The sequence below is a fragment of the Drosophila guanche genome, unplaced genomic scaffold (assembly GCF_900245975.1).
Source record: "Drosophila guanche unplaced genomic scaffold, DGUA_6, whole genome shotgun sequence".
NCBI classification, from domain to species: domain Eukaryota; kingdom Metazoa; phylum Arthropoda; class Insecta; order Diptera; family Drosophilidae; genus Drosophila; species Drosophila guanche.
The window spans coordinates 3074140-3216053 of NW_022995744.1; the positions used below are offsets into that span (position 1 = coordinate 3074140).

Sequence of the window (141914 nt, forward strand, 5' to 3'; positions counted from 1 at the left end):
TAGTTTTAAAGCCAGTTTAAATAAATAGTAAGTTTACCAATAATAGATATAATATTATTTTATCTTAAGAAAAAAGAGTATTCAAATTATTTTATTTTATTTTTTTTTTTTGAGGATTTATGTTACCGTTCTACCCTTGGGTAGAGGGGTATTATTTGGCCGCACGCCTTTACAAGGTGGAAATCGCCAAGTCGAAATTATTTTATTTAGTTCAATACTTGTACCATAAATGAATTGCTCTTCCATTGATCTGATCGATTCTCGCCACACTCTGGCCACACTTGAACAATTACAGCCTCATTAATGCTCTTCTCGCTGTGGAGTGGCGAAAAACAAACAGAACAAACAAATAAAAAAGAAAGACGGAGACGGGGCCTCCTCTTGTATGTCCGGCGCTCATTCAATTATGCAATTATTATTTGGCTTTTATTTAATGCAATTAAAAAATTACGAAGAGTGCAGGGCTGGAAAACGCTGCATGTGCTCGATTCCCTTTCAGCATTCCAGAAGTGCGGAACGAGTTGGGATTGGGGGAACAATGCAATCAGTCGGGGGATGCAAACGTTTGAGGTCAATGGAGGAGGAGGAAGAGCTTGGAGCATGGAGGCGCCAAAGTGTTGCCTAACGCAGCAGAAATGCCCAAAAACACACAAAAACACATACGGATGCATTTCCTCTACCATGCCCATTCCCATTCCCACACATGTACGTAATTTAGCTATTAAATCGTATTTTTATTTAGGGGAACGGGAAGAATGGAGAGTGAGTGTAGGGCAGCAGAGAATCCGAGAGATTCGGATAAGGGGTCACCGCAATTGGAAAGCCAGCCCTCGAGCCCTGGAGCCCTGGAGCCCTGGAGCCCTGAAGCACTGGACCTGGACTGGACTGGACTGGTCAGTGGCATGGGCTTTTCACACGTGCCCAGGAAACGAGTTTTCGGGGGAAACATTTCTGCCAACGCAACGGAAACGGAAAATGTTCTATTGGTTAGCCCCAATCCACCCAAACCTCATGCCATTCCATTTAGAGTAGGCAATGCAAATGTCAGACCTATGTATGCCTCCCTAGGATGGCTTTGGGTCCGGCATTTTACCCGGGCAAGCCCCAGCCCCTGTCTCTGCCCCTGTCCATCCGGGTGGGCAGCAACAACAGCTTGACACAGTGGAGCGTAAAATTAATCGTGGCAGGACCACTGCAGGAGGGAGATGGAGGTGCGGGAGCCTTTCCGGCTGCTCGTTTTTTACGATACGGCGAAGCCCATACCCATACCCAGCCTGGCTGGGCTTCGGCTTCTGTCCGGACTTATTGGTTGTGCTGCAATTTTTGCACTTTTATCTGCGGCGTGTGGCGGGGCTGCTCTTCTGCGGATTCGTTTTTTTCGGTGCACGGCACTGGTCCTTGGGGTGGCATCAAAATTTAAATTATTAACTTGGGAGCGCATAAATCTTTCGAAAGGCAAAAACGGAAATGCCTCCTTGGGGGTTGGACACATACAACGTGTTGGCAATTAACGGCTTATTAATGAAGCAGCAAAGGTAATTACGACTGAGTGAAGGCACTTCTTCGGAAATCTCAACATTTCTGATTGTATTTCATTATTTCCATTTATTTAAAGACTCTGTGTACCCTTCTGGGGCTCCTCAAGCTATTCCCAATCTGTGACCCCCAGTCGTGGCTATAATATGTCGGCAGACCGAAAAAACCACAGCAAAATGTGAGATGTTAATTGTCCGACTTGATTCTTGGTTATTCATTCCATCAACTCATTTCCATTCGTATTGGTCCAATCAACATTTCACCTGTGTGCCGCCCAGCAATCCAATTAGTTCACCTGAACATTTTCCAGTCAGTAATTACCAATATGACCAAAATGATGATGGGGCCCCAATAGACTCCCACTGCAGCTGCAGCAGTGGCACATTTTAATCTCTGAAGAAAGTGGGTTGGGAATTCTGGTGGGTAGTAACCACACAGCCTGACAGCAGGAACAGAAGCAGAAGCAGCAGCAGACACTGGACAATTAATATTCAAATTTATTAGCCACCTCTGAACCGAGTGTGTGCATTATCAGCAGGCACTTCACACAGACTGATACGCAGAAGGCAGGAGAAAGCAGTAATGGCAGTGGACCACCGACGACCGGTCTTTTCTCTATTTGGTCAAGTACGCAATCGACCAGATAGTGGGAATAGCAGGACCCGGACCTGGACTCGAGCCCGGACTCGGTCCATGTGCAGGAGCAGTCAAATCGCTGAAAGTATAGGCGAAAATTGCACGATGGGGACCTTTGGGAGATATTTCAACGGCTGAACCGTCCTATGGACGTGGTGTCTCGTGGTGTGGGCTGCTCTCGTGTCACACTGCGCTTAATTATTTGCATATGATTAGACTTAATGGTCGAGTAGACTCGTACCTCCTTCTACACCACCCTAATCACACGAGTCAGCTAGGTTGTGTAATTGTTAATGATGATTAGATTCAATTTGGGGCATCATTAGTTAGCTGACGAGGCGGCCACAGTGGCTGCCGTCAGTCAGCAGCTGCCCTTTGCCCCCTAAGTACTTCCCCTCTCATTGTCTGGTGCTCTTTAAATTTATGCCAACGCCGCAACTGATGAGCTAGAGGAGGAGGAGCTGGCTGGCGCAGGGAGCACGGAACATGCAGGCAGGGGAAGGTCCGAGATCCAAGTGACTTACGTGGACGATGCAACGTGACCTGAGGCCGTTGTCGAGTTTGAGGTTAATTTTGCAAAATTGTCGAGTCAACGGGTTAAAACCTCCATTCACCACCCGTTTCGCTCCTGTCATGAGTTCTCTCCGTGTTCCAGCTCCCACTCCTGATTCCCCGGTTGAATAGTTCAAAGTGGTATGCAAATGTGAGGCATTGTGCGGTTTTACTTTTGCCGGAAGGCGTCCCCAGTTCTCAGTCCACTGGTGTCCGCAGTGCCCAGCCCCTCGCTGGTCATCTTGTGGACTGGACTGACCATTGTGCCATTTTAATCACTCTGAAAGCATCGACTCAAAAGTCAACTAATCGCCGTTAGTGCCCTTCCACCATACTAATTGATGTGAGACGTAATTGGACTCGATTCCCAGGTTCTTGAAACCCATATGCTGGCTCGATCTACTGACAAGAGCAATCAAGTGGAACACAAAATGATTGATTGATTGATTAGCATAATCGTAAATTACTATAGTCTAAAATCTGTTGTGGCATGGATTTTTTCCTTTTGCCTTAAGAAAATAATGGACAAAATGTTACTTTCACATTTAGATTCCCTTTCAATAAAAAACAGAACAAATGACTATCTCATAAGCTCTTGTAAAGAAAATAAAAAAAAACCATCAATCTGTACCTAGATGTGTGTGTTTGTTATTTAATTCATTACTCTTTGTTAATTGATCTAAATCTGTTGGGGAAATATGTATATTGTGTGTGAATATCTCTGATAACTTTTTGTATTGCTCACTATCTTGAGCCTCGGGAAAATTACAAAGAATTCTGTAATATATTTTTAATTATGGTGAAAACTTTGGAGGGCCAGCCCCAGGCCGGGTATACTGTGAGCTCCATTTGAAAATCTGCAGTGCCCACTGCCGTTGGCAATTTGCCACAATTTTGGTTTCAGTTTCAGTTTATTAACGCAAATTTATTGCAATTAGTGGTGGAGAAATAACAAAAAAGAAAAAATAAATCGCCTGGCGAGGGCGCAAAAGTTTTTAATTTAGAGCGAGGCTTATTAAGTATCCTTGCATCCCTCCTCAACGACCGCCGAATAGGTGAGGAAATGATTAAAAAAGTTGCCAAGGAATTAAAGATTAGTAATGCAAAATTATGCGCAATTTTCATTTCATTTTACGTACTTCCCCCCAGGAGCCCCCAGTGAAGAGCAAACTTTGGCTTACACATGGCCGGAAAGGAATCCACCCAAAGCCTTGCTATGCTCCGCCCTGCTCTGCATCATCATCTTCAGGAGAGAAGCAGAAGCTAGCGAACACACGGATCATTCGGGCATGAAATTAACAACGCTCTCGAAAATATTGCTTAATGCAAAAATATTGCTAGCCGGCGAAGACGCTTTCAGATGCAGTTGCCAGATACTTGCAGGCAGGGCGCACGGCAGGACACAGAGGCAGACGACAGGGTCTTTGGGTATTTAAATAAACTCATCCTAAGCGATTTATGGTTATTGTGTGTCGAAAGTAAATCTGCCATCGATGGATGGCTTTTCGTTAAAGGGTTAAAGTTGAGTCTGAAAACTCCACCAGAGACTAAAGAGATTCGTAGAGCCATTTGGATACCAATTAAAATTTGAGTTAGCTCTCTCACAGCACTGGCCAAAGATACAATCATTTTCGTGTAACTGTAAAATCAAATCATATTCCCTGTACCATAGAAAGTATTTATGCCCCACTCCTACTGCTACGAACTCCCCCCCTACCTCTTGAGGCAATTGTGTGGCTGACTGGCAGAAAAATGAACTGCTTGTTAGGAAGCAGCCATCCAAGTCCAAGCCCTGCCTTAGGGAGCAGTTTGGATGATTTTATTTTTATTTTCGCCGAGTTTTATTCTCCAAGTGCCTCCCCCCGAGCGCCCTTTCATGGAAAAGGGAAAATTGTTGTATTTTGTATTGTTATTATTCTTGTTGTTGTTGTGCGGAGCTCAAGTTGCTGCTCTTGAGGGTTCACTTCATGGCAACATATGCGAAAAAATTGACCACCGAGCTGGACTGCCGCTTACATGAAGGTGTACGTAGCGCAGAGGCTGCCGAGAGGTGGTGCAAGCAAGTCTATAAGTAATAATCTGAGTGATTGCATTGAGATACATACATACGTACATATAGAATGTAATTGTTGTGAGGAAGTAACTTTTTCTTATGTGAAATTAAATGAGTTGCAATTCGCAGTATTTTTAAATGCATTGGAAACAACAAATCGCACAGCATTTCGAGCTGTCAGAAACCCATTTAATTTTACTCTTGCTCTTGAAACGAGTTTTACCTTGCAATAGACGTACATTTAAAGTCTTTGGTATGGCTTTAAAGGACACACAGAGCCGAGATGCTTTGCCATTGCCCATGGGAGCTTTGAGAACTTGAGCAGCTGTCAAAAAACTTGTCTCGCTCCAAATCGAATTAAGTTCAATTACATTTCTGTGGATTGCAGGCGGCACGGCATAGCGCAGCAAGCCGGGAAAGAGTGCAGGCTGAAAGGGCTAACCCATCCATCCAGTGATGAACTGTCACACAGTTTTTTGGTGCTTCCTTTGGCTCCTGCTGGAAATGGAAATCGACAACAGAAACATGTTGCAGACAGGCAGCCAGCACACATGCATTGGCTTAGGTGGTGAGGTGCGAAGCGGTGCGGCAAGCAGTAAGAGTGTGCGGAAAAGTGTGAAAACATTTTTGATTCATTAAAAATTTAAAAAGTTCAAAGTGTTTTGGCAGACGCGCACCCCATCTCTGTCTCACTGTCTTTCTGTCTGATTGTTGGTGTGTCTATGGAAATGGAGCTGCCAACTGGTTTTGTTTTCGAGCGCTGGTGCTGGCGCTGTGTGGCAGCTGTCGATGCACGCTCTTGGCCGCACTCTAGAGCATGTATTTAAGGCTTTATTGAATCCTTGGAGCCATTCGGCTCAGCTCACTCTAATACTTGCAAATCACCAACGAGCAAGAACTCAAGGCTCAAAGGAGGAATACTTGTGGCCCAACTGTGACCGGAGCGGACCGGAAATTGTTCTGCGACCATGAAATGTGCTCGGAAAGGATTTTCGAGTGCCCCGAAAATATTAAAACGTTGCCTTTTCATTCTGTTTCGGCTTTCGGAGAGGGCTCTCTTCACAAGTTCCATCTATGCAAAGGACGATGGCGAAGACAGCTTGCCACTAAGTTGGGTGTGAGGGCGTTTGGCGTGGGGCTGCAGGGGAGGAATGACAACGACAAGGAGATTGTCCTCTCGCTTTGATCTGGCTGCCTCAGATTTTCGGCTTGTCCTCAAACGAAATGCAGTCGAGCGTCAATAAGCGCACCTGCGTACATCAAGACGAATCCAGGGGGCTCACTGTGGTAAGGTGCTCCAGGAGACGATGACAGGGCATTCGATGGCATGGGACGCTGCTCTTTTGCGGTTGCTGCCCCACTGTGCCTCTTCCTTGTGCTCGATGGGCGTGTAAGCAACGAGTAAGCGAATGAATGAATGACTGACTCAATGAATGGATGGTGGGTAGGGCGTTGTCACACTCACAGTTCGAAGCGTTCTAGAGCTGTCCTTTTTTTTCGCCCTGCCACTTTTCTGGGAGAGGGGGGAACGTCGCACAAGGGGCAGTGAAGCATGTTGCAAAACGATAAACACATTGCGAGCCCTGCATTGTAATCACTTTGACATTTATGCATATCAGGCAAAAAAAGAAACCACCAAAAGAGACTCTGTCATCCTCTCAACGTCTTCGTCATCATTCTGGTTCGGGTGCGGGTGCTGGTTCTCGTCCTGTCCCATCCCTCTCTACTCATCTCCATTCAAATGTGGCATTTTTAATGATGTCCAAATAAATATATTGGATAGGATCCGATCAGCCTGTGCATATTTTTATGCTGGTTTGATTTTCATTTCATTTTAAATGCAAATGAAATAAATACGAATCCACAAGTATCCATTCATCCGTCTATCCATTCCTTCTGGTAGAGGCATTACCTTGTATCTAATTATCTCTCTGTTTGTTGAATTTAGTTTTCTGATACCCACTAATCGGTAGGATAGGGCGATATTGGTCCTACTTGTCAAAGGGAGATGAGAGTCATGAAACATCTGTTAATGAAAAACATCTACAGTGTTTTGCGTTGAAAGAGTAAGAGCCATTTTTTAAGAAAGTTTTACTCCTTTGTGGTTTTCGTTTACAACCAAAACGTTTAGTTTAGTAATTGATGTGATTTCTTAGCTTGTGTGATGTTAAGAGCACATTTTAGTGCTGTTAGGCGCCCTCATTTTTCCCCGCCTCCATTATGTTTAACAGAGAATTTATTACAATATATCGATAATAATGACAGCCGATTGCACGAAAACGGGTTAAGGTTGGGTTAAGGTTCCCGGGACTGAAAGGTATTTTATAAACGTGTTAAGATCGAATATATTCGTAAATATCTCCATTCATTTTTCCAGAAAAGTTTGCAAAACGCCAACTTCAAAGCGTGTTCACAAGGACTTATTAAATTTGAAGAAAGAAGCGAAACGAACCACACCGATTTCGTTCTTGCATCTTGCTCAATCAGTGAAACTTTTTAATAGGCGTCAAATGAAACAGAATGGATAGTCTACGGTAGCGGTCGCAAGGAGGAGGAAGAGAGGGAGCATTAGCAGAACGCGAAGAGCACTCCACTCCTGCAAAACTATCTGCTATTAGCGATCCCAGCAGCACCTCCTGGCTGAGTGGGAAACGTCTAATATAATAAAGCGGCGCGGAACACAATGTAATGAAATAATTTCAATTGTTAAAATGATAACAATATATCAGGCAGACACTGCCATCCAACTCCAACTCGCACGACAAGAATAGCAATGCCGTTAACGATGCTCCCCGTGGCAGAAGCAATTGGAGGAGGACGGGGAGCAACGTTTGCCGCGGTTGGCTTGACAGTTTCCAAAACAGAACCAAATTCTGCGGCCTTCATTGGGGATAGGATGGTGGGAGCAAGGGCGCTGGTTGAGTAGAAAGGCTTGTCTGTGAGTGTCTGGGCCACATGTTGCCGGCGAAAAAACCAATTTGTTATGCGCTATAGTGCAATTTAACGGCCCTTTGATTCCCCAAATTGCGTGGATGCATTTGAAATGTTGAAACACAATGAAGACTCAGCCCGGGAATCCCAAACCCCAATCCTTATCCTGGGACTAATTGCCAGCGAAATTTCCATGCTGAACACGTGGAGCTTCTTTTGGGGGGTTTAATTGCAAAACTTTGACCAAAACAGAACTTTGCTCATAAAGAATTAGGGTCAGCCAGTCGCGAGCTGTACCATTTGTATTGCTGTCCAAACCTTTTTGGCCATGTTAATTCATTAATACGCGCCGTACAGCCTTGACCCAAGCGGGCCGTTGTCTTAGGCCCACACCCTACAGCGGTAATTGCCATTTTATTACTGCTTTACAGTGCACAAAAGTAGCGAAATAAAAGTTAAACTCCTGGCATTACGTACAGAAACCTAATACCCTGGCGCTGAATGGCTCCAGCCGTGCCTCGATTTCCTTTTCATTCCCTTTGTTGGGCACTCTTGCTCCGAGTTTATGCCACTATTGACAGTCCTGTCTGGAGCAGCGGCACAGTGTGCCGATAATCTTTTAAAAACATACACGGCACTTGATCTTCAGACAGAAATTTATACAACCAGAGATTTTTAAGCCGTTTTCATTTTTATTTTGAATTATTTTATCAGCCATCTGCCGAGCGCCGTCTGATGGTCCACCGCGGTCATGTAAGGCGGTCTTACTCCATTTCGTTCCATTCGTTCTCCTTGTGCATCGCCTCCTCGGCCGGAGTGAAGTCATTCGTGATGTTGAAAGTCTGACGCATCTCCTCTGGTGTCTTGCCCTTGATCATGTTGGCCACGGTCTTGCAGCACAGCGTGAGCAAACCCTTGACATCCAGATAGTTGGCGGCCAGTATTAGCTCAAAGAGTGTGCCATGGTCTACCTTAAGTAAATCAGCGTCCCATGGGCTGAGATCATGTTCAGTAAGCTCGGGATCGTCCTTATGGTATTCGGCCCAGGTCAGAACCATCCGCAAAACGAAGGAATTCACATTCGTCAGGGGCACAATGGTCTCATCATTCTCCAACTTGCAATCCACGAGCATAAACTTGATTGTTCCCAAGCACTTTGCGATCTCCATGTCGACATCGAAGATTTCACCCTCCAAGGACTGCAGTTTAATCTTTGGCATTTTCGCAATTGGTTTTTTCTGTAAATTATCGAAATGGAAATATACATACTTACATACATATGTGTGTAGCAAAAGTTCTACAAAAATGTGTTTTTACGTATGCATGTGTGTGTATATATGTACATAAACACATACGCGAATACCCTTTTTACTGATCTTTACTTGTTTTTTAATTTGAATGCGCTTAAGTAGTTTTCCAGGCAACAATATTGTTCTCTGGGCAGCAGTGAAAAACAACGAAATTAAAAAAAAAGTTCTAGAAAAATCCAGCATTTTATGAAAGATAGCAAACGTCATGTTTATGAATGCAAGCACATGCATGCCCACTTGACAATGAGTCTGTGTGCGAGTTTCTGTTTCTCCATAAAGCGCGTGGAAGTGCCTGTTTCGGGTTGTCTTCCCTTTTTACTGATCTTTACGTGTTGTTTAATTTGAATGCGCTACAGTAGTTTTCCAGGCAACAATATTGTTATCTGAAAAGCGTTGAAGAACACACAAGAACAAACATATACATTCAATGAATGCGCTTGTGTGCGTTACTTTTTCTCACAAACGAAGAGCGTGGAAGTGCAGATGTCGGGTCCTCTTTCCGTTTTGTGTATTGATAAAACGAAACACTCACCGATATTTGTTGTATAATTGTAATGCTTAAAACGAATGCTTTGAGTAAGTTTTCCAGGCACAAACTTCAGGTTGACAAATTTTACAAATCGTATCCGTCGTGGTTCGTTCTGATTAAGAGAAGAGCTTGTAACTGTATCGTGTATCGATTGTTCTTTCGATATATAAAAAAAAAACATTGTCTCATCTCTTATGTTGGCACTGGTAAGGGCACCTCTTTAATTGAATTTAAAGAATTTCACTCGAAATTTTGCGATCAAATAAAATATGACTTTATAAACAATAGTAGACTCATGAATTTAATTTTTTTCCTAGTTTTATAAGGAACAATTTTGTAAAAAAGCTTCACAAAAATCAACATTTTTGGTTTCAAAGCTTAATACTTTTCAAATGGTCAGCTAAAACCACAAAGTGTTTGGGTATACATTATAGATGCGTACATCAGATTTATAGAATAGCTAAGTTCATTACAACCAGATGTAAGATACTTAAGCACTACCTCTCAAAAAAGCGTTAAAAAATACCAGATTTTAAAAAACATGTTTGTAAAAAAGTTCTGCCCTACGAAAAAAAAATATTATTATCAATTTATTATAATCATATCTTTCAGAAAATGTTGGTCTGGATCGAAACGGCAAAATCGTGTCGAGCAGTCTTATATGGTACAGCAGGATCTCGCAAATTAGAATTGTCAAGAAATTAGAACCGATCATTTTATTTCATTGCCAACACTGAAATTACAACTGGTGGCTCTAAGATCTGGAAGATTTTTCTTAATTCCTTCACAGCTTTGCCATTTTGATGTAAATAAAACTAAACCCGTGAGTTCCCGAGTTATTCGTAGCGAATTGATTTGCTAAGCTTGTTTCAATTTCTGTCAGTTGATGGCTGAAGGCCAAATTTCAGATATAAAAATAAAGACTTTTTATACATTTATATGACCAATTAATTAAGTAATTATAAATAAAAATGAGTTTCGTTAAAATAACACACTCGCTACTATGTTTAAAAAGAGTAGCATTTTAATTTTTTTTAAATCAAGAAGTTATAACTTTTCAGAAATTAGAATAACTCCATTTAAGAAGTGGTTATAAATTGTGAGATTCTGCGGTAACTATATATTCGGTGTTCATTTTATAAATTTATAAGGAGATACGATCCATTGAACTCGTGCCGTATTCATTGCATTTGGTTTCTATCCATGGTGTATATATCGATAAGAGCACTCAGAAGAATAATAATGTAAAGCCCAGTACCGCTAACCATAGAACGCGCCCATGGTCAGTGTAAATAAAACTAAAATCGTAAGTTCCCGAGTTAATCGTGGCGAATTGATTTGACAAGATTGATATGCTTGTTTCAATGTTTCACCATGTAATCCGATGCATGAATTATACCATCAAAAACACTAATCGTATACGTTCACCAGAACTATCGGAAGATGTAATGTTTTATCGATGATTTGATCTGTTTATTTTTTCTTGGGAAAACGTTTTTTTTTTTACATTTATTCGACTTTTCCTTAATCTGGCAGCGATCAAATACACAACACAAAAAAGGAATGTAATTCTCATAAATGAGAAGCTTCTAGTGGAGACAGGGTGTTATTCCCCAAATGTTTTCACATTTTTTGCCACTTTTGTCCCACAGTTGGATGGCCTTTGATTTTCTGCTGATTTTAGCGCTTTTGTAATTGGAAAATCGCTTCGTATATAGAATGAAATCAATCAAGTGTGGCAGGGTGCACACTATCCTCCCTTGCCAACTCCCACCTTTTTGTCTAGCTGGTGAAAAAAGGAAACTTTACTTTTTTCCATTTCACTTCTTTATCTCTGGCCCCCAGTTGATTTCTTTCGATGAGCAGAGCCTTTCGATTTGGCCCTGCTGCTCTTCTGCTTTTTTTGTTGGCTGGTTGGTTTTGGCCTCGTTGGCGTTAAATTAATTTGGTTGCTTTGTTCTTCATTCCGACCAATTCTCCCACACACACACACACACACATGCACACACACTGGAGAGACCTTTGTATGGATCCGAATGTGCTGTGTTATAAATATTAATGAACCCAGCCTCTTTTTGAGGCATCTTTGTAATTTATTTTACATTGTTTTCGAACTGTTTACAGGGAGAGGCAGACCGAGAGAGAGAGTCATTGGCAGCGTTTTCTGTTGCTGCGTTAATTGCCAGAAAAGGTTGTAATTACCATTGAAAAGTAGTCGGTGCCAAATGTAGTTTCCTGATTTGGGACAATGACTTGGGCAGAGACCAAGACTTTGGCATTTTTAATGATTGCGCGGCCAACAAAACATTTCTCGAAGAACCCATAAAACTCTCTGCCGAAGTAAAACCACTGAGGCAAATGGCATGAAGCATGTTTTATGTCAGTGAGTTTCCCTCAAAATGTATGCAAACGAGTCGAAAAATGTCTGCAAATTGAAAGCGAAATGTGAGCGCATTTTAATAAAACATATGCGGCACACACTCACACGGCTCCTTCAAAGGCCACTCGTACTCCTTATTGCTTGCCAATAACTCTTGCACTATCTTGAACGGACAGACAGACAGGCAGAAGGACAGAACAAACCCAAGGACCAACCTCATCGCTTGCTTGGTGGAGAAGAAGTGCAGACAAAGCCGCAGTCACAGTTCGCTATTGCGGCTGAGTTATGGGCGGGGCGGGTTAGAGGGCGCTGCAGGGCCACGCCCACCCAAAAATGTTTGGAAAATGTGCAAGCGACACAAAACATTTCGGAATATGTAGCATGCTTTTAGGCGGACAGGCCTGGACCTGCATGAGGGCCCGGGCCCCGAGCAAAGAAAAACAACACTTTGCGGCCAACATTAAGCTCAACCAAAGGAGGGGAAGGAGATTGAAGATGGGGCAACAATGAACCGAAATGAAATGAACTAAAATAAAATGGCATGGCATAGGAATAACTTGCTAAAATGCGACAAGAAAATTGTATTACAACAATGGAAAGCGATTGTGGTGAAAAGTACAATAAAATGTCGCTAAATTAGACATGAAGACAACCGCAGCCCAAAGGGCGGTTGGGATGTGGCTCTGGGTGTGGGTGTGACTGTGTGGAGAACCTCAGGGAGAGCTACATCCTCCTGCATTTGTAGGGTGAGTGGCATATGGCTGTGGCGTGATAAGTGGAGTGCAGGCCAACTAATTGCGCTGCATGGCAGAGTGGCTTTGGATGGGATTTTAGAAAGATTTGAGTGGAAAACACTCAGCTGAGGTTAATTATCTTCAGTATACCCATGGATAACAGATTCGACGTACATTTAATATAGGAATTATTATTTAACATTTCCCATCGACGAGCAACAGATTTACTCAAGGGAATACTCTAGCTTTTATCAAAGAAAATTAAAGAAAAAGTCACGTGTGCGCTTATAAAAAATTTAATGAGACAATTTCAACTGAAATAATATGCCATAAGGCGGAAGGATAGAAGGGGGGGAATGGGGACATAATAGGCTGCCGGAAGGAAACCTTCGTTCGCTCGACAGCAGAAACAACCCTCTCCTGCTCTCACACGGCAGTGTCCAGGGGGATTGAAAATTATGCGATTATCGTGACATTAAGGCGAGAGAATGAAACCCACACAAGCCGCTTAAAATACTATCAAAGCTATATTGGTCGAGAGCTTCCGTCTGGGTCGTCTCTATGCTCACCCCCCACAAAGCACTGACAGCACAATGAAGGAGCCAGGCATGAGAGCTAGTCTAACAGCCAGACGATGAGACGACAGGACACGCTACAAGCAACGACTCTGACTCCATCTACGACCTCTCACTTCTTCCACTTTGTGTGAAATAATTGCTAGGAATTTTCACGCGTATTTCCGCCTTTGCCTTCCGCTGTAGTCGTTCTGGGAGTGACTTCTTCGCTCCCCGACCAGGCCAGAACAGCAGGAAGCAGAATGGAGGAAAACGGAACCCTGCCTGGGCACTAAAAATTTCACAGCAATTTTCAGCTCACCTGCGCGCAAAGCATTTCCACAACTCGTTTTGTTCGTCGTTGCGATTTTAACAATTTTATTAAATTGAATTTATATCATTTACACGCTTGTCGACTTCAAGTCTGCTGCCGGGGACAAGAGGGAGATATACATTTACCTCCGCCCTCCCACGAAGTAATACCATTTAATTTCGCGCTTTCGTTTTATGTGGCATTTCTGCAGGATATAATAGTAGGAACGCTCGTGTATATCCACAGGAAAAGAGAGACATTTTTTCCTAGGCTTTCGCCAATTCTTGCTTTCATGATTATTGATGCGGGTGAAATTTAATTGGTGGTCCTTTCCTGTCTGTCTGTCTGTCTTTCTGCGTGGAGGATGTCCCTGCTTCGTTCATCCTCGTTGAGACGTTTGTGGCCTGCCGTTTTTCCGTTCCGTTTCGCCGTCTGCCTGCTTATTAGATAATATTTTTCGAGACTAACGAGTTGGGGCCGACGCTGCTCTCAGGCCTATTAGACCACTTGAGGGGGTGTTGGGGGATGCTTCCGGTTGATGCTTGAATTTTGGCAATTGGTTGTCCATGTTCCATCTGGGGAAACCGTATCTTTTGACCACTTTTTGGTCGCTTTCAAATCGAAATTGCAACATTTGAAGTATTTCCAACTGGCAGGGAAAACTTGAAAAGAATTGCCACGCATGTCTGCGCCAGAAATTTGTTTAAATAAAGGCCAAAACTTTTCTTATTTCGCGTAAAGCTCTCTCACGAGCAAAAAAAGCGAACCGGGAAGAACAACAAACAAATAAGCGGCAAAGAAAACTTCGACGCCGATACAATTTCGCAAAATGTCGAAAACTGTGATTGCGTTGAAGCCTGAACTCCTTCCTTCCAGTCTCCACTCTTGGTGGAAGCTACCAACTTTTGAGTCAAATGTAAATACTTTTCCTGGCAAATATTATCACAATTCCACGCGGATGCTGCTGCCAGAGATACTAAATAAACTGTTGGCTTGGGTCGTGGCAAGAGCGAGGGCACAAAGAGCCGGAAATATCCTGCAATTGCAGTCAGTGTGGTGTGGAAACAAGTGCGGATCAGGTAGGTGGGGGATCTGATGGAAGTCGACACGATGTCCCATAATCCGGGACTGAAGAACTAATTTTCAATGTAAAACAGAAATAAATAAATAAATAGAAAGTCGGTAGCGAAGAGTATTTATAGAGCCCATCAATGGAATGCTAATCTCTTCCCTAATCTGTCCCCCTTCGCATATTTCTATGCCCAATTAGGCAGGGCATTGCGTTGGACAAATTAGCCGAAAACCTTGATACCCCCTCCCCCTTTACCTAACCAACGGACTGGGGGCGCATTAAAATTCATTGCTTCGAATATAGCGCATACGCCGGGTCGTGTGGCCTGGTGTGGCGTGGTGCTCGGCAAACTGCAAAGCGATAAACTTCAAGTGCCCCTGCAATGGAGAACCACATGGCCATCTCGTTTCGCTGGGCAATGACTAGAACATGGCATGGCATGACCCTCCACATCCACATCCGCATCGATTACCATTACCGGAAAGGGGTGTTCGGGTTTCGAGTTACAGGCGAGCCCTGTCAGGGCCCTGGCCATGCCATATTAATCTGGTTAATGATGAAACTGAATCAGCGTTTTTAACGAGCCACTGCACAATGAAGTGCTTGGTCCTGCTCCTGCTGCTGCTGCGTCTCCAGACCCGTGTCCTGCCGATGCTTGTTTGCTGGTTGCTGCTGTGTCGCATAAATGGCCCGGCCGGCAAATAAATTAGCTGCGGCTTTCTCTCAACTCTCGACCATTGGCCATAAAGTTGGTCATACTCATAGCGCTTTTTTCTGGCCCGCTGTCGCATCCTCGACTTGGATGTTGACTCGGCTTTAAGGAAATTTTATCTTGCTGGGTGGTTCTGGTTTTGGTCTGCACATTTTATGGCTGCAAACTTACAGATCGCCTTATGAAGTCATTCCTTAATGGTGGGAACTTGTAACCCTTTCAAATATAAAAGCATATGTATGTATATGGCTTGAATTTCCTCTACCCTCTCGTGATTTTCTCCCCCATTTCCACGCAGTAACCGAAAAATTGGTCAATTATTCAAACGAATTTCACGCATTTAATTGTGTAAATTTAGCCAGGCATAACAGACATCAACACACGCACACACACCTCCCACACCATGATGAAGTTCGCCCCTTCCGAGATTCCGATTCAGACTCTGATGTGCCTCGCCTAACGTAACGTAACGTCATAATCACCCCGAAGCGCACGTAATTGGCCAATCAATTGTGTCATTGTTCGCATTTATAACGCGGTCGGCCTCTCGGACTCCACTGTCTGGACGTGGGCTCCGTCCGCTGTGATTTATATGATAGGCAAGCGGGGCAGGGCTCTACAGATGGACATTCTGCCAAGTGTTAGGCCTAACCGAAACAGAAATAGTTATAGTGAAAAAACAGTTGAAATGCCCCCAGTTGAAGTAGACAAGAAAAAGTGCAACAAATGAGATTCTGCAACTGAAGTTTTCATGCTGTTTTTGTTTCGAGTTGTTTTTGGTTTTCGTTTTGCCTCTTACTCTTCTCCCCCCTCACCATCTTGTTCTTCTTCTGTTTTTAGCTGTAACTTTTTAACAAATGCACAAAACGAATGACAACTTCCGTTTCCGTTGGGAGGAGTGTCCGGATGGGTGCTGAGGGAAGAGGGAGAGAGGATACTAGGGCCGGCTGTCACAGCGAAAAATTACATGCCTTGCGCAAAAGTTTTGCCTCTTCATTATTCTAACATCAAGTCGACACGAGTTGCGGTTTTTGCAATTTTTCTTCAAGTTCCCACAACGTTGCCGCATTCTTCTGCTTCTCCGGAATTTCTGCACCGTCAGACAAAGTGTGAAACGAGGCACAAAACTTCTTGGGACTCCCACCCATACCCGGGCCCCGACCAGGACCCACGCGCGTCACGGCGCACATGCTACCAGCGACTCAGACACTCCTTGGAACAGGGTGCAGAAATTATACGCTGCATTTTAATCACAATTCAAATGAACAGAGGAATCATCGTCATTATTCCGAACAGCAGTAGCTTCTTGAAGAGTGTCGCGCGTCTCTTCGGCAATCCATTGAAAGAATGTTGGACGAACTTTTCGGAGTCCTCCACGTGGCTGCTGCTGGTTCCTCATTAACTCTGTTGGCGTCGCCTAGAGTTGCCTAGAGAGCAGTTAAAGTTGCTCCCATTCCTTGCGAATAAGGCTAATGTACAACATCAAATTAACTCGATATTTAAGTATAAAAGAGCACCATTCAGAGGCAGAGAAATAACCGCGGAGGAGGCCTCTTCCTTCCTCCATTCCCTAACAGAACAATGACACAACAACCCGAGGCCCTCTTCCGATTCATTTACAATTTATTTCCACGTTTATTGCAAGCATTTCGACCGTAAACATTTTCAAATGAAATTGAGCATGCGATTGAGTTGCGTAAATATTTTTAATAGCTATAAAATTGCAGCAGTTAAGGATCGCACTGTTCTGGGAACAGTAGAGAGTTATCAACGATGCAGAAGGAGCCCATCATAGTTCATAGAGAGCACGCGCGCACCTTTGTCTCGATTCTCGGTTGCGGAAAAGTTTTCTGGACATTTTTCATGTGATTTATTAATGTTTAAGCCAATGCAATTTGCCAATCTTCGACAGATTGCGATAAGAGCAGGCACAAAGCAGAAGCGAGAAGAGAATATGCCCCGAAAGAACCTCAAAAGAAAATGGAAACTGTCAAAATGAGGCAAAATCAATGACAGTTGCAATTTGGAAAAGTTTTGCACATCAAACCCCCTCCCGAACCTCAGCCGAACGCTGGAGAAGGCAAGTTCTTGATTTGGTTTCTGGGTTTCCTCGCTTCGATCGTATCGTATGGGGCAATTAGCATTTTGTGGCAATGTTGCAACAATAATTCACGAGCCAGCAGGAGTTCCAGACCAGTCCAGCCCAGACCAGGAAAAAAAATGCAGAGGTCTGTGAGGGAAAAAAATTATTTGATTATCCTGCGGCCATGCGCTGTCACAATTTTGCAGACTGCCCGCCGAGCGTGTCGACCGAGTGTCCGACCGGTAGTCGAGGAGTCGAGGAGAAGTCCTACAGAGAAGTCCTGCTGCAGCAGCAGCACCCTGAAAAGTGCCACATCAGCGAAAGTCTGTTAACTTCCGGTTTATGGTTGCAGCAGCTTATGGAGTCATTTCCGCCAACTCCTCCCCGGAGTCCGAGTCGGAGTCCTCGCCCGTGTCCTCGTCCTCGTCCAGATCCCATTCATTCGGCTCAGCCAGGCAGCCAGGGTGCCATTCAGGCCGCCATGCAGCTGGCGGTGCCCGCAGACCATTCTATTAAATCATCATTTCATTCCTCCCCCGTGTCCTCCTGCTGGTCCTGCTTCTGCACTGCGCTTGCGGTAATTTCTTTCTCATTTTTTGTCTCCTCTTTTTTTGGGTTGCAAGTGCTTCCTTTAGATTTATAATTAAGATTTGGTTAGCAGCAAATAGCGGCTCTTTTTGAATTTATGCTGCCTGCTGCTCTGCTGCCTGCTGCCCATAACCGCGGTAATTTATCATATTTTTAGCGACAGTCTCTTACAAATTATATGGGCTGCAGCCAGCGGCAAGGGTTGGGGGATAAAAACTTCTGAACAGTGCAATTTAATTACGCTGAGAGGCGCTGTGCGAATGGACAGTACCTGGGGTGAAGTGCAGCTGCGGTCCGAAGGAGCTCCAATAAGCCATCGGAATGATGGACGGCAGATCTCTTGCTCTGATAGTTATGCGTGGGACAGATCTTGATGATAATATATTGTAAATTGAGTTTTGACGATGTTATATGCCGGTCAAAACTCAATCCAATTTAATTCAATCGGTGAATGGGAAACGTTGGCTATGGCAGTGATCTTTAAAGCTCTATTTGTCGGGTTGTTACTTGTCAGTGCCTGGGACATGCTAGAGGGACAAAAGGTGAAAATCTCCTTACACCTCTCGCTCTATGTGACTCTGTTTGACTTTATCCTGCAGTCCCTGAATTCCCTGCTCTTTCGGAAGATTATCACCGAATACAACAGCAAATATGTGTCGAATTATGGCATCGGTGAGTGCGGACTATTCGACCGTCAATTTTACCCTAAAGTTTGTGCATGCCATCACGGTGGATGTGTGGCTGAGGGCCACGCTGAAATAACGCGTTCCCAAGAAGAACGAGAAGGTACGTGTGAGACGCTTCTTACGCGTCACAACTTTTATACCCGGCACTCGGTACTACATCTGCACCTTAGCGGTGTTTTGTCAAATTTTACATTTTTTCTTCATCTGTCATCTACATCTACAACACTTCTCACACCAACACGCTCCGTTAGCTCCCCGCCCTTCTCAAGGCCCTCACACTGCAGACTCGCGGCAGAGGCAGAGGCAGCGCCCGCACACAAAAAAAAACAAATATAAGCTGCAGGACGGGGTGGGTTAAAAGTCGGCAGAGGCCGAGGCAGGGCCGAGTGAAGCAGAAGCAGAAGCCGAGTGTGAATCAGAGAATGTGAAAAGAACAATAAAAGCTGCGGGACAGGGTGGGTTTCGCCAGTGAAAATTCATTTCTTCATTGTGGCTATAACAATGATCCAATCGGATCCCAATTTGGTGATCTGATAGATATGGCCATTCCCTATGGAATTTTAGTTTTCTTTTATCTTCAAAATTGTAGATTTGGGAGGTTTTCGCCCTTTTGCGGGGGCGGAAAGGGCGGAAAGGGGCGTGGCTCATTTTTGAAATTCACTTGTAACAGTGTGAGCATACACAAGTCTGGATGCAAAATTTGGTGGCTCTAGCTTTTATAGTCACTGAGAACTAGCCGACAAACAAGACGGACAGACGGACGGACGGACAGACAGACATGGCTCTATCGACTCGGATATTGATGCTGATCAAGAATATATATACTTTATGGGGTCGGAAACGTTTCCTTCTGTGCTTTACATACAACCGTTATTCACACAAATACAATATACCCTGTTTACTTTTCGAGGACCGGGTATAAAAACAGCTACAGGAACGTCTTCACCTACGATGTAAATCTGTGCCACATAATGGGCCAGGGCAAAGGACAGAGCATAATCAATTACTGGCTGAACAACATCATGAGGCATTCCAATATGCCCATGCATTGTCCCTCAAAATAGGTAGGAAAGCAAAACAATAGTTGAACTTTTCAATTTGAGCTTTGCTCTCCAGGGAAACTATACCATGTTGAACATTCAAGTGGATAAGGACACTATTTCCCGATTCATACGTTCGGGTAGCTTCAGCATCGACACCATCGTTTACATTAGGCACTGGCACAACGATAACCTGACAAATACTATTTTTTATGTGGATATCAAAATGAAGTGAAGCCCAGGCTACGGCTCCGGCGAATGGGTAAACCAGCGCCATCGAATTTGTCACATTAAAACGCAATGAATCATTGAAGAGCTCAAATCTCCACTGGCTAACACAATTTCTCACTTCCAATCGAGTAAATCGTTGCACGTGCATTTCGCATAAATAAATTAATGAGCTCTCCAGCAAGGACACGGACATGGACACCGACACGGACACGGACACAGATTCGAGAAGAGTACGCTACATGGGGCTGCATGCTGCGATTTATGCGAGTGCGAGTGCGGGCAAACTAAGCGCAAAATAATTTAAACACTGTCAATAATAGTTTGGGGACAAAGTATTTTTCCATCGACAAGTTGCTCCTTGCCATCGTCATCGTCCTTTCCTCTCGACACGTTCGCACTGGCTTCTTTCCTTTTCCTTTCCTCGGATTTGCCATCAATTGCACTTCCGTTGCAGGAATGACGGGGCAAAGCACAATTCCTTGTATTTTGTCGAAGAAATCGAATGAACCAAAGGAAGAACCAACGCCAGACAGGGCCAATGCAACCAGAGCCGGAGCCGGATCCAGAGTTCAAGACGGAGTAGGAGCATCTTTTGAAACAAATGGAGAAAGGAACCAGAATGGGGAGTGAAAACAGGAGAAGTGGCATCGTGTACTCAAGGAAATTGCCATCATTATACTTGTCGCAGTTGTCGCACTTTGTGTTAAATAACGTTTAATGTTTGTTTGGCGTGAAATTGATTTACAAAGGAACACCGACCGCCGAATTGTTGGCATCGGATCAGCCGAAGGAGACCACTATCACCCGATGCGGCTTATGGGGCTTGGCCCTAACCCAGAATAATATACAATAAATTGAATCAATTTGTAGCCCTTCTGTGGCATCATTTCAAAGGCCTCCAATTAGATGGCTGGCTGGGCATTAGAACTAATTAGGCAAAGCCTCACCTGACTTTCACTCACTCACTCACTGACATACTCTCATTACTCATCAGACATGTCTGCAGGCGTTGTCAGGAGCAGGAACAGGAGGAGGAGTAGTCGTTGGGGTTGGTGTTGCTTGGGGATCATCATACAACCTATAATTATACCAGCGGGAATCGGAACAAATTGGCGTACACAAAGGCTTCGGGCAAATCATGTGGACCGGCCAGAGTGTGGGTGGCAGCGGCAATTAGGAAGCGATAAAGCTAAACGCTTCACACATTTGTATGTACGTCCATCCCCCTCCGCCACATCGGAAGGAGCTGCTGCTGATTGCGAGAACAAGTCAAATGCAGTTAAAGAAAGCGTTAAAAGTTTTAGCCTAATGTGTATTTTTTTCACCATTTAATCGTTTAGAACTAAGGTATATTTGTGCAAATAAATTCTTGGAATGTTGCAGATGAACATAGATAGTTCTATGTATCTAGTTCACAATAAATGTAACCTAGTAGTGGGTATCTTATTGTCTAGTCGTCATGCCAACCATGTACATTTCTTACAATTTTCCTGTCCGATTTCCTCTGCTGTGTCTTTTGCTGCATGCGACAGCTGCGATCCCTGCTCACGACACAAGACACAAGGCAGACGGCGAGGATTCTGCAGCTAAATTGAATGTTTCATTCGGAGCATCTTTCTCCCGTTCTCCGCATCGATAATCAACGCCATGCAGTGCAACATGTTGCACCCTTGTACAGGATATTATTATTTCTCGTCATGAAATAGCTGCCACCAACCCCCCACATTTTCTGCAGACGCAGCCAGGAATCAGAGTGGCAGAGATGGAGAAGGGATGGAGCAGTAAAGATTGCATTCTCGATGGCTGGCTGTCTGGCTGCTTGGCTCCGTGGCTGCAGGAAGTGTCAACATCATTACGATTATTACATCGATTATGTTTGAACTATAGACGAGTTTATTTTTTATTACGTTTCTGGGGGGTGTTTTAATTCGACAGGATCGTATCAATTATCAGGGTGAGGGTTTCCTCGTAGGTCTTGGTCTTGTACTTCCCGTAGAAGAACTCGACTTTGCCGCGGTACTCGCCCGGAATGAGGAACCTGTGGGTCATGGTGCTGCCCATGCGCCAGTTGTGCATATAGTAGTGGCCCACCTGGACGGGGCAGTTGTACATGAAATTACCGTGCTTCGTCATATCCTTGAACCAGGACTTAAACAGACTGTTCTTCACAGTCGAGGTGGCGGCACAGACGTCGTTCACCTGGCTGAAGACCGACTGGAAGTTCTTCGCATTCGCAAGTCGCAACTGTATGTCGAAGTGAACCTTAAAGCCCCTCACAATGGGTCTGCTCAAGTCCATTTCCATGTTCATCATATTCTTCGAAATGGTCAGGGAAAAGTTCCTGAAGTACTTTTCGTTATAGGTACAGTTGCTTGCCAGAAACTCCACACTACGTTCCTGGAAGAGATTTTAAGCTTCAGCGGGACCATGCAATCCAAGTCGGTTCCGAGACATATCTTACCCCATTAACAAGCTCTGAGTTAAAGGAAAGAAAAATAATCACGGAGTAATTCAGCAATTTCCACATTTCAGAACCCACGACAAAACTCAAATGAAAAATGAAAAAAATATCAAAACCAATTATGGACATGGGGGAGCGTTTATTTCCAAGTCATTAGCCAATAGCCAAGTGAGATGCATCGGATATTATATCAGATATGGATGATGGCATCGGCCGTGCAGCTCATTATGAAGACTTCGTCTTTGCCCTTGTACTTTCCGTAGAAGTTGTAGGTCTGCAAGCGGTACGATCCGCTAGTTATGAACGGCGGCACCAGGCCCTCCCCGAACTGCCAGCCCGTCAGATAGTAGTGTCCCGCATTGAGCGGGCACTGGCGCAGAAAGTTGCCGTACTTAAGCAGGTTCGTGTACCACTTTTTGAACAGATTAGTTTTGGCGGCGTTCACAATGTGGCACACGTCCACATTGGTGGAGAAGAGACTCTGGAAGCTCTTCGAGTTTCCCACTCGCAACTGGAAATCCAGATGGGCCCGCCATCCTCTCCGCAGGGGCTGCCGAAGGTTCATATCTAGAAATATCTGATCGTTGCGTATGCTAAAGGAGAAGTTGTCGAAGTATTCGCGGTTGAATCTGCTTTCCCCTGCGATGAATCTGATGCTGCGATCCTGACGACACAGAGCGAAAGATACTAGATGCACATTTCCGTTAAAAATACTCACCGCCTCTACGGAAGCAAGAAACAGAAACTCCATAAGCTGTAATATCCACATCAGCTGACGACTCATCTCTACTAAACCCAGGAGTCAGCTTGTGTTAACTATTCCAATACCAAATATATTAATTAATTCAAGCATTGAGGCCTGACGGCCAGATATAACCGCTTCCTCTGTCTGCGAAAGATACATATATAATTGGCCTGATTAGATTGATTAGATTAGAACTCCAGAATCGGTTTCTCATCGTTCTTCTTGTACCTCCCGTAAAATAACGTTGCAGACATGCGAAAGTCTCCTACGTAGGCGACCAGCTGTGGGTATAGTAGTAGCCTTTCCGATGGGACAGCTCGTGCCAAAGTTGCCCACCTTGAGCATGGACGTGAACCAGCGCCGATATATCGACTTTTGGGCCCCTCTGATCAGAGAACAATAGTTTATGTCGTGCTGGAATAAAATTTTGTAGGACTTGTCCTTGCCAAGGCGGAATTTAAAATCCACATGCGTTTTCAGTCCTTGAGAAAGCGGCGAGACGACGACCAAATCGATCATCCGTTTAGTATTGATAATATGTACAGTGAAATTGGAGAATAAGTATCTGCGGGCTGTATCTGCTGCCGCCCGTCTTGAAGGTAATTTTGTTGGCCAATATTTGTAAACGCTGAAAATGGAGATATTTAATGGGTTGGTGATTTCAGCTGCGTGATTGAGTGAGCATTTTTGAGCGTCGCTTGTCATTCTATTAGCATTGACTACGAGTTCACCAATCCAATTTGATATCTGTTCAGTGATGGCTCGCTGATGGTGGTTCTGGTAAACGCACATTATTAGTGATCATGATGCATAAATTTATCCACCATTTATCCACCATGGAGCTTAAACATATGTATGTACAGATGTTGTACGATACCTTACCTTAAATTTCTTGTGATCGTCTCACTCTCACGACAAATTGGAATAATTCTTCTTGAGACCGGAGTGCTATGTTAATTTAAGTACTATATGAATTTCTTGTCGATATAGTGCGTGCACTTTAAGATAATTAAACTATCGATATAAGAAAAAAGCCATACATTATGTACGAGGTCAGTGGGTCGGAGAAGCATTGATGTTTTTGAGATGCTTTTTTTAATTTGATGCATAAATTTCTGTTTTACTGATCGCTGATCCATGATCCATTTCTTGTGATCGTCCAGGTGAACGCACTTGAACAGAGTTTTTGGTCAAGAATTGGATTGGATTTTGAGAAATGGATCGTAAAAAGTTGTCCTGGTGAATACTCTTGCCTCGTGATTTTGGCAGCCATTAGTGATGGCATACAAATATCGACTTGCTCAAACGGCTCTAGTCTTATAGTCTAATATTTACCTAGAGCGCTATGGGTAAAAAGCCCGTTTTTTGGCATTAATCCAAAAAAAAGCTAGACCTCTACAAATTGGAATGAATGTTAGTTAGACTAAAGTAGCTTTTCGGGAAAAAAATTTAGTCATTTGGACCGCTCCTACCTCCCGCCCCCATACGAACTGGATCCCATTTACGTCGTATTTATTATAAAAAAAGATAAATTATGATAAAACATCCTTTAAAACATTTTATAACTTAAAAAAAATATATTTGATTGACTGATTGTTTGGTTAAAAGTAATTTGATTGGAATCGCTCCAACGTACAATTGCACTTCGCTTAGTACTTGTTTAACTAAGCAATAAATTGGATAATTTTCTTTTGAATTGTAATAGTTTCATATTTAGTTAGTCAGTTTTTGCGGCTGCTTCACGATTGGTGTTGGTCCAGATCTCCAGCAGCGCTGCATGAGTGAACTCATAAGCATCTGCAAAATTTAAAATTTTTCGAAAATGGGCAAAAACGGGCATAAAGCCTTAACACCACGTGATTCTATAATGTATGGTTAATAAAATGTAACTTCAACCTCTGTGCAGTGGTGTGCCGTGCAAAGTAATATTCCACAGAACACACGTGCAATTGGTAGTACAAAGCTAAAAATATACACGAAAAAAACATTGGACATTTAAAAATCTACACAAAACTATCAATAAACATGTATTAGCAAATATTTCTCAATATATCTCGCACTTTTTCACAAGTCAAAGCATCTCAAAATCAGCTGACTTTAAAAGCGCGCAAAAAACATATGGTACTAGGTAAAAATATTCTAAAACCAGATTTGTTCTATCTGAATATTTATGAGTCAAACAACTTAAGTCGCATTCAAATATTTTACCCAAAAAAAAAATTACATAAATGCCAACAATTCGGGCTTCTTACCCATAGTGCAGAGGTGAATACATTTGCAATGCATTCGCCATGTATGCACAACGACACATGGCGCCCACTATGGAGCCAACAGGATACACGAAGAAGACAAAGGAGGAGTTCCGCCCCGCTCTAAGCCGGTCTTGAGTAAAATCGTATTGCAAGTCACAGCAAATTGTTGGCAGCTTTTTAGGTATTTCGGCCGTGATCTTTGTGTGGAAACTTCCATAAATACATAACCACAAACATTCGATACCTCATGATTATGGGTAGAGAGAAGAAGAGATACATCACCAGTGCAATTTTGTACATATGTACATACATATGTATGTATCCACTAAGCCTCGCCAACACTTTACTTTTGCATTAGGAGAAGGGGAGCAACAGCAATGGCAACTTTAAACATAGCGCACTTAAACCACACTCAAATCAAATTGATTGAGAGCTCCCACCCATGATAATTAAACAGTTTCATTTCGAGTGCTAATTTCCAGTGCTATTTTTGTCTCCTTTTGTCTCCAATTTGTTTTAACCCGGTCGGCCCTCAGGGGGGCCACTCATGGGCAAGTGTGGCCCTTCGCGGGCGCGTTAAGGCCGCCTTAAGTTCCTCGAGGATCGACGTGTTCTTGGCAAATTCAAGTAGTTCCCCTGGCGTCCTCTTGGAGGCATCTTCAAGTGATTCCAGCGCAAAAAAACCTAGGGATCTTTTTCTTGCACGTTCGAGGGCCGAACCGATGAAGATGAGATGTTCCATGGATTCCGTGACCACAGGCTCGTCACAGCACCGTTCCTGCAGCTGTCTCGGCTGGTGATGCCTAGTTTGGTTGCATGCGCCGCAACCAGACAGTGCACTGCAGTGGCCTGTGAGGGTTCCCAGCAGTAGTCTACAGTCCTTCCGTGGTAAGTGCTTTAGGTAGTGGCTGAGTTTACCATTGCGGTCTTAGCACATGGTTCATATGGCACATGGTCGAGCCGGAAATAAATAAATATATGGTGATTAAAAAATGTTTAAATTGCTTTAAAGCTGTGATTTAAGTGCATAACAAATACGTGGTCACGATTAAGTGGGAACCCAGCTTTAAAATGGCATAGAAACAACAGCATGCAGGTTAAAAACAAGTATGTATTATGTGATATGCGAGTATTTTCATACATATGTGTGAGACCAGCTGATCTTTTTAAGTATGACCATGTAAGATATATCTAATTTGATTTGACCGGAGCTGGCAGTCTGAAAGTAAAGTTAACACGAAATGAAGCGTGTGCGTGAGAAAATAAAAGTTAAACGAGAAGGGACGTGTGGGCCGCTTCTTACGCGTCACAACTTTTATATCCGGTACTCAGAATTACATCTGTACCTTAGCGGTTCGATCCCTTTTCCTAGAGCCACACACTGCAGAGTCACGGCAACGGCAGAGGAAGAGAAACTGCAGAGGCAGAGGCCGCACAGAGTGTAAATGAGAGAACGTGAAAAAATAAATATAAGCTCCGCCCGCAGCTGGTGGGTTAAGCCACTGAAAATTCTTCATTCGGGGGGGCTCATTTTTTAAATACACTTGTAACAGTGTGAGCATACACTGGATGCAAAATTTGGTGGCTATAGCTCTTATGGTCTCTGAGATCCAGGCCCTCAACAAGACGGACGGACAGACATGGCTCAATCGACTCGGCTATTGATGCTGATCAAGAATATATATACTTTATGGGGTCGGAAACGTTTCCTTCTGTGCTTTACATACAACCGTTATTCACACAAATACAATATACCCTATTTACGAGTACCGGGTATTAAAATCGAATATAAAAAAATAATAAAAATCCAGACAGGCAAGTACCGTTCGTTTTTGATTCCCAGTGCTTACACGAACTGTATATTTTTCCCTCCCATATCAGCGGAATATTTTACAAATATGCATAAATATTTATATGTGTACATACTATGTACTTTAATGCTTAAACTTAACTCAACTTGACGATCTCATAAGCCCATAAGCCATCAAACGACTATTATTCAACTTTAGTTTAGCACGGCTTCCACAGAGCACTCCAGCATGGGATTATCTTCTTTCTTTTTGAAGCGGCCGTAGAAAAATCTGCCGGAGATGCGGTAGTCGCCTAGATAAAAGAAAGAGGGGACGTAGTTGGCGTCCAACGTCCAGCCATGTAGATAGTAATAGCCTTTCCCGATGGGACAGCTCGTGGCAAAGTTGCCCACCTTGAGCATGGACGTGAACCAGCGCCGATATATCGACTCTTGGGCCCCTCTGATCAGGGAACAGTAGTTTATATCGTGCTGGAATATACTCTGGTAGGGCTTGCCCTTGGTTAGGCGGAACTCGAAGCCCAAGTGCGCCTTTATTCCTTGCGAAAGGGTCGAAACAAGCACCATATCCATTAACAGTTTGGTGTTAATTATCTGCATTGTGAAATTAGAAAATATCTGCCGGTTGTATCTGCAGTCTCCCGTCTTGAAGGTCATTTTGCTGGCCTGTAAATTGCATCGATAGATGGCCAGAGCATCCGTAAGATATAAACTGGATGTACTTACCAGACCACTTTCACATAGGGCTTCTAAAGCCATAAAAACCACAAATTGTTGACCAAGTTTCGGGACAAACATTGCTGGATGATGTCAACGGAAGCTTTGTCAATGAGGCAAACATTTGTAACCATCGATACTATGGTCAATTAATGGGGTTGTTATTGAAACAACGGGATTGAGTAATAGATCGGAATACTTTGATACTACTAATTACCATTGCGTGTTACTTTAATAATTAATTTTTTTGCATTGATGCCTCCACAGTGCACTCGATAAGAAATATCCGGCTCTTGGTGCGATACTTTCCGTAGTAGACCAGAGCCCGAAGGCGATAATCACCGTTCAGGAGGTACGAGGGCACCAGACCCATATCCACATGATAGCCCTTGAGATAGTATGGTCCGGGCGGAACCGGACAGTTCTCCATAAAGTTGCTGTTCTTGGCCAAGCTGTTGATCCAGCGACGGAAAAGCGATTCCTTAAGGCTCGAGAGCAGCTCACAGTAGTCCGTGTCGGTCTGGACCAGGCTCTGAAACTTTTTGGCATTCGTCAGCCGTAGCTGGACATCTATGTGGCCCCGGAAGCCTCTTTTCAAGCCCTTCTCCAGATATATATCCGCCGTAATGGTGTTGTTGGAGTAGGTCACGTTCAGGGTTCTGAAATACTGTGAGTTCTTTTCACATTGGAGGCGGCTCAAGCTCACCGAACTGGGCTGGCAATGAAAGAGAGGCTGCTAGATCCTGCTCTCGGGTTTTTTTTTCATTTCTCCTCAAATGCTTACCTGAGCCATTGGCAGGGCTAGGAAGAGAACTAAGATGAATGCGTTCCTTGACATAACTGCTCCCTATTTGAGGTCTCAGTGCAATGGAAAGCGAATTTTATTGTTCGATTTGAAGTTTAGTTGCATGAGCACTAGATTTGCTAATTGGTTTTAAATTACTCTGAAATTGCGCATTGGGAATTGGTTTATTAATAGACTTTATTATTTATACTCGATATATCCAAGAGCCAATTTTAGGTTCCAATCTATGCAGCCTTCATAACCGCATAGATGTCCATGTCGAGGACAAAGTCCTCATGTATGCTTTTGTGCTTCCCGTAGAAAAAGTGGCAGAACACACGATAGTCGCCGACCATTAGGTAGTGCGGGACCAGTTGGGAGTCTAGCTTCCAGTTGTGCAGGAAGTAATGTCCTGGGGGCACTGGGCAGTTAGTCATGAAGTTGCCGCGCTCGAGGATGCTTTGGAACCAGCTCTTGAACATACTAGACTTCACCGACGAGACCACTGCGCAGATGTCCAGGACGTAGGCGAAGAGCCGTTGGTAACTCTTTCTCTTATCCAGGCTGATTTGCACGTCCATGAGGACCTTGAGGCCCCGAGAAATCGTCGTGGGCGTCACCATGTCCAAATACAGGGTATTGTTGACGATTTCCAGGGTGAAGTTGTTGAAGTGTTTCTCATTGAATCTACACTTGCCCGCCTGGAAGAGAAAAGTGGACTGGGGAAAAAAATGTCTGTTATTCCTGCCGACTCTACCAGGAAATACTTACTGCCTGCGTAGTGACCAAATGGTGGAAGGAAAGCAGCGTTATAATTGTGAATAGTTTCAACATTTCAATGCTAATGACGGCTGCAAAATGAGACTTTAAAAATAATTTTCTCTCGGCCACTCATTGAACTGCGTTCCAGACTAAATTGATTATAATTGATGCCACGGATTAAAATTGTAAATTGTGGGTCACACATCGAAACACATTTCCGGCCTCGAGCTGCTGGTGGAATGGAACTTTTTTACAGGAGTACCTTTAACTTTTGAATGATTTCGGACTTCTGACTAGCTTAGTGTCTGCGTTTCAAGCAGAGCCCATTAGAGTATGGTTTCTAGTTGCGCCAGGAATTCCTCCTTTCAAATCTCACTTTCGATCCCTGTGAAATGGCCCACTGGAATAAGTAGGAGTACGTATAGACTTTGAACCTTATACTCGAGTTTTAATTGTTAACCAAATGCAGTGTAAGTCCGCAGAGCTATTCCTAATAAATCTATTACTTCGACACCATCGCGTAGATGTCCATGTCGAGGGCAAACTCCTCATGGTTGGTCTTCTGCTTGCCGTAGAAAAAGTGCACCAATACGCGATAGTCACCGGGCATCAGATAGTTCGGCACCAGTTGTGAATCCAGTTTCCAGTTGCGCAGGAAGTATTGGCCCTCGGGCACTGGGCAGTTGGCCATAAAGTTTCCGTGCTTGCGCATGCTCTCGAACCAGCTCTTGAAGATGCTGGTCTTTACCGAGGAGACAACGTTGCAGGTATCCAGGATGTGGGCGAAGAGCCGCTGGTAGCTCTTCCCCATGTCAAGGCTGATCTGGACATCAATTAGGACCTTTAGGCCCCGTGGAATAGTCCTGGGAGTCACCATGTCCAAGTCCAAGGTGTTGTTGACGATGGTCATAGTGAAGTTATCAAAATACTTCTCATTGAATCTGCACTTGCCCGTCTGGAAGATAAAGCTTGACTGGGACACATATCCCTGTAATCCCTGCACGATAGCGATCTCATCGATCTCCCATGCAATACTCACAGCCTGCGTGGCCACCAAATGGTGAAAAAAAATCAACGAAATAGTTGTGAATATTTTCAACATTTCCCTGCCAGTGAAAATTTCGATGTGACTCGATTTATAATGTGGTGACTGAACTGAAAGAATTCTACTAAATTGATTATAATTGAAGGCCGCAGATAAATTAATGGGAATGGGGGTTGTATGTAACTTGTCGGTTATTTTATTTCCACAAAGAAGGCGCATGCTACAACAAAGTCCTTAGTTTTCCGCTTATCCTGGTACTGTGTCATGTTGAATGTCACCTTATATTGTCCCGCATACAGAAAAGTGGGAATAAAGAGCGTGTTGTAGTTGTAATCCTTCAGATAGTAGTGGCTGGGCTGCACGGGGCAGTATCGCGGAAAGTTACCCGCCTCGAAGAGGGTCGAAAACCATCGCTTGAACATGCTGCTCTTCTTCAGGGCCAGTATGCTGCACATGTCCAGCGAGTACTGGAAGATCCTCTTGTACTCCCTTGACTTCTGGAGGCTTATGAGGAACCCCAAGTCCATCGTGATGCCCGTGTCTAAAGTTCGAAGCAGGAATGTGTCGAAATATACCCTGGAATTCTTAACCACAAGTGACACGTTCGAAAGGTAGCTCCGATTGAAGTCGCTGCATACACTATCTATCATTTTTAATTTACCCATCTGGAAGGTGTTTCGTATAGTGCAAGTCGTCTAGGGCGTAGAAATATTTACCACATCTGACACAATAAAAAATAACCCCACAATGAGCACGAATCGTACGGAATTACGGAATTTCATTGATATTTTCTATATTTTTGTCAAATGCTGACTGAACCCAAAGTCCAAAAAGTTTCAGACTTAAGCGGGTGTTTACGCCAGTTACGTTTAAAATAATTGAGAATGGAGATCCATGCCAAATTGAGGTAAACAATTTGTATATTACGCATTTAAGAGGTGTTTCAAAATTGATTCAAGGTAAAATTCGGACCATGTTTTCCCAACGATTTTAATTTTTTATTTTCATTGTGAAATCAAACAAAACATTTAATGGATCCACCAATTGTGGGAGAAACAATAATTGATGCTAATGACAAATGCTCATTAGGCCATGGCTTCGATAGCCTATCTATCAGTGTTTTCCGAGCCATAATTAGTCTATTTCGGGTTGAACCAAGCAAAATTGAATTAGTTTCTCGCACAATAGTGAACTATGAATATCCGAAAGTATTCCCAGTTAGTAATTATACTATGGGCCTGGACTTTTCAAGGTGTTCGTGTGAGTGTAATAAAGTTTAAATGGTTTAAGTAATTACAAAAAAATGTACCTCTTCCTTCAGAAAAATTCGAATATTCAGAGTCCCAAGTGCGACTACAACGGTAAATATATTGAGAGCTTGAATATATCAGCTATTGAAAACCGAATCTCTTGTGAGTTGCAGACCAAAGTGAGGATACCATCGGGAGTAATTTTTTACATGGGCCTTGAAAGGGGCGTGAGCCCTGTGGGACCCTACAATTAATATTTCCAATACGAAATCGACTATTACAAGACGATCATCACGTAATGTTGGTCGAATGTGTGATTATATCCGAATTGATTTGATCAGAGTGATTTTAAAACTCTAAAAATAAAGAAGAAAGACACAAATAAAGTGGACAAGTACTTAAATTATCTTATCACATTAACAAAAATTCCATTTTCAATCTTGAAGCTCAGGTGCGCTATTCCCTGAGCTTTAAACCGCAACTTCTGGCGGAGAGTCAGACAGTCAGTCATTCGTGTTGGGCTCATCTCATCCGAAATGCAGTCAACGTGTCTATGTTTATACAGCGTGTGGTGCACGAACCACTGCAGAAAACAATTGCACGTAATTCTGCTTACGCTGTAACATTGCAACAATGCACGGATTGGGACGGCACGGAAAAAAGAAAACCTGCCTTACCATTTGACATAGCCCTCTGTTTTTCTGTATTTTTTAACCCAGCTGCAGCCCTCCCTTCCTGTGGTTGCGACAGTCTGATGGCCAGACAGAGTGACAAAGAGGCAAATAGACAGCCAGACGGAGGAGAGAATGACAAACGAATAGTCAGACTGTCTGACAGACAGTTGGGCTGTGAGACGTCGACCTATGCGCTTAATCAGAATCGGGTCCGTCGAAACTAAGTTGCCATTTTCAATTGTCCAACGTTGTCTCGGCCTAAGCCCGAACTCCCGAGTTCCCCGTTTACCAGCAACCAGTTCCTGGTGTTGGCCAAATAAATGTCTTGTCTTCTTTCTCCTTTTGTTTCTCTGTTTGTCCCTCTTTCGGCTTTCACTCCGTAACTGCCGGCCGCCTGACTGCGTGGCCTTCCTTCTGCTGGCAGCCTTAGTGACTGCCTTCCCGTACCCGTGTGCCTGCATATTGCATTTATTTACATAGGCCTGGTCTGACTTTTGATTTTAAGCTCTTTCGCTCTGCTCTGCACTCTCTTCTAACTCAATTCCCTTTTCGAGGCGGCCCTACACGCCTACATCTCTACGCTCCAGAAATGAATGTTTTGTGTGTATGGGTATGTGTGCGTGTGGTTGAATGTGGCTTTATGTATTTGCGGATGCATTTATGTACGTGCTCTGCCCCGTCCTGTGTAGGTCTCCTGAGTAGGGATGCTGTCTTTGGCCCGTGACCATCACCACAGACGTGATGTGTGACTTTTGTTGCTAGAGTTTCCGGATTATGTGGACTGTGCCGACTGAAGTGCAACTTGTACTTTAATGCTTTAGAAAGTACTCTACTCGATGTTTCTTTGCTCTAATGACATGCTGGCGAGAAGACTACTCATTATGTGAGATAAGGAGCGCGGAGAAAGAAATCGGTGTGATAGAAAGAACATTTGTAAACATTCTGGAAACTTTATTTTCAGTCGACAGTTCAGTGGGTGAGAAAAAATAGCATATGGTTTAAACTTTCTATCTTGGGATCCTATAATCGCTGCGACTGTCCTCATATTTCCTTCTATCCACTGATTGCCTTAAGAATGCTACAGACTAGCAAAAAATAAATGGGAAATTGCCTCGTCAACGATTTCGACCGCATTTCTGATTCTGATTTGGCCAGACAATATTGTTTCTCCTCGTTGCGTTCCTCTTCGGTGGCACTCCAATTTGAAACGGCAATCAAAAGTGCAACGGAGGAAGACAATTTTCACACTTGGCATGAAAGAAATATATATTTTGCTTGGCAAATATGCTGACCCCTCAGTGCAAACAAGCAGCAGGCTGGAGAGAGCAGTGCAGTAGCAGCAGCATTGGCAGTGGCAGTGGCACTCGTGCGAGGCGAAAGAAAACGTCATCATAAATGCCCCAAAATGGGACCCAGAAGACAGAAGGCAGCAAAAGGCAGCCGCAACAGTGCCAGAAAGGAGCAGCAATCAGAGGCGCCTGGAAATGTGCAATGCGAAAAATCAACACAGAACAACGACAACGAGGAACGACCCCAATTACCCTCGTTTCGGCTCATGCGAATGGTAAAAGGAGCGAAAAATCCCTGCATATTTACAGGCGTTGGCATGAAAATTTGTCACCTAGCAGAGCAAACACCTCCGAATGCTCTGTGTGTGTGTGCCTCTGTGTGCCTCTGTGTGCCTCTGTGTCTATGTGTGTGGAATGTAATCGAGCCTACATCTGTAGATATGCAACGCCTGTGCGACAAGAAGCCCCCAGTAATCGACACTTGGGCGAGGCAAACTGTTTGCCGAAAGAGCTCTGCCCTCGCCCGCCCGTGCCTCCGTATCGCACTTCGTTGCCGTTCGCTGCGTTTGCGCCTACTGGCATGCAATTGTAGGGGCAAGGATGCACGGCTCACCTGGAAATGTGCAACCCAGGGATTGGTCGCCAACCGGCATGCTCATAAAGTTTTCATGGCTGGACGGGATTGGTCCGGCTTGTGAGTTCAGGGGAGGATCGTAGTGCGCATGAGCGGGGAGAGAGAACGGGGCCAGGATGCGCTCAGCAAATAGTAGGAGCGCCCCACGGTATGCTACAGCATTTGGCTACTTTTTTGACTATTTTCCACAGTTAAGAGGGTTCGTTCGGTTCGTCCTGCGATTAAAGCTTTGCTTTGCGCGTGGTGAAAATCGGGTCGGGGCAGCCACTGCTCTCAAGTGGTGGTGGTTTTTCCACCCATGCACATTTTTATGTGCGAACTAATTGTATTGGAATGTTGATGTCCATCTTCCCGATGTACTGCGATGTCCAGTATTTGCATGCGCTCTTCGAATGTTTGACATTGATTGCATTTTAAATTTGTATCAATGTGGGAGCCATTCGATTCGAGAATTCGATTATTGTTCTCAACATTTTTATGGAATTGTATTCTCAAGGCAAAGAATTATTCTCTAGATTTACCTATGATGTGTATTAAATAAATCTGTGCGTATATACATACATTCTTAGCTATGGCAGGAGATCTCGCATTCTTGAATTACGATCAAGACTTTGCTATTCAGTTGTTTTATTGTCCTAAATGGGCCTTCCATTCAATTACAATTACTTTAGCCTTAATTTTCCATTTGAATGTTGCCACCCGAAGTAATACCCTTGGGGCTCAGCTTTTGTGGAGACTTTCGCATCTGTCTCGCTCTCATTGTTGCTCTCCTTTAAATGATTTCTCTCTCTCTTTCTCTCTCTCTATCTCTCTTTCTAATCCGCTTGCTTTTCTGGCAGCTCCACACAAAAGGGAGTTCAATTCGCCGTGGCAGAAAAAGCTTTTATTCACTGCGAGAAAATGTTTTTTTTGGGGCTATCTTTTCATTGGGAAACATTGCACAGAATTTAAGTAGTAGGCGACAGTTTTTCTTGCAGTGAACTGGCAGAAGCTCTCGGGCATACAAATAAAAATTACTGAGGGGCGAGTGTAGAGTTACGCTTGTACTTGTTGCCATTGTTGTTGTTTGAGGCGAATTCAGCAGAGAGGCATGCAACATGTTCGAGTTTGGCATGGCCGAACAAAAATGCTGTTGCATGCTTTTGGTGCTGAAATAAACAACATTCACACTTAAATCAACTATAATAAATAACGAAATGTAAGAAAAATTCATGTTATTATTAAGCTATTTTGTATTATTAAACAGTTTAGTAGTTTATTTTATTTTGATTCATTGAAGTGCATTAAACATCCACTATTGGCGGAGTCCTATCATCGGTTCCTTGCGAACGCTTCGCATTTGCCGAGACTTGCTTTGCACTTGGCCAAAATACAGACAAGACAAGTTGGCCGTGGCTGCTCTCCTTATTTGCCGGCTAAAATGCTTCGGTTGTTTCCAGCTTTTCGGGTTCCTTCGTCGTCGTCGACAGCTTCGTTCTTGTCGTAGTCGTCGTCGTTTCCGGCGCCTCGTCGGCTGCCGCAAGGACTCGTGCAGTTGGCTAGGTTCGTGCTCGTTGCACAAATCGCCAGAGGATGGCCAAGCATCAGATTTTTTTCGGAATGCGTTAAGGATCAGTTTTGCGCGAATTACGGTTACGAAAGGTTGCTGTCGACAAAGGGCCGGCGTCCAAAACAAACATTTTCACAGTGCCAGTCATTACCATCTCCCAGAGTGCGTTCGCCTCACTGTGTGTCTGTGTACAGTGTGTGTGACTCGGTGTTTGTTTCGCGAAATTTAAACGATTTTATTGGAGATTCGAAAAGAACACTCGCCACACCAGAATATATCTCGGAAACACACACATATCGACATCGGAACTGACCTACGCTACGACAAAGCACTTTAAGGTCCTAACTGACCTAAGTCACAAGAAGAAGAGAGGAGCCTGACAATACTCGTAGTTGAGGAAAGTCAAGAAGCTTTTGCACATTTTTAGCCGTTTACAGTAAACAGTAATAAAATAATAAATATAAAATAGGAATATGAATAGGACCTAATCTAGGAGTAGAGGAGCGCTAGTCTAACACTCTTTGCTTTGAATTATCATATCAGTTGCAATCGCACAGAGAACATCAAGATAATCCCAGGAGGGTTTCGAACTCTTTCGCTAGAAGGAGGCAAAGTAATCCCGAACCAATTCTGAACTTCGCTCGCTTAAACGTTAAATGGTTGTGAACTGTAGTAAGCAAATAGCGAATTAGCTGCGTAGAATCTTCGCATCTTTATCTATCCCATAAAGCATAGTAAGTGTCGTAGATAACTTAGTAAATAGATCGTCCAAGAATTTGTTGGCCTAAGGAGGATTATCGCGAACTGTAGTAATGTAGCTCTCAGTTCTCAGATTATAGTGAAGTGAATAAAATCGGTGCATAATTCCGAGTTACCCATTGAAAATAGTGCTTACAAGAACTGTGAGTAAGAAACGCAAGTTTAAGTGTTTGGAAAATGTGAAAGAAACACGATCGAGCTTCGAAAAACTCAGAGCTCTCTTGAGTTGAACAATTCCATAAATGGTAAGTGAAAGTCAACTCTAAGAAACATGTCAATTACTGTCACTTAAATACATATTATTACATATCACTTAAATATGTACAAAACTTTGGATTGAGGATTCTAGTTTATCTAGCTCTGAATTCCCTTTGATTAAAATACTGAAGAGCCCCCTACCCAATCCTACTATGAAAATAGATTGAAAAAGCGTGGCAACATCCATTGTAATCATTGTCCATCAGTCTTTCGCGATGCGGGGCCCTGAGTTTGCAGTTTGGGGCTCTGGCAATTGATTTTCTTGCCGCCTATTCGACACTTCAGATTCAATTAAAATTCGGCTCTAAAATTGCTTTTTGCCAGTTGTTGGTAAAGTGCAACATCGGCAGATTTCATTGTCAGCGTAGCTACAGTCAGCAGGGATGGAAAAAGGCTTGCGACAGTTGCTATATAAACGCCAATCCAAGCAATTTCAGAGTTGACTGCGTTTCGTCCTCCCTAGCGAATTATTCGATGGGGAGGAGTCCAGTGCAGTAAATTGTAGAAAACTGATTTTTGCATTGATCCGAGCCCAAAATCCGAATCCTGTATGTCCTAAATTTGTGTGAAGTGAATTGCATAAATGTGCAAGCTGTTCAAGTGATTTCAAGTGAAAGGCAAATGCAAAGGCTTCTCCGAACGAGACGACTCGTTTATCTGCCTGCTGTATTATTTTGGTGCATACTTTGCTGCGTCATTAAACCAATTGGCGAGTGCAAAGAGATCGTTGCGGACTGCAGACGTGTTTATTTTGGGGGAAATCAGTTGAATATTCCAAGTAATGCCTTGGAGGTGGCTCTTTGATTAGGCTGCTGAAAATGTAATAAAAAAACCTATCAAAATTTGGCTTAAAGTCTCCTTTAATATGCATTTGTATACTTTTTTGCTGGGGTACAACCCGGCAGAGAGATGTTTCAGAACAGAAACGTTTCATTAAAGGCCGCAACGCAGCCAGTGGAAAAGTACACACAAAAGCAGCCGAAAACAAAACGTTGACAAAAAGCATAAAACACACACAAAATGAAAATGATGCAACATGCAAAGAGCGGGGGAAAAAACGTCGAGAAAAATAGCTACAATGCTTGCAAAAAACCTGCGGACATACTGGACTGACTGACCGACCAGCAGACAGACAGACCATACAAATAAATACGCAGTCAAAGGCAATCAACGTCGGGGCCCCGACAGGTCCCCCGTCCATGTTCCCGACAGTTGCCGATATTTGATTTGAAAACATTCCGGAAAACGCTGCCGGAGTGCTGCACTTTTCCCTGTTATGTATTTTGGAATCCTCGTCAGCGGCACTTGGCTGGAAGGATCGCTGCAAACAAATAAACGGCAGCACACAAATTACGATTCGATGCCGACTTTTTGGCCATTTTGGTTGTGCTTCTGCTTTCCGGTTCTGCTTTCTTGTCCGCCGCTTTGTCACTTGATGTTTTAATTTGAAGGCAGGCAGGCAACATTTAGTATTTTTGAAAGGGGAACCACAGGAAAATCAGAGACACAATTCCGTCCAACTGGAATTTCCTAAGCCAACAAATGTGAAAGCCATCAATAAAACTCACTTGATTATTTGAAAATGAAACCATTTTCGTAGTTGAATTGTCTATGTAAATAGTTTATTCCTGGAGAACTTCTGCCTTATAAGACTTTGTTGCCAGATTGGTAAAAAATATAATGAACTCCTTTCATTCAGAAGAGAGAGAGCAGTTTTGTCTAGTCTTAGATAGTATTCGAAAGGGGATTCCCTCGAGAATTTGTGAAAGAAAATAACCGAATTCCCAACTATATCCTGGACGCATGAAAACCATTTATTTCCTTACCGGGCTTTTATTGCCATAAAGCTCTTCGGACCCGACACATCGCAGACCCAGACACAATTTACGCTGCCCAAATCGAAATAGATGTTTCACCGACTCGCACTCTTTGCACTGTTCTCGTCCGACAATTAACACAGGGGAAACAAAAATACTCCTTTGCTTCTGGTCGGGGCCCTAAACAAGGGTCTGTTTCGTTTGGATGGATGAAATGGCCTTAAATGTGGCAAACGTGGTTGAGGGAAGCTTCTGGCTCGCACTGGGGCTTGGGCTGGGAAAGCGTCTGCTGCCGTATAAAGTTTAATGAGCCGCAATTAATCGTACATGACATCACTATAAAAACGTTTACGAAAAATTATGTTTTTTTTTTGCTAGTCCTCCTTGTGGGATGCCTGTAATTGCTGGTGTCTTTTGTTGAGGATGTGAGCGTCCTTAGGGATTCCTTACCATGAAGAAGGCACTGAATCCTGAATGCTGAATGAAGCGGCAACTTTATGTGTATTTTCTTTACTTTCGCAGAACTCTGGATGAGGCGAGAGAGCAGTTCCGCGTATTAGAGAGCAGCATTCACATTCCCAATACCGAAGGTGCATGCAGAGGCTACGACCGATCAATTTGTCATTGCAATTGCCTTTCCTAATTAACAATTTAAATAAATCGCACGATGTTTCCATCGAACCAAAATGTTGCAAAGTGAATGCAATTTAATTGGAAATTTAATTGCTTTTGTGGTTGGAATGTGACATGAGCGCCCAGCCTTTTTACCTGTGCATGGACCACGCTCACCACCCCCACTCTCCACTTTCCACCAGTATTTTTTTCCCGTTTTTGAGGCTCTTAATTTAGACGTGTCCATTGCTGTCGCTTGGCTTTTGTTGTTTTAATTATTTGCGGTTATATTTATTTAAATATTTACCAATTCAATTAGGGTGACAGTTTTTGTGCCTGCCCCCGCGACTCGTCAAAATGGAGTTTCCTCTGGGATTGAGTTGCTTTGTATTGGGTCCAACAAATAATTTCAATTAATATGATTTCATATCTGACAAATAGTATCTGCAGACATCACTGCCACAGATCTCTGCCCTCCGCACGGGGAAAAACCTTGCAGACAGTTTCAGCTTTTCTCTGTGTTTTTTTTCTATCTTTCTCTTTGGGAGGTAGTTTTTCTTTTGGCTGGCTGCGTGCCAATTATAAAAGTGATTTCGCTGTAAGCTGCAGACACAAGACTGAGTCCAGGATCCAGACTGAGACCCCGACCCCAACCCCGAACCCGAAACCAACGCGGGGCACACATGAAGCTCACTTCCGTCAACGGGAAGTCATAAGACGTATGAACTTGTCGCCATTGCAAGGAGAAAGAAGCCAAACGCAGAGCTAGAGCTAGAGCTGAAGCTGGAGCTACAGTCAAAATGAAGTTGAAGTCTCCTTCGCTCTCTTTCGCTGTCTCTCTGACAGATTCCTCTGTTTGGTTTGTGCCAAAGAAATGCGATAAATTGAATGACTGACGACGCAGTAAATACTTTTCAGACTTGGCCGGGATGGGTAGGAAAGTCACATGGATCAATTTCCACATCCACACACGACACGACAAATTGCGCGTGGTTAGACTTTTCTTTCTCAGCTCTCGTCCTCGTTATCCTTTCTAGTTTGACATGTGTACCCAAAGAAAGGGAGAGGGAAAGGATCTCTGACGAGGTGTGAATGGCTAAGCTGTCAGCTTGGAGGGAGGGAACAGGAAAATCGTGTCTCAATACCAGGAAAGTGCAGCCAACCTATGGGGCTCGGCTCTCAAGTCCCAGAATTTGGCTTCCTCAGAAGAACAACAAAATTACGGCCATCTCTGGGGACCTTCCGATCTGACACACACATGCACCTTTCAATTGCACATTTAAAATCCGCTGCACTCATCCGCTTATGGACGCACCACGTGGGGGGTGGGGGGTCCTTTGTATCCCTCTGCAAGTCCCCTTTGCACAAGGAACACACTAATTTAAATGCATAAAAACTTACTCAAGCGTTGATTGTGTTTGCCCAGAGTCTCGTTTCATAATTTTTGCACAAATTGCGGTTTTGCAGGCTACGAAAAGCGAGCAGCAGCAGCAGCAACCGCCAAATACTTTGGCAACTAATAACAATTAGGAATGATTCAACCCGACTTTAAGATACCCCGCACTAAGATCATAAAGGTTTATTGAATTGATATGTTTTAGATACCAGTAGTTTCAATTTTTGTGGCACCAAAATGAAACTGATTATCCTATTGCTGGCTGTAATAGTTTGTTCGGTTAGCGAAGTATTTTGGTGGATTAAATTTGGAATCCGGCTAAAGGCAACCCTCAAAGGAAATTGCCAAGTAAAAAGATACAAAACCATATTCGGTTTTGAAACATTGTGGAAATAAATAGAATTTACTTTAAACTAAAATCAAATATATTTGATTGTATTTAAATACATGCATGAATACATTTTTAAGTCAAAGTTATTTCCTGTTTATGTTAAGATATTCATTTAAATAAGAAACATATTAATCCATCTAAATATGAAAATATGAAATTAAAATGTAAACTTCATGGAATGAAATAATTAGAATTTACTTTGATATAAAAACGAATGTAAATAAATTAATGAAATAAAATGTAGCTACGTAATGTGCCACCTCATTTCTTTTATGTACATGTACATATTTATATTTAATATTATTGAATTAATATAAATTCATTTCATTTAAAATCAAAGGGAAAAATCATAATCCAAAGTATTAAACACTATTTTTTATTAAAAATATATGATATATTCATAAAATTATGAAAATGTTAAATGAAAAAGTATGATTCCTAGGAAATACGTACATATATCCCTGTGCTTTTCGCTCGGGTACTGGGTATCGAAATGAGCAACTCTATCCCCTAGCTGCCCCTGGCAACTCTCAGCTTCTATACATGTGTAAAAATTTACACCACATATTGGGGCGTGGTGGGGGAGTGTTGTGATGATGCGCGTCATTCGTTAGCCAGGCGAGGAGGCTGCAGTGCGCAGTGAGGAGCAAAAGCAGGAGCAGGAATGGCAGGAGAGGTGAAGAGCGGGTCAGTCATTGGCCATTTTTGTTGCCAACTCGACATATTTCAATCACGTAAATTTATTACGTAAACATTTGCTTTGCTTTTCGCACACAATTACGGAGGGCAGCTACGGATGGGGCGGTACGGGCCGGCCACCGCAGGGGCGCCAGGGGCAGCAACAGTGGCAGTGTAAAGAACACAAATTTCAATTTCAATCTTTTTATGCAGCACACAGTCAGTGCAGAGTCCTCTCCCTAACCCTGATCCTGCCCCTGGATAGGAACAGGCACCCCTGCCACAAGCCCACTGGCTTTTACTCTCCCGTAATATTCATAATGGATTTACCAATATGGTGAGCAATTTTTATTAATGCAACCGACTGAGGCAGGCTGTTCCGAGTGGTCAGTGGTGGTCCCCACCCCTACTTCCATTTACTCGTATAGGTCTCTATCAACACGAACTGTGGCGGCAGCGGCTGTTTGACCATGGCCCGAACACATGTCTGCATGAGAATCTGTGGATGTGTGTGTGGGTTAAATGGGCTTTTGGCTTTTTGATCTTTAAATGTTTGTACAACGCTTTGATGTTCATATGGTGACCTGCAATCTCCTTTCGGCCTTCTCTGCTTTCAGCCATTTACTCTTTTTCTTTTCCTGTTTACAATTTTCTTTGCTTTTTCTGCGGGTTGCCGGTTGCAACATTTGCTGGAATGGCAAAATGGGAGAAACCAGCTTTAAAATAGACACAAACTCCATTGAAAACTTGCAGAGATATTTCCACCATTAAGCTGGAGAATCTTTTCCAACAATATTTACACCTCCATTACACCCAATCAACGGAGACTCCGGGGAAGGAAGCAACAAAGCATTCAGCAAAACTGAATAATGATCAATTGATGGCGTCAAACTTTGCCCACAGCATCCGCACAGAATCCTAACAAAGGAGGCTAAGGAATGGCTTTTGAAATTAAGTGGATTTCTTGGGCCTGTTGACAGCTAGACTTCATAATAATCAATGCGGGGACAGATAAGGCGATAATAAGTTTGCCGTGAAGCTGACGCAGATGGGGGAGGCAAAACACCTGCTCGTCCGTAAGACCTAGCCTTGATGTGGGTTTGGCAGGCGTTGAAAGTTGACGGCAAGCGCTAAGCAGCGGGCGAATTAAAGAGCAAATTGGGTAGTGACTGTCCCGTACCGGCATTTAATAATTGAAATATTTGCATAATTATTATGAGTTCCAGGCGAAATTTCATTAAATTTCGTATTGGATCCACGAAATTCTATAAAAATCAGACAGGCGTATAGTCTGCCTGGAAAGAACGAAAATAAAAAGTTTCTAGCTCTTGAAAGCTTCGGGCATAGGGTGCGCGGGTGCATGGGCATGGGACAGAGAAATAAATAAAACTATAAAAGAAGGAGCCGCCGCCTAAAAGCATGCTACAAAAAGCGGAGTAGAGCTGTCGGATGGGTTCGTGTGGGAGTCGCCACGGACTCCTCGGAGCCAAAGCCAGAGACGGCACTGTTCCCGGAGTCGGGAGTCAAGAGCAACGTCGTCGGCAAGGCATATGAACACACAAAATATTCCCTACAAAGGAGTTGATTACACAAAGGAAAATTACGACGAATCATTTCCGCTGCTTGGCTGCTTACACGCCCAGCGAGTGCACGATGTGGACCCTTTACCCCGATTCCTCGCTTCCCATTTTCATGTCGGGTGGAGTAGGGTCGAGCCATTTGTTAAACGGCTGCAAAAACAAACATGCACAAAAAGCCCGAGAAGAGTAGCCCAACTTCAGCGACCGAGGCTCTAGACATCTTGTAACGATATAACTCTTCCGAAAGATCCTAGGAATGTGATCAAATCCAATTGCAGGAACAGAAACAGGATCTGTGAAAAAGTATATGCACAAATGGGCTGTTTAGGTAGAGAACAGAATACCAATTTAAACACCATCAAAGTGAGTCGCCGGCGACAGTTGGCGGAAGAGGCCGTGTCTCATAAATTACATACTCCGCAAAAAACTCGAGGAAGAACCTTGTAAGTCGCCTTCAGAAGCGACTGTGGCTTAACCTGGTACTCAGGAAGTATATTATTATTATATATGTACATATGTACATACATATATAACTAATGTTTGTATAAGACCCAGCTTATACCACTGGCTTGATTAGTTTTTTTTTTTTAATTCTTCCAGTTCGGCCAAGGATGTCGGATAAGGTAGCGTTTCTCGATCTTTATACCAGAACTACGATATTTACGTTTTTTCTTACTCAACAAAACCTGCAATATGCCGGCCGAAGTCAAATCAAAGTGTGGCCCATGTTGATAGGACTTCTTCCAAACTATTTGTTCACTAAAGAAATATCTATCTTACGCCCAGTAACACTTTGCTTTAACAAGACAAGACCGTTAAACTTGCATTTTACAATTAACCAGCAAACTCATATCTAGCAGGTTGACATAAACGGCATTACCGGCTCACTGCTTCAACCAATCACGTCTAGACATGCCTATAATTATATATTTGGCTACCTTTAGTGCAGTCTTGGGAGTTGGACGACCTAAAAACTTCAGCGAGCATTTGGTTCTCGCACTGAGTGGAAACAGACCGTAGCAGCCAGGCAGGAAGCTGACAGAAATGCATGTTGGACATCAATTCGAAGACGTACTGCTGCCGCTTCTACCATACATGCTCCAGCTCCAGATGAGGCAGGCGAAGAATAATTTCTCCTCGCCATTCACGCAAATCGTTTTCAAGCGCTGACCGTCTAGTAGACGTCCAGCTAGAGAAACTCCCGAGAGGCAACCAGAAGGGAGCTCGGCAGACTCGGCACAGCAACATGATCAATTCCTCGTAGCGGTGGGTGCGGTCCGACAGATAGGTGTGGAGGGCATTCTGTTCCCAGATGCCGACGATAGGGTCTCGATCGAAACCGGCCCAATACTGATCGCCGGATCATCGATTCCAAGGATTCCACTTGGCCTCCAGGTCACCGAACCCTCATCAAGTGGAAAACTTAACCAACTGGCACTGAGCATTTTCCATCTGGATGTTGGCGCAGTAAATATTTTCATAACACCATAGCACCTCATAGTGGTGAATGGTGACTTTATGTTGCTCTTGGGTTTCCGAGTGTTTCTGGTTATTAACTGACACATTTTTCTTGTCATTATTGGCTATACGGGTAGTGGGGAAAGTCCAGTATCTATGAGTCTGATGCAGTCTGTGCTGTCGAGCTGCATTGAAAATGCTATAAAAAAAGCGGTCCATGTACTACAGCGGCCCGTATAAATACGGGCTTAGACTTGATTGGAGCGACAGGCTTCGTTTGCCTGGACCACGAATTTCGGTGTTTCGGTGTTCGGTACTTCCGTTTTCTGCTCCTGCGTGCTTGATTCTTCTTCGTCTGCCTTTTTGTTGGTTGTTGTCAGGCTACCAGAAAATGTAACAGTATTTTTTTGATAGGATTTATATAATGGGTTTAGCTCTGACTGAATTTTTTTTTTATCTCTATAATAACATTCCAAGGACTGGGAACAAAGTTTATCGTGGGAGGCGACTTCAATGCCAAACATCCATGGTGGGGATCCAGATTAACTAACCCGAAGGGATCGGAGTTATACAAATGCATACGAAACAATAACATAACAACTTTGTCAACTGGTGTGCCCACATACTGGCCAACTGATAGTCGAAAATTCACGATTTTATTGATTTCGCAGTATTCTCTAGAATCCCACAACCACACATGCGAGTAATGGAGAGCTTTGACCTTAACTCATTCTTCAATAAGAGCAACTTACAGCACAATAGCCCATATGTTGGAAAAGCCCTATAAAGTATTATAGCCTCTACAGACATTAACGCATTTAAAAACTAATTTAGACTCAGCTATAAGCCTGGACATTTCGTTAAAAACAGGAGAGGAATAGACTATGCTGTGGAGCTTCTCACAAATACAATTCATAATGCGAGCTACAGAAACACGAATCATGATCTAAATCATCAACAACCAAACCAATTGAACCTTTCAACCGATCTTCAACAAAAAATACAAAATAAAAGGAATCTGCGAAAACGCTGGCAAGAAACTTACTACCCTGCTGACAAAAGATTATACAACAAGACTGCATCTGATCTTAGATAACTGCTGTCGAACTTGCGCAATGAATCTCTAGCTGCGCAAGTATCTGAGAAACTGAGACCCTGATTCCAGCAACAATGAATATAACCCATAGGAATAACCCCCTGCTGGAATCAGGGTCTAAGTTTCTCGGAACTTGCTGTGGGTCTAATAATGAACAAGCTGAAGCATTCGCACAACATCTGCACTCTGTGTTTCAGCCAAACGATATAAATAATTATATAACAGAGACAGAAGTAGAAAAAATCCTTGAGTCACCCTGCCAAAAGAGCTTGCCTATTAAAACCATCAAATATGAAGAAGTTGTGACAGAAATCAAATGCTTGAACAATAAAAAAGCACCAGGCGCCCTGATAAAATAGACGGCATCACCCTAAAAAGTTTACCACCGAAATGCATTCGGTTTCTCACTCTTGTATTTAACTCGATTCTCAGACTGGACCACTTTCCAAATCAATGGAAATGTGCAGAGATCATTATGATCCTAAAGCCAAACAAAATATAAACGGAATTGACATCATACCGTCCCATTAGTCTGTTAACATTATTCTCGAAAGTGTTTGAAAAAGTGTTTTGGACGAACTTTCCATCATTCCTGAATACCAATTCGGATTCAGGAGAGGTCACGGGACCCCTGAGCAATGTCACAGGGCTATTAATGATATAGTCTCGGCATTTGAAAACAAAAAATACTGAACTGCTGCAATTTCTTGATGTTCAACAAGCGTTCGATCGAGTCTGGCACAAAGGTTTGTTGTACAAGATAAAGAAATGGTTACCTGGTCCGTACTATTTATTAATCAAATCATATCTGACTAAAAGATGCTTTTACGTGCAGTAGAAAAACGATACACAAGGAAGCGTATTGGGACCAACTCTCCACACCCTATATACGGCCGACATGTCCGTTACAAACAACTGCACTCTTGCAACATATGCTGATGAAACAGCCGTTTTAGCCACAAGCACTTCTATATATGAAGCTTCCGAACTCCTGCAGAGTGAGCTAAGCCTAATTGAAGACTGGTTCTTTCGATGGAAAATTAGAATAAATTTCCCGAAATCCGTCCAAATGTTACACTTAACAGCTCACCAATTCCACAAAGTACCTGTCTGAAGTATCTCGGTTTGCATCTCGACCGCAGATTAACATGGAAAATCCACATTAAAGCAAAATGTCAACAACTTAGACTTAAAACACTAAAAATGTCCTGGTTGATAAGTCGAAAATCAGAAATCGCTTTGGAAAACAAAATTCGCCTCTACAAATACATACTGAAGCCTGTTTGGACCTACGCTATACAGCTCTGGGGGACTGCTAGCAACTCAAATATTGAGATACTTCAGCGCTACCAATCAAAAACTTTGCGACACATTGCCAATGCTCCTTTTTAACACAAAGATCTTAATATTCCAACCATTAAAGAAGAAATAAAGAAAACTAGTAAGAAATACATCGACAGACTCCACAACCACGAAAATAATTTAGCCTTAAGTCTATTAGACAATAGCTTAACAGTAAGAAGACTGAAAAGACACCACATTCTCGATCTCCCCGATAGATAAATCCAAAAAACTGAAAAGATGTTATATGCAATAGCAGGGCTCGTTGGAAAACTGCTATTTCTGTTCATTTAATATTAATTATACAATTTACTTATTGTTTAAACAGACAGATTATAAATAAAAAGAGAGAGAAACAAAAAAAATGTCCGTGTGACAAACATCTTTTTCTGTTTTCTTTGAAACTCTAGCAATTCCTCAATAGCTACTTCTCGAGGTACTTGGCTGCTTTCTTAAATATTTTAGGTCCGTGTTGGACGGACTTAAAGTATGGTTTTTAGTAGTCCAACGAGCAGCATGCCTTGCCAGCATACTCTTTGCCTTCTGTGTGTTGTCACATCAAAGTTGACAACATTTTGGGCCACATAAATTATATTTAATTGAAATTCTTTCGGAAGCAAGCAAGGAAAGTGGGGAAAAATTAGCGGCTGGGAGGCCGAAACAGACAGTGCACAACTTTCTTAAACTCGTAAATTTCTCGGGTGTCAGGGCATTTAAAGGAAGAGGTCGGTCGGCGGGTCAGGCGCCTCTACGTTCGCGGACTTGTAAACGTCAACGATCGTCTAATGTTTCCATGCGTCATAAATTTCATTGAAAAGCGCTTCCGTTGCGCCATTTTCAGACGTTTTCCACCTGTCCTGTCCCGCCCTCTCTGCCCTGCCCTGTTCTGGCTTCGTGACTGCCTTTGGCAGAGTCCCTCTGGTGCGCACACATCCTTGTACTCGTACTATAAAATGCATAAGGGAAATGAATTGCTTTACGAGCAACCGCAGTCCCAAACGACGCTCCGTCGAGGAGGAGCCTCCTCTTCGTCTCCATCTCCGTCTTAGGAATATGCCACTGTAAATCAACACCCAGGGCACACACACAGATACTCGAGCACACAAACACTCGTACATAAATAGTTGCGGGCGTCCGGGTCCGTGCTGCGCACATTCCGTAGGCGTTTATAAGCTGTCGAAAGTAGTTAAGCGTTTTTCATAATTTATTTATGGCCGCCCCCGTGGAAAAGGGAATCGCATTTAAGCATGTTTCATATTAAGTGCGCACAGTTTATGGCTCAGTCGGCCATAAAGAGGGATTAGACTAAAAATGGGTGTAGCATCAGTGGCACACTATGCAAATTGGGGCCGGGACCCATAAAGAGTTGCAGGTTATATCTCTTGTATGGAAAGACACTCAGATGAGACTTCCCTCCTGAGAGCTCGTACACAATTAGAGCACTGCAGCTCCCTCAATGGCAAACAGTTATCCGAAATCCCCAATCCTCCAGCCGCAACTTTTGGCTTCTAACACGATTATAACATTTGCAGCAAGTAAAACTCTAGCAAAAACAAACTTCACCGAAACGGAAAACTTTAGCTGGGAAACTACTTACTGGAGTATTGGGTGGCAGCTTCCACCTAACCGACTGCCAATTGGAGTTGTTAATGAAATAATTTCTTACAAGTTGCCCACGAAAGTGAAAATCAGCGTTTAAGTTGTGCGGCTGCCAGTTTGCCAGGTTGCCGATAATTTGGCATAGATTCGTACTCAAGCTGTACTTGGACTCCATCTAAAGAAAAACTCGAGAGCTTTTGGCCACATTTATTGTGTAAAATATAGCCTAGCCGCTAGTTGCCCGCTTTCAAGCCCTTGGAGTCCTTTGTGCATTTGTGCTTCATTATGCGCAACTCGTTTTTGTTTGACTTGGCCAGAGATGAGGACGGGGGCTGAGGACGATGTTCGGGCCAGAAAGTCTAAACAAATTGTCTTTTCTTGCCCTGCACTTAAACTGCCCTGCCGCTTGTCTGTCTGTCTGTCGGTTCGCACTCATCAGCATGGCAAGGACAGGGACAGGGACAAGCACACGGACAGGGGCTCTCAAGTCTGCCGTTTCGTGCCATTGTGCGCTTTGTTTAATGTTATGTAAACTTTTGCTCTATGGCCGCCACTTCTTCCCTGGTGTTTCAATCTATTCAGCCATTCATTTCTGCTCTGACTGCCCTTTTTTTGGCCGAGCAGAAGCAGGACCCTCGCAACATCACTGCAAAGCCACCTCCACTTAAAGGCTCTTAAAGTTGCCTCATTTGCCTGCACTTGTGGATCCAAAATAAACGATGGAGAGGGAATGGAGAATGTCAGGCTTCAAGCCTCCGCAATTGCTGCCAAACTGACAAATTTTTCAGTCCGCTGATTCTGCCAGACCAAATGATTGATGACTTTTCAATATGGCAACCGCATCAGCCACAAATGTAAATATTTCCCCTTGGGGGACGTCCCCTTATCGTGTTCCGAAGACTGGTCCTGATGGCAGCAACTTGAGCACTCCATCGTGGATTACATGCGTTTTATTTATGATTTTCTTCGCTGGTACTACAGAATGTTTTCCTTTTGGCTTATTTTTATTGTCATTTGTTGTTGATTTTTGGATCAGGGAGCGAGATTTCACTCTCCCCCTCTTTTTGGGGTGGGATTTCGGCTTCGATTTTGTTGCCTTTACTTTTTTCTCCTTCCGCTTGACGTTTTTCGTTCCAACTTTCCGTTGGGACAACTTTTCTATGCGCAACTTTAGCTGTTACTGCTGCTGCTGCCGAGTGGCAACATTTAATTGCTCAGAAAAATATTCTCCGAAAAAAAACGATGGATACGAATTACACAATAAAAATGTTGTCAATTGTTGTATTTTATGATGTTGCTTAAAAGTTCTGGCCAGAGAGCGTCCGGGGTAGTGGGGAGGTTAGAGCTCGGACCCAACACTTGAACAATTTGCTGTATTTTCCATTTTGTTGTCAGCTGAAGTTTAGTTGAAAACTTTTTATACTTTCGAGGGAGGAGGCAGAGAGATCTGTGAAGAAGAGGGAAGCAGAGTGTTCTGATCAGATGAGATTTACTCGTACTACGCATAAACCGCTCAAAATTAAGGCATTCATGCGGAATGCAGGTCACTGATGAAAGCACTGATCCGTGTGTGTGTGTTCTATGCTTTCTATGCATTCTTTTTGTGTACTTTTTTTTCGAAGGCACCATTCCAGGCAGTGTAACACTGGCAAACGGCTCGTTTGGGCAGTCCAAACAAAATGTATACATTTATGCGGAAAACTAAAGCAAAGTATAATCTATTCATAAGAGCCTCGAGAACATGATACCCAGGACATTGCCATACATAATTATTTCTGTTTAGAGAAAATAATGCTATAATTACTGCGGCAACATGTTTTCCACACTCTGCCTGTAGCTCTTGCTGTCTTCGAGACACACAAATACGGCATACCCTCCAGGTACCAAGTATAATGAACATTAAATGAAATGGAATTCTTTGTGTAGCAAACAAAAAAATTACCATTTGACCGAACGCTCCCGCATGTGTGTCAGGAAATTTGCAGAAAAAACATCTTATGGTCGTCCACATAAAAACAGAGAGCCGCTTAAATCGTATTAAAGCTCTCTCCATTTTCCATTCTCCATTTTCTGCCGCCCGCTTGTTTTGATTCTCATTTGTTGTCGTTGTCTGTTTTCGCGGCCGGCGATTGCTTCGCGGATTGCTCCTACACTGATGTTTGTTGTTTGCTCGCTGCACTTAATGTAATTAATTTTAATTAAAATCCAACGGGAGCATGAACAAAAAAATTTGCCACAGTCATGAGCACAAAAGTCTCTCCTCTCTATGGGTGTCTGTCTGTCTGTCGAATGGTGAACTTGCTACTGCCTCTCGCTTTTCCCCTGCATCTTTCTTTGCCTCCTTATCCTTTGGTGGCATATCTTTTCTGGCCTGCAACGGAGTCGCGGGATAAAAATATAATGCTTTTCAGCGTGTGCCTGCCAGTCGGTGGGTTTAAACGCAAATAGAAACAGACACAGCTGGGTGATGCTGTGTGTGTGGGGAGTGTGGTCCTGCATGTGTGAATGTGCTAGTGTGTGAGTGTATTTGGTTAGCTGCTGGCCCGTAAACTCCCGTTACAACTACGATGAAGCGTTTGGCAAACATTTTAAAGTTGCCATTTAAATTATGTAGCACTTCGCTCTCTCGGATGGCTGGATGGCAGCAGGCCAAACAAAAGCAAATGTATGCAAATAGTTGAACAAATATGATTGCGGATTATGAAACACTGAAAATATGAGCAATAATTGTTGAAAATAATATTTCAACAAGAGAAACTGAATTGTTTGAATCGCCACATAAAGCTAAATAAATGAAATATCATTGATTCAAATATAATTAAAAGTAAATCAATACTAGTTTTACACACATATGGACGTACATTCAAGAAATTAAAATTCCAAATTAGTTCTTCAAGAACAGAAACTTGAGCGATATTCCTAGACCTGATTAGCCACTGTGTTAAAAAAATTATCAATTTTGTTTGTGAATACTTTTTTTTAGGCTGTCCCAATTTTGTAATTGCAAATGGCTTCAAAACTAATAATCAAGTGATAATAATAGTAAACTAAATATAAAACAAGAAGGGACGTGTGAGACGCTTCTTACGCGTCACAACTTTAATACTTGGTACTCAGTAGTACCAGTTCTAGTTTCATTTTACATTTTACAGCAGATTTTTGACCTAACTCTTGAAGCAAGGATCTTAAATTATTTGTTCACAAAAATATTGAAACGGATTTTCTACATTAAATGATTTTAATGGTGTAGACTAGCGGGGGTTTACAAAATTATCACTAGATGTCAATACACAAAACCCCTTTAAGGAAAAAAATCAACGGAATGGCAATACTTTTCCATTGCATTATACTCCTCGGGGCAAAAGCGCAACAAATTCTTTTAACTTTTATACAATTTACGGCAAGAAAAACTGATTACAATGACCATAAAGAAACACACATGTGCGACACACAGAAAAAAAGACAAACGCAGCCAGAGACACAATAGACATTCTTTCCATGCCCCATTTTGACAATGAGGCAGGTCCTAAAAATCCAGGCTCTTCTCTCTTCTCTTATTTTAGCCGCCAGCTGTGTTGCACTTTTGCACGCCGCTTTCTGTGCTATAAAAAAATAAAAGGCTGTCTACTGTGCAACCCCAACCTTACCATTTACGTATACATACGTGTATATATACTCTGAATCTTTATTTTGCAGTGTGTTTGCCTAGACATTGCATTTTTACCTCCCATATACCGATTCACGCGCTGTTGCACAGAGCAAAGTCGGCGTTTCCTGCCTCACAAGGAGCAAACCTTTTGTTGGGGCGGGCCTCGATTGCTGTGCTACGTTTCGCTGGCTTCTAGAGTTTTGCACCATTTTGCCATGTGGGTAGAGGCGGCGCGTCAAGTAAATAGAAAAATGTTGCACGTGGCTCGGAAATTTAAATAAATCAGAGCAGGATCGTGTGCAGACAAAGGCGGGGCACGCAGAGCTAGAACCAAGAAAAACTTGAAAGAGATTCAAGCAAACATTTTGGTGCAGTTTTTAAAGCAGCAACAACCAGACGAAGCCACAACAGAGGCGATAGCTAAAGCGACTCCTTAAATCCTGTTAACGAGACAGCAACAGCAGCACAAACACAAATACAGATGTAGACAGACACACACATATAACACATAAACACATACATATGCAGGCGAGAGAAGCAAACGCACATCCCATCACATCCGTCACAGCGCAGACACAAACCCACCGCAGGCGTTAACTAGCGTGGACACAAACACGCAGCAAAGAGCCAGGAACTAGAGCTTCGGTCTTCGAATACCCTGCATATCCCTGCAGATTTTGTGTCTGTCCGGGAATGGCTCTATTCTCTTCAGAGTCATAAATACCCTTCTCTGCTGGGTACAATAACAACGGGAATAGTTTAAGCTGTAGCTGCAGTTGCAGCTGTGGCGAGAGATGATAGGTGGAGGAGGTCTAAAAACTGAAGAGTTTATAAAATTAACATCGTCATGACATTCAAGCAGACGTCGGCACCGGCACCGGCACCGGCACCGGCACCGGCACTGGCACTGGCACTGCACACGGCGACGCTCTCTTCCTCTCCCCGTCTTTTACCAGGAGTCCTGGCAGAATCCTTTGAGCACGTTGTTGCTGTTGTCGCTTTGCATTTGCATGGGAGTTGGTCTGATTTGTGTGTATGTCCCGTGTCGTGTTGGCATTTGTCGTTACAAACTTAATTAATGTTATGCTGAGGAGGGCCAACCTCCACACCCCATTCTGGGTGGGAGCTCTTGACTTTTGCCAAGCCAGGCAAAAATGTGCAGCCATGATGAGGCCACTGCCAACTGCAGCTCTAAGGACACGCTGTCAGTTTCAGCTGACGTTTGGTGTTCAGTTTCCCCCTTGTGAGTGGGTGGGACCGAGTATTATGAGCCAGAGAAGCGATTAATCGGTGGTACAACCACAATTGATGTATCATTTTACATCGTTTTCAATCGTTATTTAGGGATTGCATCCAAAATCCATCGCCAGGCAACGTCGTGGCAGTCCTTTGGAAACCCTCTTTAGCTTATGACAACTTTACTTCCTACGCAAAGTTCACTCTGGAGCCGGAAGGAAGAGCCTCTTTGGGCTGCAATTTCGTTAATGCTCAGGCAGCTTGCCCGATTTTCAGTTTACAGTTTACAGTTTACGGTTATTGTTGACAGGACTCTCAGGGAAGAGCCAGCCTGCCAGCCAAACTGCCTTGATTGTTTACCCGTGCCGGTGCTCGTGCTTCACTCCTATCCACTTGTTTGCTATTTGACTTAATTTAATGAAAATGTTGCAACCTGCAATTTACAAAACTAACGCCAACAAAACTTGAGATTGTTTACCCGGAGAGTCCCTAGTTCTTTGCCTCCAGATGATGCTGATGCTGATGCTGCTTCTGCCACTAGAACGTCTTCGGCTGTTTCTTCGACTGGGCTTTTGGGATGCGGGTTCTCAGTTCTAAGTACACATCCCATCTAGAATGCTGCTGCTTCTTCCATCTTTTGCTGGCTGGATGAAGAGAAGTCAAACAAACGAATGCAAAAGGTTTTTTAACTGCCTCAAGTATTCGTCGAAAAATGTGCTAAAGTGGCAAAAGACCAAGACGAAGGCGGCCCTTAATTATGCTGATTGCATTGCAGGAATATATTTTATACTCTTATGTCATAAACACATAACAAGTCAATCGCCAATCGTAAAAGCTGATCATTCATTCCCTTCCTCTTTCAGGTCTCTCTGCTGGTGGTCGTTGCGCTGCTTTATTGAAGCATCGGGCTCTCATCCCCCTCCCACATATATGCGTCACTAATTTGCAATGATGAGTTATCAGAAGGGTAAGTTACCTGCAAGTTCCTTTGCAGCCTGCCCAGGACACATGCCAAATGGCTGACCATTTGATACGGACCAGTCGTGTAGAAGCTTCTAGTCACCCACAAATCATGGGGAAATGTAAAGCCGTGCGACCTGGCCTTCAGCTCAATCCATTTATATACATGTCGGGCACACTTGGCACTCCATACTCGATATCCGGTAATTCTTTATGGGATTGGCCCCCAAGCCAAATCACTGCCACAATACAATTTACAGTAAATCAAGCAGAAAGCGAATTTACGCGGGTCATTCTCAAACAATTTGCAAGAGCTACCCTACGGACCACGGACTAACGTCAACAAAAGATAAAAGTGCGTTCAAGCATTGAAAAAGAGCCGAAACAGACCGAAATACAGATACAGACAGTCGCCGGGAAAAGTTGCACTAACAAGCTGAGGAAACATTTAGAGGCTTCACGGGTGTGGGTGATAGAATCGAACAAAGGAAAATGCTGCATACTTTTTGGGGGTTGGCCAGTCTGCCGCCTAATGAGCTTCCATGAATCGGCATGAATTGGCGGCACCATAGAGCGAGCCATCACTGCAGTAGGGGCTGGGAGGGTATGCGGGATATGGGACATGAAGCCCTGCCAACTAGTTTCAAAATTAATTGCCACGGGTTTTTGTGTGTTGTGTTGGCCGGGCTAAAAACGCGGATAGTGGCTTAGGCTAGGCGTTGACAACAGCCGCACAATGTTGTTTTGCCGTTGTCCTCATTCGCATCCTCAACGATGCCGTCGATGACAGCGGCTGCTGCTGCTGCGCCGTTCAATTAACTTGTGCGACAATCCAATCAAAAGTGTATTAAAGGCCCGTTAACGGCCATTTGCCCGATCCAGGAAGCAGCCACGAGGCCATTTTCCAGAGTCCGTTGCTGTCGATAACAGCAATTACATAAATGTTTTTGTAGTCTGGCGAAAGGAGGAATGCACCCACAGCCTACAGAGCCCCACAATCGGCTAACCAAATGCGATTTAATGGGCTCCGTCGAAACAGCTGCAGTTCAATGTGGGCGGGAAAGGGGGTGTAGTGATATTTTTCCAATCGAAATATTCGCTGTAAAGGACTTGGCAATTAAGGCATAAATTCACATTATCACGCATACGACATCTCGTACAGAACTCTGTGGAATAGAGAGGGGGATGTGGATGTGGACAAAAAACTGCCAACAGAAATTGTTGGCAGACATTAAATTTCAGGAAGTGTACCAAATATTAATATCTGCTTAAGAATTATATCAGCTTAATGTGGCACACAAAAGGTGTAAAACTGTGACCGATTTATGTGTCTAATAATGTGAAATGCAAAAAATTACAGCCGAAGGTTAATACTGAATGTTTTCTCCCTGCACGTGGGGCCCAATATCCATTTTCAGGCAACATTGCATAGTCCTAGTCTAATTTATTTATCTACTTGTAATATTTAATAAAAATGCTTCAATTGGTCCTGGAGACACAGACACAGACATACACATACTTACGCATGGATGAGCGCAGGTCCTTCGCTTCGATTCGGGCAATCAAAATTGTTATTTACATGATTGTTCGATGTGCCTCCTCCTATGTGGAGCCCGAAGGCCACGCCTCCGTATTTCGGGGGGAACACGTGCTTGGCTGGCAGCCCCTTCACACGAACTACATAAATAAGGAAAGCCCATCCCACATCCCCCCGTCTGAGAGACTGGTAAAACTTTTCCAATTTTCCCCTTTTTATCGTAAATTACGCACAATTCAATATTTGGCCTTTTTACTGGTGGCGGGGCCCCGTTTCTTGTATTTTGTCTCTGCCGCAGTCTGCCTTTTTTCTGCCTGACTGGCTCTACGGAAGAGTAGGATTAGATGGATGGTGGGGGGGTTGGGAAAGACAGTTTCTTTTCTTTGTTTTTGCTATTTTGCTATTTTTTGTGTGTCTCTTTATCGTAAATAAGAAATCTCATACGTGACTAGGCCTCACAACGGAGTTCGCTCTCCTCCTAGACCACACCACTCATTTGCTTTATGAATGGAGTAAAAGTTAGTTTCACTTTTTTTCCCTTCCTAATCGAAATTGGTTTCTTCGGCTCACAAGTGTAATGATTGTTTTTCTATGCGTGTGGTAATTTATTTAGCATTATTTATACTCGCAAGAGATGGGATTAAATGACCAAGGAAAGTTTTCCGCAAAACTATTGTGCTCTGCGAAAGTTGTGCATGAGTCCAGTGAGGTCAAGAGGTAACTGAAAAGTGGAGAATGGAACAAAGGGAATGTAGTCAAAGAAAGGAAATTGATTTGAAAATGGATCTTCAATTGATCTAAGCTGAAGGACTGTGAGATTGTCATGGCTGCTGCATACAAAATCAGTGCATGACAACGACCTCAGCACAAGTTCCTGCGACTGGGGGCCACACAAACAAATGCACAGACAGCCCGAGAGTGAGGTCTGTGCGCCCAACTGTATGCAACGGCCTTTGTGTCAAAATTTTTATGCCGTGCATGGCACGCAAACGTGTGCACAAAAAAAGAAGACGAAATATGAGCAGACGAAGGGAAAGGGAGAGTCTAGAGTAGACCCGAAACAACGCAGCGGGGAGCAGGGGCTGTGGGGGGTAGTAAATTGAAAGACACAGAAAGAGGCCATAGAGAGGCGGCACAGTACTGCTACTCGTACTAGACGGACCAAACTGATTCAATTAAATCAGTCCAATTGAAGCAACTGACGAAATGTGTGGACTGAAACGATGTGCGTGTGTGCATGGAATACTTAAGCTGCAGACAGGTCGCAGTGCCACATTTACTGCAGTCTGTTGTCACCAGTATCCTGTTTAAATTTCAGCTTAAAGTCCCAGACTGCTGTAGGACTCTGGAAGGGTCGAAACTTCATCATTATCAGTGGGGCTGGAGCCTGGCCCAACTCTTTACGGCCAAATGTTGCCCTGCTTGGAAGGGCAAAAAGTTGTCGCAACGAATTTTATTCAAATAAGTGAACATTTTGTTTGTGCCACACTTGCGCGCACACAATTTTTTAATGTCTCGACGGTTTTTGCCACATGTTCGCATCGAATCGGAGTGGAATCAGCGAACCGACCAACAACACCAGCAGCAGCAGTGACGGCAGGAGTAGCAATTGGACCTGCTCCCTGCCCGGATCCTGTGACTTTTGTCGCGTATCGCATTAATTTCTCAATTTATAGCAATTTATAAAAATATGAAAAACGTTCAAGCGGGTGGAAAAATGTGTATGCGATTGTGGGCTGTCCGGAAATACAATTTAAATGTACCTTTTTTGCTTTTTCTGTAGTTGCTAACGAAGCCAATGGTCGATGCGGCTGCTCCCGGGGGAATGCATCGGTTCTCTACCAGTTTAAATGGGGATTCAACTTTAATATAGATTCCCATTCAAATTACCATTCCTTTTCACATTTTTGAAAATTATTCAGCCCTGTGCGGCCCACTGTGCCGCCGCCTGCCACAGGAAGAGGGAAAACTTTTTGGCACCCAAGCATTTTGCTCTGTGTGAAAATCACTCAAAATTGTGTTTAACTAAGCGTAAAAATTATAAGCAAATTAATTTGCACAAATCACAGCAACAACAGGAGCAGGCGGCAACAACAATAGTTGCTTGCCTTGCTGCAGAAAAGTTTTATGAAACAATCAGGCAAAGGCAGTTCTCTCCGACACTCTGGTTAGGTCTGGCCTCGGATCCGGTCCGGCACCATCTCCATATCTCCTGTTCCCCTCCTAGGCTCTTGGCCTGGCCCAAAACAACTGACGCGACAGCAAAGGCAACCAAACGAAACGTTCAGGAGGTTTCAGGGGGAACGGTTCTGGTTCCTGGTTCCTGGCTCTGTGACTGAGTTTGGGTTTGGTTGGTTGTCGGGGGCGAGAATATAACCGACAATTTATCTGCATAAAAGCGCAGTGTGCAACTTTGACGTGGATGTCTGTCCTGATGGGGATTGATGGGTGTGGGCTCGGAAAAACTTTGCTGCCTCTCTCTCACCCTCTTCCTCAATCCCTCTCTCTCTCTCTGTATCTCTCTCTGGGGGGAAATTTAATGCCAGCCGAGATAAAGATTCAAATTAAAGACTCACCGATCAGCAGTGACAGGGTGGCATTTATAGGAAATAAATATTTCAATCAATTTCATTCTACTCAATTATTTTATTAAGCTAATTAAGTCTCCAAGTTGCCAACCACTCCCATATTTCAACCTCTTCCCATTAGACAGGCACAATTAAAACTTAGAAACAACACAAACGAAACAACACCCTCTGTAGTTCACGAAACAAATGCTCAAGCTGAGATGTCGACCGAAAGATACCACTCACTTGGATTTGCTTTACATTTTAGTTTACCAGCATTCTATGCTGTGTCATGCAAAACCATTTGTTAAAATGTAATCTATAAAACATAGGGGCTTTCTCACTGTGTGTTCACATCCCGAAAATAAATTTCCCCGGAACTCGGTATCGTGTCTTAACTTAACGGAACTTAATTTTGTTTGCACATAAGTCATTAAACAAAAACATTTAGGAAGCAAAGAGTGGACGACCATCACTAGTTACTTTATAAATGAATTATGTAATTTCCGAATTTTATAAAATTTATTTCTTTTATATCGGGTTTTCCGCTACACACATTCTCTTTCTCTCTCTCTATCTCTCTCTTGACACCAACACCCTTTTGTCCTTTTGGACAACAGCTTTAACATACACAAGTACAAACCCGTTTTAAAATTCAATATACCTCTCTGTTTGGCGTTTACTGGGTATAATCATTGCCGTCACTAATTTGCATACAACAATAGGCGCTGACTGCGAGAGATGTCGTCTCGAAAAGGGTCTCTCATCTCACCCGGTCAGCCTAAGGGGGTCGTGAAGGGCCAGACTGAGTAGAGGTAGAGAATCTTTTAGCAATTTTTAATTGCCATCCAAAGGGAAGTTTCCAAAGAAAACTTCCAGGATTTTCCAAGTCAATTGTTGGTTTTCCATTTAGAAAAATCAACAATGAGGCGCTGGAGGAAGTCACATGTGGCAGGGATTTCTAACGGATGGACGTACAAACGCCCCGGGCGGAGGCAAAAGTACCCAAAATTTCAGAAATTTCGCAAATTTATGCCTTGACTTGGCAGCAGCTTCATTAAAGGCTGGAAGGGGTGCACTAAGCGGTGTCTGAGGAGAGGCGGAAGCGTTGCCATTTGCATTTTGTAAATTGTTTCCAACACAGGGCTGAAATATTTGACAGGGGAGGCGTGGCCCTGTCCGTGGCCAAATGCCCCCGCACAATGCTGGCTGGCATTGTCTGCGTTTAATTATGGGAACAAATAAATGTCTATCATTTTGGGTTAGCTGGTACAGATGCCTCCTGGCTTGTCTTGAGTTATGCGGAGTGTTTAATGAGCTATGGACATTGTGGGAGGAAGAGGAAAGTTGGGTTATTCTCTGTGGCATCTTTGACAGTTCTGGTACTAATCAAAGCTTGGCTATAAGTTCCAGGACCTGCTTAGGCATCGATTAATCTGGCTTTAACGATAGCTTAACTCGAAATCCCCTGGTCGTACAGCCCTCCCTGAACTTTGGTGCCCTCTTGACTTATGCCATTTCCATCTCCCGAATTAACGCCCCAATAATTAAACTCAATTAACGACCGAATGACCAGTCGGCTGGAGCAGTGGGCACACATCAAAGCCAAGTTCCAAGTAACTGCATCCGCCTCGTCCTTTCTTTGTGGGGACACCACCCGCTAACAACTTCATTTGTCTCCTGTTAAGTCCCCGTCCATGGGCTTAGCAACGCTAAACTCCACTCCTAACAAACTCCTTTTGCTCCCTTTCCCCGCTGAGAAGAACCCTTATCCAAATCGGAGGAGGAGGAGCCACCACACGCTGTGTTGTCCTTATCTTGACAGCAAACATTTACAAAAAGAAAACAGGCAGGGACGGAGACCCAACACCAAACAACACGTCTTTATCGCACCCAAACAACGCATTTTCCAATTTTCCCTTTGGCTTGCTTCTGCTTCTGGAAGAAGTCCTGGCTTTTAAATACTCCGGAGGTAGATTAATCATTCTCTGACTCCATCTTCAACTCCGAAAGATCGAAGGAAGGACTTCTTGTGGTGCTACCTGCCCGCAACTTGCGATGGCAACTTCCTCCAAATCCAATTATAACTGCGCTTATCAAAAATAAGTTTTCGATACTTGCCGAGGAGAGTGAGAGAGTCAAGTCGAAATGTAGTATAGGGGAGTCGAATGAAGTGACGCCGTGTCTCTGGCAATTTCGCCAATATGGCAATTTAATCCAGACAATCAGTTTAAGGCATCGCCATTTATCTCTTCAGAGACTAGGCAGGGGATTGGGATTTCGATGGTTGGTTAGTTCCTTTTAATTTTCCTCACTTTCCCATTCACCTTGTGGTTACCCGAATGGGGATTTCTTTCCTTGTCAATTACCTCAAGTTTAATTGAAGGTGAAATTGTGTCAGAGCAGAGAAGTTGATGTGGTCAACGGTGCACCGTTTTGTGTGGCTGAAGTTATCCCAATGAAAGATGATATTTGACAGAAATTAGAGGGTGGATTAGTGTAGATACTAAATAGTTTGGAAGTCACGGCAAATATCTCCTCCGACGTACTGTGAATGCTAAGTAAAAATACGACAGGCCGTACTCAGAAAAAGTCTGGAAAGTCTGGACAAATAAAGACACAAACTCGTACATATAAATTTGTAATTAATTATAATATTGAATTATTTTATTGACTGTTTTTAATTTTTAATATGGAAATATATTCATCTACATAAATATACAACACTTAAAAAAAAAAAAAATAGCGCATATTAAATTCGAAAATGTTACTTGAAAAATAGACTGCTTTGAATAATTTTAATTTCCTTTGAATTTTAAATATTCAATTAAATTACGTAAATGCCTATTATACTAACTAAATTTTGATATTTCCACTCTCGTGCTCGAATAACCGTTTAAGTCTAAGTTGAAGTTTAAAACTTTCAGTTTACTTTTACATTGGGTGTGCGAAGGTTAAAACCCATTCTTCCAGTTTCCCATTTGTTAAGGCTCCATTTAGATAGATAGATCATCAGAACTCGTCCTCGTGCCGACAATATTCCCGCGCTGATAAGCATAATTGGTACTTTCTTCCTTTAAAGGATTTCTGGCAATGTCTCGCTTAATTATATTCGGAATACGCATTTGGGGGCACTGAAGAGACTGAAGACTGGGGAACACTTTTCATTTCATTTTAAGGCAAAATAATAATGAATTCTCTCTTAAAATTCATTTCATTAAACACTCGCCATGAGCTACTGCCATCCAGAAGGAGCACAAAAGACGGGGCCGTGGCAAGGAAGTCTTTTGTTTATACTCGAGTTCCGTTTGCCCTCAAAGCCAGCACCGCGCACCCCGTTAAACGCACCCAGGACTTGGTCAAATTAAGCAAGCTGACAATTTTCTCTCTCTAAACTGTACAACAACTTAATGAGCCTGCATAACTTTGCGACAGGAGAAGCGAGTCGAAAGGAAATCAAAAGCTAAGGAACCTCCCCCAAATTACGAGAGGGCGACAGATAAAAAAGCACGTATACTTGTCCCGAAGGCAACTCACTCACACAGTCCTTAGTCGGCAGTCCGTAGTCCGCAGCCCCACGAACGGTGGCAAAAGTCATTATTCACTGTACCAGCGGCAAGGTGGCACCCACTCTCCTGCCCTATCTCTCTCCTGCTGAAAAATAATCAACTTTTACACGACTGTCACACGCTCCCCAGTCCCAGCCCCCATCTGCGTCCGACACTCGTTGGTGGCAAGTTTGGCGCAAAGTTTCGGGCCCAGCGTGGAGACAACTTCCGTGTTGCCTCCGGGCCAATGTTGCATATGGCCAAAGTCCCGGTCAGGCTCGGCTTCCTTTACAAATGACGCATTAATGAAATGATTTTTCCATGGAGCATTTGAATTTTTAGATTTTCCTTCACTCCCAAAAGAGGAACGCTGGAGATGAAAGCGTGACACGCGTTTCGAACCTATATAGGCGGGACTTTAACAAGGCTTTTTGTATCCTCTAGGAGCGTTCAAAGAGAGAGAGAGAGATCTTAAACGCGATCCATAGCTGTCCGCTAAGTGCTCGATATGTCGTTATTCGATTTGGGTTTTCAATTGCTATGAGGCAGAGAAAACATATCCCTAGAGTCGTGTCATGTAATCATCTCCAAGCGCCACATCCAGCTCATTAAATTCCGCTTGATGCTCTCGGGGGTCGGTCTCCGTTTCCCGTTGCCCATTCCGCGCTCCCGGCTTCGGCCCATTCCCTGTTTGTTGCTTTATGCAAATGTTTTTCTTGTTATTATTGCCCGAACGCGATTCCTGCTGAAGTTGTTGTTTGTTGCTTTGGTTTTGGTTTTGCTTTTGGTTTTATAGGAAAACACGCAAAGCAAACAGAGCTAGGGCTGCTCTACTCTGCTCTGTGTTTTCTTATCTGAGAGTTTTTCCCCGCCGCAGCGCTCTGGTCTGTTGGTACATATTTTAATTACGCGTCTCTGATTGGGAAACATTTTTCGGAGAGAGGAGAGCGTTGACATTTTGCGACTCTACGACTCTGCGACACAGCTGTCGCCAAAGGATCTCTAAGGGGTTGAAAGGGCGGTGTTTGCTTTGTGGGCATCATTTTTGTGTGTTTTTGAATATTTATTCTTTAAAGTGGTTCCCCCAATGAGCTGTTTCCACATTCTCTCCACTTGAGCGTAATTGTGCCAAAAAATTAGCATTTATGATTGCCAATCTTGACCAGAATGGAGTCCTATACATACATTTGCCAGAGTATTATTCATACTATTCATATGAGGTAATAACACAAATCAGCTCAAGCACCCACGCACATCCTTCCTCTTATATGTAATCCCTCGAAATATGTAATTCGGATGAGAGACGCAAAAAAGTGTGCTACAGTTTCATATTTCGCCAACTGTTGGCGGATGAAGAGCCCGGCAACATGTTGACTTGACAGCTCCCATCCGAGCATCCAGGCAATTGACACCCTTTTTCAATCTGACACTCCAGCTAGGGTGATTGGGAAGGAGTGGGGAAAAGTCAACCCTCCGTCTCTCTGGCTCTCTTCGAGTATAAGGGTAATTTCAATACTCGTAAATTGAGCGAAGGATATTTATTTTTTGTTTTTGCATAGCACACAAAATCTGACTATGTTTTGTTTTCTGTCGGCGTGGCGTTAGTGGGAATGAAATCAAAATTTCAATGAATAAATCGATGGGCGAAACACATCAGCATAAATTTTGTCGACACACAGACGATAAACGACAGACGACAATTAACAATCGACCCGCAATCATCATTAACAATTTCCCATAATCCACTCAACGTCCAGCAAATTTCCACGATTTAAATTGTAACTATAGATTTTAATGGCATTAAATGTTATTAAGTTCGCATATTTATTGTTATGGCTGTACGCCCGTGTACCCTTTTGGCCCTCACTGTCACTTTCTCAGTCACTGTCTGTCTGTCCTTCCGATAATTGTGTGTGCGCTTAATTAAATTTTCATGCAGGTACAATAAATGATTTTCCGAAGAGGACATCTAATTAGATTTACATTTTTATGACTCGCTGCATTGTGAATCGATTGCTCGGTCGAATCTGTCTCCCCGGGCACCTAAGATACCTAAGTCCGACTGGAGACAGGAATTTAATGAAGATACCCAAACGGTTCTTAGTACATTTTCATAAAATTTCAGCAGAACTACTAGGAATTTCTTTAATGTGGCGGCCCCTCCCAGGAATGCATCTTCCCGGGGGTGGGAAGAATCTTTAACCCGGAATCGGTCTTCTGCTCGTCACAATTGTCAGCTTTCATGGACTCTGCTGCCTTTGGTGGCGCAGCTGGAGGAAGAGGAGGCTTCACGCCCGGCTGTGCTGGAGGTGGAGCTGCCTTGGCCGCAGCCTTGGCTGCTAACTTGCTCTTTGGCTCCTGGACAACATCAATGGGCGGCTTCACGCTGCTCCGTGGATCTCTGGTGTAGTAATAATTGCCGAACAGATGTCGGTACGGCCCGGATGGAATGCCCGGCTGGGGCTGAGTGCGCGGTGACATTATGTCCGCGAAGCGGTGGGCCGTTTTGTGTTTGCGGCCAAGGAAAAAGTCACGAAGCTTGCTCAGGAACTGGGCTACATCGCGGTGCTGGGGCCTGGGAGGCATTTCTGGCGAAATGGTATAGTAAAAATTTGAAAATTTGGATTCGAATTTAGAATATAGTACGTATATTGGACTACAGAGTCAAATGATGCTATAGTTTTTTCCACTTCCAAAACGGTGCTTCCTTCCGTTTCTTCCACACGAGTTCGTGCAACAGTTGCTGCGTCAGATTTTGAGTGGTGCCACCCTCTAGATGGGTGGATGCATGGATGGATGGGTGAAGTAGTGGATCAGTGGATGAGTCAATTCAATAAGCGTCAATCTCTCTCCACGCGCTCAGCTGTCAATCAATTTGGGAACGAAATCTGCCAGAGATGAGTTTCAATTATGGCCACAGAAAAGAAACAAAGCTGCGTAATTTCCCTCCCCTACTCGAACTTGATTAGAAATGAAACGTTCGCAATATTATCGAAGACAGTGCAAAAAGTCGACTTTGGAATTAATAAAAACACTTCAATTTCCGATGCCAATCAGTGCGGAGATCCCTGTTCACCCCCACCCCTCATACACTACCAACTAGAGTGTGACAGGAGCACGCGTCGAGCTTTACTGTACTTAGAGGGGTTCAGCACGTTTCCTTGTGAAGCCCTCGCTGTCAGCCTGACAGGACAGGACAGGCCCATGCCCAGGTCCGGAAGTCTGCTCTGTGAACATGAGCGAGAGATGTTAATCACGGACGGGACGTAGATCCTTGGAACTCTGCTCACATTTCATCGGATAAGCAGCTTGTCGAGATTTACGAAATCGAGCTGATTAGTCTTTGTGAGTGCCAGGACCTGGACCAGGACCTGGACGCGTGTCAAAGGGTAAGCCGGGCCGAACGACGTTCCTGACGTGTTTACCTTTTGGCTTTTCAGGCTGGAGTTGGGGGTTGTTATACTCGTGTTGTTCACAAGTGAGGGATCTGCATGGCAATACTTATAGTAAATGCATAAATCAGCTTGACTCTCTCTTCCAATTTGATTATAATTTACGGCGCACGCGGAAACCGTTTTCGATAAGCTGAAAGAGCTAAATATCAGGTTAATATTTATGAGCTGGAAAGGGGGAAAACCAATCGGAGAGAATTGATTCAACGTGTGAGAAAAAAAACCGGTTCTGGTGATGAAAATAGTTTTTGTTATGTATTGGATTGGATCTGATTGGAGATAAGAAGAGGGCGAATACAAAGCTTAATGGGAATTCAAAAGGATGTTTTAAGATGGCAACAAAGCTGAGCTTGCGACAAGTTTTTATTTTAAATTCTTTAAATATAAGGTTAATATGTATGGTACATTCTTTACTGTATTTTATATTTCTTTAATGTCACTAATTATCAAAATGTGTATGAAGTGATAAGCAAATACATGGTGTGTGGATGAACTGAAGCCAAGAAACAGGGATAAGATAAGAAGTTTACTAGGATTAGCGATGATCGTCTATTCCTGTCTTTACTTTTTATATATTAGATGAGCAATTGGATTGGAAACATCTATGTCTGTTAACTGTTATCTGTGAGTTCTGATACAAAGTAATCTATTACAAACAAGTCTAGTGGTGGCTCCCGACACCTTTGAAACGAAACTTTAAACTTCCTTGAATGAAGGGGGAATCAATATCTTTAAACTTTCTCATTTGGAAATGCACAAACGAAATCCGATTCGAGTTCATCTACGGGTATTTACCTAAACTGTTGCCCAAATTTTTCACCCAGGCGTCATATTGCACGGGACCTAGGGGACGTGACGAGACGACTCTGCCCCACAACCAACACTCGCTCAATACATCAAACTAATTGATACAATTTTTTAAAAATGGTTTGGGAAAACTGTTGGGCGGAGGGCTGCTGTTTCTTTGGTTTACCTTGTTTCCGTTTCTGAATGTTTTTTTTTTTTTTTTTTTTGGAAAACTGCAGGCTCGAGCCGGTAAAGCCTTTAAAGTATGATAAGGGTGGCTTCGAAGCCTAGGGGTTGGTTCAACTGGGGGTGGCACATGCGGTCGATATGTGTTCGCCTTCTGATTGAACTAATTGACACATGTGAGGAGAAATCCACCAAAATATCGGTTTGGGATTTGGTAATACGAGCCAAGGCCAAGACCAGAGAAGGCCCGGCATGGCCTGGCTGCCTGAACTTTCTCTGTCTGCTTCTCTCGAGTATGCTCCTCTGTTGTAATGCGATATGTCAACAGTGTCCTGAGGTCGCAGGAAAATTTAAAAGAAGTTGCCAAAGAGAACTCCTTGCGCTGCGGCTGCATATGAGGAAGAAAGTAAAAGTAGCGAAGGTCAACATCATCAAAATGTCTGTCTGGCCAGAGGACAAACATCTGAAGCACACACACATGTTACCAGGATCTCGAACAGGATGGCTGGCTGCCTGCTCGTCGTCGTCCCGTCGTCCCGTCGTCCCAACGTCCCATCGTCCCGTCTCGTAGTGAAAATGATAATGTTAAAGTTTTACAACTTAAGTCGTCAAAGTCAAACACACTCTAGGGAAATTACAAACACATTCGAGACAGGAATGTGAAGCTCGAAAGAGTCGTTGGATGTTGGTTGTAGGTTGCTGGGTGGATGCGATGGGGGATGGGGAGGTCAAGAGCTGCTCGAACTTTCGGGGGTCCTGTGTGATGAAATATACTTACATTGCACATCCTTGGAAGTTTACCTGCTCCAATCTTAAGCTCAGTATTAAATGTTGTTTGGCTTTCAATGCTTTTACAGTGCTTCGGGGTAGAATTAGTGGCAAGCACAACCCACTGCTGCCGCCACCCCACTCAGTACAGCCACTCACCCCCCGCCATTAGCATAAATAAACGCTTCTAAGTACGCCCCATAAAGGTGTAAATGCTCTGGTATTATTAGCCAAAGGCGAGCCAACAGCAGACAAAGCAAGACGGGGGGAGTCCTGGGCGAACCGCTAGAAGCTCTTTGGAGACTTTTGCTAGCGCTAAAATTTTATTACCTCCTCCAACACACACATAAAATGTCGGATCTCCCGCTTCGAGTACTCGAGTATTTTATACAATTTTGTTGCGCATCAAAATTGTTTGACTCTTGGAATGGACCCTGGCTAGGACTTTGACACGACTTTTGTTGTCTTTATTCGCGGGAAGGAATGAAATTTTATTAAATGACTCTAAAGTTCTTGGCTCCTTTACTTGGCTATGAAATTAGCATCGATTTTGGGCTGACTTAGAAAATGGGTCAACTTAAAGCGAGGGGGCCATGAAGATGATCGGTAAACAAAGCTGCAAATGGAATACGGATAATACATTTTCGTCTCAGATTCAGCAGGTACTCCAGGGTTAACCAAGTTCTTATCCAGTTGCAAGTATTTTTCGGCGAAAAGTTTTCTACTTGAAAGACTTGAAATTGTTTTACTCGGAGACAAAAGTTTGCACCTCTTTGAAGCGGTGGGAATGAGTACTTATCAATGAGCCGGTGACTCCCCCCAAACACTCATTAAAATGTGGCAAACGTTCTGTTTATGCACCACTCCTGGATGGGATGGGGGAAAACCCCTGCCACGCCATCAATCCATTCATTTCACTGTTAACTGAACAAAAATGTTCCTTTGGTCGTTTTATTCGTTTCATGCCCACGTTTATTGTTTTCCAAGTCATTTTCAGCATCTTATCAATTTGACTCTGAGGCACTGGCAATAAAAGAGTAACCATTGTTTGCAGCCCTCCCCCTGGATTCCCCCCAAAATACCACGCATCCAACCCGCGCGCTCTTCCGTTCGTTTCTGTCATTGATAATGAAGACAGCAACAACATTGTCTTTGCCACAGCTTCACCCACTACGGCTGCCCTGCCACCAGAACGTGACTGTCTTATCAATGCGATTCGTATTTCGAGGACGCAGCCGTCTGCCACGAGTCCTACATAGAGTCCTGCCACGCCCCGAGTCCTCCTCCGCTATCGCTGGAGCAATTAAAATTTGTAGCTATCGAAGGAGTGGCGTAGAATTCGATTTCTTTGGCTCGTCGTCCTTGCAAATCATTTCACAATTGCTTAAGAATGGGCACAATCTCCACCACAATTCCCATCTCCATGCCCTGGGGTTGGGTATTCCTCTGTGGGTGCCCCCTCCCCTTTGCTCATTTTTCATACTGACAGCCCCCAATGGGCGTTAATTGCATGGGTTTGGTTAAGGTTACGGCCGCGCTAGATAAGCGCGCGTGATTTTTCCACGAATTCCATGCCCAACGGGCACAGCACCATTCTCACACCCTTCCCATCTCCGCCATCACTCTTAGTGGTACGTCGTGGCCTTGGGGGATGAAATTTTGACTTGTTATTGGGCGCAATACTTCTCCCCCATTCAAGGATTTCTTAGACTTGGTTTGCATTCTGCGGCCCATTCGATGTGGCAGGCAGCGATAAGAAGATGCTTCAGAGACGGTGGGGAGAGATGAAGTGTGGGGGTATACATTTTTTTGAATTGTAAAAACGTGCAGCAAATGGCTTAATTACGTCTGAAGAGAAGAACTTTGATCTTGAGTGGAAGAATGGGTTGGCAGCAGGCGAGCAGCAGAATAGATGGTCATACGCCTCCAGGTGGCAGGTACAGGCAACTCGTGAAGGAGGGATATGTGAACCCGTTCATTTCCCCCTATCCCTTCATTCACATTTAAATGCGCATATTTCACAGTTAACATGACTTGACAACATGCCTTGTTGGCTTTCTTCTTTCGCCTGGTCTAAATATGCAAACAAATAGTTTTGGCAATTGCCAAGTGGGGCATGTCAGACGCCAGCAAAACCCCTCAAACCAAACAGGTCCTCCTCCTACCACCGTTGGCCAGTTCAGCATGTTGTGGCATGCGGTTGTGCAACGGCAACAATTTTGCAACATGCAACCAACGAGCCAGACGAGCTGCTGCTCCTTCTCCTGGCTCCTGTTCCTGTTCCGTTCCACCTCTGTTGCGTGGCAAAATAAACGAGGCCTTAAATCGAACTCTGAACACGGGTCCAGGTCCAGGGTACAGGTCGTGCTGGGTCGGAGGGCTCGGGGATCGCCCCTTCTCGTTTGAGGTTAACATAATTTAAGGCAGCAGGAGTAGGAGCCAGGGCCAGGACCAGGACCTCTGCTGTCCATTTAACATGCTGCCAACATGTGTGCGTGTGTTTGCGGCAATTTCACAAATTATAAATTTTCCACCTGCACAATATGCTGTGCGCCTGCTACGTCCACTTCTGCAGCTCCCTCCGTCCACTTGCCACCTGCCCTCTTTCCTGTCGTGCTTCCGGTTCACCCAGCCAACAATCCGACAATTGATCGCTGTTTCCGGCTCTCCTGTGCTTCTGTGTTTATGCGTGTTGCAGCTTGCTTCTGTTCTGTCCTGTGGAAATTAAGTCGACACCGAACACAAGCCCTCCCGATGCAGATAGTTTCGACACCGACCAATATCCCTCTGTACGTCAAAACACTTTTCCCCGTGTACGAGAATGAAGCTTGTTTGGCATAAATTCCCGACTTGCAGGGGAACTTTGTTCAGAGTTTTCTCCAACCAAGCAGAGTCATAAATTGCAAAGTTTTCGATTTGTCGATTAGGGAAAGTGAAGGAATACAAATTGAAAAATAGTTCAACTAAATTCCATTTGATTTAAAGTGTGGCAGAATATATTTAAACAAAAAGAAATCGTAAAATAAACGAATTTAAAGGTTTTTATGGAGTATGGAGTACACAAACCAATTTTCTTTACTCTCGTATTTACTTTAAAATTTCAATTTAAAATATACTATATTTATGGAGAGAAGAGCAGAGTACAGAGCATATTGTGTGCAGTCGACAAAAAGTGTGCGTGTCCGAGGGGACGGGACACAGACACTGCAGCTGAGAAAATTTGCATAGAACAAAACGTAAATGGCAACAATTTGTGTAAGAGCAAATTAAATATTGTAACTGGGAAATGAATTCGATATGGATGCGATACGAGTAGGCTCCAAATGGTCAACAGAGGAGCAGGCAGCTATTGTCTTCTGCGATTGCATATACAAAAAAGGCAAATGTCAACGACTGTGTTGATACACTGGCAGATTGTTCGTTTCTTTTGTCGTTCCAAAAAGAGCTTACTAGGCTACAAGGAAACATACATTCCGATCGATAATGATGAAGATTATTCTGGGTGCACACATCACAATGCCAATATCTGATAGTAAACCATAGGGCTCTCTGCAAGGGTATATTCATTTAAAACAGCCAGAACCAGAAATAGCAACAGAAACAGAAAAAGAAATAAACAATATGCAAAACACGACGAAGGCGTACAACGATTGCATATCAAATATACGCAAAGGAGAGCTCCAGATACATGGCTTTGCATATTGGAGAAAGAATCTCCAATATAACAATATAAGGTCAGTCCGCATCATTTTGGTATCAAATGTCCATAAATCCTGCATCCCCCTACATCCCACTCTGGAAGCCCCTTATCGAAGCTCACTTTATTCATAAATGTACAAATAAATGTCGCAGGATAAATATTTAATAAACATAAGCGAGAGACGCAAATATCGAGCAAAGGAATACACTGACAAATATTGAAATCAAATGGTGGGGGGGGGGGGGGGGGCAATAAAACAGTTTTGTCCCCCAATCTTCTTCTCTCTCTCTCCCCATCAACCCCCAAGTTTATGTCTCAATTGCGTCATCAATTTGCATTTGATGGGGGAAAAAAAAAAACGAAATTAGAGCGACGAGGTTGCTGTGGCTCCTCTGCTTTATTGATCGCTCGATTGACATTGCATCAATATCGTGAAAAAGTTAACGGGCATCAGGCAAAATATCAACTTTTTATTTAAAAGCTTTTCTGTGCTCTTCCTTTGCCGTTTGTTTATCTTTCGTCTTCTGTTTGTCTTTGCGTATCGACTCTGCAGACAAATTGAAATGCTGCATGCATTATGCTACCCTTAAAGAGGGTATTTTTCTTATTTCCAAATGTTTTGCATGCAGAGAGAAACCTAAATGGAATGGAGCGACAAACAAGAAAACTGTACTCTGAAATTATATGCATTTGCGCTTTCCTTGAACGTGGTATCTATTAAGGAAAATAATAATTTAATTAGAGAAACATTTCTTTTCCAATAAAGCTTTATTCAGCATAAATGTATTAACGTTATTATTTTTTATGAATAGTTAATTATTATTTTGAATTACCATCGAAGACCAATCTTCAGGATCGGCTTAAAATTGTTTTTCTTTGTTTCTTTCGTTTCTAAAATTCACTTCGATTGTTTAACAACTTTCTCGCCATAATTTGCTGCGCATTCTCTGGGTATTTCGGTTTTGCATTATAGACCCCGAGCCTCGATCTTCAGCTTTAAAATATTTTTTGTATTTTAGTCAAGTGGATCAATTGATTGACTTATTTTCTTATGTATGAAGCGATTCAGGTGCACAGTTTCACATGGAACTGATTGTGTAACCTAGGTTTTTCCCTCATCAGGCATTCATCATGTCCGCCATTAATAACCAATTAATATTCTATATTTTGAGAAACTTTTCTATACAATTAATTTAATTTCCGTCTCCGCCTCCGTCTGTTGCGTGGGGTAACACATTTTCCTGTCACATCAGCGCAAATTGCCATCCAACGATGCAGCCTATGCACACTCATTAACACAACAATGCTCGTAAAATGCAAACCAAGCCACCTACCGCTGGGGGCGTGGACAATTAATGTGACTGACACACATGCTGATTTTGGCGCCGTTCGTTCGCGTTGTCATATTTGATTTACAGTTGCAATTTACGCACTTTCCCAGGGAGGAGGAAGGGAGGTGGGTCTCGACTCCGAACACAGGACTCTGATCGGGAGAGTAGGAGGCTGGCCGACAGCTGTCCACGTCAGCATCCGGCCTCTGTTTGATGTTGTTAATTGATTTTCAAAGTCAACTCCTCGGGTGCGTACTGCCATGGAAAGAGCTCGAGGGATCCAAAGCGAGAGGAGGCACAGAGAGAGAGAGAGTGAGCGAGAGCGAGAGAGGGGGCCGCTTTCGCTTTCGCCCCACTCGGAGATTAGCAGGGCAGTGTAAAATGCATCTCTATTGAGGCGCAAGCGACATAAAACCAATTCCCAATCCGCATTCGTTGGAAAATTTACAGACTGTGGATATACCCAGTCCCCAATCCCTTCAACCACTTCCCATTCTCCTCTCTCGCTCTCTGATGTGCATTGTAAGTGCAACGAAGCGCATTTGCAGCTGCTATGTTCAAGTGGATTTCGGAGTTGTTCCTGCAACGAGTTGGGTCAGGGTACGGGTGGGGTGCTGGAATGAATGTAGGATTGGGCTACGTGTTTGTTTTATGTGTGGCCATTGTCCAGTGTCCCTTGGACATGGGACTGTACTGTATCTGTTGTCTGCCCGTCCGGGCATGCGGTTCAATCAAAGCGATTTCCAATGTCCACAAAATTGCGCAAAAGGACATTTTGGTAATTTCAACGATGTCACCCGTCCACAACCAGGAGCGGAACGCATCGCGATTTAAGCAATTGATTCGTATGAGTTTCTGCCCCTTAAAAAGTGGAATCTGGCCTCTAGCTCTATCTTTAGGCGCCCAACTCCCGCTCTCTGGCTAATACGCTCCTGGCCTCGTTGTTGGTAATGAGTTTGGTTTTACTGTTTAAATTTAAACGTGTCCATCAGCCAGCAGAAGGACTATCAGAAGCAGTGGAAGCGGAGGGAGCAGCAGGCAGTGGCTGCGGCTACAGTTCTAAAGTGTATTTGCATTTAACGCTAAATGCATTCCAACAGGGATGGGAAGGGGCCAGGGAGGGGGACGGGCCGAGCCTGCCTGCGGGAGGCAAAACATGACAGTTGCATTAATTTTGATTGCGTAAATATTTCAAGTGTGCGGATTGAGGGAGAGCGCTCACAAAAATGTTTGCCCAAGGCCCATGGACCATGATCCGTGGCAGGGGCAGTGGCACAGAGGAGTGGCAACGAATTAAGTGATTGCCATTGAGATGAGCTGATTGCAGCACTGGCTGCACTCCTGGCTCCGCTGCTCTGTTTCCTGGGAGGGCAATGCATATTTAAAGTTTGTTGAAGGACCTGCAGCTAATGGTGAACTCCAAGCAGAGAGTCATACAGTGCGATGAACCCTCCATTCACCCTGCAGAGAACTTTTGAACTTGAACGGCAACTTTTGAAATTAAAGCAACAACAACCAGAGAAAGCAAGAGCATCGAACCACTTCGTATCCATTTCTCCAGTTGAAATAGTTTTACTCAACTCCATGTCCCAATCCCAGTCGGAAGCCCAAAGCGAAGGCTAATTTTAGACACTCAGAAAATGATTCAACCCACAAATGTCTCAAAGTGCGAAAAGTGCATCGAAATTTATGAGCACGTAGCTGTCGTAAAACTTTTGGCGTTGCGTGGCGGGAGGAGGACTCCAGCCATGCCCTCCCGCATGACGTGATAATTTACTTAACTGCCTATGCCCACACCAAACAACTAACTCGATCTGGGGAGCATTAACAAGATGCAAACATCAAATTTTATTATGTCTAGGCCATAATTATGCGAGATTTGTTATGGCGGGTGGGTCTGAAGATGATATAGAGGTTAGGCAGGTTAGGCCTAGAGCTCGTAAAACTTGAGCAGTTTAGTGTTCTTCATGTATTTATATCCTGAGTTCATAAAAGTTTATCAAATCTCTGAGATTAGTCAGTGGAATCGTGATTTTTGGTGACAATCAACCAGTTTATTGGCTGAATCTCATGTGTGGCATTACTTTCACGCTTAAGTATTGGGAACTGCTTTTCTATTCTATTGTACCCTCTCTTCAGCCGTCTATTACCATTGAGCAGAGACGAGCTCCGGTCTGGCCCCAGCAGCTCGACTGCAGTTAAACCCTGAAACCGCATTATCGCCGTTTGTGCCCCGTACCGAGCAGCTACTGCTCATCTGAAATCGTCTGTTTTTTTGGGGTACCAGCACCGCAATGTCTGTGGCATGTGGAGAATTTTCCCATAAGACTGCATTTATATGCTTTCATACACTTATCAAAGGGTATAACCGTTGTGGAGCGCATTGCAGTACTCCTCTACTTCCACATGAGCTGTAGGGCATTGAATGACTCGACACACCCTAGCTTAAATTGTGTTTTTTCTCGCCAATGGATAGACATCATTTAGACCTTCAAGAAGCGAGGGAAAGGGAACAAAGAGCAAAGCTGTCGACTGCTTTTGCGGTGATAACTGGGAATTAATTAAATGTCGCGGCGAATGAAATTAAAATAAAAATACCAAAAGCTTCCTTTGGGACTACTTAAAGCGAAAGGAGGCAAAGGAAGGAAAGCTTTAGAAGGCCTCTGCTTATCAGCGTACCCATTAATAAGGGACTAAGCCAAATATGTATGTATTGAGGACATCTTGCAGAGGGACTTTACTTTTAGTTTGGGCAACTCTCTTAGTTCCTCTCTTCCCAAGTCTGACATTCGCTCCCGCCCTGTTGGGGTTGCTCTTGTTACATAAACAATAAATGTTTGCAACAATGAAAAGGCAGTGGCAAGGGTAAGTGAAAAGGGGTTAAGGGGAAATGGAAAGGCATTTCCTTTCGCTGCACAACAATTCCAGCAGAAAAATTGCAACTCTTGACTTCCGCTCTAAAAGTTTAAATTCATTTCCGACTTGAGCTTAGATTTGAGGCGAGAAATTAATTAGAAGTTTGCTCAGACACGCGACCGAGTCCCTTTCCCTGTCCTTCTCTATTCCCGACCCTGTTGGACAGTGTGGCGTGGTGTTATCTGCGCCATTTGATCCGGTTCGTTGTTTGTTCGTTCTTTGTCTTGCCTCTGCCCCGCATATCCAGCGATTTATTGGCCAATTGGCAGACATTTTTTCGGTAATTTTAAGCCATTTGCTAAAGGTGTTTCCGTTGGCGTGGAGTTGTAGATCGTACCAAGATTTATGACATATTTTTCGGTGCAGCTTTGAACTGCAATTAGTAGCAATTAATTTCGATTAACATTTGAGAGATGCCGCAGCGGAGGAATGCAACTCCCTCCATCTCTCTGTTGGTGTGGGCGTTAGACTGTCAAACGGTTTGCAATTGGAAGGGAGTGACAGAGATTTATAGGACCAAACAGCGCAGAACCCCTCCCTGAAAAGAGAAGAGAAGCCGCTTTTATTTGAATTACTCTATGTCTTTGCAGGACTCAAGGATCCAATCGTGGACAGGCATACCACTAAAGGTGAGTCTTCCAGTAGCTATTCTTTCGCAGATACAATCCGATCCGAAATTAATTAAGTAGTACACTAGAAGTGTAAATTGTCTGGAATGGTTTAGAGCCGAAGACCGAAAAATGTTCAAAGCACAAAGTAACCAAAACAAAGGGTTATCCACTATAACTACAAGGCACAGACGGACGCGTCCGTCCATAGCGGGACCATAGTGGGACGCTTCCCCCTCCCCAATTTCCACCACAATAACTATAAATTTCTCAGGCCCAAGGCAACCACAGGCTCTTTTGGGATCCCTACCCTTACCCCAACTACCGATACATAAACCAAGCGGCTCTTTAAAACGCAATCAAGCTGAAAATTAATTAAAATTTTCAAGCGGCAAGCGGGATATGAAATTAATGCGCCATGCCCCCATGCTTTTCAGGAAGGTAAAGGCAAGGTTTAAATTAAAACACACTTGTAACAGTCTTAGACGATGGCTGTCTTGGCTGTAGGGATGTTGTCGTCTTCGTCGTCTCTGTCTCCGTTGGAAGTCGTCTCGATTTCATTAAAAATGTTTTTATGCTCGCTTTATCCTTTCACTGTGGCTGCGAATGAGACATGGCCAGGGGTTTCCCTCCCCCCCCCCCCCCCCCCCCCCCCCCCTTTATAACCTTGCTGGCAGCAATTTAATTTGACTATGAAACGCTTGCCGCATCCTTGACACTTTCACTTTTCCCACCCTGCCCCCAAAAATCAACTTGGCTTACCACGTTTCGCTACCCCTTTCGCTCTCCACGGGAAATGGCTTGTTTTAAGCAGCTTAAGCTTGTCGTTGACGTTGTCGTTTGTCGTGCTGTTGGTGCTGTAAAGGTGCTCATAATTTCACGGTAACTGAACACACACGCGTCCTCAATTCGTGTGTGCTCTCGGCCCTTCCTAGAAGCATTTCTACACCACATTTTCCACCAACATTTGGCTTTGAATCAGCCTCAAACGGTGAGGTGAGTCAGAGAGCAGACATCTCTAGAAATCCAATAAAGTTGAGTGCGGCGGAGTCGGTGAAAGCTTCAGATGTGTCGGGTTTGCGGAGTTTGGTCATTGCTTTTACAGAACTTTTCCATTGTTTGGATAGTTTTCAAAAAAGGAGGAGCTGTAATGTGAATCAAAGAAGTATTTTTTAAATGGAGAATCGACCAGCTTCGATTCGAGCTCCATTCCCTACACCCAGGGTGCTCTCAGACAGTTAGTTGTCTTTATTAGATTTTGATGAATGTTGTTGATGACTGGAAAAAAAAAACAAAAAACTCATTGCATGCTTTGAAGCCATTGAATTGATTCATTTCGGTGTATTCATATGCTTTTAAGCGAATTAGTCTGACCAGCTAATCTGATAAAAGATGGCAAAGAGAGAGGAGAGGAAGAGGTTGTCTTGTCTGGTGAACCCTTCATAATTATCCTTTAGCTGCAAGTCATGCCATAGGTAGAAAAACTCATATATTTTAGCTCTTACCCCAAGATTCCATCTCCCGCTCCATCTCAGGCCCCCACTTAATTCTCATAAATCACAAGCTAAAAGAAACGGTAGCAGCAACAGGGGAAGCAGGCGCATACCACACATATCATAACATTTAACATATTTCACTTAGGCAAACATTTGATAGGGCAACTTGTCTGGCACCCACCCATACCCACGGCTTGGATGGCCTCCTCCTCCTCCTCCCCCGACGAGGCAACTCTGAAGGATAGAACATATTCCGAGAGAGAGGCAACATTTTCATTTCAGTTGGCGTTTTTATTTTTATTTCATATTGCACGTTATCAAATAATGAATATCAAATGTAATGCTTATCATTTATTTGCCAAGAGCTGAAACCGAAACCAAACTGCGACCCTCTCCCTTCGTTCTGTCTGAATACCTCTCTGACTGGCTGCCTGCCTGCCAGGTGGCAACATATTATAATATTTACTTAATTTTCATTTCTAATTCGGCGCCATCCCCCCCTTCGTTTCGCTTTGGTCGAGGAAGGCACAGGGACCGAACCACAAGAGGACCAAGACCAAAGCCAAGACCTTGGACCTGGCATAAGGAAAACTGGAAGAAAGAAGCCTGCATAATCAGCGAGTCTCATAGCTAAAGTTTGTTTCTTGTGTGCCGAAAGTCAAGTGATTGGGTGGGTGGATGAATGGTGGGTTCAAGTGGTTCTGGTGGTGGTGCTTCTAGTGGCTTGTATATGTCTGTGGATTGGGTATGCGATGTTGATGCTTGCAGGTGGCTTAAGCTGCCTCTAAAGCGATAACGTCAGGTATTTGAATTTTTAATAAAACGAAATGCGAATCCCTCTTTTGAGAATGATGGCGCCACACTGAAAGCCAGGTACTCTTTCGTACTCTAACCTCTGATGCTGTGAAAATTCTGAATACCCACAGAGAAGCCCTCAGACCAGTAGATGTATTCAAATACGATTCTTGGCCGCCATTTTTCCTGTCACTGGCTGTGAAAATTCACAGCTTTCCCTCGCTGGCTTTGCCCAGGCTAATCTTTTGGTCAGCTATTCAACTCCCCTCCACACCGGACCACTCCACTTTACGAGCATTCTCCTGTCCCTCGGATGTCTGTCGCCTTGTTGTCTATTCGCTTTTTTGAAATTCCAATTTGAATGCTTCGTGGTTTCTTCCTAGGATGGCGGTCCTGGGTCTAGGAGTGGGGCCAGGAGGGACCAGCAACCAATATTATATTATTCAAGCCATCGTATTTGTCTGTTCCCGCTGTTCCCACCGCACCCCTCCACCCGTTGTATTTGAAAATCGTAATTAGAATTGGTAATGTATTCAAATTGACTTTCATTTCCGCTCGTTCGTTTGCTCGCTCGTTGATTCCTCCATTTGTTTTACGTTTTTGTGTGGATTTCTTCATCCGGATTTTTGCGCTTTTCGCGGCCCTGTCGGTCACGCGATGAGAGGAGAAACCGCAAGGAGGATATCTATCCAATGACTCGTTTTATCCACTTTAAATGCCACTGCCACCAAATGATCAACTGCCCAGACAACGGACCCTGCCATACAAAGGAACTTTCGATTATCGCCAACCAAGGATACACTTTTCCATCCATATTTCAAAATCTCTGTACGTGAAAGTTTCCTATCCAACCAGAGAGGCAGAGAAAGATGCTGAGGGAAGAATGGCAAAGGAACTGAAACTTTTACTGGCTGGAACGCAGCGAAACCGTAAAGAATTCAACTAATAAAAATCAGGCATTCAAGTGCGAAAAAATCGCGAAAAGCATCATCAAATAATGTGCCACTCAAACTGAACCCCGTCCACGCCCATGCCGCATGCCACCATTGGAGTTGAATCCACCGAAAGACAAATAGAAAAGAAAAGTAAAGTAAAAGGCAACTTTGAAACAAAATAAAACTATGCGGAGATACAGAGAGAAAGACAGAGAGAAATAGAGGAGAGGAACTGCAAAAGTTTCCCTAACCAGAATAACCGAAAACCGAAAATACTAGAGAACTCTAGAGATGGGAGCGTGCGGATAAAATTCTATGAAGCCAATTTAATATATCAGCTGTTTCCGATTCAAAAACTCGAAATCATTTAACGGCGATGACTCCGTCGTGTCACGAACACATCCATAGCCTCGAATTGGAGCCATACGTCATACGGAAAAACTTCGATAGGTTTGCCCATGAGCGCGGCGGCGTGTCTCCATTTTCTGTGGGGGTGAGCGAAAGGGATGCGTATTTGCCGGGCACATATTTCGTCTGCCACGAAGCGTGCGAAGTATTTTCCCTCACGAGTGTGTATGTGTGTGTCTGCGCAGCGGAAAAGCAATTTTCCTTTGTGTCGTGCACAGGTTTTCACTTGGCATTGTCTTCCTTCCGCACTGAGCTGGCAAATTTGTTGCAACCGAAATAAACACTTTATTAAATGCATTGGAATAAGCGCCTGGCATTTGAGTATCGAAAGGAAAACTCTCTGTGATTTTCTTTCTTTCTTTCCCCCACATGAGCTGAGTCTCCCAACTGAGGGAGGAGAATAAAGGATAAACTTTGAGCCAAGTGTAGTATTTGGTGCTAAGCCCGAGTAAGAGTAAAAGATTTGAGACACGAAATGCGAGCAGAAAGTGGATTGCTAATGCACTTGAAAATGGGGGGAAAAAAGAGATCCGACATAAATATCCCATTTGAACAGGCAAAGGTCCTTACAAATTATTACTTATTTATTTGTTGCTTTCTTTTGCATCTCTCTTTATTTTTCCCGCCCCCAGAGTTCCAGTTTGCCAGTCGGAAAACTTCGCTCCGATTATAATCGAAGCCAGGAATCAAATTATGCTAGAATTGAGATTGATTTTTTATTCAATTTTAATGCGACAAATGCAGGCAGATAAACAGACGAGGTGGACTCGTCGCACACACATGGCCCGAAGCTCCTGGCCCTAAACAGGGATCCAAACCTCAACGAACACGTGTCTGGGTGACTGGCTGCCTGGGAATGGCAATGGGGATGGTGCAGAAATTATAACAACGATGGCACACGGGGGAGTCGAACTGGATTAGGTCGTCCTCCGAGGTCCTCTTTATGGGGAACTTTTTGAATATTACAGCATAAATCGATTAGCTTCTAGCAGTCTCTGCTTCATCTCACCCTCATGCATACATAGATGTGTTTGCCTGTATCTATATTAGTGTGTGTATGTGTGGGAGGGTGTCTGGGTTGTCACTGATTGACACTTGAAGCGAAATTTTTTTGCTTGCTGCTGTTTGCTGTTCCTCTTCCACCATATCTCGCCATTGATATGCGTCCCATCCACTTGACTCTGTGGAACGACAACGGCAACGACAACGACAACGACAGCGACAAGGATGTGAGGAGCAGGATGAACGTCATCTAATAAGGAACCCACACATAACACATAACTTCACTCTGGCGGTGCTCCAGCGCCGACTTGGCAGCTCATCAATACACAGCTTCATCATCAGCTCCGGATCGGGGCTGGCAAATTGGCTTTCAGCTCCTGGCTCTGGCCTGTCCCTGGATTTGCCCGATTTCTAGCATAAATTGAAAGGAAATTAAACATTGAGTGGGGGGAAATGAGCAGACAGTTTTCCGTCTTTGAGCTCCAGGGGAAATTGTTATGGGATAATTGTTTGGCTCTTCTTCCCTACCGGGGATTGCATTTTTTATTGATTTGCAACAAAAAAAAACACAAAAAAACAAGCCTGGAAGTGTGTCAAAGGTTCAAAATTGTATCTGTTTGCAGAAGGACCTATACCGTTCCCTGTTTGTGCAGTAAATTACATTTCAATTTAGATCACATCACATCATCAAGTTCAAACGGGAACTGTGGGACCTCCAGTCGAAATCAGACAGAAATCTGCAGTGAAAGTACTCAAAGACTTAACCTCAGAATCGGGACAAACACAACTGAACAAACTGCAATTAGCGCACACAAGGGTAAATATGACAACGGGGATTGCCTAGGGGTGGATTCAGATTTAGCTTCAGCTTCGGTTTCGATTTGAAGCGAGACGACACGAACAGAACATAAGGTATAATTTAACACAAATCAAAGGGAAAATGCGTCGCGAATTCCAAATCGAACTCATAGATACTCGTAATGGTATGTGAACCAGCCGATGAAGGGGTTCGTTCTCGTCGATGGATGAGTTATGGGGCAGATGAAATCAATTGTCTTGACAACAGACGTAGCAGCAGCAGCAGCAGCAGCTATCCTACCATTGTGCAATATTCTACGGCAGGGCCATTCCGGCTGGGCTTTAAAGAAAAAGAATTCCGCAATTCCACTCCTCAGCCTCTTGCTGCTTTGTAGTCCAATTAAAAGGGTTTGTCGTTTGTAGCTGAAAGGATTCACTTTATTGTTATGAGGGGATTTGGCTTAGAGTATATTCCATTTTTGTAGTTGTTCAGCCTCCACTTCATCCTCGGCTAGTATCTACCTGGAGATACATCCGAGTCGAGTTTCATGCTTCGTTCGTTCGGCAATTTGTTGTCGCGGCTGTTGACTTTTTCATTTCACTTTTTCCCTTTTCATTTTCCGCTTTCGGACCGCTTTCGACCTTAAGCGTTAATTGCATGACTTTCCCTTGCAGGGGATGCTATGCTTCTCCGCAGATACTTGTAATGTAGAGAAAAATACTTAATTCTATGAGCACGATGGACCTGCAAGGATATTTTATAGGTGTTTTTTTGTTATTCAGGACTCACCCACTCATCGTGACAAAGTGGGTTTGGCTTTGTTTTTAAAGCTTTCCCTCGTGGGAAACTTTTTCAAGAACATGTCAAGCTCTCATCATCATCGCCATGGCCTCATTGCGCTCTTTTAGCTGCCAAACAGCGTTGTCTGGTTGTAATTATCACGCTAATGAATCAAGTGTACTCGCTTGTAACTAATTGATATGAGAAAATGACATTGGCTTTTCATTGTTCACAGAACTGGTCCTGGAGAACGTACAGCAAAGAGCGGTTCGGAGCAAGGGTTGATTCAATGGAAATCATAACGAAAGAAAACTTCTGACGCGTGTGTGAGTTATGGGAAGGGGGCTGTAGATGTAAAAGCGGGTGGTGGTGTGGTTTCACATTTATTTGCATGTGAATTTTCCTTATTATCGCAAAACTAATGTTCAAAAGAGTCTAAACCCCCATCTACATGTACAGTTGTGTTCAATGAAATAGTAGTGCCGGACCTCCTCACATTCAAAGACTTTTTTGAGAGACCTCCAGACTTTCAAATAAATCCCTACACATTTGCATTCCATCTTCTTGTTTTTCATAACTTTTGACGGATACCCTTGAAATGGGCTGTTCATTGAAAAAGTAGTGAAAACACAACAAATAAATTCGAAGAAGTCACCAAAAATAAACGTAATCTATTATATTAAATATTTTGATGAAAGAAATGTTTGGACATGGTTGTTTTTTGTTTTGTTTTTGGAGCTTTGAAGAAATCATTGTTTGCTCCAATAGAGGATACCTAAGATTTTGATTAAAAACTAAAGCCAAGAGGTAAAATGGAATTGAAAACTAAGTTGAATGTGCTTTTACTTTTGCAATTAACCATTTTAACTAGAAGAAGATCCCTTAAAACTGATCTTTTATGCGAAAAACGTATGGAAAAACCAAGGTCTTCAACCAAGGTTTTCAAGGTCTTCAATATCCTCAAAAGTTATGAAAACAATTGTATATCGCTCTGTAAGTGCTATGACAGTTAGTATACGACTGACTAGACATTATTTAATTGCAAGAAGTCCCAGAAAGCTAAGCGTTTGGCTCTGAGAGTACCTTTATGGGTATACAGCTAAAGTTTGCAAGGACGCATGTGGCTGAGCTGTGTCACAGTGAAAAAACAATATCACTCATCAGTCGAGTGTAAAGTTGTATGAAAAAAACAGTATTGGGCATGTTGGGTTGAGCCCTATGAGTTCCAGGCTATATGAAGTACTACTTCCTATCCTTTCGTTGGAGTATTTCACAAAATTGAGTGGGCCAGCATACTTTTTCATACATCGCCTTTATATTCCAGTTGAAAAACACCTTTAAAAAGGATCTTTCAACAGGATAATGATCCGAAATACTCAAGAAAGCTCGCCAGAAATTGGGTTTCACCTGAAAAGATCGGCGTTTTTCCATGTTTATATCAGCCCTTCGATCTGAATGTCATCAAAATCTTATGGGGGAATGAAAAAAGTATTATTATAAATATAATTCCGGCAACCAAAGCAAAGTGAGAGCCAGTGTTTAAAAAATTATTGGCTAAAATACTCTTGAAGCTTGGGCAGGACCTTATTGATTTATTCCAGGCGGGAGCAAGGAAGTAATTGAATTAAAATTGATAAAAAAAACTAAATATTAAACCTCAAGAAACATGTGGAGCATGAAAGATGGATATTAACTAAAGTTTCGGTGTTTTTTTTTTCGATTTTCAAAAAATGTACTACTTTTTCATTGAACATCACTTTTCATGGTCATTTTTGCAAAGTCATGTAAAACAAGAAGACGAAACGCAAACGTTCCAAGAATCCATCTGGTTCCTAATGTGTACATTTCAGGCTTTCTAAAAAGGTATCACCTGTTTAATTTGGATGGTTGAAATTGTCTAAAAAATAGTTTTGAAAGTGATGAGGTTCGGCACTACTATTTCATTGCACACAGCTGTATGTACATGTGTGTACATGAATATTTATTTTAAACACAAACAATTAATTGTTACTCGTATTTGTTAATGTAAGAGTAAATATAAAAAATGAAGGGCATTTTTCTCTCAGGGTATGGCTTAATATTCACATAAAGACAAAAGGGAGTCTTGATTAGAAATAAAAATGTTGCTTCAGTAATTGTCCTGAACTTTCGTGCTCAAAATATGTAAACTTTTCCAAATGAAATTTCACGATTTCTTTGGCTTGACTTTCTCCGTTTTACTTTTATTCCCTCGGCCTCGCATCTCTCCAGGGATTTCCGCCCGGGAGCTTGATAAGCGGTTTTTCCATCAGGTGGAGAATGGCGATGATGATGATGATGGGTTCTGCTTTTCCGTTGATGACTTTCGACTCCCTGGAGTATTTTCGCTTAGTAATAACTGCGATTGTATTTATATTTATTGTTATTTAGCATAAACAAGTTTGCTCAAATTGCAAAAAGAAAACCTCACTGGATGGGGCAAAAACTTTGCATAAGCCGACCGAGCCGCTGCGACGGCAATCAATTTCAATTTTTAAGCCCTTTACCGAGGACAACATTTTTAATTAATCGTCGGATTACCAGGAGCTGCAGGGCTATGGACGTGGCTGCAGCCCTGGCCAGTGGTTTACTGTGCCCCTCGTCCATCCGATCCCATCCAAAAGTCCATTTTTTCCATTATCTGTACCATTTATTCTATTTTTGTCGCACAACTCAACTAAACGAGCGACAAATTGCCAGCGAACGTCGACCAAGGGCCCGGCATCATCCTGGGACCTGCTCTGCTGTGCTCTTCGCCCTGTGGCTATGATGAACTTTCATTGTCTACTCCTCTGCGCTTCGCTCAGCGGCGGATTAATCCTTCCACGCTTTGTGTCATCAATGCGTCCGTGCCACTTGTGATGGATTTCAGAGCCATAGTTGAGCATCGGGCATCGGGCATTCCGGCCATATGGTCAAAAGTGTCATGGCAACATACAGAGCGGATTGCGAATTGCAGAGGAGGTGGGCTGGAAAAAGATTGCATTCACTTCGTTTTACTCGCATTGTGGTTTTGGTCTCTGTCGCCCCGAAAATCTGTTTTGAAAACCAATAAATCTGATTTATTGGCCGCCTCTCCGTCTCGCTGTGTCGCCCTTGGACTGATTCTGTCCGGCTCTATCTATGGGCTACACCACATATCCCTGTGCTCCTTCATTTATGTTTAAGCTGCACTTTGCTCCTTTTTTCCGATGCATATAATGATGAAGTGTTGCAGGATGGCTTACACTGCGGCTGAGTCAATAGCTCACTAAAATGAACCGACAATTGAGGACTAAAAGCTGACGAACAACCCCCTAAACTATGGCGTGGGAGTTTCAGCAATTATTCAAAGTCCCACTCTGTGCTAATAATCTACCACTGTCGAGTCCGAGCCCCATTAGCTGTCCAGGGCAGGCATCCGCATCCTACCGCAATTATCATCATCAAAGTCTATCAGAGCAGAAGAAGCGAAGGTCGTAAATTACAGAAGGTGCCAAGAGTCACACGGCTACACGAAAAAATTGTTAAAAATAATGACACATTTCCCTCATCTCTCCATTGGGTCACAATTGATGGGAGGGAAATGGAAATGGAAATGGCAATGGCACTGGGAATTTGGCAGTAACCCGTCGTCGTTGTCATCATCATCGTTAGAAAGGCGCAAATCTGCGCTCTGGGCAATGTTATTGTTACAATCGACACCCGACGCGTTAAAAACACACACCACACAATGCACACAGACAGAAAGAGAGAGAATTTCTTGTAAAGGAGAGAACGAGCGGGAATGAGAGTGGTGCGGCGTATGACCCGTGGCGAATTTCGGGTTTGACCAACGTTATACGGCATTCCCAATGCCAATCCCCTGCCCCCTCTTGAGCGATTCCCATTGCCACATCTCTCAACGGGGGGGTGTTGACAATTCAAACGCAATAATTGCGACTGCGAACCGCACGACGCTCGACGGGATTCGGGATGCGAGCGAAAGGTGTGGCTTTCGCTGCTCTCCTCCGCTCGTTATGCCGTGTTTGACACAATGTCAACTTTTTGTAATAAGTTTTACTTGGGCCCTGGCCATAAAAAGTGGAATACGAAGTAGCATTTCGGTGTAGTGTGTGATTCAGTGCTAATGGCAGTTGCAGTTTGCTTTGATCTCCGTACCCAGGGGTAGTTCAATCTTCAATCTGCACCCCGTGTCAGACGAGACGCAGTTTTAATGAACCCTCTTTGCCCAGCCCCCTAGCCTAGCCCTGCTGCGTCTGGGTCTGAATCTGGGTTGTTCTCTTGTTGCTGATTTTTGATCCTGTTACCCATTGTGGCCATTGTTCTCGCACTCTCGCATTCATCATTGCGCCCTGGTCTTGGACCTGGCTTCTTTTTTGTCGGTTATTTTTATTTTTCTTCTTTTTTTTTGACTGGGTGTTTATTATTAGCCTGGCAAATACATCCAAATACAGCATGGCAGCCGGCGATCCTTTTTTGCCTTTTCAGCTCCGTTTTATTCAGATGAGTTCTCTGGCATTGTGTAGGGGGCACAGCGCTGAATGTTGGTTTAATGAGTTGAATATGTCAATGGTCTCTCCTCTCCCCTCGGTTGCTGGCTGACTGTGCGTCAGGCAGGGGTTGGCAAATGTAGTCATTAGCATTTGAATATTACGCAAAATATTTGGGAAAAATGGAAACATGCAAAAAGAAAACGCATTTTTAGTGGTGCGGCAGCCTCGGGCGAAGTAGACGAAAAATTAAAGACATAATATAAGAGTAGTTTTGTGTACCTTGAAATCCCTGCCTGATCGCTTTGCATGTGCATTGTGAAGGCGGTTCCTTACTTGTTCAAGGGCCAGAGCCAGGCGAAGACAACTGTATGACCCGCAGAGCTCAGCCATTGAATGGCCACAGAAGCCGCCAGAAACAAGTTGACATATTACACAAATGGTTTACTTATCGCACTGAGAGCGGTGGATGTGGACGAGGATGAGTACCGAACGGGACTCTACTTATCGGAGCGTTATCTTTTCGCTGACGGTGCTCAGCAAACCGCGAAATCGAATCCATAGATCAAGCGAAAGAGTGGACGAGTGAAAAAGTAAAACCGATTCAGCTCTCGCTCTCGGGACTCATCTGATAAATGAAAGGCAGCCCGAATGTTTGCAATTGCTTTGACATGTTGGACAACAATGGAGGAGAACGGATGGCCTCGGGGAGAGGGTGTTGTGTAAAGAGAGAGTAGCGCAGCGCGACTTAAGCCACTGACAAATGCGATTGCCTATAGAAATTGAAAAACCCGAAAGGGAAGTAGCAGCAAACAGCAGTAGCAACCCTTAAGGTCCACGCAGATCCTTCCTTTTGTTGGCATCCTGCTCTGGGCTCTGGGCATTTGCATTGATTTCAATTAATTTGCTTGTTGTTGTCCCCGATCCCCGTGTTGTTCCGATTGCGTGATTGTAATTGATATTTGCTTTGGTCTGGGTTTTTGGGCTATGCTGGTGCGAGTCAAGTGCTTTCAATCCCCTTACCCCTCACCATGGCCAATGGGAATTATGTAAATGCCAAACATGCATTAGAGGACGGACGAAACTTCTGCGCCTCTCTCATGGCCCAGTCCACCTCCAACTCTAAGCCTTCCCGGAATTATTCAGGCAGATAACTTTTGGCCCTTCTTCAACGCTCAGCTGTGCGAATTTTCCACCGCTGTGAGGGTGCTGACAACAGCCAACTGTCATTGACAGCTTCGTTGGCTTTATCTTCACATCCTTCAGCCAGGAACAACAAGGTGTTTTCGCCTGTCCTTCGGCTTTGTCTTTTCTGGCTGAGTCAGCGGCATTTCGCATTTCACATTTCCTATTTTCCCCCATTTGCCTTTAGTTTTGTGAATTTCAAATGCCAGGACATCTGTTCAAGTGTCCCAAGTCTCAGGGCCCAATCCTGTCGCGATTCTAATGCGTTTAGTCCATCTGTAAAGGGAGTGTAGTGGTGAAGAGCTTAAAGCAACCCGTAAACCTCTTATGAAGCTTCTATCAGCACTTAATTTTCACCCTAATTGCTGCAATTTGAATTTTAAATGAAATCCAAAATAAATTGACAAAGTGTATTTATTATTAGTTGTAGTCTTTAGGTCCCGGTTTGAATCGTGCGTGTGAAAACCAATTGGTTCCATCGCCTGATGTCTTGCCATAAATAGTTGATGTGGGAGCATCGATGGGGGTGTGTGTGTTCTTGGAATTTGTATATTTGGAGGATTTCAAATATTTATGGAGGATTTAGCATTTATTTATAAAATTTGTTCAGCTCGGGCCAATCGAATGGAAAGTTTTCCATCGCTGTACGAAGTTTTCCGCGGCAGCCAACTTTTTTTTACCTTCATTCCATTTTGGGGGCTTTCCTTTAATTGTTAATTGGATGCATCGATTGTTAATTGTTCCGGAGACCTGATTGCGGCCATTGTGAGTAGAAAGTTTCGAGTGCTTTCGTCTGGCCAAAGTTTGGAAAACCGAAACGAAACAAAAGGTGAGCTGCCCCTGCTATTGCGGATTGATTGGTTGTTGAATTAATTACGTGGATTACATAATCCTCCCTTCTAGTGGCAGTCCACCATCCCCCCATGAAACCATCACAATTTGAACTTTAAGTTTTCTCCACGGATATAATTCAAATTGAGTTGCCGTTGATAATTCGTAAAAGTCATGGAACAGACCATCCCAAAAGTCGCCAGATCCATTCCCAGTCCCATTACCATTTCAAGCCATTGCCCATTTTTTATTTATATTTCTTTCAACAAAATTTTGGCAAATTTACACTTGGCCAACAAGAGCAGTAACAACAACAACAATAAATGGCACACTGCTAACAATACACAACCCCCGACTCCAGTCCCCCATACGAATACCCATTCGTGCCCCCATTTTCTAGGGTTGCCTGATTGCGCAATGCCTCCCGGGTAAGAGTCCCAGTCCCAGTGCCGGTGCCAGTGCCATAAATAAGGGCCACATTCAATGCAAATTGGACTATTTACGCAAATTTTATTGCCACACAATTTTTTTTCTGTTGTTGCTAGTTTTTCTTATATGTGTGCTTTATTCCTTTGTTGTTGCTAATATTTTTCATACATCCCCTCCGTGTAGGGTTGGAGGCTGTCCCCATGCGTCTACTAAATCAGGCAATTTCAATGTTGCTTCCTTGACTTTTTCTTTGCTCAGAGCAACCCTTTTGGCTGCTCGTCGAATTATGCTATTTTGTGTCATTATTTCGTCGCTAAACGAAGGGAATTTCTCCTGAATATCCTGAAAATCGTTGGGCTGGGTAGCGGAATGTGTTTTTTATTGACATTTAGACGCGTCGCAGATTTGTCCCCAGAATCAACGGGTTGAGTCTCTGTTCCTGTGAGGTCCTGGCCTTGCCTATGGCTATGGCTAAGGCTGTGTCTCCGTGTCATAAAGCGGGCGAGGATTTACCAATAAATTCGTTCTAGTGAAAATTTATTGACATTGCTTTTTAAACCGCGACGCGTGTTGTACCACCCAAATTTTATCGCCAGGAAATTGACATTGAAGTCGGGATTTGGAACTAAATGGAACTGACCTTTAAAGCAGGAAATTGAGCAGAAGAAATGGCTGGTTTACAGAGTGGAGAGAGTTAGAATACTTCTTTTCAAATAAATCTCTGTACGTATTTAACAAAATTTAAAAAGCAAGACAAGGAAGTCTTTTAAAGCTCCCGAAACGTTTAAAACATTCTGCTGTGACGACATGCAGAGGCAGGAGTGCAAAGTGTATTCCAACTGGGACGATACAATCTACTAAAAGTTTGGGCAAATCGCAAATATATACTAGACTTTTCCACTTCCCAGCTAGCCAATATTGACAAGATAAACTTGCCTATTAAGAACCAGAAACACTCGGAAACCCAAGGGCAACAAGAGGCCACCACTCACGACTATGAGTTGCTATGGCGTCTTGAAAAGATTGCATGCGCCAAAATCCAGATACAAAATGATCAGTGCCAGCTGGGTAAGTTTTCCACAGTTTTCAGCTCAATACGATGTCATGCTTTCGGCGATTCGCAATTACTGGTTCGATGACCTGGAGGTACTGATCAAGTCCCAGTTCCTCCAAGTCGATCGGTCTCTGTTCCCATATTTTGCCAAGAATTTTGGGAGCTGCAAAGGCAGCGTCCTGCAGATGCCCATAGAGAATGTGAACATGTGCCTCCTCCACAGGATCTACGACTGGATGCTGTTGGTGGCATCTGTTAACAGAATGCCCTCCACACCTATCTGTCGGCCCGCACACACCGTTGCGAGGATTTGATGATCATATTGCTGTCCCGAGTCCGCAAGAGCTTCCTTCTTCTGGTTGCCTCTCGGGAGTTTCTCGAGCTGGACGTCCAGGAGGTGGTCTACCTCCTACGGCTGAAAACAATCTGCGTGAATGGCGAGGAGGAAATCTTCTTCGCCTGCCTCCTCTGACTGGAGCACGCATGCGAGAAGCGGCAGCAGTACGTCTTCGAGTTGATGTCCAACATGCATTTCTGTCTGTTTCCGGCCTGGCTGCTTCGGTCTGTGTCCACTCAGTGCGAGAACCAGATGCTTGGTGATGTTTTTGAGTCATCCGACTTCCAAGACTGGCTTTTTGAGATGATCAAGGACTCATATGCGATCTTCGCCAGCATGGAGTCGGCTCAGAACGCCAAGCTTATCAATACGCCAAATATGGTGGAGCTCGAACGTTCGAACCACCATCACGATACTCGTTGCCCGAACTATCGACAGCTCAACCTCCGCACTTTTAAGCTCTTTCTGCAGCGCCTGCAAGAGCATGCCGAGACCTACATGAAGAGCCTGAAGAGCATACCAAACTGGGCCTGGGACAGCTATCGGTGCTGTCCTGATGTCCTCAATGCTTCATAAAAATCGTACTTACCATGTAGATAAATATCTAATTCCTTCTGCATACATAAATTATATTTGTTCTTTGAATCAGAAATGTCACAATGAAGCGAAGTCTGCTTTTATATCGTTCCCAAACATAGTTTTCCCATGTCCAAACTGAGTACCGCGTAGAAAGTGTCAAAACGTCACGACTGTTTTGTTGTGAGCAGATCGCCTGGGAAATGTGTGTTAAGGGGTTTTTTCCGTTCTCTGGCACTAAGTTGTGTTTACATCGAATACCCACATCCAGGCAGACACAAAACAGCCAAAAATTAAGTGAGTTATTAGCTCGTTATCTTTCGCACTTAATATTTACACAGTTGGGGCCACTGCGGAACAAATCAGAGTCTGAAAAACCCTAAAGGGAGACTTGTTGTGACTCTCCTTCCCTCTTTGCTGGCAGTCAGTTTACCCCTAATTTTGTCGCTTGTGTTGCTTTAAATTCAAACAATGTGTTGATGCCTTCACACCAACCGAAAACATGCATAATTAATATGCAAAAAGCGGTAGCAGGCAGCATCAACAACAACAAAAACAACAGCAAAGGCAATCTCGTTCTCGGAAAGGAGCAACTTTTCCGGGCGGGCTGCTTGTGGAAAATTGAAAGGGTTAGCATAATTTTTTCGGGCAGGGGAGCGGAGAGAGGTGACATTTTGCTTTTTGCCTGCTTCATTATCACAGCTTCCGCGTCAACATTATTTCCGCAAAACTTAAGGAGAGCGTGAGGTACGGAAGATACCCTTGAAGAGAGTATTACGACTTTGACAGAGAAGAAAGTATCACTGAATAAAAGTATTAACAGTCCCTGTCCCTGTTTGAGTTTCATCATATATCAGACAGTCATTCCAAATCGGAAGACTATATTCATTAGGTATTGTAAAATCAATGAAAATGCAAGGGTATCAAGAGCTTCGGCAGCATACCCATCGAGTTGTCAGTACCATGCATAATTCATATGAGAAAAGCAACAATAGGCGGCTACTGTGAGCGGATGAAATGGGGGAAACCCCAAACCTTTTCGAGCACAGCAGCGAAAATGCTTTAATTGAAGCAACCGAAGACACACACACATGCCTCATGCCACATGCCCCTTGGGCTCATTTGCATATTTCAATGCATGCAATTAGGCGTAAGGAGAATTGGTCGACGGGTGGATTGAGGATTGGGGAGTAGTGGGTGGCAACTGTCATGACAAGAACAGGTTTTTTTTTGTCTTTTTTTAAATTCTTTTCTCAAACTTCGAAAGGTTAGCTTCAATTTTTAGCATATTTTCCAACTGCTCTTTTTTTCAGCCAAATCGCGGCATTTTACGGTGAATGGTCTGAGTGCCAATAACACGCTTCAGCAGCAGCAACAATTTAACCTGCAACCATCGAATGACACTCGTAACATCTACAACAATCCCTACATACCACCCCAACAGCAACAGCAGCAACAGCAACAGCAACAACAGCAGCAGCAGACCCAGCAGCAACGTACTGCTCACCTGTTCAAGGCCCTGGCTGCAACTACTGCTGGGGGAAGTAATAGTCTAAGCCATCCCTACGACTTCTCTAACTCATCCTCTTCGTCGAATGCCAATAATGAGCATCAAGGATCATCGTCTTCGGAAGCAGAGAACGCTTTTTTAACTCATAATAACGGTAAGTGTGGGAAGTAATACTATATGGGAGAGGTCAACCATAAACAGTAGGGTGAATGCTCCGCAGGATTCTTCTTGTGCAAGAAGATGCATAAAATGCATAGCCGGAAATTGAATTAAAACTCCAGCAATTAAAAAAACAACTTTCCGTCTCCTAAGTAATATTTCCTCTTCCGCAATGAATCAGGAAAACAACAGAGGGGAAAAAAGAGAGCAGGAAACTTGCTCACCTGCCCGGTTGGCTGCCAGCTTGCCATAATTTGCACGCAATTTGCATTTCAAGTGGCCAATTCCCCTTCACCTGCCTGGCCTGCTCCATGGTACTGCTCTCTCATCATCTTAAGTTGGTAGCCAGTAGAACCAGTGGCCTCTTTCCTTCTCCTTTCTCTGATTTCCCTTCTAATTACGTCTCATGAAAAGGTGCTCATAGCTCAGAGACTCCCCTGTCTCTGGCCAAACATGGTTTGGCACCCACTGGTTCGGCTGCGACTGCGGCAGTAAGTGAAATTTATGTGAGTGCTTATAATTTGCAAAAGTAAACGAACCAGCGGAAGGTACAGTGGCGGAAAGGCTCTAAAGTTAAATGAGAGTTTGCTAAGCAACAAATTACACGAAGGATCGCTTGGTAAGGGGTAATGCGGTAATCAGATTTATGTGGGTGCATCCTGCATCGAGGGCTTTAAATTGGGTTAGGAATTAGTGTAGACACAAAGTGATATGTCAATCCTAACGATTGAGTCAACACAAAGCATTCACAAATAGCAGGGTATTCAATCGAAATAAAATCCTGTGAAGTTATGGATCCTGAAATCAATCGTTCACGGATTACAGGCAGAACTAGGGATATAAACGAAATCTGTTTCCAGAGCTTTTTGATATCTTCCTGGTCTACTTTCACTCCACTTATATCCTTAAGGCTCCTCCTGCAGCGCTTATCATGTCTGTCCCTGCTCTGCATTTGTCATTTGCTTGGCTCAACGAGCAGTAACAACAAATCACGACTATGGCTTTTTTTTAGCTCCATTGTTGGCTTCCTTCCTTCTTTGGGACTGGCCATAAAATGTGGCAAAGTGCAATTGCCTGGCCGGGGTCGTGCCGTGCCGGGCCATGCCGGGCCTTATTGGGTGAGGTCGAGGAGACGCCGCCAGTTATGCAATAAAAATCATTAAAAATATAAAAATGAAAGCGGGAAACTTAACAAGCAGTCAGGCTTCTAGTCCTGCTCCGCCAGCCTCCCGCCTTCTGCTGACGCTGAGGCTGATGAAGCCATGAGAAAGGAATTGAAAAAAATGCTCAGACGCTGCAAGGAGATGCATCGTTGTTGTAGCACAAGTAACAGGAAACTAAACGAGCACCCAGCGCCATAAACTTAAATCACGATTAAAAGTGCGATTATCCTTGTGGCGCTACAAATCGCCGCTGCAGCTGACAACACACACACACACACACATTTCGAAGACGAGGACACAACAACTGCCTGTCTTGCTGTCGTGCTATCCTGCCCTGCTCTGCACTGCTTCCTTCGGGAGCCCCTTGTAGTTCTGTTGTTGCAGTTGTCTGATTTTATATCTTTACAACCAGGCGCAACTGTGGATGAGTAGAATGAGCGGCAGTGGCAGTCGCCAGTCACCGTCGTTGTTGGTGTCTGTGTCTGGAGTCCCAGCGGGACTCGAGGTCGAAGGAGTTCTTTGTGTTTGGACTTGTGTATGGCCCGTGGCAACATAGTTTTGCCTTGCCCCCAATGGTATCGGCATAAAAGCACGCAAGATGCTGGTAGCTAACTAAACTCGTGCCTGGTGGCCAGATGTTGTTTTGGCTTAAAGCATTGCATTAAAATTGTGTATATAATTAATTTCACTTTCGTAATTTCAGAAACCTAGTTCTACAATTGTAAATATTAGAGTTTGTGTTCCATTTATGTGGGAAAAATTATCATAATCTGGTCGGTGAGAAACCAGATTTGCTTGCTTTATTTTGATTATTGTCCCACTGAGTAAGTTAGATTAGAAAAAATTAGCTGAGGGTTATTCGATATCTTTTCTAATTCTTCCCATTACGAAAGTTTTATTCGCCATACATAAAAATCACTGGGATCCATTGAAATGCCAAATATACCAATTGGATATTTGGGCAGACGCTAACAAAGGCATTGTAGGGTGGGAAACCCTTTTTATTCGTTGCGAAGACCTAAAAATAAAGACTAAAAATAAGCTGGGAATTAAATCCTTTTTTATTTTGCCAAATCTTGGCATTATTCCTTGCTCACATTCGGACTGGGTTCGGCCTTTCCATATGTCCAGAATGTGGTTCTGTCGTCCATCAATAGCAAAGGGGCTTTTTGCCGAGGCTTTCCGCCCTAAACTGTCAATTGTTCGATAGATATTTGCCAATTTTACAGTCGTCCTGCTCTGTTCGTCCTGCCTCGATTTCACTGCAAACAGAAACAAAGCCGAATGCAAATAAACGCAGGCCCAGAAGTGGCAGGGCCTAGAACAAAGCAGCAGTCGCCGTCCAGGGGTGGCCATTCGGACATTCGGCTTATCACAATTGACCCATCACACGAACGAGTAGACAGACGATGTCGGACCTCTGTCTGTCCGGCTGTCTGGCAGTCTGGACATTGGTTTAAGCACCCCACCTCCCTCCGAACGGAACAATTGACTCTCGTATTTCACTGATGAACTTAACTTATGTCAAAATATGCGATAAGTAATCCTTTTTGGCTTCGACGGACGGCTTCCTGTGTTGGTGGGAGTGTAGCTCGTACACTTGTACGCCCGAGCTCCGAGGGTCTCCGAGACCTTTCGCCTGTGTAAATATTTTCTTTCCAGTGACAATTCCGCACGCAGCAGGGCAGGAATGGGTTTAGGGGTCGGGTTTGGGTCTCACAGTTGATGGAAAATGCCATTTCCGTACATTTGTCACGAAATCTAAAACAAAAAGTTTATTTATGTTTTCTTTTGCCTCGAATTGAGAGCTCGTAATGAATTGTGACAGCAGATACTAAGACGCGGGCGGGTAGGGCAGAGGGGAGAAATTGGTCAAGATAGGGCCTTGTTTGTGCTTCATTTGGTCTTCCTGTGGGAGTGGAAAAACTCAGACGATAGTTTGCTGAACCAAGAGCATTTTACTTGCACTTTTACCCCGGTTTCTACCAGTGTACTCTACTTTAGATTGCGACAATTTCATGCTTCCGCTTCATCTACCCAGAGCCGTCCCGACCCCGTGACAGAGACATCTATATATCCATCTATTTGGGTACACTGTCTTAAGGACAGCCCCTGTCATGGGGGCATCAACCCCAGTGCCAGCCCTTTGCAGAGGGCAGCGGCAACCCCTCCAAGCTTAACGCCGAGATTCTCAATTAGGATAATCTCCCAATGACTACGCAAATATTGGCTAAATTCGAAAATTCGTTGCGGACTCTTGGTCTGGACAGAGCAACGGATTGGATTGGACACGAGGTGAAGTCATTGCCTGGTGCCAGCTCCTGTGGGCTGGTTCCTGTAGGGCTGTTTTTCCTGGCCTCGTAAAATGTTGCGCATTGTCAGATGAAATGCGTCTCCTGGGGGTCCGCTGGCCTGCATGATTGGGCGTGTGTGTGTATGTTTTGGGGGAGGGAGCTCTACCGCCCTGCCTCCCAGCTTGCGAGGGTGCAGCCCTCTATTATATGCACATAAAAATAAATTCCAAGACTTTATTATGCCCATGTACTTGTCATTGTCGATGTGTGTGCAATGGACTGTGTTTTGTGGGGGTAGCGATGTGGATTCCGCAGTAACATCCTACATAGCCTGTCCTGCAATTGCAATTGTTGTTAATACTACAGCTGTGGGTGTGGGTCAAAGTTGGAGTGCTCGTTCCAAGTTTGGGGTCCGAGTAGATTTTGAATTTGTTTTGCGGATCGAGAGGACTGCAGACTGTGTGTTTAATTTTTCGCAAATGTCCAATTGAATAACATGGGATAAATGAACGCTTCATTGCATTCGCATTGCCCTGCAACGAAGGACACACACGCCCTCCCGCCCGCACTCTCTCTCTCTCTCTCTCACTTGTTTTCCTACGTTTTGTCATGCTATTGTATTTGATTTCTATTTGGTTAGTCAATTTTGGATTATTGTAGAGATTTTCGCAGGGAGAGAGAGAGAAAGTTGGCTGAAAAATTGAATTGGAAGCAAAACCCACGATTTCTTTTTGTTAAAGTTTCCCCAAAACTTCGGGAAAGGCAATCTCCAATCATGCAGTCATCCAACCATACCTGTGTCAGCGTTTGTGCTATGGCGAGACTCGGCAAAGTTTATTGGAGCACAGCCGTTTGACCACCTACTACGCCCGCATACTACTTGGAGGAATCCGGCAAACAAAATGACAGTTTGATGCACTCAGGACGGGTAATAGACAAAAAGTGCAGCCGCCTTTAAGGCGCTAGTCTGAATGGCAAGCCAAAGTGCACGCCATGAAAAAGTTTCCCCCACTAAGCAATCGACATCGCCATAGATGGTTATTGATAACACGAAAGCGACTTTTGGCCCTAAGTGCGCCTAAGTGTATGCCTTGAATGTTGTGCAACTGTAATTTGGTAATCTCAAGTATGCCACAAAAACACACACAAACACACATACATATATCTCGTAGGAAGAGAGGAAAGGGAGACCCTTGCACAAAGTGAGTTTTCAATCTGCATTGAGATGACAAAATTTTCCTTTCAACTGCTGCCCAAGCGAGCACTTGAGCATGTCTTTTGGCCATTGTCGAGTGGGAAATTGTGGTCAGGCCATTATAACTTATAACTGGGGACAGCTCCCATGTCCGTCCCTGTTTTGGGCATTCCATTTTGCAAATGAAATTCAAACTGACTTCGTATCAATTTAAATCAAATGAAGTGCACTTTTTGCAAGCCATTCTTCCAAGGAAGGGACGAGAGCGGAGAGTGGAGTGTAGCCTGCACTCGAGACCCACTAAAATATTGAGAGCTTGAAAGAGTTGAAAGTGCTTAAGGCAAAGCAATCGAGCGTTAAGTCGAGTTCCGGCCCAAAAGCCTCCAACAAAACTTTAGCATAGTTTTTAAACCCCGAACTGTGGGAATGGTGGACTGCTGGACTGTTGGACTGTTGGACTGCTGCATGGTTACATTACTACTGCAGTTGACACAGTTACGGACAGTCACGGCAGGGCATGGTCACGGGGCACGTGCTGGTGCGAAAGTTGTCCATTGCTCATTACGTGGTCAGCAGGTTAAACGACGTGAGAAGTTGTCTCCAAATTAGAATTTTTCGCCCGAAGTAGTTTAAGTGGGCAGCAGAACACCCTTGAATGGAGTCACACAGGGTTCCCTCTCAAAGATGAGTGCGAGAGCAGGTGGTTTGGCCTCATCCGCACCCATCTCTAGACTATACACAGACAGACACACAGACATTCCGCTGGCCAATTTACGCTTTTGGCAGCTGAAAACGATGCCAGCAATTTAATGAGCTGCCATTTATATAAAAAGCAGCATAGTAGCCAAGTGGCAGGAACAGGAGTGGCGGAAACAGAGCCGAAGGTAGACAAATATTTAGCAACTTTGGCGGACGGAAGCTCGCATGGCAAGGGGCTTGGGGGTATTCCTTGCATGGACACAGGCAAACCGGGTGTTTTTGGGCCCCGCCGACTGTGATTCATGCAACAGCAGCAGCATCTGCCCATAAAAATGGCTTAAAATGATCATCATAAACGTTGAGTGAGCAAATTTTGCAATAAAAGTAAATGACTGAAGGACGTCATAAAATATTTATACGTGAGATGCTCACACACGGCCACAACCTGCGAAGAGACGCTACGCAAGACTCCTAAGGCTGAGAGTCATGAATATCATAAAAGAGGCGAGCGAGTGCCGGCAAATAAGGGAGCTGACGACGGAAAATAAAAGTGCTACGAATGCAGAAAGTAAGCTTCTGACCCACTGATGAACAGGTAACCCCAAACTGTAGTGGATTCTCCCTGAGAGATCCCTCCTCTAACGCAGTCTGGCCCCTCAGGAACATTTCATTATAGTGCAGTTTATGGTGCAAGTTTCAGCTATAAAACGAACATTTTATGATAGTTGCAAGCGAGAGGCATAGGGAAGGGGCTCGGCCCGGCTCACATGGCAAAGCTCTCATGCCACTAGTTCTGTTGTTGTTGAAAAAGCTAAGCCATAAAAGCCTGAAAAACAGTTTTACAGTTCTTGTCCAGAGAAGTGGACAGTTAACTTGGAATTTTGACATTTTATTGGGGATAATTTATAATCTAGACTTATAATTCACTTGATAAATAGTCCCCGACAGTTGCTGAAATTCCTCTGCCTGTATTAATTTTCAACATTGAAAACTGTGAGAAACTGGGAAAGCGTACTAACAGTTTTCTACCCCTAACAGAATTTTTGCCTCTGCACTGCTCTCTTTCTTTCTATACTCTCTCTTTTACTACCCCTCTATCATCTGATGTTACTTTGCAGAAGTTTCGTCAAGTTTCATTATCTACCCCTCCATCAGTGAGGGGTGATTAGATAATGTTAGCCCACAGTGCTACCCCTTCAGGGGAACCGAATGGCAGGTATTATGTTATGGAACTGTTGGGACCTCGCATATGTTACAGGAAGCTTTGGGGCTGTTAAAGGGATGTTAATGGTCTCCCTATATCAAAATGCTGTGCAATGAAAGATGCATCTGATTCTCATCGGAGTCGTGTTACTTTAGCTTACAGTTCTCTGTACAGTCAAAATTCTGTTGAGCAAGAGTATGTCCATCACGTCCCTAGATCTAGATAGCTAACACACAAAGCTTTCGGGTTTCACCAACAGCTTAAAGCTTTGTACCTCTGTTACTTAACAGACGGTCGTGGTGGTCCCCTCTTAAACGTTGATGTTGTTGGTGTAGGGGAAGTGAGCACCTAACAGTGAAAGCTCTCCATAGAGGAAGCCCTCCCTCAGTATGCAACAATGTGAGAGATTTACTCCATTTGCTGCTGCTGCTCATTAATGGCTGCTGCGACGCAGACATTGAAGTTATAGCTGCAGTCGGCGTCGCCGTTGACGTCGCAGTCACAGTCACCATTGGCAGCGAAGTGAGTGCCGATGCTGCTGGCACTGCCACTGCCGTTGCGGCTGTTACATTCGTGCTGCATACTTTTAGGTGCTGCGCCGTTATTTCGGCTTTTGCATAACTTTTATTGTTGAAAGCACAGCTGCTAGCCAAATTTGGAGGCAAGTGGAGAGGCAACGGCCCCGTCAACGACCACGACAACGACGACACGACGAGAGCAATACGGAAGTTAAGGTCGCTCGTTCAGTCGCTGCTAGCTCCGACTGTTGCTCATCTCCCGACGACTCTCTCTCTGTCTGACTGTGTCTGAGTGTGTGCGACTGTTGGAGAGTGCACTAGTGTGTGTTTGTATATCTATGTGCATGTGTGCGTGTGTGTGTGTATGTGTGTGTGTATTGAAAGCCGGAGCTGGAAAATGCGGCCGGTAGTCGCATCGTCGCATCTGGCTAACGCCGCCATAAAACGCAACGCATTCAATGTGGCAGGCGCAACAATGAGCTGCTGTTTCTGCCGCTGCTCCTGTGCCTGCTCCTGCTACTGTTACTCGGCATCATCGGTCTCATCATCGTTCACGTCGTCGTTCACGTTCTCGTTGTCGTTTTCGTTGTCGTAGTCGGATCGTGTGTATGCAATTTTGCATTAATTTTTGTTTGCTGCCCTAACTGCAGTTTGGCGAACATTTCCAACCAGCGCGGCTCGCCAATTTACGAAAAACCCGTGAAAAAAACTCAATTCAATCCTAGTTTCAGCGCTAGTGTTCAAAAGTGGGCAAATAAAACGCAAATTATCCAGTTTTGGCGCCAACATACCGAATGATGGTGTGTGTGTGTATGTCAGAGTGCGTGTGTAACAAGTTGGCCAAAAAATGTCACTTCCTCGGCTGCTGACCCTACTCACAGTCGGTAAGACTTTCTGGTCCTGGCACCAGAGTGTCAGTCATGAAAATTATGATCGGCCTCCAGCTGTATCCTTTTACATATGATGCCCACAATCGACTTTTATGTTTTCCAAAAGTCACTGAGAGTGTCATGTGAGATTTCATTTCCTGCCTGCCAGCTCTATTGGGTACATTTTCAGCCCCGGTGCGTATACGCAATCCATTGCGGAGATAGTGCCACACACAAGTGTGAATTAAATTCACGCACAGGCAACCGAATCCAACACTAAATAAATCGCTTCGCGGTTATAGAATAGAGGCTGCCGCAGGCACTAAGGCAGCCATAAATTCTAGCACTCCTTGGCTTGAGGAATGGGGCATGGGAAAATACTTGAAAACTAAAACAATACCAAAACACTCTGCCAAAATAGCCGACGGCGCATCGAATCGCGTATATTTGCCCAAAATTCAAATTAATAAACAAACAGAGGGCGGATGCCATGTGTGTGTGTGTGTGTATGTGTGTGTGTGTGGATGTAGGGGTGTTTGGTAGAACCAGTTAGATAGAAGCCAGAGCCAGATAATTTGCCGTGCCATCAACCGGCAATCGATTGCCTAAATCGAATATTGCCAATAAACTAATCAACCATCAAAGGCAGAGCTCGTGCCCTGCCCCCAAAACAGAAATACGAGTACCAGAAAATCCTTCAATTACCATTTCGCCACAACAACAGCAGAAGCCTGCAATCACAAATCAAAAATAACGAACAGTCGACAACCCAAGCAAAACAGTTTTATGCGAAAATGCACCTAAAACCCGGGTTCATTTCATAATTCTTAACCTCCTGAAATTGGTGAAAACTTTCTAAGCGATAAACGATACAAAAAAACGAATTTGCCATCATTTTGTGCTCCCTTACACAGTGGCTCATCGATTTCATCCCGTATTGATGGTATTGATTAAATGTACAATGAAATTGATTGTCCAGAAGGTAAGCCAACGAATATAAATTTATTGTTATCCTTAGTTGCTCCTTAACTGCAGTGTCCTGCGCTCACTTGTTGCATATCCGAGTTACGTGTTCCCATATGAATAAGCAAATAAATTATAAGATTCCATCGCATACAGTACATATCCAAAGGAGTCGGCGAAAGAAAAAGGCTTTTAACGCCACAGCATGAATGCAGCTGCTGGATTCCGGGGGCTTCGACGGCTTCGGCTTCGGCTTGCTCTGTCCCACACTCTGGACCATTACATATTAAAAGAAAATACGAGAAAATGCTTGCAAATATTTGATCAATAATGCAGCTGAAGACAAAAAGAAAGCGACTCAAGAACGAACGAAAGAAAACATCCGGAAAAACCATAGAAAATACTGAGAATGGGACTGCGACTGATGCTGGAGTTTCATGTTTTGGTCTCGGTCTCGGTCTGGTGGCAATGGGTTTCCTGGCTGCTTGGAGGAAATACTTCGTCGTACAATAAATTCAAGAAACCATGCAGCAAACGACTGGAAACTGGAGAGACGTTATGATAATCATATTACACATACGCCCAGCCCACCGCTCTCAATACATAAAGGACCTTAACAGAAGAGTAGAGGCGTTGGAGAGTACAGACACAAGAAGAGCTTCTCCTTTTGGATGCAATTTACATATTTTCCTCTATTGTTTTGAAAAGCCTCATGCCGCACATTACTTATCAATGATAATGCCACCGGAAGGCAGGACCTGAAGCAGTTGATGGCAGAACTGTGATGATTGGATGTGCTTGTGATTGCATGGGCTACTATAGATTCCCGTACAGTCCTCACAGATGATGTCCTTCCGAGCAACATTCGTCACTATTTTTCAATGGATCTTTTGGCGAAATAAAGCCAGACTGTCGCCACGAGTTACAGGTATCGTGGACAGAGAATGTCAACTATAGCTTTCATGCTTGTTCAATTTCGTTGGCCGCTCATGTAGGTTTTATTTTGCTCACTTTTACATGCGAAATATCGTTGAAGATGTATTCATATGCACCCCTAGTGCTGCCACGGGGAGGAGTGGCAGTGCCAGTGGCAGGAACCACACAGATGCGATTTGCATACAGAAAAAGAATATCCTCAACTCGCAAGAGGGTGGGAAAAAGATAGTGATAGACCGAGAGACACATAGAGACAGAGAGGGAGAAAGAGAGAGGGAACCACGAATGAGATGTTGCTTTACTGATTGTCTCTTCTTCCTGCCGCCATTTGCCTTTTCTTTGTCTGGGCCCGTGCCGTCTGCCTAGCAGTTTGCTCCGCCTTTGGGTGCTGCTGCTGCTCCTCCAGCTCCTTCCTGCATAGGAGCGTGTGTTCATGTGTGAAGGCTCCTCTTCCCACGTGCGCTCTATCTTTCACCCACTCGCATTTAAATATACATTTGAATTCCGTTTCAAGTTAGCGGCTACAAAAATAAAGCTAACGGAAGAATGTCGAGAAATTTATTTTTTAAAGGTAAGAAAAAATATGTAAAAATTGTATCCATTTGTTCACATTCATACTACATTGTGGGTGGGTGTGTGTGTGTTTGCGTTTGAGGGGGGATATAAAAATTGAAAAAGGCAGGCGCTAAGGCGTGGCTCGTGCAGAGGCCAAAAGACGCTCACAAAAGGCGTCGTGAAAATAAAATAAAAATGTTGGAATACAAAAAGGAAAGGAAATAAAAAAGAAGGCAGCAACAGGAGCAGCAGCGGCAGGATGAGAAGCAGCAGCATCTGCCGTCAGCCAAAAAGGATTTGCATGCGTGGATCTGTGTATGTGTGTGGGAGCTGCCTTTTTGCCAGGGACCTCCCTGGGGAACTATTGTTCTTATTGTTGCCTTGGATATTTTCTACGCTGTTAAGTTGACGCAAAAGGATCTCCAGGATCTGCCTGCTGGCAGATGTGTGTGTGTGGAAAGGTACTAAGTCGGAACAAAGCTCAAAATTATGCAACATATTTTTTATTTTATTTCCGTTTTCTCTCTCTCTCTGGATTGCAGAGGCCTTGCGGCTTGCCCCAACCCATGCGCTGGCTCATGCCCCGCCCCGTCTACGCCTTTGTCTCATTGGCTTCTCACATAGACCAAGTAATGAAATTACATCTAGCAAGGAGCACTCTCACTCTCCCTCTCTCTCTCTCGCTCTCTCTTCCATGCTTACTGTCGTTCGCTGAGCTGATTATGGAAATAAGAATGGAAAGAATGGGAATTTTCCTCTTTTTTCCAGATACGCATTATGCAGCTCCTAAGGATCTCTGACGATTGAGAGTGAGTTAATTAGATTTTAAAGGAGTAGTAGGAAGACTGGAGTGAGTCTTTCATCGAATCGGGGTCACCATGCCAACCCCTGGACATGGACAGCCCCTTTCCTTGCGAGATACTTGTGTGCTAACTGAAAACCACTTCGTTTATATGACATCTTCTCTGCATCCCATTATCCCAATGAGAACTTCTTTTGCAAAATATTTTCGCTTGGTGCAGACTCTAGAATTAATATCTCAGTGGGAAAATTTAGAGCTATGTATCTCTGGTATGGCCTGGCCTGGCTAAAATTTCTTGATTATGTAGCTGCAAAACCAAAATGGCCAAAAAATTTAATTAAAATTGTCAAAGTTAATTTCGGGCAGAGTCCGGCAGCAGCAGCAACATCATCCGAAACAGGAACGGGAGCGGGTAGGGAAGTGGAAAGAGCAGCAAATATGCAACAGTAAAAACAGAAAGCTGCAACTGAGAGAAGCGTAAAATATCCAAATATTCATGCAACAACAGAACATGAGGAATAACACGAGATGTGGCTGTGGATAGAGCTGGAAGCTGGAGAAGCTAAAAGCCAAAGCTCTGGCCCAACTTTTGCCTTTGGCTAAGGGGGAAAATCAGGCTGGCAGAGGCCAGAGTGTTCTATGAAACTTTAGTTTTTGGAGACTTTGCTTGGCGTTTTCAAATAAATTTAATTCAATGTCTCTTCAGTCAGTCACACAATGGACACAGACGCACACACACACTGTCCGCTGTCCGCAGTATGTTGTACGTTGTCCGTTGTGCTGTGGCATTGTCCCCACTTTGAGCTGCAAGGTTGAGCTGAGCTCCATGTGCGATCCATTCAAGCATCGCTCTTTGGCTTTCATTGGCTTTTCATGCGAGCGGAAACTTGTGCTGCTGCTCCTCGATGTATGCAAATTGTTTGGCGCCCAGCAAAAGGGAAAACAGAACCGGGTACTGGAGAAAAAGGAAAACACCGAAATACCGAAACGAGAACTGACCAAAAACAAAACTTTTCAACACTTAATGAATCGCCTGAATGGGGGAGAGAGGCCAAAGGATGGGGCTTGTTTCAGGAACTGCTGCTTGATTGGCCCCAGCATCACAGTAGAAGGTGGAAGTGGAATTGGCATTTTCAGGCGCTTTATATGCGAGTTTCAATGTTTACTTTGACATACTTCTAATTGGGGTAGAGAAAGGAGCAGAACGTAAAGGAAACTTTAAAGAGAAATCAGGGCTACCCAAGTTTTGTTTCACTCAAAGGCACACTGTCACTGGTCTTTGTCTTTTGTGCAGAGAGACGGAGAGAGACAGAGAGAGTAAGTCAGCTTAGTAAAAGGAGCATATTCGGATCCCACTTGAGGCACACGGTCATGCATATTAACAGCCTACTTTCACGTAATGGCAGACGAACGAAACTGACCAGAAGCAACCAAATAAACGTCCTCCACCCGTGACTTACTCAAATGCACACTGGCGGGATGAAGCACGGTGGGAGAATAAAGGAAATTAACTCACACACGAAGGCACTTGTGGGGGGATGAGGACGGACACCACGCTCGAATTCTGGCTCAAGTAGCCGGACATTTAAATTCAATCGTCGCCATTTTTTATGCGTTTCCTCTTCCTTTTTAATTTGCTCGTTGCATTACTCGTTTGCTTATTTTTTCCTACTGCATTCTGTTCGTTTTCGGGGGAGTGTCCGTGTTCTGGCGTGTCCTCTCCTCTCCACACCCTGCCATTCTTCGACTTCCGCTCTGTGCATATGCATGTGTGTGTGGGTGTGCTCCCGCTTCCTCTTTCCGTCTCACTTTCTGTCAGAGGAGGCGGAGCAGACTGGGAATGTCCTGCGGATGTAATAATTGTCAGCAGCAGTTTGTGGCACTAGTTTAAACGCGATCCACGCAAAAATAGCCCAGCCATCGGAAATGCTAAAGTGAATTTTATGCTAACCGACCGCTCGAACCACTCTTTCGCTCGCTATGCAAATCGCTTTGCTGCTCCTCTCTCTTTTGTTCTCTTTTATTTTATTTCCACTGTATACGTTGCGGCACTTGCTACGGCCAGTGGTCAATGGGCGAGGGGATAATGTAATTTAAGGGGTTTTTTGCTGGTTCGACTATCCCCCTTAAGCTATCGGCACACCATACGTTTTCCACCGACGATTCGGTGCTCTGTTCGGTGCTTTGTTGCTTGCCTCCAACTAAGCCAGCAGCTCCTTCAACTATCCATCCAGTTAATGGTGCTCCTGCTTCTGCATCCCCTGGCGATGTTGCTTCTGTTGCAACCCTTCATCCTCCTGACGATGCATTAAATTACCGGCTGCCAATTACCCAACGCACCGCAACGCACACAAATAAAGCCATAGATAAGCAGATACTCACACAGATAGTCACAATCGCACCCACACAAATGAAGGCATTAAAAACATTACCGCTCTGCTCGACACAGCAGCAATGTAAGAAGGGGTGAAAAGCGCTGGCGACTAATAAAAATTCAGGGCGGGGCAGACGACGCTCCTGCCGGTACCCCACACAGTGGGTGGTAAAAATTGCACAACATGACAGCAAAATGCATATTATGCATAATTAACTGTTTATGCGAATGAGTGACAGGCGAGAGAGGACATGGAGACGCCGCAGAATGTGCCACTTGCCGTCGGAGGGGTGGCGCTGTGGGGCAGGCAGCCTATGACAATGATAATCATAATCATAAGGATGCTAAGAATGATGATGATGATGATTGCATTTGCTGAAAGTGAAACAATGCAAGAGCATCCTGGCAGCACACATGCAATGCCACCGATTCGCCTCTTATGGTGCTCGTGCGGCTGGTGCTGTTGCTTCTGCCACTGATTCCATTCTTCTGGGGCAGCTGGGGCTACTGCTGGGGCTGCTGCTTCCTGCTAATTTAGACTTTGTGCTCTGTGGCTTTTAATAATTCACACCTCGAAAGACAAAGGCAGAGACGGCAACGACAGCGGCAGTGGGAGGAGCGAAAAATGGGTTAAAAAAATGGAAAGCAGACACTGGGGGAGAGCCCATGGGCGTGGCTGGCCATTGGAGGGACTGACTGACGGGGCTGACTTCGCTTTCACTTCGCAGGCCGTCAATTTGACATGTTTACCATGTGTCTGGGCCCATGCCCAGGACCAGCACCAGGACGAGGCTTCTCATATAACAAAAGGCTTGTTTGCTATGAGAAAGAAGGAGTGAAAAAAAGTGTGTGGGACACATTCCAGTGCAGAACTTTTTTAGACTGTTTGATGGCATTTTTTTGCTCGGTTTTGTGGTTGTCTCAAAATGAAAAAAAAAGAACAGAGGAAAAAGCAAAGGCAGAAAATAATTTTCCCAGATGTATGGAGCAAGTTCTGATGACATGACAACAGGAATCATTGTCTACAGTTGGCAGGAGTGCGACTTAATAGGTTGTTGACTTACGGATAGGCCCAAACGAACAGGCGACAGGAGAGAACAGACAGGACAAGACATTCAATTAGAGCTCTTTCTATCTTTAGAATTTATTAAATTATGCATAACCGATGGGTGGACGGGTGAAGGGTAAATGGGTGGCTGGCCGGCTGGGCGGCTGGGTGGCTGGGCGGTGATGCGGTCACTGCTCATTCTGGCCTAAAAACCTCTCATACTCTCTTTCATACGCCTCGGCGAGTTGCCTCGACCCCGCCATGCATGATTCAGTGTACGATGCGATGCCATGGCAATGGCAAATTATGTAGAATTGCAGCCAAAACAGCCAAGCAACTATTCAATTTCACTCATGTGCAAATATTTTATTGTCCGCACGGACAGTGCAGACAGAGAGGCAGACATGCAGTCGGTCGGCCAAATTAATTAATAAACGCAATGGCTACAATGACAAATTTTCCGCTTGGAAAAGTGTAACCAGAAGCAGCAACAGCACACAAAACCAAACCAAAGTCAAAGGGAAATGCAACCAACAACAAATTTAGAATATTATTGGGGGAGGGAGAGATCATCAGTATTGATAGACATAAAGAATAATTGGAGATGCATGGCGCTCCTTCTTCTGCTGTTCCCTCATTGTTCCCTGCCGAATATGACTTTCCACTGAATCACTGACACGTGCCCCAATGATGAGATTTCGTTGCTGGTTGCGGGTACCCTGCCCTCTCTTCGCATTCATTTGTGTTGCACGAACAATAAAGTGTTGCACAAAAGAAAGGAATTACGTATGTATGTGAATTATTGATAAAGGTTAAGATTGCTTTAATCGGGAATCACGGAGCGGCTGATGGCTGTATCCATATTTCATCAGAAACCTTTTTCCCAACCAACAACTTGAGAGTGCAACTTTTATGTGGCTTTTGTCTAGGCACCAAGCAATCCTGATCCTCCTCCTGTAGAGCTGTCGCCAAACAACACGAAAGCCAACCGCCCAAGTCGCCTCTTCAAATAATCAAAAGGAACTAAAAGTGCTCAAGCATCAGAAAAACTTCAAAGGCGGCTTTTCCTTTTCCTTCTCTATTCCCATTTTCATTCCCGTTTTCAAGGCTTTTTGTCTGCTGCTGCCTCGCTGGTTGGATTTTTCTCTACTCTTCTCTACTCTGCTCTATCCCAATCTCTGCTTTCCCTCTTTGCTGGAACCTTTTTTTTGCTGCTTTATCTTGTGGTTTTCAAGTTTTGTTGGTGCCATTTTTAATTTAATTTGAAAATGCTTAAAACGCGAATTCTTTTTGTCTCTGCGTCTACTTTTGTTACTAGAATTCCATGGCATTGTTGCACACTCGTTCGCATGTGTGCCGCATCCGTATCTCTGCCTTGCCACCGATTTCCACTCCACTCCACAGAACTGGCAATGCTGGCTAATGGGCAAAAGGCACAGTCGCTAGTCGCGACTTGCAACTTTGTTGCAGCATTTGTTGTAAGCAAAGTTGGCAACGTTTGTGCATAAATGATGTGTCTCTGTTTCCCTCTCCTGTATCCAGTACGTGTGAGTGTTTCCCTCTTCCATCTGGCACTGCACTGCACTGCACTGCCTCGGGCAAGTTGTATTTACCACACGTTGCACATACGCCACCGTGTGTGTTGACTCGACACACACACACACACACACACACACACACACACAAAATTGACAAAAAGAAGAGAGAAATCAACGCACACACAAAGTAAACACTCGCAATTATGTGTCGCGATTGTATCTCTGTGTGTGTGTGTTTGCCGGCCGGCTTGCCAGAGTTGCCAGCCATTTGTGATGTTTTGGTTGGCACGCTATCAGAGCGCACACAATTCCAATGTCAAATATGCGACTCTCGACTCTTGTAGCTCGCAACTCGCAGCTCGGAGCTCGTCGCTGGCAAACAAGACAATGAAAATACTTCCCCATCTGTCTCTGCTGTCTTCTGTCCGTTCTCTGTCCCCACTCTGTTTGCCGCGTCTGGCGGCCCTTGGCGTTGGCATTAAAAAACAAAATAAATACTCTCGTCCTGCTCCCAGAGATGGGAGCCCGCCCAAGCACGAGCAAGCGATAACCCTGGCTCCCAGTCACGCGGCCATCCCTGCAACGGACGCTCTCGCTGCAAGTTGAGTCCTTGCCACATTCCTCCTGGCCACCACATCGTTTTGTCATTCTGTGAATGCGAGCAAACTTTGTGGCAAGGCGGGAGGAGAAGAAGCAGCAAGTACAATTGCTTTTATGAAATTAAATTACGCCACACACGATTTAAACACCCGGTGAAGTGCACTTGAAAAGAAAACTGGCAACTTTTGTGGTTTCCATGCGTTAATAGACGCACAAGCAATGGAGCAATGACGCTTTCAATCTGAAATCTGCTCAGAAAATCTGCATCTAAGATAAGGAAACTATCGACGCCGAATGGTCGAAAGTAATCAATTAATGTCCACAGTCATCGACAAGACAAGCAATTTTCATTTGAATAACTCTGTTAATTGAATGAAAATTTCATATAGAATTATCATCAAGTGTCTGTCTGACGTCAGATAGAGTCAGAACAGCCACCTCAATCATGACATGTAATGCAATCAACAGAAGCAGAAGTGCCTTTGCCACGCTTTGACTTTGAAGTTTTTGGGGTTTTTTTTTGCAACTCCGGAGAAGAAGAATGACAAACTGACCGCAAAATACAATAGACAGATGGCCACTGCCACTGCTAGTGGCACGTTAAAGCTGCAAATGTAATTAAATAATTGCAATTGAAGGAAGAGCCTTGGAAATTACATAAATACATCAAATAATCAACACATTACCAACTTTTATGTAATTACATATGCAAGAGGCATACACAGATTGCAGATGCAGATGGAGATACACGCTCGTATAAGTGCAGATAAAGTTAGATCTGAGCAGGAGCAGAAACCAACAATGGCAAACAGGACTGACCGACAGTCAGACAGACAGACAGACAGCCAGACGGACGGAACAACAATTGTGGTACTCGTATAATTTGGTAAATGGAAATGGATACATTTAATAACTAAACTAAATAGAAAGCCATTCCTGTTCCTGTTCCTGTGCTATCTTGTGCGATGTGTGCTCCATTCAAAGCCACCTCCCATACGTATCTGTATCTAATGGATATTTGTTTATTTGCATGGAAATTCGAAATTAAACTATTGAATCATTGAAAGCCCTTTGACTTAGCCAATGTGTGGAACGTGTCCGATTCCCAGTCCGAGCACCCCAAGAGTCTGCCAGAGTCTGTCCCTGGCAAAGGTTCTGGCCAAGTCAAACAAATCGATTGGTGATTGCAAAATTTAATAGGATTTAAAAATTCGAAATTGCTAAACAAGACTTAAGCTTCTGCTGGGACCCTCGATGTCGAAGGTATGAAAGTATGTGCAATGCCACCATGCAACAAACCACAAACTGCTGTGGCTGCGTGCCTTAAGTGGAATTGTTTGTAATGCGTTGATGAGAATGACAACGGCAGAAAGGGAAGGAAAGAGAATCCAGTCGATGAGGGAAGAGCGGCCAGTCCCAAGTGCCCTTAATGAGGATTAATTTAAATGAGATTCTTAATTTACTCTAGTCTATTGGCACAGCGGGAGAAGAATACGCTTTTGTTCTGGAGCTGATTGCACAATTTTGTGAGCAATTTGTGTGCAACAACGGAGGAACGGCTCACCACTGCCATTGTCCCGAAACGAAATTTGTTTTCCATATCGCATCCGATTAACTGGCCAATGTCTCAGCTTGAGAGCTTCAGTTCGCAAAACATTTCCTGTACAGTTTCGCACTCGAGAGCACTCAATCAAGCTGTGTGGCAGTTGGCCACAAAGTGAGCAACGACCCGGGGCCCAGCCACTTGGACACGCAATCAGAGAGAAAACTTTCCGCACTTGCAGTGTATTGTAATTCAAGACATTTCTCCAGCTATTCTGTTCTACGGAACAGGTCAAGCTGACAAGAACCGAAAAACCGGAGAACAATAATGGGAGCAACAATGCAATTGCCAAATGCCAGAGCGATGGGAGAATGGGGGAGCGATGGCTGCTGGGGTGCAACAGAAGATGAAAATAGTTTAAGTGCAAAATTTTACGCTTTATCGAATTACCCGCGGGTGCTTTAACTTACAGCCGAACTTTCGGACTAACAAAACTTTCACTGGCCACTCACTCGTGCCCTTCTTCAGTGCTTCTCCAGTTGCTTGTCCTGCAGCTGAAGCTGATGCTGGTGCTAGATCTCGGGGCGGTCAGGTCACAATTTATGATTCCAAGGTGTTGCAATGGAAACTACGAGCACGAGTGCAGGCGCAGCTCTCCTTTTTCTTGGGTATAGAATATGTTATATTTTCTTACTGTCAGCCAGCAAGACCATTTGTTAAATGAGTTGGCAAAGCTAATCGAAAAGTTATGGCTGGAGAACTGAAGTGCTGGAGACTGTACTGCAATGCTCTGCAAATGGCGCCTTGACCTGGATACGAGAGCTGCCACCTGGCCACACGGTGGCCACTCCTGATGACCGGCACAAACAAACTAATAAATAACGCCGAGGCAAACATTTTAACCGGGGACGACCATACGCTCGTCCTTCGTCCTTGGACGAGATGAGGTGGATGCTGCAATAAAAAAATAATTTATAACAAAGCAACGAACGAAAGAAAGAGGCCGAAAGGAGAAGAGTCGAAATTTGCCCCAAACAAAAAAAAAAAAAAAATGCTAAAGCAAGATTTATGCAAATCGGAAGTAAACATTAATCAAAATTTTTTCTATACCGAGGAGATCCCTTGCCACGAGCAGCCATGGAAAGTGTTTTCTAGCGTGTGTTTGTGTTTGTGGCACAGTTTATGGTGCCATTTTGGGTCAAAGATGCGACTCGGATATGGGAGACCACCTCCAAAAGTAGCACAGAGCTGAGCTTTTTTTTCGGGCAGAACTTCATAAATTAAAACTTCATATGTCAAAAATGCAAACGCCCTGAGAATTGCCAGCCAGCCACTCCGCGCCGTCTCCAAAATTGTCCGACTCTTTCCGCTTATCGGGGATGTTATTTATATTGAAGCGTCAAACCAGCAGAACGTGTGTGTTGCGGGTGCTGTCCACCAGAAAGGACAGGGAGGGAGAGTAGAGATGCAGTCCACGACTGGTGGTGCCCTGGGCCTTATGGGTGTCTCCTCAAGCAGTGCGTGAAGTGTGCCAGTCAAGTGCCAGACAATTAGTCTTCTTTTTGCGCAAAATTGTCACTCTGAGTCCGCTTTTTGTGGCAGTGACTGCTCCCCAGTGCGGGTCCTGACCGGAGCCAACCCAGAGCATGTGTTCCGTTGACATGGCCAGGACCCAAAGCCCTACGGGGTGCACGCACTCTGACTCGCACTCCGCACTCCACACTCTACACTCCAAACCCGCCCTGACAGCCATGTGTAATGATGTCGTGGCAGAGAGAGCCAGTCCAGTCCCTGAAAGTTATCTAGAGGTTTTGGTTATCTTGTTTATTGAACTCTTTTTAATATACTATTTGGCACCATCCAGCTAACTGCAGCAGGAGGATGGCTTGGGATCCCGACCCGAGCGTTTGGTAATCGAGAGGCGCGTAAACTCCTCGGCAGTCGTCGGGTGAATGCCCACCGTATTCAGCAGGGTCTTCACGGTGAGACCTGACTTCAGGGCCGCCGCAAAGCCCTGTATGACCTCTCCAGCCACAGGTCCAATATAGTGTAGCCCAAGGATCCTCTGGTCGCCGGTGATCTCGGCTACAGCCTTTAGGTAGCAATGGCGCACGCTCTTTTGTGGTATAAAGAACTCTGTGGGCTTGTAGTAGCCGTGGAATACCTCGATGTTGTCCTGGCCGTGCATCTGTATGGCCATCTCTTCGGACATGCCCACGCAGGAGTACTCCAGCGGCGTGAATACTGTAGTGGCCACATCCGCGTAGTCCATTAGCTGCTTGGAGCCGGCAAAGAGACGGCGGGCGAGTAGGCGGCCCGACAGAATAGCCACCGGGCTGAGCTCCGGACGGCCGTATATGATGTCGCCCACGGCAAAAATGTGTGGCACGTTGGTGGCCTCAGTGGCATCCACCACGATCTTGTCGTTTTTGGTCTGCACCCCGGCTGCCGGCAGGTTGAGGTCCTCGATCAGACCCTTGCGCCCAATAGCCCAGAGAACGGTGTCAAAGGTGTCACTGTCCTCCTTCTCAGTCGTCGTGTTACGGTACTTCACCAGCAGTCGCCCGTCCCCCTGGCGCTCCACCAAGCTGGGGATCGTTGTGTGGAGGAACTTGACGCCGCGCTCAGACATCATGGCCTCCAGCAGCTCGGACATCTGACGGTCGAAGCCGCGCAGCACTATCGAGCGGACCATCACCGTGGTATCGTAGCCTAGGCCCTTGAGAAAACAGGCGGACTCGAGACCCACATAGCCAGCACCCACTACGAGGGTGCGACCGGGCTCCTTGTCGTAGCTGAAGATGTCGTCGCTGGTGATGCCGAACTCAGTGGCTCCCAGGATAGGTGGATAGCGCGGACGTCCACCCACCGCCACCACAACATACTCGGAGGACACTCGCTGCTTGGGGCCGCCCTTGACGCAGTACTCGATGGTGTGGGGATCGACAAAGGCGCCCATTGAGTTGACGTACTCCACCTTCTTGTCGCGCAGGTCCACGCGCGTCACCCAATTTACGGACTTGATGTGGCTCTGCACGGAATTAACCAGCTTCTTCCAGTCGGGCTTGATGTTCTGGTCGTTCACATTCCAGCCGTAGGCCACCGCCTCGTGAACCGCCTCGCCCAGCAGAGAGGCCTGATGCATCAGCTTCTTGGGAATGCAGCCCACATTCACGCAGGTGCCGCCCAGGCCCCACTTGGTGCCCGCGGGAGTGGGTTTTACGTAGTCGAAGCAGAGCACTCGGGCGCCACTGTCCAAGGCCTCCTTGGCACAGGCAAGTCCCGCCGAGCCGCCGCCCAGCACCACCAAATCGTAGTCGTACTTTGACTTGCCTAGAGACGCCACTGATCGTGCGTTGGAGCGGCTGGAGCCACAGATTCGTAGTAGTTTCCACAGCGACATTTTGCTTTAAGAGTTACTGAAATGCTCAAAAAAAAACTATGAAATTGTATAATAATCAGCTGACAGCTAGTCCTGCCAACTGTATCATTGCTTAGTCTCAATTGATTCGTTAGCCAACACTGCCAAACCCAAACAGTTTAGCCAGTATTTAACTCGACTGACCCACTTACGAGTAGGATACGAATACAAGATACAAGCACACACCAGTCTGTGTAGCTGACTCTGCATCAGCTAAAACCAATCCCACTATCATTCTTCTGCTGGCGAATGACTTTTAGTAACGATACACAGTCATATGCCCAGGGCAAGGGCAACAGTCAATTCGAGTCGAGTCCCGCATCCTCCTCCACTTTGCTCGGATGTTCGTCAGCGTCGTTCGCATTCAACTGCAAAATGATTTATGTGGCTCAGTTTTTAGCAAACAGAGAGCCCTGTGTGATTTTGAATTTTGATTGGTTGAAAGTAAAAAGTCGGAAAAAAGTATTAAAAGTATTTATTTTCGATATAGAATTTCAAATTACATGGCGGGAAATAGGAAGAATCTTAAATATTAAGATCTTCAAGACAATACGTACTTGGTTTAAAGAAATACAGTTGAGAGGGAAAACAATAATTAAATTTAACAATAATTTTAAAATTGAATTTTATTTATTTGTTTTATTATTTATTTATATTTATTTATTATTTATTTATTGTAAAGCATACTAATTCCATAATAAATACTGAACAGCCGAAAGATTTATCAACTCCCTGCCCAGAACATTGCCTTGAAGATCTTAAGATTTACTTCCTATTACATTCCATCCCCATTACATTCAAAATCAAAAGAGCCCGTTCTTTGTTTTTGTGTGAAAAATTTTCAGGTTTTTATGTGTTGCTTCTGCACACACAAACATAAGCATTCACAGATGGCGATGGCGCTCAGCTCTTCCTCTCTGTCCGGTAAAGCTCTTCCAATTCAACTCATTCAGTTTGAGGTAATCGACAAATCTCTTAAACAAAATTCTTTACCCTCACGAATACGGTGGAAAATCTTGCAACCCCTCTACTTTGGTCTCCTGGGCAACCTTTAGCATACACATATACAAATGAAATGGTGAAATGTCAGCTCCAATGATTTATGCATCTCGTCCATGGACCATTTGGAATTTTTGGCAGGCCGTTGGGTAACTGGTTTCCTGCTCGTGTTTCTACCCCCCCACCATGTTCTAGTAAATGGCGCTATGGTCTGCTGCCTGCCCATTCCCATTCCGTTTCCGATTCCCAGCCCCTATCCTTGTCCATGGCCTTGGCTATCCTAATTTCTAATCTAATATTTTTGCGTACAAGAGTGGAGCAGAGGAAATTCCTTGGTATGTCCGATGTCTACTCTGGATATGATTTACTTTTGCGGTTTGTTTTTGGTGCGTTTAACCGCAAATATTTAATGGTTTTACTTTCCCATTCCCCAGCCCCTGGCCTGCCTATGCCCTGGACAGCTCAGCTGCGATTCATTTGTCCATGCTCGTGCGAGTATCTGTGTCACAGACACGGACTGTGCTGTACAGGGGAAACCTCTATATGTGTGTTTTCTCTGGGATATTTATTAGTTGAACCGATGGCCCAGTATTTGTAGCAAAACTAAGACGGGGACGGATGTCGGAAGGGCGGACGGGGACCCACTTAAAGGCGCCATGGACTGTGACGGCATCATTTTGAGCAAAGGTCAGGACTTGCTACAGATTTCTTCTTCGACTAAGAAACATATAGACCTACAGATGAGAGCCATGTGAAGGGTGCTCATCGCCAGGCCGCAAAAGATAAACTGAAAGACCTCGTGGCCCATCTGTCCCTGCCAGAGTGCCCAAGCGGTCATCAAAATATACACCAGAACCCGCTGGAAGACGAACAAATTCCAAATTAAAATCACTGGAACTATCACTAGCCTGGTTCTGAGTTCGCGGGGCTATAAATTGGGGAGTCTTTGAATAGAATTTCAAGCACAGATCTTAAAAGATCTTACCTGGAAGACAGCTGGCATCAGTAGCAGTAGGTTTATCCCCAGATTTGTGATCCAAAACCTGTCCCCGAACTCACTGAATGGGTCATCCATCATAAATTTCATCAGTGGCTGCTCGTTAGCAATAAATTTCCCAACTATCGGTATGAGGTGCAAGAGGCTGTGCTGATTGTCGGGTGGATCTGGAAATGGGTTGCGTTCCAGACATTATTTCATTGTGAGTTTGGAAATGTGGCACTTACCCTCTTCTATTCTCCCGATGTGCCATGCCAGCATATACAGAAATAGATTGTAGAAGAGCAAAGCAATAGCAGGTACTGACATCATTTTGCAGAGCTATCAGAGCATAATAAACTTACTACAATACGATTTCGGGATTCTGGGATGTGGGGCTCTATGATGATCCTTATGAATAGCCAAGTAATTTTAATTTATTTTGTATTCTCTCTTTGTTTCTTTCAGGTAAGTGTGCTGTGCGTTATCTGCGACTCGGACTCGAAGTCGGACTCGGACAAATTTGAATAAACGAATTAATATCTGAAATTCGTCAACAATGAAACTTTGCCAATGGCAACGCAAGCGCTGGAAAAAGTCTTGGAATTGATGCGATAAAAGTTTAATTCGAAGTAAGGCTTCTCCGTCCTTTTAGGCCTAATGTGCTGACAATCTCTGAATTCCAGGCACTCAGACCCCATGGTCTCTCCTTCTGTTCGCATTCTTTTTATCTCTATCTTTCTCTGAGTATAATTTAAACTTTAAAATGACCAGGAGACCAGGGGCCTAGGCAACAACAGGGCATCAGACAGACGAAGAGAATTAAGAGGAAAACTTTTTGTAAAAGTTGTAAAAAAAATTCAAAAGTTTCACCAATAAACATTAGAAAAACTTTTGCGCCTCGTCTCACCTTACCGTTTTATGATTTGAATTGCACCATGGCGCACTTCCCACTCCTCACACCCCAGCCATAGGCATTATTTTTGTCCTTTTGGTGGTAGCCCCATCCTGCCTAGCGACAAGCTTATCATGGCCTCTCTTCTTGGCCAAATGAAGCACAATTTTAGAAAAATCCTTAAAAAGTTTTCTTTATTTGTCTGTCTTTTGGGTCGGCGGTCGGTTGTCAGGGTCACTTCCAGAATTTTTGGGAATGGGACCTCGGTACTTTTTTTTTACTCTTCTTTCGAGCAGCCATGGTTATCAGACAAAAGGTCAAATAATTCATCAAATATTAATTAAGTTTGCGCCTAATTAGTTTCATTCAAAGCCGAGTGGTCGCTGATGCTGCCTGTTGCCCGTTTCCCGCTGTTGACTTTTGCCAGGGGGCAGACATCAGTAAGGTGTTTTCTGTGGGCCCGAGGCAGGGACTTCGGCAGATCCACCTTTCGGTGCGGCTTACAATTGCCCAATTAACATCTAATGAGCGTCGAACACTTGAGTGAGGAAAGAGTTCAGTACTAGTTGTTGTCAAAAGTTAAACAATTTTCCAAACAAAATATTTGACAGCTACCAACCGAGATTGGGAAGCAAGAAGAGAGTGTGGATTCGGAGCGAATACCACAAAATGTACATATTTATGTATGTATATATTAAAATGCATAGAAAATCTCCAATAAGACAATGTTTGGCCAAAAGTTCAGACAATAATTGAAAAAGCGTGGAAAACAATAGTGGTAGGTGGGTATATTTGCGTTCATTTGTTGAAATATTTGCAGATGGGAAACTTTTTGCAGCAATTATTTAATTTGTTGTCGATTCGAGGCATAAAATGTTCGATTCTTTTTCAATTTTCAATCCCTCGACATCGCCCTCGCTGTGTCCCGAGGAAAATGTTTCATTCCATGCACAAATATTTAATTTCGTTTATTGAAGTATTTGCTATTTGGTTTGGCTTTCAACCAGTCTTCTGGCATGTCTTCCCAGGACGAGGCTTGAGGGCTGAGGGTGAATGTTTCAGGAATGGACATCACACACACACGTGCCGTGCCGTGCCGCCTTGGCACACGCAACTTCTTGACCAAAATTCCGTACGGGGCCAAGACTTTTCTCAGGGTCTCTATTTGCAGTTTGTTGTTTGTTTGTTTGTTTAAAAGCAAAAATTTTATTAATTAATTTGAAATTGTTGCTGCTGCTGCTGTGGCCATGTCTAGAAATCGAGGAATGGGTGGGTCCTGGAATTGGCTCGAGAGCAAAGAGGATTTCATTTTGACTTCACACACAAATTCGATTAGTTTTCATAGGCAAAGTGTTTCGAAAACTAAACTAAATGTTTGGGCTCAGATTGGGTTTTGGCCTTGGTTGGCTCTTGGGGTTTTATTTATTGAGGGCCCAGCATTTGCTTTTAATTGATTTTCCCTGGCACATTCAGCTGGAAGGGTTGGCAGGCTATCCACATGGATTTCCAATTAACTGAATTTCTATATCCCGGAATAATCTCAGTATTAACTATATTCATTTACTCTACCTCCTCTTTTTTAATATTCATAAACCAATTTGCGATCTCTGACCCCAATAACTACACCTCCTCCTCCTGCGCAGGCTATAAAAGTAGGCCATAAAAATTCCAACAAATGCATAAACCCAAAATCCACAAAATTGGTCAGCAATTGCCAGCAAAATCCTACAGATTTCCCCCCTTCGAACCACTCCCTCTCGAGCGAGAATAAACGACTTGAAAAATGTTTTAATTGCAGGCGAATATTTTGGCCAAAATACGTAACTAGCATTCAAGAGAGGGGTGTCCGGGTTATGGGACTGAGAAGTGGCTTGTCGTAAAATCCCTAGCCCTACAACACACACAAAAAGGGTGGCGAGGGGATATCTGGGTAGGAGCCATAATGCCACATAAACCGTTTCATATCCTGCATATACATATTTTCCAGCTATGAGCCAACAGACAGCAACACACAGCAACCACAATTAAAACCCAGGCTAACACAGCAAAATGTTGTGCGTAGATATCAACCTCAACCTCTTCCCCATCGTCAGCCTCTTCCCTCAGATATCAAGTATACGAAATGATAGCCGCAGTGTGCTGGTGTTTGTGTGTGTATGTGTGTGCCAAAGTGCGAATTACAACACTTCCTGCTGGGCACAGCACTTATCAATGGGGAAGGTTAAAGAACAGAGAGTATCGACAAAACGATACCTTACCTGGTAAGGCATTCAGATAGAGTACAGAACAGGAGCACATTTAGTTTTGTTTATCGTATCAAGAATATTAACTCGATCTACGTGACATATGATAAATATTTGCTCATCTCCTGCAAAGCCGGTACATACATCCGTACAACGATTCCTTCCCACTGTTACAGGCATTTGCAATATTTAACAATATGTCAAGTACAAGGACTCTGCCTTCTAGCAGTAATTTCCCTTCGAATTGCCGCTTATGGGCCGTGCAGAATGGAAATCAAATCAAGTTGAAATGCCGTACAATGCATTTAATTGCTGGAAACTGACCAAAAACTGTCCTAGTTCCCCGTGATGGAGGCGGAAGGAGACAGCACAAATTCTTGAGTGCTTGCCACAGATGCCGCAGTTTGTTGCCGTCCAATCAAGCGCACTTATTTGAGCTGACCGAATGTCAAATGTTTGTGCAAGCAAATGCAAAATGCAAAATTGAACGGAAAGGAAAGCATTCGTATCGTATCGCATCGTATTCGCATCGTAGCGCATCCAATTGAATTGCATTTTTTAAGCCACATTCTCATTAGCAATTAGAGCTAGAGAACGGATCCGCATTCAATCGATAATAGCTGCTGCTGATTGATGGCATCCCGTCGGGGGGCGAATGCGGAAAAATGTTTTGGCAGCCATTTAATTGTCCCATTTTTCTATGTCTGATGGTAATGGGAAAAAAGTGATGCTCTAATTACGCATTTAATGCCTTTAATTGCCACCAAATGAAAATTCGAATGCATTTCCAATACATTTTCTCCCACAAAATACCAAATCAACTAATCGCTTAATCGGATTTGGCATGGCAGGTCAATTGAAATGAATAAATCATAATAGGACGCCTTGCCCAGAGCTCCCCTTGAGCACTTTAATAATTTCCATCTATGCACATCAACGGCAATGGCAATGGCAACGGCATCGTAAAATTTGGAAAAGTTTTGCTTGTCGGAAAAGATTCGACATGGAAAAGTTTTCCATGTAAACGACACACAGAGTACGATGTATAGTCGAGTGTTTCTGCAGAGCTCTCTGTTGTAAGAGCATTTGGTAAGTATTTTACCTATTTGCCGAATTACCTGGCTAGGCAAAAGTTGAAATGCTTTTTGCATGTTTCTGTGGTTATCAAATTTTCCTGCCAAGTGGAATGGTTGGATGGAGGGTGGACTGGGATAAAGGACAGGTGTGAAAGGGATGATTTATTCCTCATACTCGTATGTACATAAATACGTTCATGGAGAAGATGAGCCGATATCAATGGAGTGACACTTTAAGACCCCGCAGAAGGATCGTCAGCAGCGTTTATGGAAGTGTGTTTCCATGGCCATGGAGCCAGAGGCTAATTACACTACCGAGCTCGCTCAATTGAGTGGTTCTCCAGGCGGAAAGTATCGCAAGTATATCAAAGTATATCAAGTAAGCACATGCGTATAGGATACATTCACACGATTCTATATGTGCACCTCTTGTGGCTGTCTGCTCAAACGAGCGAGTAAATACTTCATTTAGATATGGAATACAGGAAAAGGGCCACCACTTCCCTCACTTAATCACACACAAACCCATTTCAGAATCTCATCCCCAATATCCCCAACAGTTTCTGGATTCTGTGCCCACTTGAACTTAACTACAATTTGGTCGCCCCTCTCCTCACCCCTCCACCCATTCATGCATATTGATAATCTTGAACGCTTCAATGCTCATTTACTCAACTTGAAAGGTGCACTCCTTTACTCCTCCCTGCCTGCCATCACCCTTTAGGTATCCCAAAATCAGGTTTTTAATCATGCGTGGGCGGTCGGTCAGTTAGCCTTTGATTCTTTTTCAACCCTCCACCCTATTCCATCGTCATCATCTTCATCATCTGCTCAGAACCCATCTCTAATCCCCGTTCCCTCAGAGGGATGGGGTGCCACATCATTTATGGGCTTCTTCTACGTCCCAAGTAGCATTGAGGCACTTTTCCAATCAACTTGAGTGAGTGTATGTGTGGGTGTGTGAGTCCTTTTGCCCCATAAGTTGTCCCTGGACTTGGCCTTTTTCCTGCTGATGCTGACTTTGTGCCGATTTCATATTTCTCATTCGACAAAATAGATATTTTTTAATGCCCTTTATTAAATCGGCTTAGATTTATTGTACATGTATATGCCATCCATATGTACACATGTGTGCTTGTTCGTTTTTGTGTGAGTTAGTCCTTTTCTTTGGAAAATGTGAAAATTCCTTTATGGGTCTTAAAGCAAAATTTTTCGGCTTGCAGAGGAGCTTAAATTGGTTTTCGTAGACCCAAGCAGGATAATCGAATGAATATGAAAATATTGATGAGTTCTAGGTGTGGGGTGACTAAGTTGACTCGAGTTGTTCTCAGGAACTTTTGAGCGGCAAAAAGTGGTGCTGCAGCTACTCGTATTATGCAAGTCATTTCCATATGTCACTCACTAAACGCCCACAAATTTGACACAATTTTCTATGAATTTTCATTGTGGCTGCTGCGCCAGGTTCGTCACGCCCCCCACCCACAGCGCGCACACGGACTTACATGGGGACATTCCGGTCACTAATTGTGATTGATGCACTTTAAAATTGTTGGCAAATTATTATTGCCAAAAGGCACGATGAGGAGGTCCTGCATCCTGCATCCCACGTTCAGTCTCCTGCCTTCTGTCTGCTGGCCTCTGTTCCCCTCCCCCTCTTGCCTAACTCAATTAGTCAACCTGACTGGCTGCTGCTGCTGCTGCTGATGCTCCTGACGATGACGTTCCCTGACTTCGGTCTGGTCGTCCTGCCGTCCTGCCAGCCAACTGTTGCAACGAAATTACCACAAAGTTTTCTGTTTGCTGCATAATTAAAAAGTTTGAAAAGCTTTTGCCGAAACCAGGCAACAGCCAGGACTTGCTCGCCGGCCTCCTACTCCGTCTCGTCCTTCGTCCTGGCTAACTATTATAAACCAGCGGTTATGCGGCGGTTGCAGTTTTTGCATGATTGACAGCCCAACAGCCCCGAAACGAGTGTAGAAGCAAAATCAAAAGCAGGAGACGTGGCAGTAGGATCATGAAAAAAAAGAGGACGACGAGGAGGACATGCCATTCGTGGCACCAAAAGCTAGTCAAGGACATGCCAACGCATGTGCCTCCAACCAGAGTTCTCTTCTCGCTCTCTATTTCTCTCTCTTTCCCTCTGTGTGTGTGGCACAGAGAAAATATTTTGAATTTTTCTAAAACTTTCCACCCACTCACCCATCATCCCCCACAAAACTGTTTACATTTTTCACCAAATGAGTTTTTGATAATTAATTTCACTCGCAAAATGGGAATAAAAATCATTTTTTATTTTGCTCGCATTTCTCTCTATTTTTCAGGGTTTAAGAGTTTTGTAATTAGAATTTCGCGCGTAATTATGCAGAGGCGAGAATTGGTGAAAGGGAAATGGGGATATGAGACCAAGGTCGACAGTGGTCTAACAAAAGTTATTTCAAAACTGGGACTCACTCCCACGACTTTAATGTTGCTGAAGTGTAGCTTAAAACAGAACGAAATCCAAGTAAACACTCAGTATACAAGGGGTCGTATAATCTATACTAGAGTCGGACTCGTATCCTTTTATTTATTTGTGTTTTTTCGTCTGAAAGTGCGCTGGGTATCCAGTGACCGTGGGGGAGAGAAAACGTGCGAGTGCGAGTGCAATGACAACGTCGACAGTGAAGCGATGCCGACGATCGTTGCAGACGGCGTCCGCTAGCGGTGATGCCGTTCCCGGGGAGGATGCGGATGTGGTATTGGCCAATGATAGTCCCATCCACACCAGCGGAAGTCTGTCGAAGCGGGTCTCAGAGGAGGATGGATGGGCATCCAAGGGATACAACTATATTAATCCCTTCGTGCACCGCGTCGAAATCGACAGTCACATTGAGGTGGCCAAGGTGTATATGTTGACGGTTTTGTTGCTGCCCATTCGTGTGGTTGGATGTGTGCTCTCCCTTCTCTCTGCGTGGATGTTTGCCTGCATTGGGCTCTATGGCATGACGCTGGATGATCTCAAGGCAAGGCCGCTAACCGACTGGCGCAAGCAAATGCAATACATGACGGCAAAGGCCATTTCACTACATAAATATGGAGGGTACACGGGCGACACCAAAACAGGCATTCTTCCTATGTGGACTCCATACTGGTGGTGGCCACCGGACCTGCATCGATAGTGGCCAAACGTGAGACGGCCGACATACCGGTGCTGGGTCGCATCATCAACTACGCCCAGCCGATCTATGTGCAGCGTGAGGATCCCTGCTCCAAAGATCCTCCTTTGCTCGCTCTTTAGCAAATTGAAAAACGCCGATCTAGCGACCTTTCTACGCGCACTTGTCAATCTCTAAAGCGAATCGATTGAGAAAATAAGCAGGGAGAGCTTTGTGCGTCAGATGCCGCATGCGGGTGGCAAGCTGAAAGGCCCAAGCGCTCTACTTTGCGCTGGACACAGCCAACATTGGCTACGTATCCTTTGATTCCCTGGTGGCGTACACGGAAAAGCAATCGAGCTACAAGTTCTTCTATCACAAATCGGAGCACATAAGAAGATCAAAAACGACCAAGAATGCCTCAGGCAGCCCCAACTAAAGCTGGAACTTTAAAGTAAATTGAGAGCAAAATACAGCATAGAAAATATGGAAGATTTGAGGAATGTTTTTAGAGAGAAAAAGCCCAAGCCCCAGGCCCAGCCTCAGCCCCCAAACCTAGGCAGAAAGTGTAACTGTCGGAGTGTATATTTTTAATATTTATTTACCGTGTAGCGCACGTGCCCCTCCCTGGCACCTATACAATTTAGTTAGTCTAATTTCTACGATTATTACTTAAAATAATATCCTTCTTTTTGATGAAGTTGTTGTTGTTGTTGTCAGAGCAGATGTCTGCGTGCCACCGGCCTTGTTATTATTTACTCTGGACTCTTAACGCAAGACATTTCATTTATGTGATTTTTTTTTATACACACAAACAGAGCAACTTACGTTACTTATTAGGCGTTATACATATACACTTAAATATACATAAACAAAAACAAAAGAACTATCATTTCTCGACTCCGCGCTGTTTCGCGCGATAAGTTTTCTACCGAGTATATTTTAAATTCGGTATTTTTTTTGGCTGCGAGTTTCACACATAAACAAAAGTATTTTCTATGTGCTTGTCCTTCCTATTGGATAGTCTGCATTTTCCTTCCCTCTTTGCCGGATACACCTGGCTGTAGTTCCAGCTTTGATAGCTGGCCAACTAATGACAACTCATTAGGGTTTTCCTTTGTTGTGTTGCCTGCAACTTTTTGCCAAGAAACTATTTATGCGGGTTCCCCATACTAGACACTGTACCCGCACTCCACTCCCTGTTGCACTGTGTGTGGGAAATGCCACAAAGTGTCAACTTACCTGCCAGAAGCAGGGCAAGTGGGACGCATAAGAAGAATAACCAGGAAAGCCTACCCCCCCCCACTTGCAACTGGGCAGGGGTGAATAAGGGATGTTGTGGGAGCAAACGCCGCTTGTCTCATTAATCATTTAAGGTAAAACAAACAATCGCAAGTGGAACGCAATTTGTTATATTGTGAGTCGTTCGTAGTTCTGCTGATGGCCCCACATGCTCCACCGAACAAAACCTGCCATACCTCCCATGTGGGGCACGGGTAGCTGTTACTGTGGGGAAGCCCTCTGCACAGATTTCATGCTATACTCAGACAAAGATACAGACACCTGACCGCATGACATTAAACAATTAAAATAATTACGCAAATCTCTCATAGGACTTGTCTCACTTCACCGAGAGTTTCGTTCTCAATACCCTGGCCTGTGGTGCCCTTCATTTTTGGGTTTATGCGACTTGTAATTTGGTTTGCCTGGAACTCGATTTGTTATTGGACTTTGAACACGCATATCCCTCTAAAGAGTATCAAGTCATTGGTGTTGAGTTCTTTGAATTTATTTTTTCGCACAGACTCTTTTTTATCGCTGATTTCATTTGCTTATTTGATTGGCCCAGCGCCTCCCGTCTGTTTCTGTCTCTTTCGCCATAAATAGCACCATCTCTTCCGCTCTTGTTTTCGCTCTGTGTGTGCGGCAAATTAATTAAAGTTTTAATTGACGCGCCATTTGTTTGGCCATTGGCCTCGCCGTGTGGCGCCGCGCGGCTCTCCTGCCTTCACCTGAACCTGAACTCTTCGTTTTTCTGTTGGCATTCTGCTCTCGTTGTCTGATTGATGTCAATTATTGTTATTAATTAAACAATTATTTATTTAATGATTGTTAGTTTTATTCACATTTGCGCGTTAGAGAGTTTTGGGCGCTTTCGGTTTGTTTCGTTGGCACGGCCCTGTTTTAATTTTAATGTAAATGAATTCATTGATTACTTCAATTGCGTTGCTTATCTAATTTACTGCAGGCATTTAGTTATTCAAACACTTAAATTGCCCAATTAATGATTTGAATGGATTTGTTTTTATAGGGCAATATCACATGTCCTGTATATGTTTATGGATGTGTGTTTATATGAATATTTTCCTTACTTCATTCGTTATTTAGCTGCTAGGGGATCAGGATAGAGGTTAATCATGACATATATCGTTTTATTCTTTGGTTACTGAATGTTTCCCTGTTCCTGTACTGACTGCGGCAAACTTTAAATGTCTTAATCCCCCGTTCCGGCCCCAACCTGAGGGCAAATTAATCTGCAGCGTCCGAGCCACTTTTAAACTAAAGCCAAAAGGCTTAACTAACCCTACATGCCAGGAGGGTGGCAGTTTCCAGCCGTGGTATAGTGCCACTACTATTCCCAACCCTATTGCGCCTTCCCTGTTGCTCCTGTCTACTGTCTCCTGTCTGCCGCCTCCTGGTCTCAGCATGCTGCATTACTTGCCAAGGCAACCTGCAAAATGCCTGATAATGGATTATTCCATGCCATAAATGCAAATGCAGGCTAGGGCGTATAACTTCTCTCTTACCAAGCAACTGCAACAGTCGCAAGAGCGAGGAGAGGAGCGGTTGGAGGTGGATTGGTGGAGGCAGCCAAGAGCTCAGGCAAAGAATTGCCAACGATGACGCCATTCTGTGTAGCAACAGTTATATGGCTAGGAAAAAGGAAACAACAAAGAGCAATTCTGGGGGGGCACTGTGGCAAGCGGCAGGTTTTTATGGCCACGGCCACTGCAGTCAACAAAGACGCGTAAATTATTTTAGATTTACATTTCTGCATTTCATTTGTGCTCTCCTTCTACACCTATCTCTTACTCTGCCACGCCTCCCAGCTCTATCCCCTGGTCCCCTTGCAACTCCCCCTCACCTGTTTGTTGTTTGCCACTGCCACTGCCACTGCGACTGCCAGTGCTACTGCCAGTGCCAATCCCGCCGCATGCCGCAGGCAGGCGTTAAGCAAGACGGCGTCGGGACATAATTTATGCAATTTTTATGATTATTCATTATGAGCCAGGAAGCGCCTGGCAAAGGCACAGTGGGCCCCAACAGAATAGCGACGGAGTCACATTTTGATGGCTCTACTTTCTTCCACTGTGCTTTCACAACCACTGTGGAAAGGATACTGGCTGTCATGTCTGCGCCGCATTTGTTTCATATTTTATGCATTTATACACAATTTTTTCTTTCAGCACCAAACGGAAATGCAACAAAACGATGGTATTTTTTACCCACTAGTCCTGTTTTCCTGCCCCTTCCTGGACGTTTGGCAAACGACTCTCATATATTTTTTAACTAATTAGCATTAATTTAACCAACTGATAATCCCCGCGGCTTACTCCCGCTCCCACTCTAGTCGCAGTTCCAGTTTCAGTTTCAGTCCCAGTCCCAGTCCCAGTTTCTTTTGTGGCCCCACTTCCCTGGTCATGTGAATGAATGTTAGCTGCTTCGTGGTTCTTGGTCCTTGTCTGCCTTCTGGCTTTTGTCCAGGGCTCCATTTTTGATTGCGTTAAAGCCAAAGTTAATAAAGTCATTCGCATCTGGTCTTTAAGTGGATCAGGACTTGAACACGAATAAAGCTGGGAATATTTGTGAGTGTGTTCATAGAGCTAAGAATTCTCGTATTCCTGCCACCGATCCTGAGACTGAGACCCCTCTGAGAGTAATCCCAAGAAATGCTGACGCAACTTTTCAAATGAAAGAGAATGAAAAACTGGAAATCCCATAAACCGATTTGGCAAGACCCCAGGATAACCAAGCAACCCTCATGTCGAAATGGCTTTCATTTTTGGGTCGGAAAAAAAAGATATATATACTTACGATATACGCAAGCACCCCACAATGTATCAGAAGTTGTTGCTGCAGCCTGACGGTGTTGCACACAGAACACACCGCGTGCAATATAAGAAAATGTCAATCTAATTGAAATTCTAGACAAAATCTTCCGCAAATTACCTTCATTGACAAAAATCTCTAATCCCAGCAGAGAGCAGAACAAAACAGAACCGAACAAAACGGCGAACCGAGATGAAACCTGAAGACACAACCGACTGCTGTACCTGTACCCAGCACCATTACAGCACCACTTCCCCTTCAATAAGTTATTCTTTGAAATGGGGAGGAAACATACTTGAAATGGAGCTGAAGCCAAAGCAGCCTGACGGAAACGGAAGTGCAGCAAGGATGTCTCGAATGAATGTGTGTGTGCGTTTGTGTCTGTGTTTGTGTGACAATTGGGATGCAGGTGGGATCCTTGAGATGCTGCTGCTTTGGGGTTGCGCCCGCTGATGTCTTCATGTATGTATGAAAGGCAATCACAGAACGAAAAAATAGGTAAATACTTTGCGGTCGTCGTTCTTTTCGCCTTTTGTCGCCATTACGCTGAGTGCACTGTCCCCCCCGCCACATCCCGCTCTGTTCCGAAAAGGGCTGGATGATGCCGATGATGATGACGATAAAGGAGCGACGGGGAGAGTCTCTCGCTTTTTCTGGCTGCATTTTTCATAGCCTGCAGCTGCTTTGCGATTTAATTTAATCAACTGAAAGCGCATTTGCAGCTTTTGCTAACCGCACACACACACATACTAATACTAAAACGCAGAAACAAAATAATAGACAGCGAAACAGATACGTTCGCGCACAGCAAGGAGTCGAGTCGTGCATTATCCTCATACTCCATGCGGCTTCTGCTGCTGTTTTTCGAATGTCTTCGTTTTGGGACCTTGCTGTCATTCAACTCTTTGCCTCCCACTCACAAACACTCCCCTCAGACACTCCCTCTCTCTATCACCATATTTTTATTCGGTTTTTCAGCTCATTTCGAATTCAATTTTTCCTTCTTTATCTTTCTATTTTGATCTCTTCTAAGGCATGATTCCCTTGGTTCGTGGCCTCAGTTTAGGGAATTGTTTTAATTGTAGTGGAAGTTCGTACGACATTCATGATTTAGACGGTAGTTTCTCCTTATCATTCCTCCCTCCTACACCCGGATATGTATGTCGCTCATGAGACTGATGCTCCGCAAACAGCACCATGCAAACCAAAATAGGGCGACACGCAGATTTACACCTCACTACACTGCACAGCAAAGTTCTGAGGGAGCATGTGAGAGAGGGGGGGAGATATGGAGTGGCAGTAAATTTGCCTGCACATTACCAATGACAACAAGCCCCAAAGGGTGTTCCAAACTCTGTCCTAGAGTCCTCGGAGATAATAATGATCCCAAAACACCAGACACGATGCGAGGGGAAACAAAAAACTGCCAGACTGTGGGGCAAAAACTGCAAAAACAACTTCAAAAATGTGGCAACACTTTAAAAAGTGTACGCGTGGTTCCCCCCACCACAATCGCCCACAGCCAGCAGCGGGAGTTTCCATTGCAAAAGCACCAAAAGGGAGAGGGAGCGCAAGGAAAGCGGGGAAAATGTTGCTGTTGCAGAGCGCTAAAGTTGGCCTAAGGCTAACAGCAACGGCAAAAAAAAGTCTGTACGATGGAGAGCCAAGCAGACTGACAGACGGACAGCGATCCATCTACTACCTACATATATCTCCCTGTGAGTATATAATTTGTACTATTGTTGCTCTTGCTGTTGATGTGGCTGGTGTTGCGGTCTGTTATGTTTTTCCCCGTGTATAATTCTCATTTGTGAGCGCGAGTGAAATTTGCACGCATTTTGAAGTCTAATTTGACATTAATTCGGTGCCCGCGGCGGGTTATGCATACTCTCTTTGTGTCTATCACTTTTCTGCCTCAGCCTTTTGCCAGTTTCAAGTTTTTTGGCAACTGAAGTTTTTATAGGCTACTTATTAGGTTTTCCACAGGAAATATGGTGCCGTTCATTGAGCCATTTGGCGTTGCTCCTTCCACGGATCCTTCCCGAAAAACTCATTAAAATGCAGCTGGGGATTCAGGAAAGCAGTAAAAAGCAGACGTAGACAGAAACATAACCACCAATTAAACTGGATTCGTTTCACAACAGATTTTAGATTTTCTTTTATTGCATTTTCGCCATTTGCCCGCCTCTGTTGCCCGCCATCAGAATAACCATAACCAAATTTATTTAAAAACTTGAAAAAACGAAAGGGAACTGGAAGAAAAGTAGCAAAAATGTTGAACAAATGCTGCCAATTTTGGGTTAGCTTGGACAGTGGACTGAGCTGAGGAGTGGACGTGGGACCTTGTCCCACAAAAATTTCAAACAATGAAGCTCGGAGCTGGTCTGGCTCTGGTCAAAGGCAAATACCACTGATTGTGACAATCAGCGTGACAATAAAATTGGCGCACAGGAGCACTAGGATTCGAATGCCATGGATTGGCATTGGGTTCGGGATTTGGATTCGCATTCACATTCGGATTTGGATTGAGGCTAAACGTTGGCAACAGCTGCCTGCAGAAAGAAGAGCCGCAGGAGGGGCAGCTTTAAAACTTTGACAATTTCCATAGCAACCATGGCAGAGCTAGGAGAGAATTTTAAAATTCCAGCATGTCAGCCGGATGTGGGTGGGTAGGAGGGTGTGGCCAACAAAATGACAGCCCGGTGACACGCACAGACCAACTGTCACACCCGCTGAGCATGTGTGTATGTGTGTGCGTGCGCCTGTGCCCCATGACTAACCCTTGCAAAAATCTTTGCCAAAGTAAAAATTTATAAAATTGTCAGGGGAAAAACAGCGAAGGATGGAAAGAAAAAGCAGTTGCTCTGCAAACATTAAAGGCACACAATTCGAGAGAAATGATGACTGTGCTCCTCAGCTCCCCATCATACCCACTCCCCCTCCCCACTACGTGGCAGTGGCAATGGCTGTGGGTCCATTCCGTTTGCTGCTTGTAACATTATCTAAGCTAACAAATTGTCAACACGTACAAATGCGTTCACTCAAACGTAAACGGGGTAATAACCATTTTTCGTAATAATTTTATGTCACAACAAATCTAGGTTATGTAAGCGTTTCTCTCCCCCCCTCTTCTCTTACCTACATACATTCCCAGAATTTCTGTTTGCTTACGCCTTGAGTAGAAGCAACCGCAGATGGGCCCTGTCAGAGCTGTGAGTAGAGGACTGTTATCCTTGCAATGGTAATATGACATTGAAGACACCAAACAGGCTTAGGATAGCCATCAGCATATGGGTTGGGGTGTGCGTTGGGTTTGACCCGCAAGCCAAGGGGTTTTATGATAAGCCAAAATCTAAGGGACTTACGCCAGCCCGCGGGGTTTCTTTCTCTTCTTAGTAGTCTACGAGAATTATACCAGCCAGGTTTGGCGTCATCGTGTTGCATAATACACTTGACAGAGTTGTCATTGCCCTCATTGCTCATTGGAACAAATTGCTGGCTTCCTTTTCTTTCAACAGCTGCTGTTCGCCTGGCCCCGGCTGCCTCCTTTGTCCCTCCCTGCGCCCCTTTAGCCACTGTCAGGCAGTCGACCAAAAGTCCTGTCTGCCCGCTGCATCGCGTTAAGATATAAACTAAAGTTGTCACGTAAGCAAAGTTTATGACCAAAAAGAAAAACGAAGCAGACCAGGGCAAAAAGAAGTTGCAGAGAGGGAAAGCAGCTCTGAATCCCGACGATTTTCCAGCTGCTTTTGGCAAATGACAGCATTTCGTTGGACACGCGCCATGCCACCAAATCATCTGCAGACTGCTCCCCGATCCACTCCCATTCACAGTGCCACTCCCATTCCCAGTCCTATTCCCGGTCCCGCCAAGACGTTTTGAGCAATTGCGTTTAACATTTAGCTGCATCGCTGAGCTGCAGTTGCATGGCCAGAGGGGTGTGAGGCAGGCGGGGCCATGCCACTGATTGACCAAATGATAGACAGACGACACAAGACATGGACTTGCCCGGCCCGATCTTTCCCCCTCGTCTGGCCATTACTTACAACTTGCAGTTTTGCCTTTGATTGCAAGTTTCTTTTTTCCCATTTAGCACGTCCTGGCATTCCGTCGATTCTTGTTCGCACACTCTCCTCGCTCCTTGGTCCTCCCTAGTCCCTTCCCTTCTTCAGGCTGTTAAATATTTCAACGACGCCTGGCAATTGCGCAATTTGTATCTTTTTTAGCAGTTGGCACTTTTGCCTTTGCTTTGTCCAATGCGGAAAAACGAAGGAAAACTAGGTCGCCGCTTGGTCGTCTGTTCCGTTCCTTTTCGTCCCAGGTTCTCTGTTAATAATTCTGTAATTGTTCATTAATATTAAATAGGGGAAAGTAGTAAGCGGATTGCATGCGGAAGGGGAAGGAATCTTTTCTCAGAATTGTTTGCCAAAGGTTCAACTTTAAGCGGCTGCTGGAGTATTCTTCTATGGACAGGAGACTGGAGATCCTCCCATCTACATCCATTTATAGCTATCCAACTCATCGGGATCCATCCCCGCAAGTATGCCAAGAGTAACGCCTAATTGGATTTTTGACAAGTGTGCGCGCCATTTACGACAGCTTCAACATCAATCGGCATTTTGGCATTTCTGCCAAATAGCATTCCGTGCGGGGCGGTTTCTGCATTTTGCATTTATGAATGCGAATGTGCAATTTGGCAAATTAATTGCGAAATTAGCGCAAAATTTGTGCCGAAACATGAAATTAAGCAAAGTAAGTTTTACTAATTAAACGACATTTCAATTAAGACTGATTGGCGGAGCCCTCATCCGTAATACGTCCTTCATCCTACACCCTCCCAAGGGGCCTGGCCTGCCTCCAGGCAAGTGCGTCCAAGTGTCTGTTGGCAGTTCATTAAAGTGAGGGCAAAGTGTCCCAAAAGGTTTCCTTAATTGAAGGCCACCGCAAATGTTTGAAATTCGATCGAAGCCACCGCTTTGTCCGAATCAATTATTAAGAACGCAATTGATGGCCCATACCATCACCCAACACACTTCTGGGTGGGCAAGTGCAGCGCACAGATTGGGAAAATATTTGTCGATAAACACGTGGCCATGCAAAAACAAAAACTCGGAGCCAGAACCAGAGCCGGTGCCGAGAATGATTATATTTGCTCAGGCCAGCAGAGAAGGAGGATGAGGCACGTGTGCGGATCTCAAGTCCCCAGTCAAATATATGTATCTGCAAAGGGGTGCGTGCTGTTGGGTATCATTTCCAGACTTCCTGCAAGCTCCTCCATCCAGGTAAACGAAACAACTTGTTACGCAATCAAAGAGACACTTGTGACAGACAGAGGACCATTCTGAGGGATCTAGAGAAGATCTGCGACTGGAAGCAGACGAGTCCCTCGTCTGGCTTGAAAGAGAAATTACTTTTTTTATAATTAAAATCCAATTTGTGCTAATTTAACGCGTTTGTCTCGGATTACGCCACGGGCCACGCCCACTTGTAGGCCACACCGCCTTGACAAATATTTCGCTGCTGAAAGTGAATTTATTTTCAGAAAACCCACACCGAATCTGAGACCCCCTTTGAAGTCTGTCGATTATAGGATTGAACATGCGTCCTTGTGTGCAAAAAGAAACTTAAAAGGGTATACAAGACACGGATTACAGGACACGACGGCATATAGCTGTAGCTAATTACAGGCCTAGAGAAGGAGCAGCCGAATCGCAGATGGAAATAAAGAGCCACAGAGAGAGAGAGAGAGAGAGAGAGAGAGAGAGATGAAGAAAGTGGGTGGTAGAGATAAGGACAGCGAGTGCGGGAGAAAGTTGCGACTATGAAAATTAATTGAAACGCTTAGACAAAAGTTAGGTGCGACAAGCACTTAATGCATTTAATACAACTCTGAAAAGAGAAGAGGATGAACAGAAATGGCAGCATGTGAAGGTGGCAAGAGAACGAGAGTGAGAAAGAGACAGCTTGGTGGAAGTAGCGAGAAGCAATTTAAATCTTACTAATTACTTGGGCGACAAATTACGCAGAGCGACAGGATACGACACACGACTGGAGACGGGCGGATGGCGAGCAACACGAGGATTGAGAGCCTGCCCAGGAGACAGGCAGAAACCCAGACCCCAGACACCAGACTCCAGAGCTAAGGATCTGTCTGGAATCCAAGGAACAGGTGTTGGGCCTCTGTCGTCGACAACGACGACGACTATTTTGAAAAATTAAGTGTCATTTGGTTGTCTCATGGGTTCATTGTTTTCAACGTGTCTCCGTCTAGGCAGACGCTCCTTGGGCTGAATACACTCTTCCCTCTCTCACTTACTTACTGTTCTTTTCTTTTCTTCTCATATCTTTTTCTTTCCTTTGGGGCTTGGCTTGGGGTTGGGCTACATTTCCTTAGCCTTGGGTGCCGCATGTTTAATTCAGAGTCCTTGATTCGGCTGTAGCTCAGCTCCTGCTACTGCTCCAGCTCCAGCTTCGTATCTGGCTTCTGCTCCTGACAATGACGATAGTTAAGCGTAATTACCAAGGCGGCAAAATGAACGAATGAGTGGGAGCGAGTGGTTGAGTGAGTGGATGAACGAGTGCGAGTGCCTCTATCCCGCCATTCCGGACATTAAATATTAATTTGCCTCCCTTTTCCTTGCAATCCCGCATTTGCGGACAAATTGAGTTGCGACCTTCGCCTTTGTGAATCGAAATGGGATTATGAATCCATAAGAAGCAACTCCTTGGAGCAGGGAGTTCTATGCCTAAGGGATTTCTGTCTGGATCTCGTGATCTTCCGCTCGTACGGGCCATGTACAGTCCATAAATTCTTTGCCCAACTATTTCAGTGTGGGTTCGGGGTGTGGGTCTGCTTTCTGCGCATTTGGCAATAAATTTCTAGTTTGTCGCAACAAAAGTTCATTACTTCTGCAGTTTTCCGGGCAAGTTTTCCTTTTGGCCGGAGAAAATAAACAGCAGCAGTTGCCCATCGTCCGCCCGTCTCCTCGGAGAACAATTGAAAATCTTTTTAAGTAATTTCCACACGTAATCCAACATTATTGCAGTTTTTCCAGTCGGTTCTGAGCCATGGCCCAGGCCAGGGGAAAGCGCAACAGAACCCGAAAAATATGGCAAGCGGCGGCAAGAATGGCGAATGCAATGTCCCTCCTATCTCTCCTTACGCCTTTCTCTGTGGTCCTGCCTGCTCTTATTCCCGTTCCCATTTCTGTTCCCGTTCTCGTCCTTGTCGTTGGTTGTCGTAACAAATTGCAGATGGCGCATGTTTTTAATTCATTTCAACAGTTACTCGAGAGGATTCCATTCCATTCATCCATTTTTGTTGTTTGTTATTCATTCTTTTGACTCTCTCTCCCTGTCGCTCTCTCTTGATTTTTCTTCTCGATTTCCTTATTTTTCCAGTAAAACAATAAATGCTGTGGGGGGCCTGGGATAAGCCGGGCATTCATATTGAGTAATGTGTGTGCTTATATGAATGAATGCCGAGAATTGCATAATTGGAATCGCTTGGGATGGGGGGTGAATCGATCAGAGTACAATCCCTGCCTAGCCACTGGGAGAGTGATATCAATTGGAAACATTTAGATGCCTTTGAATAAATGATTGGACAAATAAGCCGTCTCGTCGACGATTGGAAACAATTTTCACAACAATTACGAGTGCAAAGTGAGCGGTAAAATTTTGGCAAGAGTGTCCGCGACTTTCTCGTCAATAATTGATGAAAAATAATTTGTAAATATTTCCATTTCCCCTGCGATGAGCTGCTGATGGAAATTGAATTCATTCGGGGCCAAATCCTTTTGGCAGCATTCTGTTTGAATTATTGGGTTGGAAAGCAGGATTTAGCCGCCTCATTATGAGCTGCTTATTGCATCCCATAAATATCCAAAAGCCTGGCAATAACTCGGCCCCACTCCTGTCTTCCCTGGAGCAACAGTTTTTATTTCACTTTTTTTTTTTAATTATGCGCTAAAATCCGCGAAAATTAAAACATAAATCCTGTGCGCTCATAGAAAAAAACAAAAAAAAAGCGGAAAAAAAAGAAGGAAATTCCTGAGCACCAAATGGCGATGAAAATTATGCCAAACGCAGGCCAGAGAGGGAAAACTGGTGGGGGTGGAAAACTGCAAACAACAGCAAAATGTGATGGCTGTGGGGTATGGTGGGGGTTAAGAGGTTGCCTCAGCCAGCTCATTTTAGCCAAGTTAAGCTGCATTCATTAAATTCTAAACTATGGTTTATTTGCTCAACTTTTTGCTCTGCTGCAGCACCATCTCTACTACTGGTCCCTAGTACTGGTTCCCCCTGCACCCCTCATTCCACAGTTCGAGGTTGTACAACATTTATTGATGCTTGGCTTGGCATTACAGTCGGAACCGACCAAGCGGGGTGGGGGATTTGCACTCGGGATTAATAAGCGACGATGCAGCATTTCCAGAGAATAAAGTCAAGTCGAGAGTCGAGCCCCAGAACGATCCGAATCCGGATCACCAGACTCCAGACTCCACAACCAGGACCAGAGCCATAACCAGAGCTAGACGATAAGGTTGACGATGACGACCACTTGCAACTTTATTAACTGCGCTTTATACCTTTATAATGCGTCAGGGTGGAGGGTGGATGGGGGGACAGACCACTCCATGGGCTTATTAGTTTTGTCCTCTGTATTGCCTCCGAAGTTGCTGCTTTAAAATGCAGTCAGCGCTCGTTCGACTGCATTGCCAAGTGGCTCAAGAACAGCTCAAGGACCGCTCTACAGTGAACCTCCTCCCACCACTACCCCTTTTCACCAGGCAAAGCACCGAAAAGGAAAAAGGGAAAACTTTTTGCCGCTTGTTTGTTTGCTCGCCGCTTGCTGTTTGTCGTTTATTATTATTATTTCGTTTTCTTTCCCTAGTTTTACCCGTGGCCGAGCGGCGCTTTATTTAACTTTGGGCAGTTTGATGGCAGGAAATAGAATTTTAATGGATTTTGTAATATCCTCCGCGACGACAGGGAAAAACTTTACTTTTCTTGGCGTTTTTCTCCGTAGTTTTTCGCATATTTTCTGCCATTTGCCTCGTCGCAAGTCGCGGTTCGCGATTTTTGTGCTATTGACATTTCCCCAGGAGAAGGAAAAGGGGAAGAAAACCGAAAAATGGGCGGATTAATTATGTTGTGGGGAAAATGTTATGCATTTGGTGTTTGTCTGCAGTTGGCAGGGTTGCTTAAGTAGTTGTCCGGAGTTGCTCGAGAAACTCTGCGAGACTTCCCACTGCCAAGTTGGGCCAGAAAGTCCATTATCCCCGTCACTTATCGTTGCCACACACATCCTTTAGGACTTGGTCAGCAATTTAACGTTTCATTAAATTGTTGTCAGAGCAGATTCGTTTCCACTTGTCGCTGTCCATCCGACGAGTGGCCACAGGACTCCTATGCCTTATCCCTCCTCCGCATTGAATGTTGGGCGTCTGTCGGTAAGAAAAAGAAAGACACGACTTAAATTTTATTAGCGCAATTTCTCAACTTTTTACGAAGAAAAGTGCATGAAAGAACCGAAAGACGAAACTGTTCTATTGACAGGCCCTGAGCGAAGGACAAAGCACGAGGGAGGAAGGAGCCAACTGTCAATGAACAGTTAATATTTTTGTGATGACGCGCAATATGTCAATGACAGACGGAATCCTCTACTCTCCTGCAGCCTTAGGGAAAACGAAGACGCAATTTAGTTTATAAATTACACGGACGCACTCATGTCAAAGGTCGCCGCCTGACACGGCACTTTCCGGGAAAGTCCGCCCACTAATCGTTTCAATTAGGCATGGAATCTCCCTCACTCCACACTCCTCCCTCGCGTTGCGTGTCTTAAAAAACTATCAATAATTGTGAACTGGGGAAATCAGAGCAGGAGCTGAGGATGTAGCTGTGGCTGTAGTTTGGGGGCACTGCGAATGTGGGGAGTAGATACAATTGGCAAAAGACCCGCAGCAATTTTCCGGTTTCAATGTCGGCATTGACATTGTCATTGTCTCTTCATAGCACTGCCTCGCATTTCGTCTATGTCCCCGTACCCGTACCCGTGCGTCCGTCATTCATCAAGGTGGGGAATGGGACCTCTCCCCTGTCAGGATGGTGGAGTTTGCCCGCAGCTTGTGGGCTGCCTTTGATCGTTCAGCGTATTTTGTAGCTCATATTTTGTTCTCTGCCCATTGTCAGCGTCTCCACCTCCTCAGCTTTCTGCAGCTCCCCTAAAAAACATTTTTTGCTACTGTTTTTTTTATGTACATGTTTCTCTTACAAACGCCGCTGTGTGGCGGTGGAAAAGCGAGGGTGTGTGGGGCTGACGTTGATGATTTTTCATTGCTTGAGTTTTAATTTTACACTTGAGTTGCGTCCTACGCCAGACCTCCTCCGCGTCCTCCTCATCCTGCCTAGAAGGAGAGCAAAAGTTAAATGATTGAAAGTCCTCCCCAGATATAGAAATCAGTAAATTAAAGTGCAATCGAATCGATATGCCGTGGAATCTTTTTAAGAAGGTAGCTTTAAAGCCCTTTCCCCAGTTAGCCAGTTTCGGGTTCGGTGAACCTTAAAGTCCTGTCCTTTAAAGCTTCCTCTCCTACCATAGCCGGACTGTCGGCTGGTGATTTATGGCCACGTCGCGAGCTGCTCTGACACCGTCCGACATTTGACAAAAGCTCTGCGAGCACCAGGCCCAGGCACAGGGACAGGCCCAGACCCACTCAGAGCCACTCGGCGGCCGACGCTCGAGCAAAGTTATGTAAATGGCTCAAAGGCTGGGTCTGTGCCCGTGCCTGTCCTGTCCCGTTTTTGCCTCGCTTGTTTAGCAGGTTTCAGATAATTCATCGCTAACATTGCGTACCAATTTAAGGGTTGAATGATTCGCCAAGAAGAGAGCCACAGCCACAACCAGAGCCAGAGCCACAGTCAGGAAAGGGGTGGCGCAGTCTGCTGGCGCTGGGGCTGTCTAACTAGGAGCGGCAGCGTCTGCGTCTGACCCTTCCAGCCAAGGGCACTGTCAGTGGCCCTGAGAGTCCTGGCTTTGTGGCTAGTGATTTAGAAAAAAAGGTCACCCGGCAAAAGTTGTCCGGCGAGCTTCACATGTGACATGTGCCACCTTTGACCCTTCCCTGGGCTGCTTAATTAGACACGTGAGGTGTGGGGCATGGCGGAGGGTTTGAGTCTCTCCCTCTCGTTCGGTGTGTCTCGGAGTTGAACTTTTTAAAGCATATTTATGGGCGCCATCCAGTCATGTGGGTTGTTCTTAATTGCAGCAATTGAAATTAAGTGTTTGTCCTTTTTGGCCAGCAGTGGAAAGGGTTATCATTGGGAGGGAGGGTGTGAGAGGGCTGGGCTTTAGGGCTTTATTAGTTGGGAGACAATCACCGGAAACGTTTATTACCTCGTTTCGAGCTCTCAGAAGTGGCAGAAGGAGCACAGCACAGCAGCGCTGACTGGACTGAATGGAGAGGGATTACAAGAATTTTGCTCTGTCGCTCACAAATAGTCAACTGTTTTGAATGCTAATGAGACCATCTTGGGAGATTTGAGCAGTTAAATATTCAATGGATTATCAGGCTTACAGCACGGGCACATTCATTTTTCGAGAGATGGCGATATGGAAAGAACTTTCTTCGACCATTATTTCAATTCTTAACTTTCTGTGGCACTTCCGTGGGCTCCAAAACTTTTCACATACCAGCTGCATCCATTTACGGGAACTGTAAACCATGCCAGGTAATACCCTGACCCCCGAAGAGGATTCCCTGTGCCCAGATCTAAGCATTATGTTAGTTTATTCAACTGCTGGCCATTGTGTGCAGGAAGCTCGCTGAGAGCCAAGTCAAATGCGTTCTGACAGGCCACCAGCAGCAGCCACTCTCGGCATTCCAATGAAGGAGATTGCGAAGCTGAAGCCGAACCTCGAACAAGGGGCAGACGGGGCATGGGGACGGGGGCCCATTAAAGATTGACACGTGACCGTGCAATGATTTCCAGTTTAACGCTGTCACATGCGCCGCCCGGAGAAGTTGCTCTGCTCTGTTCTGCTGTTTGTGTGACATAACCGAAGCTGCTCTCATCCGAGGATACGGCACTACGCTGGTCAGTCAGCCACTGAAGGTCCTGCCTTGTACTCTCCAACCCTAGCCTGACAGTGTGTGCGTGTGCGTGTGTGTACGTGTGTATTTGGTTTCAGCATACGTGCAAAGCTGCCGTTGATCCTTTTTTCCTCCTTAACATTTTCTTTACTTTTCTTGGGCTTGCCCCCAGCACCACCACCAGCACCAGCACCAGCACCGTCCCCGACTCTATCTCCATATCCATCCGTAGCCGCATCCTCGGCTGCTGTGGCATTTGTTGTGTGGCTCGGATTACGCGCTTCACTTAAGTGTGCTCAGTGCTTCCGTTTCCTTTTGTCTCCAGCTACAGATGGGGGCTCAGTCAGCGTCTGAGTCGAAGTCTGAGTCCTACCGTCTGTTCCCGTCCCCCGTTGTTGTGCATTCTTGGGTTTCGCCGCTTGGGTGCGTATAGATTTCCACGCAAAAGAGAACATCGGGAATGTCTTCATTAATGAGGGGTTCGCATCGCTGCTTCGCCGCCTCTCGTATATGACAATTTAAATTGCGCCACCACCTTGATTGAAGCTGACGCACAATTGAAGATCGTTCCGGGATTGATTCCAGTTTACCGAATCTCACTTTCGTTGCACTCCCCTCCTTCTTGCACGTTTGTCAGAAAAATCCCCTGACGTATGTCTCTAATCACTGGCATCACGATGCCACACGCCTTGTTAATGCGTCTTCTTACCCTCCTGCCACTACTCCCCTCCACCGTGGCAACTAACGAAGCTCTTCAAATGTTTAACAAGGCCAGCGGCCACTGGACGTCGTTTCTGTGCTCGGCCATGGTCTGGTCTGGTTTGTTCGTCCATCCGATTGGACATGTGCGACTCATTAAAATGGCGCTGGTAAAAAGAAAAAAGAAATTGAAATGTTGTGCGAAACTGGCAATTGCAGAGCTGGCCACGCCACCGGAGCAGTGCAGTGCCCCGTGCCCGGGATAGCAGCAGCACCAGCAGCAGCAACAAATTCCGGGGTTGCAACGTAATTTTGTGTCGAGAGAAAGAAAACTAATTTCAGCGCAAATTAGTTTCGCACCTCATAGAACGAGGACACGACAAAGCAATTCAATGGCAAACTGAATGCCCCCCAAAAACGGTTTTATGGCTGGAATGGGCTTAGGATGGGCTCGGGATGGGTTCTGGATGTGGTGGGTGTTGGGTGCCGGGTGCCGGGTGCCACGGAGGCCACGGACTGTATGCGTGTGTACACTTAATAACCTGATCGAATCGCCAACACACAAAAACCCATTGAAATGCCAAAATCAACAAGGCACTGTACTCCACACTCCACTCCGTTCTTCGCTCTTCGCTTCTCTTCTGTGCTCTGCTCTACTCTGCAGTCCAGTCGAGTCCACTCCAGTGCAGTCCACTACTGCGGATTCGAGTCCACGAGCCAGCATCGACGATAACTGGGGAAAGCGCAAAATCAGTGAGTGAATCACAATAATGCCTCAATTTCCGTTGGAGCAGAGACGACAGGGTTCTCGAATCCGTTCAATGATGGAGGCGGTTTGTGCGGTGTTTCCCTATGCTGGGGGTGGCGTTGAGCGCGGGGCAACGGGGTAATGAAATCGCATTCAATTAAACATAACACAAGGGGGAGCAGACGGAGACGACTTGAAGCTGACTTTGAAGCCCTTTTAGCCATGGACACAGCATCTTTCCTTTTCTTCTCACTCGTCCCACCAGTTTTATTTTCTGCATTTGTCGAACG

General features: G+C 44.3%; 13 protein-coding genes across 14 annotated transcripts; 2 read left to right on the forward strand and 11 right to left on the reverse strand.

Moving 5' to 3' along the window:
- Positions 1 to 8380: 8380 nt before the first annotated feature.
- Positions 8381 to 9667, reverse strand: LOC117579342 (S-phase kinase-associated protein 1-like). Of its 2 annotated transcripts, none has more exons than XM_034265168.1 (2): positions 9551 to 9667; positions 8381 to 8946 (listed from the first exon to the last, which is right to left on the reverse strand). In XM_034265168.1, the coding sequence occupies exon 2, from the start codon at positions 8926 to 8928 to the stop codon at positions 8473 to 8475; it is 456 nt and encodes a 151-aa protein (XP_034121059.1). In that variant the 5' UTR covers positions 8929 to 8946; positions 9551 to 9667; the 3' UTR covers positions 8381 to 8472. The 2 variants fall into 2 exon arrangements, with proteins under 2 accessions (XP_034121059.1, XP_034121058.1); XM_034265167.1 differs by lacking the exon at positions 9551 to 9667 and adding an exon at positions 9342 to 9361.
- Positions 9668 to 18450: 8783 nt separating this feature from the next.
- Positions 18451 to 19944, forward strand: LOC117580433. Its single transcript, XM_034266988.1, is given in 5 exon segments — positions 18451 to 18525; positions 18583 to 18647; positions 18649 to 18766; positions 19596 to 19733; positions 19786 to 19944. Coding segments are annotated over 5 exon segments (555 nt in total).
- A 1919-nt stretch (positions 19945 to 21863) lies between these two features.
- LOC117580434 lies at positions 21864 to 22467 on the reverse strand. The gene is made up of 2 exons (XM_034266989.1): positions 22402 to 22467; positions 21864 to 22337 (listed from the first exon to the last, which is right to left on the reverse strand). The coding sequence occupies exons 1-2, from the start codon at positions 22465 to 22467 to the stop codon at positions 21864 to 21866; spliced, it is 540 nt and encodes a 179-aa protein (XP_034122880.1).
- Positions 22468 to 22591: 124 nt separating this feature from the next.
- On the reverse strand, positions 22592 to 23185 carry LOC117580435. Its single transcript, XM_034266990.1, has 2 exons — positions 23120 to 23185; positions 22592 to 23065 (listed from the first exon to the last, which is right to left on the reverse strand). The coding sequence occupies exons 1-2, from the start codon at positions 23183 to 23185 to the stop codon at positions 22592 to 22594; spliced, it is 540 nt and encodes a 179-aa protein (XP_034122881.1).
- A 4214-nt stretch (positions 23186 to 27399) lies between these two features.
- Positions 27400 to 27865, reverse strand: LOC117580059. Its single transcript, XM_034266298.1, has one exon. It carries the CDS (start codon positions 27863 to 27865, stop codon positions 27404 to 27406), a length of 462 nt encoding a protein of 153 aa, XP_034122189.1. The 3' UTR covers positions 27400 to 27403.
- A 298-nt stretch (positions 27866 to 28163) lies between these two features.
- On the reverse strand, positions 28164 to 28802 carry LOC117580436. Its single transcript, XM_034266992.1, has 2 exons — positions 28710 to 28802; positions 28164 to 28640 (listed from the first exon to the last, which is right to left on the reverse strand). Exons 1-2 carry the CDS (start codon positions 28761 to 28763, stop codon positions 28164 to 28166), a joined length of 531 nt encoding a protein of 176 aa, XP_034122883.1. The 5' UTR covers positions 28764 to 28802.
- Positions 28803 to 28954: 152 nt separating this feature from the next.
- On the reverse strand, positions 28955 to 29686 carry LOC117580437. Its single transcript, XM_034266993.1, has 3 exons — positions 29675 to 29686; positions 29481 to 29591; positions 28955 to 29410 (listed from the first exon to the last, which is right to left on the reverse strand). The coding sequence occupies exons 1-3, from the start codon at positions 29684 to 29686 to the stop codon at positions 28955 to 28957; spliced, it is 579 nt and encodes a 192-aa protein (XP_034122884.1).
- Positions 29687 to 29973: 287 nt separating this feature from the next.
- Positions 29974 to 30573, reverse strand: LOC117580438. The gene has a single exon (XM_034266994.1). It carries the CDS (start codon positions 30571 to 30573, stop codon positions 29974 to 29976), a length of 600 nt encoding a protein of 199 aa, XP_034122885.1.
- A 134-nt stretch (positions 30574 to 30707) lies between these two features.
- LOC117580439 lies at positions 30708 to 31181 on the reverse strand. The gene has a single exon (XM_034266995.1). The coding sequence runs from the start codon at positions 31179 to 31181 to the stop codon at positions 30708 to 30710; it is 474 nt and encodes a 157-aa protein (XP_034122886.1).
- Positions 31182 to 35980: 4799 nt separating this feature from the next.
- LOC117580440 (putative uncharacterized protein DDB_G0282129) lies at positions 35981 to 92939 on the forward strand. Its single transcript, XM_034266996.1, has 4 exons — positions 35981 to 36916; positions 54646 to 54749; positions 76124 to 76162; positions 92572 to 92939. Exons 2-4 carry the CDS (start codon positions 54731 to 54733, stop codon positions 92937 to 92939), a joined length of 426 nt encoding a protein of 141 aa, XP_034122887.1. The 5' UTR covers positions 35981 to 36916; positions 54646 to 54730.
- On the reverse strand, positions 64455 to 65045 carry LOC117579977 (NADH dehydrogenase [ubiquinone] 1 alpha subcomplex subunit 7). Its single transcript, XM_034266155.1, has one exon. The coding sequence runs from the start codon at positions 64978 to 64980 to the stop codon at positions 64540 to 64542; it is 441 nt and encodes a 146-aa protein (XP_034122046.1). The 5' UTR covers positions 64981 to 65045; the 3' UTR covers positions 64455 to 64539.
- A 20121-nt stretch (positions 92940 to 113060) lies between the features above and the next one.
- On the reverse strand, positions 113061 to 114648 carry LOC117579979 (thioredoxin reductase 2, mitochondrial). Its single transcript, XM_034266158.1, has one exon. The coding sequence runs from the start codon at positions 114629 to 114631 to the stop codon at positions 113093 to 113095; it is 1539 nt and encodes a 512-aa protein (XP_034122049.1). The 5' UTR covers positions 114632 to 114648; the 3' UTR covers positions 113061 to 113092.
- A 1528-nt stretch (positions 114649 to 116176) lies between these two features.
- Positions 116177 to 117023, reverse strand: LOC117579604. Its single transcript, XM_034265539.1, has 3 exons — positions 116873 to 117023; positions 116634 to 116812; positions 116177 to 116576 (listed from the first exon to the last, which is right to left on the reverse strand). Exons 1-3 carry the CDS (start codon positions 116955 to 116957, stop codon positions 116337 to 116339), a joined length of 504 nt encoding a protein of 167 aa, XP_034121430.1. The 5' UTR covers positions 116958 to 117023; the 3' UTR covers positions 116177 to 116336.
- Positions 117024 to 141914: the final 24891 nt, after the last annotated feature.

What these genes read in the sequence shown, in the direction of transcription:
- LOC117580438 (XM_034266994.1), bottom strand. Translation starts at nt 30,573, where the DNA reads ATGTTGAAAATATTCACAACTATTTCGTTGATTTTTTTTCACCATTTG.
- LOC117580059 (XM_034266298.1), bottom strand. Translation starts at nt 27,865, where the DNA reads ATGACCTTCAAGACGGGAGACTGCAGATACAACCGGCAGATATTTTCT.
- LOC117580435 (XM_034266990.1), bottom strand. Translation starts at nt 23,185, where the DNA reads ATGAGTCGTCAGCTGATGTGGATATTACAGCTTATGGAGTTTCTGTTT. An exon ending in TTCTTGCTTCCGTAGAGGCG is followed by an intron (nt 23,066 to 23,119) that starts GTGAGTATTTTT and finishes CTGTGTCGTCAG; the next exon opens with GATCGCAGCATCAGATTCAT.
- LOC117579342 (XM_034265168.1), bottom strand. Translation starts at nt 8,928, where the DNA reads ATGCCAAAGATTAAACTGCAGTCCTTGGAGGGTGAAATCTTCGATGTC.
- LOC117579977 (XM_034266155.1), bottom strand. Translation starts at nt 64,980, where the DNA reads ATGCCTCCCAGGCCCCAGCACCGCGATGTAGCCCAGTTCCTGAGCAAG.
- LOC117580434 (XM_034266989.1), bottom strand. Translation starts at nt 22,467, where the DNA reads ATGTGGAAATTGCTGAATTACTCCGTGATTATTTTTCTTTCCTTTAAC. An exon ending in ACTCAGAGCTTGTTAATGGG is followed by an intron (nt 22,338 to 22,401) that starts GTAAGATATGTC and finishes AATCTCTTCCAG; the next exon opens with GAACGTAGTGTGGAGTTTCT.
- LOC117580437 (XM_034266993.1), bottom strand. An exon ending in ATTTGGTCACTACGCAGGCA is followed by an intron (nt 29,411 to 29,480) that starts GTAAGTATTTCC and finishes TTTCTCTTCCAG; the next exon opens with GCGGGCAAGTGTAGATTCAA.
- LOC117580436 (XM_034266992.1), bottom strand. Translation starts at nt 28,763, where the DNA reads ATGTCAAGGAACGCATTCATCTTAGTTCTCTTCCTAGCCCTGCCAATG. An exon ending in TAGCCCTGCCAATGGCTCAG is followed by an intron (nt 28,641 to 28,709) that starts GTAAGCATTTGA and finishes TTTCATTGCCAG; the next exon opens with CCCAGTTCGGTGAGCTTGAG.
- LOC117579604 (XM_034265539.1), bottom strand. Translation starts at nt 116,957, where the DNA reads ATGATGTCAGTACCTGCTATTGCTTTGCTCTTCTACAATCTATTTCTG. An exon ending in CATCGGGAGAATAGAAGAGG is followed by an intron (nt 116,813 to 116,872) that starts GTAAGTGCCACA and finishes ACCCATTTCCAG; the next exon opens with ATCCACCCGACAATCAGCAC. An exon ending in TGATGCCAGCTGTCTTCCAG is followed by an intron (nt 116,577 to 116,633) that starts GTAAGATCTTTT and finishes CCCAATTTATAG; the next exon opens with CCCCGCGAACTCAGAACCAG.
- LOC117580440 (XM_034266996.1), top strand. An exon ending in GGACAGGCATACCACTAAAG is followed by an intron (nt 76,163 to 92,571) that starts GTGAGTCTTCCA and finishes TCTTTTTTTCAG; the next exon opens with CCAAATCGCGGCATTTTACG.
- LOC117580439 (XM_034266995.1), bottom strand. Translation starts at nt 31,181, where the DNA reads ATGGGTAAATTAAAAATGATAGATAGTGTATGCAGCGACTTCAATCGG.
- LOC117579979 (XM_034266158.1), bottom strand. Translation starts at nt 114,631, where the DNA reads ATGTCGCTGTGGAAACTACTACGAATCTGTGGCTCCAGCCGCTCCAAC.